The sequence below is a fragment of the Argentina anserina genome, chromosome 3 (assembly GCF_933775445.1).
Source record: "Argentina anserina chromosome 3, drPotAnse1.1, whole genome shotgun sequence".
NCBI classification, from domain to species: domain Eukaryota; kingdom Viridiplantae; phylum Streptophyta; class Magnoliopsida; order Rosales; family Rosaceae; genus Argentina; species Argentina anserina.
In genome coordinates this window covers 3027237-3149132 of record NC_065874.1, presented here as the reverse complement: position 1 = coordinate 3149132, position 121896 = coordinate 3027237, and the positions used below count along the sequence as shown (strand labels likewise).

The 121896-nt window shown below is 37.7% G+C and overlaps 20 protein-coding genes, 3 non-coding genes and 2 pseudogenes across 27 annotated transcripts in view; 14 read left to right on the top strand and 11 right to left on the bottom strand.

Moving 5' to 3' along the window:
* Nucleotides 1–2201: 2201 nt before the first annotated feature.
* On the top strand, nt 2202–3431 carry LOC126785723 (uncharacterized). Its single transcript, XM_050511349.1, has one exon. The coding sequence runs from the start codon at nt 2202–2204 to the stop codon at nt 3429–3431; it is 1230 nt and encodes a 409-aa protein (XP_050367306.1).
* Nucleotides 3432–4971: 1540 nt separating this feature from the next.
* TRNAG-UCC (transfer RNA glycine (anticodon UCC)) lies at nt 4972–5043 on the top strand. Its single transcript has one exon. It is a non-coding gene; the product is annotated as a tRNA-Gly (tRNA).
* A 12-nt stretch (nt 5044–5055) lies between these two features.
* On the top strand, nt 5056–8675 carry LOC126788320 (uncharacterized). The gene is made up of 6 exons (XM_050514296.1): nt 5056–5329; nt 6319–6489; nt 6806–7412; nt 7538–7612; nt 8027–8169; nt 8300–8675. The coding sequence occupies exons 2-6, from the start codon at nt 6391–6393 to the stop codon at nt 8453–8455; spliced, it is 1080 nt and encodes a 359-aa protein (XP_050370253.1). The 5' UTR covers nt 5056–5329; nt 6319–6390; the 3' UTR covers nt 8456–8675.
* Nucleotides 8676–9047: 372 nt separating this feature from the next.
* Nucleotides 9048–16576, top strand: LOC126786195 (uncharacterized protein YNL011C). Its single transcript, XM_050511947.1, has 12 exons — nt 9048–9410; nt 9469–9579; nt 9753–9849; nt 9971–10014; nt 10180–10336; nt 10742–10813; nt 11204–11287; nt 11567–11668; nt 12036–12083; nt 12237–12362; nt 16168–16260; nt 16429–16576. Exons 1-12 carry the CDS (start codon nt 9073–9075, stop codon nt 16546–16548), a joined length of 1392 nt encoding a protein of 463 aa, XP_050367904.1. The 5' UTR covers nt 9048–9072; the 3' UTR covers nt 16549–16576.
* A 370-nt stretch (nt 16577–16946) lies between these two features.
* LOC126786192 (senescence-specific cysteine protease SAG39-like) lies at nt 16947–18813 on the bottom strand. Of its 3 annotated transcripts, none has more exons than XM_050511946.1 (4): nt 18672–18813; nt 18364–18473; nt 17700–18186; nt 16947–17590 (listed from the first exon to the last, which is right to left on the bottom strand). In XM_050511946.1, the coding sequence occupies exons 3-4, from the start codon at nt 18124–18126 to the stop codon at nt 16995–16997; spliced, it is 1023 nt and encodes a 340-aa protein (XP_050367903.1). In that variant the 5' UTR covers nt 18127–18186; nt 18364–18473; nt 18672–18813; the 3' UTR covers nt 16947–16994. The 3 variants fall into 3 exon arrangements, with proteins under 3 accessions (XP_050367903.1, XP_050367902.1, XP_050367901.1); XM_050511945.1 differs by having other exon boundaries at nt 18565–18792; XM_050511944.1 differs by having other exon boundaries at nt 18364–18792.
* A 553-nt stretch (nt 18814–19366) lies between these two features.
* LOC126785908 (zingipain-2-like) lies at nt 19367–20814 on the top strand. The gene is made up of 2 exons (XM_050511587.1): nt 19367–19814; nt 20228–20814. The coding sequence occupies exons 1-2, from the start codon at nt 19367–19369 to the stop codon at nt 20812–20814; spliced, it is 1035 nt and encodes a 344-aa protein (XP_050367544.1).
* A 314-nt stretch (nt 20815–21128) lies between these two features.
* On the bottom strand, nt 21129–21523 carry LOC126785910 (cysteine proteinase inhibitor 5-like; annotated as a pseudogene).
* Nucleotides 21524–24127: 2604 nt separating this feature from the next.
* On the top strand, nt 24128–25288 carry LOC126785722 (ervatamin-B-like). Its single transcript, XM_050511347.1, has 2 exons — nt 24128–24578; nt 24711–25288. The coding sequence occupies exons 1-2, from the start codon at nt 24128–24130 to the stop codon at nt 25286–25288; spliced, it is 1029 nt and encodes a 342-aa protein (XP_050367304.1).
* Nucleotides 25289–26450: 1162 nt separating this feature from the next.
* LOC126785909 (zingipain-2-like) lies at nt 26451–27624 on the top strand (annotated as a pseudogene).
* A 244-nt stretch (nt 27625–27868) lies between these two features.
* On the bottom strand, nt 27869–30013 carry LOC126788340 (50S ribosomal protein L34, chloroplastic). Of its 2 annotated transcripts, XM_050514315.1 has the most exons (3): nt 29761–30013; nt 28969–29241; nt 27869–27983 (listed from the first exon to the last, which is right to left on the bottom strand). In XM_050514315.1, the coding sequence occupies exons 1-2, from the start codon at nt 29957–29959 to the stop codon at nt 28985–28987; spliced, it is 456 nt and encodes a 151-aa protein (XP_050370272.1). In that variant the 5' UTR covers nt 29960–30013; the 3' UTR covers nt 27869–27983; nt 28969–28984. The 2 variants fall into 2 exon arrangements, with proteins under 2 accessions (XP_050370272.1, XP_050370271.1); XM_050514314.1 differs by lacking the exon at nt 27869–27983 and having other exon boundaries at nt 28839–29241; nt 29761–30012.
* A 151-nt stretch (nt 30014–30164) lies between these two features.
* On the top strand, nt 30165–30237 carry TRNAA-UGC (transfer RNA alanine (anticodon UGC)). The gene has a single exon. It is a non-coding gene; the product is annotated as a tRNA-Ala (tRNA).
* Nucleotides 30238–43024: 12787 nt separating this feature from the next.
* Nucleotides 43025–45984, top strand: LOC126786631 (protein trichome birefringence-like 38). Its single transcript, XM_050512511.1, has 5 exons — nt 43025–43451; nt 43600–43771; nt 44976–45151; nt 45247–45405; nt 45497–45984. The coding sequence occupies exons 1-5, from the start codon at nt 43138–43140 to the stop codon at nt 45786–45788; spliced, it is 1113 nt and encodes a 370-aa protein (XP_050368468.1). The 5' UTR covers nt 43025–43137; the 3' UTR covers nt 45789–45984.
* Nucleotides 45985–46053: 69 nt separating this feature from the next.
* On the bottom strand, nt 46054–48422 carry LOC126786632 (uncharacterized). The gene is made up of 4 exons (XM_050512512.1): nt 48112–48422; nt 47733–47809; nt 47339–47450; nt 46054–46544 (listed from the first exon to the last, which is right to left on the bottom strand). Exons 1-4 carry the CDS (start codon nt 48375–48377, stop codon nt 46415–46417), a joined length of 585 nt encoding a protein of 194 aa, XP_050368469.1. The 5' UTR covers nt 48378–48422; the 3' UTR covers nt 46054–46414.
* Nucleotides 48423–49062: 640 nt separating this feature from the next.
* Nucleotides 49063–52597, bottom strand: LOC126786730 (protein CHUP1, chloroplastic). The gene is made up of 6 exons (XM_050512648.1): nt 51317–52597; nt 50926–51057; nt 50661–50842; nt 50464–50575; nt 49413–49550; nt 49063–49309 (listed from the first exon to the last, which is right to left on the bottom strand). Exons 1-6 carry the CDS (start codon nt 52457–52459, stop codon nt 49178–49180), a joined length of 1839 nt encoding a protein of 612 aa, XP_050368605.1. The 5' UTR covers nt 52460–52597; the 3' UTR covers nt 49063–49177.
* Nucleotides 52598–58257: 5660 nt separating this feature from the next.
* On the top strand, nt 58258–59850 carry LOC126788526 (phospholipase A1-IIgamma). The gene is made up of 2 exons (XM_050514527.1): nt 58258–58944; nt 59167–59850. The coding sequence occupies exons 1-2, from the start codon at nt 58258–58260 to the stop codon at nt 59788–59790; spliced, it is 1311 nt and encodes a 436-aa protein (XP_050370484.1). The 3' UTR covers nt 59791–59850.
* A 56-nt stretch (nt 59851–59906) lies between these two features.
* On the top strand, nt 59907–59979 carry TRNAA-AGC (transfer RNA alanine (anticodon AGC)). The gene has a single exon. It is a non-coding gene; the product is annotated as a tRNA-Ala (tRNA).
* A 4382-nt stretch (nt 59980–64361) lies between these two features.
* Nucleotides 64362–66771, bottom strand: LOC126786264 (GDSL esterase/lipase At2g27360-like). Its single transcript, XM_050512038.1, has 5 exons — nt 66353–66771; nt 65964–66194; nt 65280–65431; nt 64903–65179; nt 64362–64751 (listed from the first exon to the last, which is right to left on the bottom strand). Exons 1-5 carry the CDS (start codon nt 66600–66602, stop codon nt 64519–64521), a joined length of 1143 nt encoding a protein of 380 aa, XP_050367995.1. The 5' UTR covers nt 66603–66771; the 3' UTR covers nt 64362–64518.
* Nucleotides 66772–68150: 1379 nt separating this feature from the next.
* On the bottom strand, nt 68151–71027 carry LOC126789605 (pyruvate decarboxylase 1). Its single transcript, XM_050515805.1, has 6 exons — nt 70460–71027; nt 69497–70222; nt 69287–69375; nt 69054–69171; nt 68602–68790; nt 68151–68449 (listed from the first exon to the last, which is right to left on the bottom strand). The coding sequence occupies exons 1-6, from the start codon at nt 70934–70936 to the stop codon at nt 68279–68281; spliced, it is 1770 nt and encodes a 589-aa protein (XP_050371762.1). The 5' UTR covers nt 70937–71027; the 3' UTR covers nt 68151–68278.
* A 5032-nt stretch (nt 71028–76059) lies between these two features.
* Nucleotides 76060–77202, bottom strand: LOC126788032 (signaling peptide TAXIMIN 1-like). 2 transcript variants are annotated; one of them, XM_050513985.1, is made up of 3 exons: nt 77053–77202; nt 76435–76586; nt 76060–76321 (listed from the first exon to the last, which is right to left on the bottom strand). In XM_050513985.1, the coding sequence occupies exons 2-3, from the start codon at nt 76545–76547 to the stop codon at nt 76198–76200; spliced, it is 237 nt and encodes a 78-aa protein (XP_050369942.1). In that variant the 5' UTR covers nt 76548–76586; nt 77053–77202; the 3' UTR covers nt 76060–76197. The 2 variants fall into 2 exon arrangements, with proteins under 2 accessions (XP_050369942.1, XP_050369941.1); XM_050513984.1 differs by lacking the exon at nt 77053–77202 and having other exon boundaries at nt 76061–76321; nt 76435–76735.
* Nucleotides 77203–77302: 100 nt separating this feature from the next.
* On the bottom strand, nt 77303–79005 carry LOC126788031 (pentatricopeptide repeat-containing protein At1g28690, mitochondrial). The gene has a single exon (XM_050513982.1). It carries the CDS (start codon nt 78879–78881, stop codon nt 77313–77315), a length of 1569 nt encoding a protein of 522 aa, XP_050369939.1. The 5' UTR covers nt 78882–79005; the 3' UTR covers nt 77303–77312.
* A 2291-nt stretch (nt 79006–81296) lies between these two features.
* LOC126787625 (GDSL esterase/lipase At5g45920) lies at nt 81297–84466 on the top strand. Its single transcript, XM_050513495.1, has 5 exons — nt 81297–81556; nt 81652–81885; nt 83472–83539; nt 83694–83858; nt 84042–84466. Exons 1-5 carry the CDS (start codon nt 81458–81460, stop codon nt 84199–84201), a joined length of 726 nt encoding a protein of 241 aa, XP_050369452.1. The 5' UTR covers nt 81297–81457; the 3' UTR covers nt 84202–84466.
* A 12246-nt stretch (nt 84467–96712) lies between these two features.
* On the bottom strand, nt 96713–97157 carry LOC126788884 (CLAVATA3/ESR (CLE)-related protein 5-like). Its single transcript, XM_050514897.1, has one exon. The coding sequence runs from the start codon at nt 97146–97148 to the stop codon at nt 96801–96803; it is 348 nt and encodes a 115-aa protein (XP_050370854.1). The 5' UTR covers nt 97149–97157; the 3' UTR covers nt 96713–96800.
* Nucleotides 97158–112616: 15459 nt separating this feature from the next.
* LOC126785721 (spermidine coumaroyl-CoA acyltransferase-like) lies at nt 112617–114178 on the top strand. The gene is given in 4 exon segments (XM_050511346.1): nt 112617–112627; nt 112760–113319; nt 113322–113565; nt 113665–114178. Coding segments are annotated over 4 exon segments (1329 nt in total).
* Nucleotides 114179–117514: 3336 nt separating this feature from the next.
* LOC126787965 (magnesium-chelatase subunit ChlI, chloroplastic) lies at nt 117515–119476 on the top strand. Its single transcript, XM_050513886.1, has 3 exons — nt 117515–117687; nt 117811–117920; nt 118157–119476. The coding sequence occupies exons 1-3, from the start codon at nt 117585–117587 to the stop codon at nt 119207–119209; spliced, it is 1266 nt and encodes a 421-aa protein (XP_050369843.1). The 5' UTR covers nt 117515–117584; the 3' UTR covers nt 119210–119476.
* Nucleotides 119477–119684: 208 nt separating this feature from the next.
* Nucleotides 119685–121896, bottom strand: part of LOC126786299 (nudix hydrolase 15, mitochondrial-like) — a 2349-nt gene continuing 137 nt past the window's right edge. The window contains exons 1-7 of the mRNA XM_050512075.1: nt 121838–121896; nt 121593–121735; nt 121062–121181; nt 120549–120972; nt 120312–120454; nt 120072–120191; nt 119685–119978 (exon numbers count right to left, since the gene is read on the bottom strand). The exon at nt 121838–121896 is cut by the window's right edge and continues 137 nt beyond it. Of these exons, the coding sequence (XP_050368032.1) occupies nt 119763–119978; nt 120072–120191; nt 120312–120454; nt 120549–120972; nt 121062–121181; nt 121593–121735; nt 121838–121896 (1225 nt within the window). The 3' untranslated portion in view covers nt 119685–119762. The remainder of the gene's footprint in view (nt 119979–120071; nt 120192–120311; nt 120455–120548; nt 120973–121061; nt 121182–121592; nt 121736–121837) is intronic.

The window sequence follows — 121896 nt, the reverse complement described above, 5'->3', positions numbered from 1 at the left end:
CTCAAATTGTCAATTTACACCCCGAACTTGTAAATGTGAAAATTTGCCTCCTCAATTTGGTAAAAACTGTCGATTTGTGGTCACATGTCATGCACATGATGTGCATTTTTGTTATTAAAAAATGAAATAAATATTAAATGATAAAAATGTCCATCATGTGAATGGCATGTGACCACAAATTGGATGAAAAATGTTAAATTTAATGGTTAGGGTGCAAATCAACAGTTGTTGCCAAGTTGATGAGGCACATTTTCGCATTTACAAGTTCAAAGTGTAAATTGACAATTTGAATCAAATTCAGGTGTATTTTGACAATTTTACCTAAAAATTAACTAGACTTCGGCGATAGGTAAAACCAATGACTCTAAACTACTTTGGCGATAGGTAAAACCAATGAGATTAAAGTATTAAACTCCTTGCGATAGGTTAACGCGAAAGTCCACAATTGTGGCCAATATAAGCTGATGAGTTGCCTTCATTACAGGCCAATGTGCTGCGCTCAACTACTTTATTTTCCTACCTCTTTGACATCTTATTATGAGGATTACGACCTTATTTTAAACAACAGAAAATGCAGAAAAAAGACGTTTGATCGAGCCAATTATTTACTAGGACGACTCGTATCAAACCTCTCATCTGCAACTGTGTAGAGGTGGTCCTTACTTTACACATCAAGTTTTGTCTAATACACTTTCCAATTAATCATATTTTAGTGAGAATATAACTCATTTGGAGTATGGCTAGATTCAATTGATCATATATTGAGGTAAGACTCAAAGCTATGTATACAATATTAGGGTACCAACAAAACATATAAACTATTTGATCCCATTTGAGTTCCCCCTTTTGATCCCTAACTTAATCAAACTTGATTATATGAGAAGGATAAGTTTGGTACTTTCGTAGCACATTTATTTTTCTTATGGATTAAGGCCTACCGCTTATGGTTGGTTTTATTTCGGGGTATATAGTCAAAATTATGTACAACCGAATTTTCCTATATAGTCCGCCAGATAAGTCAGAAATCTTTTTTTTTTTTTCTGTTTAGGGTTTCATGGGTTTTGGCAAAGTTCTGGCCTTGTGTGCTCGTGTTCTTCTGAACTAGCTAATGTTATCAAAGATGGGATGACCATAAAAGGTTGGGAACAAGTTGTTTCTTGTGGATTTTTTTATACTAAATCAGGAAGAAGCATGCAACGTAACTACTGATAATAGGGACAAGTTTTGTTTTAGGGTTTCAGTTGAGCAACCAAATTGTCAAAAGTTAACCTCACCCTGATATGAACATCTAACCAAACCTGTATATTAATAGTTGACCAACGGGGAAGGTTTCTTTCTAACTTGCACGAGTATTGACTTGCATCCTAAAATCAGTAACCCACTAAAGTTCTCAGAGTTCAAACTGCAATTGCCTTGACAACAAAGTGACGAACTCTCATCATATCCTTGCATACAGTCATTTGCGATGAATTATTGGGAACAAATTACTTGCGTAGTCTCATTTGGATCCTTCCTCAAGAGGTCACTTGACTCTTTAAGCTAGAGACAATCAAACAATTACAGTAACGGTTGCAAGCGTTTTTGTCACATCCAAAAGCCACAATTTAACGGAACCGATCAAAGCAATAGGGCCTACGCTCGGTGTCCCCTGGCCTTTGTTTCTTTTTCCAACTCTTCTCTGAATGGTTCTTCAATGGAAACTCGAGTAGCCGCGTGTGCATTTTTTTTCCAATTAACAGAGTAACAGTCACAGACTCACAGTGTTCCCGCCAATACCATCAAGAAATCCCAGGAACCTCATACTTGAGTTCGCAGCCTTCGCTACATATTCTACTTTTGGCTGGCGGCCTGGCGCTTATCATCCATTTTCATAGATCAGGTGGAACAGAAGAGGCTATTGAGTTTACACTGAGGACTGATCGAGGAAGACCGTAAGTTTTTCATGGATGCCATGCACATCGGTCTATAAAGCACATTAAGGTGATAACACTTACTAAGAAAACTCCACAGCAGGATTTGGAAGCTCAATGCAAGGAGTTACTCCTGCTTATTTTGAAGATTTGAAGGTAAGTTGTCCTTGTTACACTATGTTCTCCTCCAAGTTTTGTGCTTTTTTACTTTTCGAGCTATAGCATGTTAGTAATGTCAGTGATATTTTGGAATGTGGCAGGTTTGTTAGATGAGGTCGCAAGGGCACACGTATGTTGAGGTTGGCTGCTGCTAAGGTCACTCTCTTACGACCAAACCCTTGGCCTTTTAATGATGGTGTGGTGTTCTTTAACAATTCGTACGAGACTGATAAAGTGTTGGTGACTCCGGATGACAGTAAATGTAGGATGTTGGAGTCTCGCGGCAATGACAACAGTCTTGCTATTGCCAAGTATGGGGAAAATGTGGAAACCAATGGCTTTGATCATTTTGGTGTTGATGGTCTTGAATGTAATGAGTTTGTAGATTCGCCACAGTCGCATTCAAGTGGAGTCAAATCCCTTGTTGTGAGTTCCACTGCAAATGGAGCAAATTTTCCTGTGGTGATCCCTGGTGTTGTGGTTAGGGATGAAATTACTGATTTGGGAGTGAGAGATGTGGGTTTTGGAGAAATTGCTGCAAGGTTCCTTGGGAAAGACTGTATCTGTAGAATATGGTGTGAATGGTTGGAGGTAAAATCTGTAGACAGTGAGGATTTATGTAAAGTTCCTGAGCACGATTTCGCTGTTGTTACCTTCAGTTATAATATTGATTTGGGTAGAAAGGGGTTTCTTGATGACGTAAGGATGTTGCTCTCATCCAGCCCTAGAAGAGAATCAGGGAACGGTGAAGGCACTGGTTGTAAGAGAAAGAAATCCTTTTCTGACCCTGAAGATATCAGTGACTCTCTGAATAATCAGTACGACTCATTTGGGGAAGATTCCTATGCTACCAGTGGTGCATCTAGGTTGATCCTAGACCACTATGATGATCAGCTACTGAATTCAAGATTTATCTTGAACAAATCTATAAGGCGAGAGCTAAGACGGCAACAGCGTTTAGCGTCAGGAAGAATGTGTGATATCTGTCAACAGAGGATGCTTCCTGGGAAAGATGTAGCAACTCTCATGAATATGAAGACAGGAAGGCTTGCTTGCAGTAGTCGAAATGTGAATGGGGCTTTTCATGTGTTTCACACTTCCTGCCTTATACACTGGATACTTCTGTGTGAAGTTGAGATAATCACGAATCAGAATACTGGTTCAAAAGTGAGGAGAAGGTCTAGGAGGAAAACTGCTGCCAAGTGCAATGGAAATGATGCTCAATTGAAATCTTTGAGCCCACAAATTTATTCTGTGTTCTGCCCAGAGTGCCAGGGTACTGGTATTGTCGTTGATGGAGATGACCTGGAGAAACCGAATCTTCCTGTCTCAGATGTTCAAGTACAAGATAAAGGTGAGTGACGCACGTAGAGCATGGATGAAGAGTCCTGAAATGTTGCGGAATTGCTCGACTGGTTTTCATTTCCCCTCCGATGAAGCAGGAATCCAGGAAAAGGTGAAGCCGCTGAAGTTGCTGCATTTCTATAGAGCACATGAATAGATAGCTGGCTTCAAGGATACAATGGACCCTGCAACTGTGCTTAGTTTCATTCCTTAAAAAAAAAAAATCTGTGTTTTAGTTTCAGAATAGCATGTAAATTTCTTTTAACTACTGTCTTTCATGCGTAACCCGAGATGTATATGTATGATGAATGGACTTTGGAGTGGACAGAACTAGATGGGTAGCGGGCCTTTTGCTTTTGTGGACGTTCCTTTACAAGACTACAGTACTTATTCATAAAAAAAAAAAAAGGTTTGTTAGATGAGTTGCAGGAGCATGTAGAGTAGAATGACGGGTAATGGAAAATATGGACCTTAATTCAGGCAAAGATCTTGAAGTGCCAGAAGCTGCACTCTGGCCTCTGGGGTCTTCTTGAGCTTGTGGTCAATGATGCATTAGCTGAAAAATATATATTTCTGAAGCAGCTTCTTCAAAACCGTCATGACACTTTTCAGTTTGATGTCTCCTGGAGAGCTTGGAGCAGCTAGAGAGGAGAGAGAGACGGTAGACTTTGGAATGCCTGCTAGGGCCGGTCCGTAATTTTGTGAGGTCATGTGCGGCTTACCTATTGAGGCATTTTTGTCCTAATATATACATAAAGAAAAATAAATAAATAATATACTAAATCTTCTAGCAAAATGGGTATTATCATATCTTCTGTTTACAAAGTCATTTATTAAATTCTCATAATCTATTAAATTATGTTTACAAAAGAACTGTATTAGAAGTCGAGAGGGTCTTAGATGCAAAGTCATATATTAAACTTTCATAATCAAGTTTTTCTAAAAACTTGATTAATGAAAGGGGGTTGTATTAGAAGTCAAGAGGTTTTTTTTTTCAGTAGATATGCGATCTTTTGAGTGTTGAAATCGTGGACTTAAGGGATGAAAAACAAAAAAAAAAATTCGAGGAAAAATAGGGTGTTGGAAGGTGCGTGTCTTAGCCGACTGAACTATCAATTGACTTTTAATTAATAACTTTTGTATTTTAAGTAAGCTTAAAGAAGTTTTTTTTGGCCCTCTTGCACAAAGGGCACACTGTGAAAGAAGGGGCTTATTGTTGTCCCCGGGGAAGATGCACCACCAGTCCACCACCTGATGTTACAAGCGAGCATGGGTTAGAGCATTATTAGCTGGGAACTGAAGAAGTTGTAGCGACAAATTTTTGACACTTCCTCCATCTGTTAGTCAATGTTAATTCAACTTTCCTACGTGAATTAGGAAATTGCAGGAATACTCTATATGAATTAAAGAATTCTTACCGTCGTTACCGACTGAAAAGGAGACAATATACCGTATCAGTATCACAATGTCTTGGATAATTGAGCTGATCCAAAAATGTTTGGTCAATTGAGGACCATTTATAAGTGAGGTACTATTTTGAAGGAAAGGGAATTAGAAAGCGTCTGTAGTCCAACGGTTAGGATAATTGCCTTCCAAGCAATAGACCCGGGTTCGACTCCCGGCAGACGCATTTGTTTTCTCTTCTCTCAACAAGCTTTTGGTTTTAGAGAGACCTAGTTATGATCAAGTCCTACTTCTGTTCTACTTTTTCATATGGACACCCTCTTCTCTTCTTGTCTTGTTTCTCACTCCTTTAGTCAAGATTGAACTCAAAGGATTTGCGATCATCTAAACCCTTCTCTTCTTTTTCTCGTTTACCAAAATTGTGTTCTCTACTCTACTCAAATTCAACCCTGTATCTACTGAATTCCGGCTTCTCTAAACGTTTTTAGCTTCTGGGTTTCTCTGCATTCTTGGTAAGTGACCAAGTTTGATGCTGTTCTTGCTTTTGTTTTGTTTTTTTTGTTTTAGCTGAGTTTGAGGTTTTACTGCCTGTTGATCGATCAAACATGGTTACTTTGTTGTTCTCCGATAAACCCTAAACCCCGAAAACTTGAGGATTGATTGTTTAAGGTTTCTTCTGAAATCGGTACTAAAGTAGCTCAGGAGGCTTTACTATGTTGTTTAGCTTAAACTGCATATATTGTCAGCTTGTTAATGCTTCTTAGTATTTATTTATTTTTGGGTAAGTTTCTCTGGAAATTTGAGCTGAATTGCAATTGTCATATCCCTGTTCTTATGTCGTAGTTGAGATTGATCAAAGTTTGAATTTTTATTCTTGTTGTAGTCGGGTTTATGATCAGTGGGATGGATAATGGGATTCGGTTTAGTTATACTTACTGTGATGATACCAATTGATATAATTTTCATGTGATCTTGGCGACAGGAGAAGCATTGTACCATAAGCATATTGTTTAGCTCAAAGGGTATATATTGTCAGCTTGTTAACGGTTCTCATCAGCAATTTTTGTTTTTTTTTTCTTTGGTGAATTTCGAAATTTGTGCTGCAATGGGAATTGGATTCCCCTTGTTCTTATGTAGTAGTTGGGAATGATCAAAGTTTCAGTCTTTGTTCTCGTTGTAGTCGGGTTTTCACCCCGCAGTTTATGATCAGTGGGCTGGATAACGGGATTTGGTTTAGTATAACCTATTGTGATGAGACCAATTCAATCTTGGCGACAGAAGAAGCACTGTGGTGCATACATTTAGAGTGTTGATAAGCATATATGACATGTCTGGTTTTTTATTTTTCGGCGAAGCAATTAGTGCCAACTTTTTCCTTTTATATATGGCCATAATCACATCAAAATTAGAATCACATTATAATTGGAAAAAGAACAGTTATTTTTGTTACAGGATATGAAAGTGTTGATCCCTGTTATTAACTCGGTGTGTTTTGCTGCAGATTTTGTAGTTTGTGAAGTGCGAGGTTGATCATATCTTCAATTGCTTTTGAAGTTGATTATAATTTACATTCATGGAGAAAACAAATACTTTTAATGGCATAGCATGGTTTGAGAACATTTACCAGACGTTTGACGATGTGTACCATGACATGGATGGAATAATGAAGCAGGTAGTGGATTATTGTGTGATTTGTAAGAATATAGATTCTATAATTTGGTTTTATCGTACAAGTTTTTGTCCAACTATGGGTTTTTCTTCCGGCTTAATTTTTCAATGGGGTTCTTCCATCTTATTCTTCTGCGTCTTCTTCCTTGATTTCGAGTGAACATTGTTTGCCAAAGTTTTGTTATATTTCTTTTAACTTCTTAAGTCGATGCGGATGTGCCTTTGTTGATTTGTTGCTTGGATAACTCTAGCTCTTGGTCTATCCATAGCTCAGCTACATCATCTCTGCTCACACGGATGCTATCTTTGCCCTTTCTCAGGCTGAAAGCCAGTTGGTGACAGTGGGTACCAATGTTAAAAACTTTTTCTCAGATTTAGATGTAATAAGAGATGTACTCCCTCAATCTTCAGTGAATAAAACTCCAGGGGCTGCTCCTGATACATATGTGGTACAGACAACTAATGATGCAGTGGATGTTAAGTCAGCGGTGGGTAGTGATGGAGGCCATGGTGATGAAGTCCACATAGGTTCAGTTGAAGCTGACACGAGCGTTGCTTCTGGTTTATCATTAGGACAAATTGATGATATTAAGAAACTATTTCAGCTCCAGACACCTGACAAGTTAAATGCAAGCAATGCTGATCAAGACATTGGAGCCCAATTGTTAGTTCCTGCCTCAGATTATGTAGGAGATTGTAAATCTGTCATGGAGGCAGAGGACAGAAGTACAAACCTTGTTGATATGTACAATGAAGATCAAGACATTGGATTGGATAGTGGAGCCAAGTTGTTAATTCCTGCACCTGATGATATTGGAGCGGAGGAGAGAACTAGAAACCTTGTTGATATGTCTTCAGAAATTCCTGATGAGACACGACTCTCTAATGCTCTTGAAATGGACAATCTCTATAAGAAAAACACTGCAGGTACTGAACCTTGTCCTCAAGACAGACCAATATGAGGGATATCTAATTGTAAGTTCTTTTGTTGATCTTTTACTTAAAATTTGGTTTACCTTTTACTGCCGACAATTTTCCCACATCTGCAACAGAGGCTGAGTGGCTTAAAATGTGCGATGCTTCTAGTTGTGATCAATCAGAGACAACCAGGCATTATATTAGCAGTGGTAAATCATCATTTCATTAATACTTCTAATATACTTGCTTTGTATTGCCATGTTGAAATGTGTTGTAGTATGGCAAATATCTAAAATTTTAATTCCTGTGCGACACTTGGCAAGACATGTCAGTATTTTTTTGTAAGGCACTTGGTAATTGGTACGTTCCTCAGAAGATTAGGATTCACTTGTTATAATGCCTTGTTAAAGGTGGAAGCTCCACTCTCTGGTATTAGTAGTTTCTAGTTACGTTTAGAATCTGGATACGTGGTTGATTTTGAGCTCTCCAGTCTTTAACTCCTCAGCATGCACCAACTTTGATCAATATCTGCCACTTATTTCTTATCAGTTTAATGAATTGCTATATTAAGGATTTATATGTTCTCAGTTTTACTTAATGAAGCTCTCATATTTCCACTGTAGAAGGGGGAGATAATGATGATACCGACTCAGACTTACAAACGTTGAGATCATTGGAAAAGGAGCTTGGTGAAAGTTGCATTTTAGTAGATCGTACTGAATTTGAATGCAGTTGTGGTGAAGCAGCTAAACACAGTTCTTACAAGGTTTGTGAAACTAATTAACTGCTAGTTCGACAATGACTTGTACATCACCCTAAGCCATTTCATTCTCTTTAGATTTCACCCGCATTGGCACAACTGATATGTTTTGGGTCTTTCTTTATTTGGTTCCCAGAAAAAATTGAAGGATGCGTTTGCTGCAAAAATTAGACTCTTGAAGAACCACAATTATGGTGAACTGAAGAGGAACAGGTTACCAACACTAGCACCCCCGGAGAAGTCAAATCCGCCTGATAATGAATTCTGTGAATCTGACTGGGAAATTGTGTAGATAATAGTTTAAACCACAACATATGAAATCTACCTACAATGATCCTGCCTCCAGATTATCCTTGCCTTCAAAAGGTTGTAAACTACAACTTGTAATTATGCTTCCATTTGCATCGTCCCTATGCAAATTTCTCAAAATAATTGTTCATACATATTACGAATGAATTTCATATTTAACTCTTCGAAAGCGTGTTACGGGTGATCATTATTTCCCTTCTTTTTGGTGACCATGTCTTTTTTTTGGTTATGTTTTCTAATCTAAACTAATTAATCTAGCTTTCATACTCGAATGAAATTCCCTCACTCTATACTGACAAGATTTCTATCACATTAACTTACCGATCAATTTTGTCCGATAGGAAGGGAACATTGTTGGTACTGCTCGATACTCATGGTGATATGTGTAACTTTAACGGCAAAATGTCACTAGACCATATCAACTTTAAACTCATGCCTCTAAATCAAATTATTCCGGTACCATTACGATTAGCAATAAAAATCGGAAAATATAAAATTAAAAAAATGAAGAAATTCTCCCCACATTTTATTTTGTCATCCAAAAGGGAAAAATAGAAGGGGATAGAGGGCGCGGGTGAAGCAAAGCAAAGGCGCGGGACTATGGCGGAGAGTTGGTGGGGCCCCTCTCTCGCTCTCAGTCTCAGTCTCAGTCTTCCCCAATTTCCCTCCACCAGAGCTCCTCCTCCCATGTCTACCCTCCCTTCCCTCAACCCCAACCCTAACCCTAAGCATTGCCGCTCCTCCTCCACTCCCAACCCCTCCCCCGCCGCCGCCGCCCAGCCTTCTCTCCTCGTCTTCTCCGGCGGCACCGCCTTCAACGGCGTCGTCCAGGACCTCATGAATTTCACTACTCGCGTCGCGCACGTCCTTCCCGTCTCCGACGACGGCGGCAGCACCGCCGAGATCGTCCGCGTCCTCGGTAAATCTCAATTGAACGTGTGTTTGTGTAATTTTGTCTGGGATTAAGTGTTGAGCGGTGTTTGTCTGGTGCACTAGGCGGTCCAGATGCTTGAGATTGGCCGATAAAAGCACCTCCGAGGCCGTCGCCGTCCGGCAGTTGCTTGGTCACCGTTTACCGCTGGATCCACGCAGGGCCAAATCGGAATGGTGAGCATTTGTCGTTCAGCCAATGCATTTGAAATGAGGAACATGTTGTGATGGAAATGTTTTTACTCTTGGTCATTTCTACGTTACGTAATTTATATTTCCTTTTACTTTTACTTGGTAGGTGTTACTGTGGTGGGGTATTGATTGTATGCTGAGTTGAGAAAATTTGATAGGTATGATATTGTGGAAGGAGATCACTCCTTGTGGACAGGAGTGACGAAGCCTTACAGGGAAACCATTCGAGCTTTTCTCGTTTATTTTCAGAGTCAGGTGAGTTACCCAATGACATTGCTCTAATGTTTTCTTTAATGTGGCTGCGCAATACTCATCAAAATGATGGTAAAGTTTTTTTTTTTTTTTACTAAGGTCAATTGCCTTTTTCGAATTGCAGATTCTCCGTCGATCTGATGAATCGTTTTGCTTCAGTAATGGCAGGTATGAATATTGAGAACAGGGGGTGATTATATGAATATTAGTATCAAAGCTCCTTTTTTATTTCCCTACTGAATAGATTTTTTTTAGATAATGTACCTTATTATAACTGGATTCACTGTGCGATTACATTATTCCTTTACTGAATTGGCTACCAAATTTTTGCAGCATTGGGAATTTCTTCTTTGCTGGAGCACATGTCTTTTTTCGGTCTTTGGATGCTGCAATATTTTTATTTTCTCGAGTGTCAGATATCCCATCAGAAAGTCTGGTTCTTCCAGTGATTTCTACTAATGACAGGCTTACATTAGGATGTGAATTATCGGTATGATTATTGGCATACAACACTCATGTGCTTTTCAAGATGCATGCCCTTTGTCATGGTATTGGTTTTTAAATTCATCGAGATGCAAAAAATATGTTTGCCTAAAATCATTGTTGGATTTTCATTATATCTGCATATCCACTATCAACAACTAGAGGTTCAAAGGGCTCTACTCTAATGAAAAAAAAAAACATTTAAAGAGACTTTACACATACTCAGAGAACCTTCCAAATTCTGGAAATTCTAAAGATATATGAAACTAACTATTCGCTCATAAATAGATTGATTTTTGTTGAATTTTTTCATATCTCATCATTGGTTCAAGTAGCTAGTATAATATAGCTTGAAGAATTTGCTTATATTCTGTCACACTGATTTTTTTTCTTTGTGTGCTGTTATTTCCAGGATGGAACTATAATACGAGGGCAGAATGAAATTTCCCATCCAACCAATGGATATATGGCTCTTGTCAATAAGGTATCCGAATATATGATGTGGAAGTTTGGACCTATTGAATTTGGGTTTCTGTTAGAGAATTATTATAAAAGTTTGAGTTTACACCAAGACATGAAATAATTTAGAATGTTAATATGATATTGAGAACTTGAGTTTTTAGTGTCAGTGCTTGAGGTATAGTCTTCTGTTGTGGTAATGGTGTTTTCATTGTTGAAATAATGCTGCTCTAAGGAGGGAAAGAGTTCTGTTTCAATCTTATGAGACTTTTTATTTGTCAGTTCTGTTGATGAGCATCAGACCAATAATTAATCGACTGTGTTTGGACCTGATAATAGACGCTAATAATTTAACCAGCCAGCTTCTACTCACCTATTATCATATCTAATTGAACTGATGGCTTATGGTGGACAGGGAAGCTCTTCAGCTCCCGCACTCTCTTCGAGGATTAAGAGGGTATTCTACATGTCAAGTGAGGGCCAAAACTTGCTTCATGAGGTGAATGATACATAAAAAGATTTCTTTTTCTTTGGTGTGCCATGATGCAAATCTTTTGTTCTTGTTCTTGTACTTATATGGGTATGCAACATATGAGTCATTCTTTAAAGCATTTTCCTTTTCTCAAATACTCCAAGGTATTAACATTCCAAACATATCATCTTTATGTTAATATACTGCTTTGCCTCCCTTTTTCCTAATAATCAAACATAAATTACATCCTATGAAGTTTATGTTTGCAGTCTGAAACTAAAACTTTTAATTTTTTTTAATGAATAGGTCTTCCCTGCTCCAAACTCAACTGTGATTGATCAGCTGCGTAATGTGGATTGCATTGTTTATGCCATGGGTTCTCTCTTTACTTCTGTTTGCCCATCACTGGTAACTTCACTGGCCAATATGTTACACTTTCTTTTGGTTTCATTTATTACTTGTGTAGCTGAAACAAATTTTTTATAAGAGCTCTGATATCTATTGTTTATGCTTTTTTTTTTGTTCTGTTCTCTATTTCTTCATGGAGCTATTATAAGATTTACCTCTTCTTTTGAATCAAATTGTTCCGGAGTTACTATATTACACCCATGACATATATTGCATGCTAGATCTATAAGTCTACTTTTAAATTTTTACATTTACATCTTTTCTTCTCCTTAGAAGATTTGAGAGCCCAGCTGATGGTTACTTGATTTGAAATATGAGAAACCTATACGTTTATGTTAGTTATAATTTCTTATGTCTCATTTCTTAGGTGTTGATTGGCATTGGCGAGATTATATCTTCAAGGTCCTGCCCCAAGGTATGTAGTCATTGCTAGAGATGTCGCAAGATCCTAGTGTCATTAAGAAGCCAAATTTCCAGTGTTCTCCAGATTTGGCTTGTGTTTATGACTTTATGTATTTTTAGCCTGTCTAAGTTTTTGTTGAATCAATGTAGTTTGTCTTAATACTAGGTGCTTTTGTTAAATGGTACTCATGATCGAGAGACCAGTGGCTTCTCAGCTTCTCTCTTTGTAACTGCTATTACAGATGCTCTGAATCGAACATACGGAGGTCCGAATAACTGTCTCAAAAATCTTGTAAGTTACTTCATTACAGTGTCTCTTCTGTTTTCAAAACTCTTTTTATGGAATGAGAAAAATATACAAAACTCTGGAACACAGTTATGCTTACTAGTTAAATGCTCAAACTGGCATACTGAATCAATTTGACATGGCTGGGTACAGTTAGGGCTCGTCAAGCCCGGCCCGGCCCATGAGTAATGGGCCCGGGCCGGGCCTTAATAAATTTAAATAAGTGGCGGGCCGGGCCGGGCCGGGTATTTAAAAAAATACGAAGATCCAAGCCCGCCCACCTAAGGCGGGCCTTGCGGGTTTTTGCGGGCCGGGCCGGGCCTTGCGGGCTTTTACGGGCCGGGCCTTACGGGCTTGTATTAGAAAAAACAATATAATACTCTAATTTAAGGGTTTGAAACAATAAAAGAATTGTTAGATTACAATCTAAAACAAAAGTTACAAATAAATTCTGGTTTCGAAATATTGTCGATCGACACCAATAGATGTGATCGATATATATATTTAGGGACCGTGTAAAAATTTCATCCAATTCGGACCTCGTTTAACCGTCGGAATTTTTGGTCAACAAAAAAAAGTGGCGTTTTCACATAATAAAATCTCATTGACCGGGGCTTTACCAAATAGATTTATTCAGTTCGATCGCGCACGATAGGTAACAAAAATTAGGTGATTTCAAATATGTAAACAAATTTCCACATTCGCATCTTGGTAATTGGTCCTCCCTTAGGGCATATTAGTGTTGTTTTTGGTTTACCGTAAATTTCGACGGTTAAACGAGGTCCGAATTGCATGAAATTTTAAAATGATCATTAAATATATATATTGATCACATCGGATGGTGTCGATCGATTCCGAGAAGTTTCCTTCATATAGTCGCTTCATAATGTGATAGTTTTATTATAAACCTAATATAAGGTTATAATACATTAGTGGACACTTCGGCGATCGACAACTCAAATTCAAAATATGGTAGATCGACACCAGTAGATGTGATCGGTATATATATTTAGGGAACCCGTAAAAAATTCGTCCGTTTTGGACATGGTTTGACCGTTCGTACCAACGGTCAACTAAAAAGAAGCGTTTTGACATATTTAAACCTCATTGACCGAGGCTTTGCCAACTAGATTTCTTCAGTTCGACCGCGCACGATAGGTAACAAAAATTAGGTGATTTCAAATATGTAAACAAATTTCCACATTCGCATCTTGGTAATTGATCCCCCCTTAGGGCATATTGGTGTTGTTTTGGTTTACCATAAATTCCGACGGTTAAACGAGATCTGAATTGCATGAAATTTTAAAATGATCATTAAATATATATATTGATCACATCGGATGGTGTCGATCGATTATGAGAAGTTTCCTTCATACAGTCGCTTCATAATGTGATAGTTTTATTATAAACCTAATATAAGGTTATAATACATTAGTGGACACTTCGGCGATCGACAACTCAAATTCAAAATATGGTCGATCGACACCAGTAGATGTGATCGGTATATATATTTAGGGAACTCGTAAAAATTTCGTCCGTTTTGGACATGGTTTGACCGTTCGTACCAACGGTCAACTAAAAAAGAGGCGTTTTGACATATTTAAACCTCATTGACCGGGGCTTTGCCAACTAGATTTCTTTAGTTCGACCGCGCACGATAGGTAACAAAAATTAGGTGATTTCAAATATGTAAACAAATTTCCACATTCACATCTTGGTAATTGGTCCCCCCTTAGGGCATATTAGTGTTGTTTTTGGTTTACCGGAAATTCCGACGGTTAAACGAGGTCCGAATTGCATGAAATTTTAAAATGATCATTAAATATATATATTGATCACATCGGATGGTGTCGATCGATTCCGAGAAGTTTCCTTCATATAGTCGCTTCATAATGTGATAGTTTTATTATAAACCTAATATAAGGTTATAATACATTTGTGGACACTTCGGCGATCGACAACTCAAATTCAAAATATGGTCGATCAACACTAGTAGATGTGATCGGTATATATATTTAGGGAACCCGTAAAAATTTCGTCCGTTTTGGATATGGTTTGACCGTTCGTACCAACAGTCAACTAAAAAAGAGGTGTTTTGACATATTTAAACCTCATTGACCGGGGCTTTGTCAAATAGATTTATTCAGTTCGACCGCGCCCGATAGGTAACAAAAATGAGGTGATTTGATATATGCAAACGGCTTTCAGCATTCACATATTTGTAATAGGTCTTCCCTTAGGGCATAATAGTGGTGTTTTCGATTTATCAAAAATTTCGACGGTCAAACGAAGTCCGAATTGGATGAAATTTTTACAGGGTCACTAAATATATATACCAATCACATCGGCTGGTGTCGATCGATCCCGACAAGTTTCTTTCATATAGTCTCTTCATAATGCGTTAGTTTTAATATAAACCTAATATAAAGGGTATGATACATTAGTTGATGCTTCGGCGATCAATAAATCTAGTTCAAAATATGGTCGATCGACACCAGTAGATGTGATCGGTATATATATTAAGGGAACCCGTAAAAATTTCGTCCGTTTTGGATATTGTTTGACTGTCCGTACCTACGTTTAACAAAGAAAAAGGCGTTTTGACATATTAAAATCCTCTTTGACCGGGGCTTTGCCAAATTGGTTTCCTTGGTGCGACCACACACAATCGGTGACAAAAATTAGGTGATTTCAGATATGCAAACGACTTTTGGTGTTCACATTTTGGTAATGGGTCTTCCCTTATGACATATTACTATATTAGTGTTGTTTCCGGTTTACTAATATAGTAAACCAAGAAGTTTCCTTAATATAGTTGCTTCATAATGCAATAGTTTTATTCTAAACCTAATAAAATATGTATGTATAATATTTTATTATTTGGCGGGCTTTTACGGGCCGGGCCTTGCGGGCTTTTGGCGGGCCGGGCCTCACGGGCCTTACGGGCTTTTGGCGGGCCGGGCCCACGGGCCGGGCCGGGTTTCACACCTCTAATTTAAGTCCGGCCCTCTACCCACGAAAGCGGGTTTTGGCGGGTTTTCTCGCGGGCCGGGCCGGGTAAAAGCCCGTCGGGCTTGCGGGCCTCCGCGGGCTTTTCGGATCCGCGGGCTAAATTATGAGGCCTAGGTACAGTTGCTCTTAGGGCTGGGCAAAAAGCCCGAAAAAGAAAAAAAACCCGGACCGGACCGCCGGGCCCGTCCGGGCGGGCCGGGTTTTTTGCCGGGCTCATATGTTGTCATGTGATAAACGGGCCGGGCTTTGTTATGTCCGGGCCGGTCCCGGGCCTTCAAATTTTTAAACAAAAAAACCCGGAAACCCGGGAAATTAGGTGTTATTATGTAATTGGCTTTTCGTAAGTGATCCTAAACTTATAGAATAGATACAATGACACTTGAACATAACCAAATAACCTTAAATTTAACTAATTTCAATCTCATGATTCCCATTGTCGTCGCCTCGCACTACCGATTCGCCGCAAACTAGCCAAAAATAGAGTTAGGCCCGGAAAACCGGGCGGGCTCGGCCCGGATGTTACCGGTCCGGGTTTTACCCGGTCCCTGCAATTAATTGACCCGGGCCGGGTTTTACCCGGGCCCTGATTTTTTTAGAAAAAAACCCGGCCCGTCACACTACAACCGGGCCGGGCCCGGGCCCTGAAAAAAAAATCCCGGGCCGGGCCCGTGCCCAGCCCTAGTTGCTCTGGTTTTCCTTTGGACATACAACTTTTAGATGCATCTCAATTGCTTCATTTATTTGTTGGTTCAAAATTAAATGAACATTTAGTTTAAATTACTTTTTAATTTTTATGCAGCCCAGTCACTATATCAATACTTTATTGGTGCCCAAAGATGGTGAGATACCTGTTAATGTTCAGTGCTTAGCTGATCAAGGAATATTTGAAGTGGTATGTAAGCTTTGAACTGGACTACTTAACATTTATTTTTTGAATGAGTGGCTTGTTCTATTGGTTTCCTTTTTGTGCGCATGATCCCCTGACTGCCAAAAATAATTTTAGTTTTTGTATATATAGACATCAAAGCTCAGACATGAGTGGTTTTCTTTTTCTTTGCAGATCGTTGTTGACTCTGTCCATGATCCAAAAGTAGGCTTGGTGTTTGACCCCAAGTCCTTAATACAAGCCCTTGATGATTTGATAGGCAGACACATGTCTACTAGTGTTAAGGTGGTCTAGATGATAAAAGTGCGGAAATTTTGTTCAGACCGGGGTATAGTTTCATGTGGCTTTTGTTCATAGTTTCATGACTGTCGAGGTACAAGTTTTATAGCAAGTTCATGTTTCCAGAGATTTTGCTTATTACTGGTTTTGATTGCAGGTATACATGTTTGCCACTTTGCTTTAACTGTTAATTGATCAGCACTTGCAACTTGCAACGATGTATGCGGCAAATTATACGGGCTTAATTTAGAACTGCATCAAGTCTAGTATCAAAGATCAGATGAGACATTACCTCTCACAATATGTTTTTAGATGCTGTACAGGATCAATTATAAATTCGTGAACTAGAAAGAAAGATGTCAGTCATTGTACAGAATCAATGGCTAGAAGATTGGATTCCGCATACAAACACAACTACTTGTACTGTTTGCAAAGGCCTTCACAGATTTCTATCATACTCATCAAAGAGTGGGGAACACCGCAAATGTTGCCAGGTTACAAACACCTCGCTTATCTCTAGTATTTCTTCTAATTCTCGCATAACCATGTTCACCCCAATGGGTGCCCCATGAATTCTTCAGAATCCAATAGTCTTGGCCGAGTGCAGTTGTACCGAAGCCAACTAGTGTACTAGTGTGGTTGATGTTACCTCTCCCACACTTCCCATCTGCATCCATAAAAATACCGCCTCTGTGTGCGCGAAATCTTTTGCTGGTGGAATGCACGACTACAACTGGTTGATGGTAAACAGCCTTAGCTAGAGCAACTTCATCAAACTCGGGAACAACTTCGTAACCAGAAATCTTCATATCTGGGCATGATTGGTTATCAGCAACCCTGTAAGGATGCTTTTCTTCAGTGATGAGTCCGTGATCTCTTGCGTAACTCATAGCCTCTTTGATCTGACTTATGTAACTCGCAATTCCTTTTATCCAGGAGGGCTTAGTACATGTAATTAGTTCTTTTTCGGACAAGTTCATAAGTTTCCCGTAAGGTTTATTGTAGAATGGGGTAAGCCCTTCCACTGCTGCTGCTGTTGCAAAAGCCCAACCACAATCTGCACATATTTTTCGATTATTACATAAGCCAACTAAGAATAAGCAACCAAATATTTTGAGAAATAGTTTGGGGAAAAAAGAAGTAAACTACAGCAATGATTCACTTACCACAATCTTTCTGATCCTTGACGTTGGTCACAGCTCCTTGAGTCCTCCAGTCCCAGTTTGGGGGAAGATCCTCGAGTTTAAAATCTTGATACCTAAAAGACGAGCTTGGCTTAAGCAACTCTGCACAAGTCATATCACTGAATGCATTGAGGGCTAATGCGAAACTGTGATTCCCTTGGCTGTTAAAGTCTTCTATATAATCCAAGTTCTCTTTGAATATAGCAAAACGTTTTGCTTTCTCCTCACCGCTCGAGTAAGTGCGTCCATGCTCTTCCATCCAGTTCTCAAATACTCGGGAAACATTCACGGAATCATTACCTTCAGAAATTAATGTTAGCGGCGTCGCTTTAGACACAGCTGAAGATCCCATCAAGAAGACGCATAATATTACAAGAGTCTTCTTCATTAAGTACGCATGGAAAGCCATTGCTTGCTTGAACAAGCTCTGATTTCTGAAAGCTTACTGATTGCCTATCGATCAAGTCCACTAGCACGGCCGTAAGAAACAAAAGAGTTATTTAGGGTTTTTCTAAGGCCTTATATATAGAAAATAAGAGAATCCAAATACCACAAGAAAACATATATTCATCACTATTGAAATAACAATAGATTCCCATTGTAAAAGTAGAGACGGAGAATAAGTTTAGGGTTTAGTTGGAATCACCTTGGGGATTGCGTGCGTGGCAGGTCTAACAACCCAGTTGCATGTGGAGGATATTGTATCGGCTGAAGCCATGGCTCTGTTGGAGGGTGTCTCTCTTAATTGCAAGCTCGCTGGGTTTTGAGGAGAGTGATTTTGGAGTCACATTCGAAACATGCAATCATGGATCTGAAGAATTCTACTTGTTCCAATTGGAAGACTTACCATATATACAACCGAATCCGGGAGAAAGTGGCCGGATTTGAGTATCACAACTGGAGTTGGATACCCAGAAAAGCAAATAGTGCAGCGCATGTGGCTGCCCAGCTTACCTATCCGAGTGAAGGTTCTCTTAATTGGACAACACCAACTCCTCTGCCTCTTGTCTCGGTTCTGCGAAACGATGGCCTCACCAGACGTCCCCCGCCGGAATCTTCTAGCTCTATAGCTTAGTTTTCTTTTGTTCTATTGCTGTCTATCTGTATTCTAACTTGGTCCGAGTTAGTTGAGCGCTTCAACTTTTCGCTTTCTTGTTTGTACTTGTGGGCTTAGCTCTTTTTGGGCTTTGTCTTTCTTGAGCTGTGTCCCTAATGAATTATTCATTTTCAGAAAAAGAAGAAAAATGGTTTAGGGGAATTATGAGTTCATTGTTTCATAGCTGTTGAGGTACAAATTAAGTTTAATAGCAAATCGCATGAACTCTTAATCTAAGAATCTGCAGAATCTAGAGGCAAAGTTCCAAAACTAGCCCACTCTAAGGATTTTTTTTTCCTGATTACTTATTACACATCATCGCATATACTCCTAATCAACCGCATCAGAAAGTTTCAACATAATAGAGAATGCGACTTGGTTGCCAAACCAGCACCAGATTGCCGAGCACACAGGAGAATAAGTCCATCCTTCTCTTAAAACTTCCACATCAATCACTGTGCATGGTCCGGCTGCTACTCTCATATATTACACCTATATATACACACACTTAGGCCTCTCCACTTTTCAGAAGTAACCTCATTTCAGCCTAACAATGGCTTTCATACTCAAAAGCTCAACAATATTATATGTGCTTCTAGTTTTTGGAATTTGGGCATCCCTAGCCTACTGCCGCACTTTGCCTGATGCTGAGCTTAATGTAATGGTGAAGAGACATGACCAGTGGATGGCTAGTCATGGACGCGTCTATAAGGACCATGTGGAGAAAGAGAAGCGTTTCAAGATATTCAAGGACAATGTGGAGTTCGTAGAGTCCTTCAACATGGGTGGAAATAAGCCTTACAGTTTAAGGATCAATGAATTCGCAGACCTGACTAATGAAGAGTTCTTGGCCTTCCGCAATGGATACAAGTTTCAGTCTCCAAATCTCATGTCATCATCTGGAACATTATTTAAATATGCCAATGTGACTGCAGTCCCGTCTAGTGTGGATTGGAGGAAGCAGGGAGCCGTGACCCCTGTGAAGGATCAGGGTTATTGTGGTAAGCCTAATACCCGGCCACCCTTCTGTCTAATTTTATTCAAGTATATACGATCTACACTGTTATGTTGTTAGAGAACTCCAAATTAAATTTTGCCCACAATATCTACATGTGAACAGATTATCATGCATGTCATGATCGATCTTCATCATAAGTAGCAGACGTACGTATTCATTTCCTAGCTAAACGAGTACTTGATAGCTTACACACTCGATCAGAAGGTAGACCATCACTTTTTGAAAAACCTTGATCCGAGTGGAATGTTCATCAGTTATTCGAGACCCACATCAAGCTTGAGATAACATAACATGTTAGATATATGTAGCAAGAAAACACTGAAGTGTGCGCTGTGATCTTAAGTTCTCAACATGTATCTTACTCAGGCTCGTAATGTCATATATTTATGTTCGTAGGATGTTGCTGGGCATTTTCTGCAGTGGCAGCTACAGAAGGAATTACGAAGCTAAAAACAGGGAAGTTGGTGCCTCTTTCGAAGCAACAACTAGTCGATTGTGACACTGTTAGTGCAGGTTGTTCGGGTGGTTTAATGACTTATGCCTTTCAGTTCATCATACTCAACAAAGGCTTGGCAGCTGAAGCAGACTACCCTTATCAGGGAATTGATGGGAGTTGCAGGAGGAACAACGAGGAAACTCCTGCAGCCAAGATCACTGGCTATGAGGTTGTGCCGGAGAATGAGGAGGCTTTGTTGAAGGCCGTTGCGAACCAACCAGTCTCCGTTGCAATTGATGCCAGTGGGGGTGCCATGCAGTTTTACTCTAGAGGGGTGTTCACAGGACAATGTGGAAATGAATTAGACCATGGAGTAACTGCAGTTGGGTATGGGACAAGTGATGATGGTACGAAGTTTTGGCTCGTGAAGAACTCATGGGGTAGAAGCTGGGGTGAAGACGGGTACATAAGAATCCAAAGAGATGTCAATCTTAGGGGAGGTCTTTGTGGTATTACTAAGCAAGCTTCCTATCCTACTGTTGACTAGCAAATAATCTTGATATATGATATTAATGGAGCTTACTTCCCTGCTTGAATTTTAGACGTACGATATATGGGATTACATGCATGCAGATTTCATGTCACAAAAATTTATGATGAAGAGCTAAGGTAAAAACATCAGAGGATCAAAAATGAAGAGCTTCGGCGAGTCACAAAACTAACCGTTATACATAACATATGCATTCAGGATCTTCAATCTTGGGTCAATTTCTTTATTATAGCTAAAACGAATAACGACATAGCAATAGAAATTGACGACCCCGTGCCACTACTAATTTCTTGTGAAAATATCACATAGTATTAGGTTTTAACCTGTTGAAAAAAGGTCAATTTCCTAAACTTGAGCCAAACCTTCTCCCAGAAGACGCACTCATAATTCACAGAGGAGGTAGGGGAGGAGGACTCATCCTTGACCGTGATGCAAGCTTATAATTTTCTCCCGATACAACCTGCCTCTCACCTCGAACCACGCTCTGAAACACCAGCGTCTTCTGAATTTGCTTGTTTAGCTCGGAGATGGCGAACTCCCCGATCTCTACCACATGCGGGTCGTGGATGTTCTGAATGGGGCTGTAAGCGCGGTAGTTAGGATCGTCTTCGGGGGTGGCGAGCAGGAGGTGACAACTCAGGCTAGCAAAGAGGCTGGCGAGAATGAGGAAAGCAAAGAGATCGTGGGAGAAAACACGCCTCTTCATGGATTCTACGAGTTTTGGCTTCAGTTTCTTCACTAGCTAGCTGGTGCATCATAAGTAATTATATACAGGAAGTACGTAGAAAAGGAGCTTGCCGCCTGTTGCAGCTTGTTAGAGCAAATGCACCGGTAGAGCGATCGGGTGATTGATTTGTCCAAAATCAGCAAATATGGAATGCAGCGGCAATTAATTGGTCAAGGAGAATTGCTGATTTGTGAATTGGTGTGCTGATTTTTGGCAACCGAATCGGTCATGCTAATTTATGGTGGCTCCCACATCTCACCCCATGTGTTGTTGTCTGCCTATCTACTTTCAATTGTTTTTTGCTGCCCTTTAAGCCTTGGATTCAATCTAAGGGCTATAAATCAGTCAAAACAATAAAAAAAAACTTTTGATTATTCCTCTTCTGTTTATTACTTCAAAATTACAGAAAAATCTGATTTTTTTTTACAAAACCCTCTATATACCTTACAATTGTGTGTCCTTACCTCTCCCTGTTCTTCCTCTATCAATAATTTTATTTATATGTTATTCACACACCCCAATAATATTAGCAAAAGTGGTAGATTGTATTGAAATAAAACCGTGTATAAAGTGTGTTAATAACAAAAAAATAATAGTGTTGATAATTAATTTTATTATAAGTTTGCTATTTATTCAAATTTAGAATGTGAATTAAATTAAAAAATGTGAATGATGGATTAGCATGCAAATTGCCTTCAATTGTGCATTAACAAAAGAGAGGCAATTGCCAATATCCAATGAATAGTAAATTAGCACTACCAATTTAATTGACAAATCAGCAATTGCGCATCCCAACGGGTGCATTTGCTCTTATGCGTGGCTAAGAGGCAGTGAATATTCGTGTGCGGAAATTAGAGGTTGTCTTTTTGGCAAAACATCTTAGTGTCAATAGTGTGCGTTTGATTACTTTGATAATCTAGGGTTATTTAGGCTGGACCAAGTGTATCATTCCTTTAACCACTATTTTTATAAACCAACTCACTGAAAGGAGTGAAAGCTAGCTACTGACCGATTACAATGACAGTCCAAAATAAAAGATCGATTACATAATAAACTTAATGGCACAAAAACATTTCTATATTATTTGATTCATTTATATATACACACACACATACACAAAAATTAGCTGTTGTAGCTAGCCTAAACGCTGGTCATGTTGTTGCAGCCGTTGGGTGCGGGACAACTAAAGATCGATCGAGGGCACCAAGTATTGGTTAATCAAGAACTCGTGGAGAGATAACTGGGCTCAACATGGCTATTTAAGAATTTTTAGAGATAATAATGGTCGTGAGCAGGAAGGTAAATCCGTAAATGTGGCATTTGCTATGGACGGTGCTTATCCAACTGATAACTAGAATATGGGTGGTTTTATTTGCAGACAAACTCAATATTGTGTGACTGCATATCATCTCCTTACACTGTTTCATGACCAATATCAATTTAAAAAATGGCTCGAAGATATGGCACCTATATTATTGGTTGAGGAAGAATTCATGGAGTGAAAAGGCTACATAAAAGTTCTGCTAATCCCCCATATGGTTTTTCTGGGATTGCCATCCAAGCTCTCTAACTGTAGCCAACCTATATATTACTCCAGTACGTTTCATACTTTGTATTGTGATATCTTAATTCTGGAATAAAGTCTTAAACTTTGTGATAGAGATTACAAGATGTTACTCACAGACAAGATGCTCAGAGAAGAGATTACATAAGATAAAATGCATGAATGTATATGATACATATACACGATCCATAGAAATTTCTTTTGTTTAGAAGTCCTTTTCGGAGTGGCTTTTAGTTTTCTAAAATGCATGATATGAGAGAAAATGCATGTAATTATAGTAAGGGTGTAGGGATAGTACGTTTGAGGAGAAATGAATTAGATGAATATTTCATCAAAGTCGATGAACAAGGTTTCATCTGAATGATAATGTTTCGATGAAATTCATTCAGATGAATTCAGTGCCGACCTCTAGATAAAGATATGAGATAAATTATAAATAAGGAAAAAGAAAATTCTCAGGGGATGAATTCATTGAATTATGTTAATGTTGAATTCATGCCCTGTCCGTATCTATAATAACTTAAATAAGAAGCCGAAACCAGGGAATTAATGAATCTAGACCTTTCTCATGCAATTAAGGTTTAATTTTCAAACGTGAACCAAATTACACAGAATAAGTTTCTTCCCTTAAATTTGTAGCTGTAACTCCTGTAAGGTTAAGGTTCAGCTGTATTGAGCTCTCAGCATTCATGTATCTCAAACATCCGACTCATTGACACAATCGCAATGCATTGCGAATAAAAATGGCACATCACAGAAAAGTTTTGCACAAGAGTGCCATTCGATCATGTGACATACATAGAGGGTTTCTTTTCTTCTTCTTTTTTTGGGTAGAAAACATACATAGAAGGTTGACATAATGAAAGATTAAGACATTAAATGATTTTTTTTTTGTCAAATTCCAAAGTTTTCTCAACGTTTGTTTTCTTGCATTCCTTTTATAACTGCCTAACTGGCACATATTATCTCCTATATTATAACCAAGTATTGCTTGTCAAAGAATTACACATTGAAGAACAATGTTGTCTGCACAAAACCTTTTTCGTGTTGCAATAATATTCAATATATTCATCATCTTGGCTACTATAGCTCATCAAGCCACATCTCAGGCGTTGAACGAAGCTTCCATTGCTGAAAAATATGACCAGTGGATGTCAATGTACGGACGAGTATACCCAAACAGTGAAGACAAGCAGAGGCGTTTCGCCATCTTCAAGAAGAATGTGGAGTTTGTGGAGAATTTCAACAAGGATGGGAATAAAACTTACAAGTTAGGCGTCAATAAGTTTTCAGATATGACCAATGAAGAATTCCTTAGACAACGTACTGGAGCCAAGATGCCAACCAACAGAAGCTTAACCTCATCCGAAAATACACCTTTCCGGTACCAAAACTTGGATGATGTTCCACCTCAGATTGACTGGAGGCAAAATGGAGCAGTCACCCCTATAAAGGATCAAGGAAAATGCAGTAAGTGATCCAAGCACCATATATTCAACCTAGCTTTCCTTGTTCTACCAATTCTGAAGTTTTCATCGCGTCATTTGATCAATTTTCTTGTCTAGTTCTTACCTAATTGGTTCATGAAATTCATGCATGCAGATTCATGTTGGGCATTTTCAGCAGTGGCAGCTGTTGAAGGGCTTATAAAGATCAAAACTGGAAAACTGCTCTCACTGTCCGAGCAGCAACTTGTGGATTGTGATCAGTTTAACCGTGGCTGTCAACCTGGTCGCATTGATGCTGCCTATGATTACATATGGGACCATGGACTAGCCAGTGAACAGGATTACCCATACTTCGGTAGCAAAGGTAATTGTGACACTACCAAGGCCAATAAGACGGTCACCCGCATAAGTGGTTTCACAATTGCGCCTCAGAATGACGAAGACTATCGACTTAAGGCTGTCTCCAGGCAACCGATCTCAATTTTCATCGACGCTAGTGGGGCAGCGTTTCAGCATTATAGTGGCGGTGTCTTCTCCGGTGATTGTGGGACGAACCTCTGTCACACTGTTGCCGTCGTTGGTTACGGGACTGAACAGGGTACCAACTACTGGATATTGAAGAATTCTTGGGGTGAGAGTTGGGGTGAAAATGGCTACATGAGAATTCTTAGAAGTGCTAATCCGCCATATGGTCTTTGTGGCATTAATATGGTATCTTTGTTTCCGTATTAGTTCGATTATAATACAGCTTTGTCAACCTTACTTAGACTTCTACGGAACTACTCTTGAGAGATCAGAAGACTATGAATTGGTTTATAAGAATTATGTCAATTTCAGAAAAAAAAATTATTAAAATAATAAATTTAGTGTTTTGTTAAATTTTCTAACTGCGTTTGATCTAATAATTCATTTAGCAATATCAATTAATCTTTCAAACTAAACCAAACTTCCCAATAGTACGTAAAGAAAATCTAGCTAGCTAGATATGGCTTATTAGATGCTAGCGCAAGAACACTACTAATTCATATGAGAAGAAACCCGTTCGTTTATATGCATAGAACGCAGCCAGTTGATAGATAATTATATATGATTGTGATGGATGATTTGAGGATAATGTGTTGCACAGTAAATTAAGAACCAATTATGAAAATGACGAAACCGTTCATACATATTGAACGCAACCAGTTAATGAATTAATTAATCACAGTGAATTACCCGTAACTATATCCCCAATGAACATAGTTACATAAAACAATGATAGATTATAGAGTAGCTAGGGTTTCAATTGTGTTTTATACCCTACTAGAATGACGTGATAAATGATTTGTAATGTCTACGTTAAAATGAAATTCATACAAACAATTATCTTCCTATTCATACTCATAGTCACATCCATATGACCTGATAAAGCTGTAAATGTGAATTTTATTTGCGGTGAACAATTATCTTCCTTACACTCATTACAAAGAAACCTCACAGCTAGCAGCTGACGTCTAACTTCAAAAACAGCTTTGCAGGACCTCGAAAACACTAAAGTAACATCAAGAACCAGAAATTTCTAGGTTTGGATGTTGAAAGTTGATGAACAATCAACAATGCGACATAGAAAAGGTGATGAATTTGAAGGACTTACTTTACTGGTGGAAGACTTGTAGGTTCATTGGAGTCGTTTGCGCAAATCAAGCCCAGACGCAACAATTTAAAGTCATTTAGTACTTGTTTTTTTCACACAGAAACTGGACTATGAAAAAGAGGTATCAACTTTTAGTGATCATCGGGTCGGAAACTTTGTTTTCTTTCCGATTTATCAATCAATCTATTGAACACATACCTAGACAGATGATTCCCTATATAAACCCCTAGATGGTATGCTTGCCTCTGCCAGAGCAAAAACTTGAAACCATTGACACAGTAGTTCACTAGTTCAGTACTGCTTTACGAACTATGGAGTTCAGTAGGAACCATTTGATCATTGCCACATTCATCATCTATGGGACTTTGGCTTCTCAAGCCACATCCCATGCATTCCAAGCTTCAATTGCTCAAAAACATGAGCAATGGATGGCAAGGCTCGGCCGCACTTACCCCAACATTGCAGAGAATGAAAGACGTTGCGCCATCTTCAGGAAGAATGTCGAGTTCGTGGAGAAATTCAACAGAGGGAACAGGACTTACAAGCTGAGCATCAACAAGTTCTCTGACATGACCAATGAAGAATTCATGAGACATCATACCGGATACAAAATGTCAACCAGCTCAAGTACTTCGACCTCATTCAAAAATAACTCTTTTCAGTACCAAAGCTTGTCTGATATAGATATTCCAAGTAGCATGGACTGGAGGGAACAAGAAGCTATCACCGGCATAAAGGATCAAGGTCGATGTGATAAGTGAACTAGCAAATAAATCACTGTAGTTCCATACTTGATCATATCTCATCTCAATTCCAAGTTCGAACTATGTGAATGCATCGTTTCTTGTATATACAAGTACACAACTATGTAGGTGCTTGCTGGGCATTTACAGTAGTAGCAGCTGTGGAAGGCATAACCAAAATCAAAACTGGTCAATTGATCTCACTCTCTGAGCAGCAACTTGTGGACTGCAGTCATCAGAATAGTGGCTGCAGAGGTGGTAGCTTAGAAAGTGCCTACGAGTATGTTGTACAAAACGGAGGAATCGCTCGTGAGGAAAATTACCAATACCAGAGCACGAACACTGAAACTTGCAACATTAATCAGGAAAGTGAGCCTGCTGCCCAGATCACTGCTTATGAGCAATGTCCCTTCCAGAAGTGAAAATGATCTACTCAAGGCCGTGTCCATGCAACCAGTCTCGATTAGCATTGCTGCACTGGGGTGTTCTCCGGTGACTGTGGTACTCACCTTGACCACCCCGTCACAGCCATTGGCTATGGAATGACTGAAGATGGAATCCCCTATTGGTTATTAAAGAACTCATGGGGTGAGCACTGGGGGGAAACTGGATATATGAAGATTCTTAGAAACAGTGATGCCCCAGATGGTATCTGTAGCCTTGCTATGAATGCTTTCTATCCGACTGCATAAATCTACGAGCTCTCAAACAACCGAATAACATAGCAGGCATAAGAGCCTTCATGTCTGACTACTCTTTTCATATCTATGAAGTATGCACTTCGTAAGCAGTTCTATATAATTCGGCCGTGAAGACACCTCTGCTTTTGTACCAGCATAATTGCTTAATTAAGTTTCAAAAGTTAATGAACTTCTACCTTGATATCCTAACACGCATAGTTTCACTTCCAGTCTTTCTAATCTAAAGTCTCAGGTAACAAAAAAATAAACAAAACAAAAGAAGTCATGCAGATCAGCATGCAACAAAACACAAAAGCTGGTTATTGTTTTGCAAAGGGGGCAGCTACTCTTATATTCCAGCAGCAAGTTACCTGATAAATGCAATCAAATGAGAGACTTTCTTTTTTTTGCTGAAAAATGATGCAGAAGAGGAGTCTTCGATCTCTATTGCTCCATGAAATGAAAATACAAAGGAGGGGACTAAAATCAATGCCTTCCAATTAATGTTCAACAAAAAAAAGGACCTCCTGATCCAAGAAAAAAAAATAACAAGCATGATGGGATACATGGTAATTAAAATCATATGAGAATCTACCTTAGATATAAGTATATGAAGGGCGAACAAAACAAATATTTGATAAATGAGAACTTGAGAAGAATTTTTTTTAATTTTTTTTAAGTGCAATGCAGTAGCTTGGTGAGGGACAAACATATCATATAAGGAAAAGTGTACAATGCAGTAGCTTGGTGAGGGACAAACATATGATGTCATAGTGAATCAGAATACGTGCCAGTATACAGTGGTTCACCCGATTATCCCTAAATACACTTTGTACTCTCTCCTGATCCCAAATACAAGTCAACAAACTAATGAGTCAGACCTCTACATTCACGTTGCTGAAACTTCTTTAAAATATCGATGCCCTAGAAGGTATCTATACCCATGGTATCAGGGTGTACTATCCGACTGCATAACTATTAAGTATCAACAAATACTGTATACAGGAAGATACAATAACTGCATGACCATTCCCTTTTCCATATTTATGCTTTTCACCCATTTATCCTTGGCGATGAAAACCCCATATTATATACCAGCGTATTTTCTAATGAAGTTTCGAAATCTGGCAGAAAAGATAGTGCCTGTCAAAAATGCATCTTCCATTTGTGTGCAAATACATTCAAGGCAATACTTGAGAACAAATTCATACAAAGAGCCAGCATAGTACAAGTAAAATGCATAACATTAGCCTTTCTAAACGAACAATACAGAAGACAGCAAGATAAAGAAGTTTGAGATTCTTCAAATTTCACAAGTATCAGCTATTAGACATCATTACATAAAACTGCATTTACCTAATTATACTCACAATTAGGCACGTTTTCCACTGTTGGGATTGGTCTTGGTGCAGAGCACCTTCCGCCCCTTGGCACGTCGGCGCTTCAACATTGCTCTGCCACTAGTGGTTCTCATGCGTCTGCGAAAGCCATGAGTTCTAGCCAGAGATTTCCGGGACCTGTTTCTCTTGGTTAGACACAGGGCAGCCTTCCCAGCCCTCACCACTAAGCCAGAGCCTCTTCTTCTTCCAACCCCAACATTAGAGCTCAAATCCAAACCCAAAGATAAACCTGCAATGAAAAAAAAAATTACAATGCTACATCAATTACAATTACACATCAAGTAATGTAGGTTTTATTGCTAGTCAGTTCAAGTTTCAGCAACCAAGTAATAGCAATGTTACTGTTACCAACATTATCATTGCTCGAATTTTGAGTGTTATCGTGTAACTTAACAAATGTTTCATTATGCTGTAGAGTTATCAGTTATGTTTTGAATACCTAACTAATAGCAATGTTAGTGTTACCAACATTAAGTTTTGATGAAGTAAATAGTTGCTTCACAAAGCAAAACTACTCCCATTTGAGCATATAAGCAAGAAATTTACATTCTTTAGTTCAAGAGATCAACTTTCATGAAGCTAAGTACCTAACAAGGCAATGTAGCCAACCAAATGATTCAACCAAGAGTGCCCATTACAAATTACACATAAAAATCCCACCTTTAACCACTGAACACAATCTTAAGCAAAATAAGCAAACACCCACATTTTAACAAATGAAAAAGGAGCTGAAAACAGAGTGAATTACCTGAAAAGGAAGAAGGGGAGGAGAGTGAAGCAGAGGAGGAGGAGGAGGGAATGAAGGAGCAGTGAAGCAGAGAAGAACGCGAGGGGGCCACGTTGACAGAGACAGAGGTTCTTCTTCCAGTGAGGAATGTGAGGGAAGCAGAAGTAGCGGGTCTAGGTGAAAGAGAAGGTGACCATGAAATTGCTGAGAGTGTAGCCATTCTATTCTTTCTTGGTTTCTCTGTTATCGCCAAACAAGACCAAAAGATGAGGTTTTTGCTTCTGCTCCTGCACCTTATCCAATGTGCCAAGAGCCTCAGACATATCGGGTTTGGATCGCCCAGCTTCAAACTTACTGACCCGGCCCACTTTTGTAATAACCTATATTAGAGTTAATTAAAGAAAGTCTAGTTGAAACTATCAACTGGGGATGTAGCTCAAATGGTAGAGCGCCCGCTTTGCATGCGGGAGGTACAGGGTTCGATCCCCTGCATCTCCAGTAATTTTTTTTGTTGCGGTTAAATCAGTTTTCCCACATAGGGATTGAAATGGATCTCCAAGGCTTGTGGGGTTCAAAGCGAGCATGTGAGATTTGGTGCTCAATAATTGAGAAATGGTAAGAGGTCAACGTTTTCAGGTCGATGGAAGTGGATTGAAACCCAGCTGGAGTTACATTACATCACTTGATGCAGCAGCTGCAACAAAACTAAATTATGAATCCAAATTCTGATACAAGTGTTGGGTGGTTGTGGTTGCACTGTGGGGGCATCCACTAGTTCTTGTTTCTCTAAAAGAACATGAATCACTTATAGCTCTAGGTGATCTTCCATATCTCTCCCAGGACTTTGAGAATGGAAAGGAAGCATATGTAGCCAATTCATCATTTTGATAAGAGTTTGTAGCTTTGTGAGAAAGGTGAGAAGCAATTGAAAAGGGAAGGGTGTGTGATGATGCAGACTAAACAGTAACATATCAGTTTTGGGTAATGAGCAATTAATCAAAAGGAAATCAGAGTGGGTCTCTGCCATCTCCTATATTCTGATCATTGCCGATGCTTGTAGCCCATCCAAGACTTCCATTTCGGACACAGTCTGATCCTCTGGACATTCCACTTAATTCTTGCAATCGCATTCTGCATGTGTGGGACGCAAAATGATGTAGCTAGATAGTAACATAGACGAAGTATCTTGCAAATCAGAAAAGAATCGAGGTGACCTAGAGACTAATCCTTACTTCTAAGGCTCTCTTTAGACTCATAATTAATCATTATTTGACACATTCAATGTGATAATGTGAAAGTATGCATTTTGAGCCTTTCCAATCAACAAATTAGTCATAGAAAAGGTGCTAGTAGGGTTTCCCTCTTACAACTTGTGCAAGCCAACTATTGGAATCCAATCAATTCAATCCATTATGAGCTAGTGTATTTGTATTGAATCCAATTGAAGTGTGTTCTCAAAGAGTCTCCAATTTGCTGAACCCCTCCCCCTTAAGCAAGTGGAATATAATCGTAGTCATCAATTAGTCAGGGGCCTAATTACTATTCTGAAATAGACACTGCGGTTTCTTTGTTGAAATCACAAACATAATCAAAGCATTTAAGCAAAAAGTGCATATATTAAAATCTCATCACCAAGTCTTTGAGAGCTTCATCATTATTCTGAAATAGACATTTGGGTTCGTTTGGTATCCGGAAAGGAAAGTAGTTCCTTTGGAATTCCCATGGGAAGGGAACTTAGAGTAGGAATTGAACTTTCATTTCTAGTGTTTGGTGACAAAAGGGAAGTTCGTAGAAAAAATGTGAAAAAACTTGTAATTCATAAAATAAAATAATATGGTGTGAGTAATAAATGCAAGGAATTTAGGAAGGAAGTTAGTTCCTTGGGGTTATGAGTGGAACCAACTTCCCCCTTATTTTCTCTTTTATTAGGAAATCACTTCCAAAGTTTCTGGTTACCAAACAAAGGAAATGAACAAACTTCCTTTCCTACTTCCTCAAATCTGTGAAACAAACATGGCCCAGGAATTCTTCCTTCTAAACACAGACAGATCAAAGCAGAAAAACACAAGCTGCTAGTCCCCACCCTTAACAGCTTTGGCATTAAATATCTATTTGGCACATTGGTTAGTAGAGTGAGATTGACGACTACAAGAAGAAGAAGAAGAACACCATGGAGGGTTTGGCATATATATCATGCATTTCCCAATCATTCTGTTTGATTTTTTCATCAGCTTTCTCAAGATAGGATCGTTAGAAACCCCACCATCATTGTCTCTGTGCCTTTGTTACAAGCCCTTTAAAGGGCAATTAGGCAGCCATTTTTGATCCAGTAATGCCTGGTCAGTACATGAGTGCCATTCTTTTAGGGTATTTTTCTTAGTTGTATTAATTAATTGATGGATCAATTGGGATTATGAGTGGAACCAACTAATGTAGAGGTAACCATCACCATGACCAGCCCCTTCATCATTCATTTTTTTGATAATGAAGATTCCAGCATCCAATCAGCTGGAAAACAAGATAGCATCGTTAGAAAATTGCAATTATGTATAATCTTAAAGTGGTGATGTTTATGCCTTCTTCTGATTCTTTGGCAAGTTAATATCAACCACAGCAAGGTTTAGAGTTTATTTTATTAAGTATTGTGATTCTAATAATGTAGAAATGTAGCTTTGCAAACACTCGATCTTTTTGCTCAGTTAAATACTTAGAACTTGCTGTATAAGTCAGAAAGTACTCTTGACTATATCAGACGAATGTTTTCGATTATTAGAATCATTCTTATATATGCTAAATATGCATGTGCTAAATGAGAATATTAAATTTTATAAATTGAGCGAGAATGAGCGAAAGCAATAACTTTCATCGTTTTAGATTTAGATAATTGTTGTTAAGAACTTTCGTGTTTTTTTATTTTGTAAGTGATTATATAGGTTATATTTTCACATGTCTGCTCAATATGTAGGTAGTGAAAGACGCAATTGGCCGGAATAAAACCAAATCAAAACATATGCCGACTTCAAAACCTTAGCTCACCCACTAGAAAAATGTACTAAAGCCTCCACTACTCTCTGCAGGGCACCTACCGTAAGCACAACAGCAAAAATACGTGCTTACCATAGTTGTGACACACTGAAACTGATCGAAGCACTTCTTTGTAGTGATGCTTTTGTTGCATTCATATATGGGATTCTAGAATGGAGTACGAACCTAACCTCAGATAATAGTAGAGGTCATGATCACAGTCATGGGGACCAAACCCAGGGTGGCCCCAAATGGGGGCTAAGCCTTTTGATCTCTTGTTAGAATGTTCACAGATTCGATTCTCAGCCAAGTACCCAGAACCAGAAGAGAAGGTGTTGTTGTAGTGGTGGCCCTTAATACAGTGAGTCTAAGTTCCTTTCAAGTGTTTAGGGATCCGATTTAGCTTGGCGCCATAATCTCATGCATAATCCCAATCAAATAAGCCAAACCAGTGGAACCAGTGAAGTGAAATGGTGAAAGTGGCTCAACAAAACACCTCACTTACGGCTACTTGACTATAGCAGACTGTGGAACCCATTCCTTTTGTTTCACTCCATTGGTGGTTTCCTTATTCTATGTGCTCCTGAAATCCATGGATAGCATGCACATCATTTCTTTTTGGTTTGTGACTTTTGGATGTCGAACACAGAAGAAGTTGGTTTTGAATTATATTCCCTCTAATTCTTTTGGTTTTGCATAAAGGAACTAGGGTTTGTTCACAGTGAGCGGGGTGTCTGAACACTCTTTAGTATCTGTGGCCTGGATTTTGTCGGAGGTCATATACAGAAGTAGATTTTGATTGCCATTCCGTTTGGTTGTGCAAGAAGAACTAGGCTTCACGGCATGCATGCATAGCAGTACAGTAATTATCTCATCAAAATAGGAACCACAGATAACAATCAGAAACACTTTTCCAATCTCTTTTAACTTGTTCTGCATTGTTGTCTTTCAATTGAATGGCATGTTGTCCCCAAGCTAACTGAGTAAGATGAAAGGTCATATCGATCATGGCACTATCATCAGTATCATGCCTGGTGAATTGTGCTTTTGCCTACGATTTATCAGACGAGAAAAGATCTGGCAATGATGTGTGAAGAATTAAGTTATTCCGGAGTGTTACCGACGATATCCTACGCTCAACTGTAATGATTCTAATTTCTGAGAGTGAAAATTGGTTTAACAACTCGCAATAATTCTTGATCAACTTACAGAGTTCAGAAAATGGAGCTTCTATTTGTATCTCTTAAAACAACACTTAAACCTCTAACTTTTTTCAAAATAGTATTGACTTTTTCAACATATATAAAATTACTAAAAAGACATAAGAGTTAAAAACAAAAAACAAAAAAACAAAAAAAATCTCAACATACATATTTTACAATTGCAAATATAAATGATTTTTATTCCGGGAGAATTAATATTCTACCATTATATGTTTCTTAGCCTTATAAGGTTTTATGTTAGAGATAGATTCGCATCTCTGTAATAGATTAAGACTCTGAATCATACGAGATTGTGGTTATGTAATGCATATATATAGGCCACATTATCAATTAATAAATGGTTATGTTCTGTTCCATTACGTTGTTATTATTCTTGTTTCGTTCCTCCTTAAACACGTTATCATGCACTTTGTTCTAAAGTGTCTGAGTGATGAGGCCACCACCAGAAATTTGAAACCCTAGCCCTGAAACCCTATGCTCCGGCAGCCTCATTCTTCTTGTCATTGCTGGAATTTTGAGCGTTTATGACAAATAGTTGTCGGAAAAAAAAACAGCAATCGAACCTACTATGGGCACTCAAAAATTTGATCTTGGCATCCATCTTCTTCTGCCTACGTCACCAGCAGCCAACGCCGCTCTCCTAGCACACACCAGCTAGACGTCGTCGCCCCATCTAGAATCATCACCGCATTGTTGTGACTCCCAGCCCAGCCCCGATGCCGTGATTCTCCACTCGGCCTCCCCGACGTCGACATCGCCTTACTTCCCACAAACCGTTGATCTGGTTTCCTCCGACGCCGAGCCCAGAACGAGAGCACATGTCATCGGCGATCGCGCAGCCTCAACAGACCTCCATTCGTCCATGCATCCCGCTGCATGCTTGCCCTGACGACACCTAGAGCCCAACCCGACCCTGACCCCGTAGCTCTTGCCATGTCCGTCAACGCCGACGCGATCCCGATCTCGACTCAGCCATCCTCAATGACGATCGTAGCATTGGACCGCAGACATCCGGTTCTCTACTCCGGCGCTAGCCTCGCATCCTCTGGAAGACAACGCAACCAACTCGACCCGTTTCTTTTAGGTCCGACCCGCTCGTCCAGTTTTCAACATCAGACCTGATTACGGGTTATAGGCCTCCTGCCAGCCCAACAGCTCATTTGGGCCTCAGCTCTTCCGAGCCCAATGGCCTATTGGCCCTATAACTCTATTTCCTTTTTTTTCTACTGATTTATTAAATCGTTTATTTGCACGTTTTCGTTTTCTAACTATGTTTCACGTGCTTGCATAGGAAAATTGATCACTCGTCATACTATGTGATGATATTCATGTCGAGATGGACGATATTTTTGTCATTTACACATGATTTCGATCGTATCCCCAAAAGATTTTAATGTCATCGGACGACTATCGAAAAGGAATTCATCAAGAAGTTTTTCTACATGAAGATATTTGAAGATTATCTCATTTTAATGCGATCTATTTGTCAGACCAACAAGTATGTTTTTCTTAAAATTGCTGTTTTTGAACATATATATATAAATTATCAAGCGCTATTAGCCTTCTTCATATCTCTTTTCCGGCCTTTTTTATAACCCCGATGAGACCAAAGAGAGACATGATTCCCCTCTTGGTCGATATTTTTCGTGTGACGATCATGTGGGAGTCACGTTATAATTTAAAGGGAAAAAATCGATTTCATGTGGTCGCCTGAGTGCACCGCTGTTTTGGGTGCAATCATGAGAATCGCTGATATGCATCGATTATTTTGTGACCATATACATCACAACCATTCTAATTCTGGTTTCATACTTGAATAGTTTCGATTATTCGAAACCTATATAACCCTCATTTCTTATAGATAGGTTTGTAAGTAGGCTCGAACCGCTCGTGTTTGACTCGTGTTCGGTTTGATTTTAGCCCGTTCGGCTCGAACTCGTAAAGCTAAATGAGTCAAACTTGAGCTCAATATTAAGCCCGACCTTGGAAATAAGCCGAGCTTGAATAACAAATATTCAGCTCGTTCGACTCGTTTAGCTCGCAAGCTAGCTTGAACTCGTTAAAAGTTCGGCTTGATTATTAAGCTTTGACTTAATAACTTTTATAATATATATAGTACAATTTTTATATGAGAAATAATATTAAACATGTATTATAAATAATAATTAAATGAAACCCTAATCTTATTGTACACTATATAAATAGTGTTTACTATGAGCCATAATTCAATCAATTTCATAAATTTTTCACCACCCCAAATGGTCAAACCCTAAAGAAACAAACAGTTCACATCATCAATTCCTCATAAAGCCACAAGCAGGTACTTTAATATTCCATTTCTTAATTCAAAGAGACTTTATATGATGCTATGATATCAAATTTTGAATTTTATTTTGAATTTTTTTATTTTAAAATATTAATTTCAAATGATTCAAGCCGGCCCGAGCCCAACTCGAGCTTTTTCAAGCTGAGCCAAACTTGAACATGAAGGAAAAAATCAAATTTTAGCTCGGCTCGAACTCGATCGAATAAAAATGAGCCAAACATGAACAACCCAGTACTCGGCTCGGCCCAGCCCATTTACACCCCTACTTATGGATGCGTCGTCATCGCGAATGTTATTTGAATGTTTGAGTTTTCTTAAACTCATGTCTATAAACGATAATCTCAAGGTCTACGTACTCATTTATTTGAGTTGAAATCCATTACTCTAAGCAGCACTATTTGTTCACAAAAGATCCCAAAAATAGTAAATGCTATAGGACACACTTAAAGTGATTCAATAAACGTTTATGACCTTGATGCATGCTCCACATCCGAGAAACACATGTCATTTTTGGCACATGTATCTATTTATATTGATGGAACTTTGGAGATGGAAACGTAACATTCTTCCATTCTCCAATAAGCAAAATTTTTTGAGCCTCAGACTAAGGCTCCGCCCGATCCGATATGCATGATTTTTATTACTACGGATTTTTGATTAGTCAATCTTTTTTGACTATATTTTCTAGTTACTATTTTTCAAGTATGAAGTTGGCATTGCCATATTTTTTGCTCGACTTTAGCTTTAGTCGTCTATTGGAATTGGAAGCTTGTTTGTGTTGTATTAAATATTGACATATTCAATAAAATTTCTCATATTCCTTGTTTACAAGATGATCTCGTGAGAATTTTTTTCGCTTTGACTTAACATGAATGGTCAATGTTTGCAACTCACATGGTTTTTAAATTTGACGTTTTTGGGTTACATGGGACCCTAATAGCACTACATTATGAATTTAGACCTTAAAATTTACAAAACGAACCTCGGAACGTCAAAATTGACGTCGTTTTTCCCGGTTACTGTTCCGGCGTTTCCGTAACGTTTTCCGGCATTTTTCCCGCCTTCCAGCTACTTGTCAGCGTTTCCGGCGCCACCATACGGTTCCTGCCGGTGTCCCATGTTGGTGTCCCTTGTCGGACCTGCAGCTCCGGCCGCCGCCAGCCGGTTTTCCGGCAATCGGCGCCGCCAGTTTCCTACGAGTTTTCCAGTGATTATTTCGTCGTTTCTCGTCATTTTTCCGACATATTTTCCGTAGTTTTTGCTGCCATATTTTCCCAGTCCAAATTTCATCTGGTTTTGAGTTATTTTGACATAGTTTTCCGGTTAATTTTCCGGTTTTCTCTAAGTCGTTTCATAGCTCTAACGAATTTATTATTATTGGTGACCACCCACACCAATTTGATGGTTTTTACCACCCTAATTTTTTGGTATTCAACTGCTCAAATACCATGTTTTTCCAACTTTTAAGTTGAAGAATGTACTTTTATTTCCATGTGATACATTCGATGAGATTGCACTTTGTTTCAATCTCCCCCCCCTCTTACAATATTCTACGGTGTATTGTCTAGAGAAGTTCATTGCGTCGTTGAATCTTTTAATTTTATTTTGAGAATGTCCCGCCATGAAATCGAGTGTCTTACTAATTGCGTAATCACCCACACTATTCTACGGGATAGGTAGTTTTTTTACGGATCTCGTGCGGAGATTGTGTTTTATATCTTCATGTCTTGCTCAATTTTTAAACGCCATACATGCCAATGATGAATTTTCATCTTGATATTTGTGTTGAGAATGGAGAGAAATAAATATGTCAGATTTCATTGACAGTAGCTTTGCTAGCCTACAGACATAGCTTTGCTTGCCTCCAGCAGTAGCTTTATGTAACTCAAGATTCTTTGAATTATGGATTCGGTTTTGCTGTCTTCTCGGTTTTGACATGATCATTTTTGGTCATTTTGAACGAGATATGATGATTACAGTTCTTTGAAATTCACATGATCATCTATTTTTCATGTTCACGACGCGATTGGAGGACCACCTCACCCGTGCTCCACATGGTGAGGCCGAGCCTGCCTCTTTCGGCGGCTCCATGGCATTCAGGGCGTCGATGACGGTATTTCCTCATTCACATGAGCTTATGATGCCTCCCATGTTTTCTAATACCTCCAGGACAATCTCTGATGCCCATCGCTTATTTTGCAAAGCTTATTCTCTTGCTAGATTTCAAGAAAGTCCTTATTTGCTAAGGCTCTAACCGAGAACATTTCATTCTTACAAAGTATTTAAGGTGACATTAGTAGACCATATCCAACCGAATGCGGACATTTTCTGGTATTTTTATGATATAAGTTAAGAGCATCGACGCGTTAGTCACACGTCTGTTTGCTTTCCACATTGAACATTGCATTTGCTAAAGTTTTTAGCTATGATCATCATACTAAAGGCTCACCACCCTTCCCATCCTATAAAATCTATTCAATTGAATACTGATGGAGCGTTCACCTCCAAGACTTTTGATGATTTCGTTTTGCATATCTATTGGGATCGTCGTTGAATATATTAATCCTCATGTTCATTCAATGCACGATCTAGTAGAGCTCAGACTTGGTTATGAGTACTAACCTGCCGATTTTTGCATGGGGATATGTATTGATGTTGCATTCAGCGACACTTATTCGTTTTAGACTCACAACTTGCCAAACATTTAGTGCGTACCAGACGGTTACTGGATACGATCCCAACATTCTTTTCATTAACGCCTATTTGGTTAAGTTGTTTATGTGCCTCTATTGTAGTAATCTCACTGGGTCTACTTGAAACACTTAAGTATTTTGGTTGGTTATGCTTTATGAATCACCAACACTTATCTGTTATTTCCAATCTACAACCGTAGATCTCTATCCTGTGATATCCGCAGATTGTCACTTTGATGAGACATACTTCCCGTCATTAAGGGGAGATATGGAATGCTCTCATTCCGGTTTTAACGCCAGGAATTGACATGGTGTGGCACTATGTCTCATTAAGATCTCAAACTACTCCAAGTGAGCAAAAGTGCAACGCGTTATCGACCTCCAAAAATTTAAATATTCGATGCTCAATGACTTTACCGATATTGCGAAAGTGACGAGATCGCACATAAATGATGTGATGTGCCAGTAAGGTTGAAACTCTCAGTATATAGGAGAATTCCATATGACCTGGTCCTAGCACCGTTGGCACCATCCCTAACAGTGTGAAGGAAGCCGGCGATGACACCATTGTACGTTGTGGTGTTGTCGGCGCCCGTGGTATTGTACCACAAAACAAGGGCGACAAACGCAAAGATGGACTAGTAAGGGTCATAGCTTCGGTCTTGGCTCCTACCTAGATGAGGGAGAGACCATTTATTCTCTGGAATCAAAAACTAGAAAGAAGTGAGGTGCGTAGGCACAAGTATTTCGCCCATCATCAAGGGATATTCTCTAAACATGTGTATCAACTAAGTTTATGTGGGACGCTACAGACTCCTTTTGTTGATGTTAGAGAAGAATATAAATCTTTCAATTTGATCGTATAAGCGCGCGTATGTTAATGGATTGATTTCCCATGATTGATGATGTATTCGTTTATGCTCTTATTCCGTTGTAAAGTATCAACGATGAAAAGAATCAATACAGGCTGAACTAGACTTGTTATATTAGTCATTGTTCGTAAGTGTAATGAGAAAGATGAAGTTATGCGATATTTGCAGGACTTATGGCGCAAAGATTGTCTCATTATCTTAGTATTGACTACAATGAGTTATATTCTCTCGTTATGGACATAATTATTTTCTGCTACTTAATCAGTAGTAGTGTCCATGAAAACTGATTTGCAGCATATAATAGTGGTCATAGAATATCTGTAAAGGGATCTTGACACAGATATGAAAATGCCCTAGGGACCTTACTTGCTTGATTAAATGCCTCCAGACCTTATGTAATCAGATTGAGACGTTCGAGAGAACGTAGTACAATCGGTTGCAAAAACTCATACCCATATGTGTTCATATGAAAGCTGATTCTTGATTCTCGATTCCGTCTAAGTAAAGATAATGAAGAGACTCAATGAGCTATGGATTCATATATGTAAGTATTGTTGGGACACTATTGATTTCATTATGATGTGATTAAATATGCGTCTATGCATCGCCATTGGACTTGCATTGCTCATTTTACATGGATTTAATTCTACACTTAGTGAACCAACACAAATCCTATCCACACCAACGCCGCCAGCAACTCTAACAACATCAACGTACGCCTTGGTGTAGCAATCGACACTGGTAGTGTAGAGGATGCGTACGGTTCCGTCTCGAACCAAAATCAGTCATTCATTGGTCTACTCCCCCATTCTATTATTAAAAACACATTGAATGTGACAAATCAGAATATATCCAGTCTCATAGGTCAACTTCACTGAGACGTACAGAACAGCTCGCTCAATGAAATATGGTAAATTTAGTACCATTGGAAAGATCTATGTGTCTACTTTCCAGGGACATCAACCATTTATTCATAACTATCGTATTGAGTGAGTTATGGACGTTTTAGCAAAGTAGGACAATTCTGTCCAAAAATTTACAAGTCAGTCAACTTTGATAGAGCACTGTGAACTGCTCCGGTCGAGTTAGGTTGTGAACTTTATGTCATTGGAAATCCACATGTGTCTACTTTCCAGAACATTTTACGGTTTGCTGATACCTATTATGACGAAGAAGTTATGGCCATTTAAGTGAGTGAAGGTCATTCTACCTGAGAAACTGATTTTCATTGCAAACTCTTACTTTGAGTTGTTATGCAATCTTGTTTTCTAAGATCTAAATTTGGCTATGTATAACATGTATGATCTAAGGATGTGTGGCGGGATTAATGATTAATCATTAGCCCAATACTACTTTTGAGAAACATGTAATGAACGTTGTATACATTATACTTCGTACTCCATGATTATGGCACTAATCAGGGGGAGTTGTTTCGCAGACTTCAGAGGGAGTCTACCTCACATGATGTTATCAAATGTAGACGGTGTGTTGTACTCTTTTTCCCTTCGATCAAGCTTTTGTTTTTCACCCAAGAGATTTTTATTTTGTTTGACAAGGTTTTTACCGAAGCAACGATGTGTGCACAATGCAACCTAGGCATGCGACACAAGGGGGAGATAGGTTTTTACCGAAGCAACGATGTGTGCACCATGCAACCTAGGCATTCTACCCTTGTGTGTGTCTTAACCTTATTAGGTTTCCTGTTAGAGATAGATTGCATCTCTGTAATATATTAGGATTCTGAATCCTACGGGATTGTGGTTATGTAATGCCTATATATAGGCCCCATTATCAATCAATAAACGGTTACATTATGTTCCATTACCTTGTTATTACTCTCGTTTCGTTCCTCAAACAATTTTTTCTTTTTTCGTCAGATGTCTTATTTCTACTTTTTTATTGTTAAAAAATTACAATAAATAACATTATCAACCTTCATGTATCAATTGAAAAGTTATAGGAGTTTTGATAAACTTCGTTTAGGATCTGAGGGAGAAAAATTGTTCAATATATTGATGTTTGAATTTTTCATGTTGATTTTTATATTTGGTGAGTTCTAAATCAATTAATGAAAAAAAAAGAACATTATTAATTATAAATTTAGAAATAAAAGAGAAAATTAATTTGAGATGGATTTTGTAATTATTAAGTTTTTTTTCGAGTTGTCTATACTAATTTAATATTAGAATTAGAAATAAATTAATAGATAATAGTTTGATTAGATATATAATAATGATATATGAAATATGGGCATTTTCGGAAAACTAAAGAGGTCTAAATAACATTTTAAGTATTTGTAAAAATAAAATTGAGGTTTATTAAGTAAGGAGATCTAAATACTATTTTTAGAGGTATAAATAGAACCTCCCTTCATAAAATTGGGTAAAGGAATTGAAATCGCACAAATGACATGGATGGTACTAAACTACAGAGTTAAGAAATTAAGTACTGTGTTGGCATACCGTTTAATTTTAATGGGGGCTTATTACACCTAATGTTTGCTTCATTTTGTTGTAAGAAATCTCAAATTATAATATCTCATCCTTGATATCGTAGGATAATATACCTCTAAATTATAATTTAGTAGCAAGCATCCAATTTAAATCTTACATATAATGACCGATATTATATAATGCAGCTGCTAAAACACATCAATCATGTATCTAATAATACAACAATGATTTCCTTTTGTTCTATGTGCTAATGTGTAAAGAATAAAAGTTTGATTGTCAATTGCGAGCATAAAAATTAGCAAGACATTGGACCCAAACAGCAGGAACACCAACAATTATATCTAACCCTCCGTTTTATGCACTGGAATTCTAGAAATATAGACACGGATCCCTCAATATAGACAGATTCCTCCAATTTTTATATGAAATTGAGGCGAACACATGATTTAACCATGCATGTGATGGGAAATTTTCAACTTGAGCTGTATTCCCACTACAAACCATTTCAGTCAACACAGCCTCATATGCCCGTGACATGAAGAACAATTAGACTAAACTTAGTACAATTGTTATAAATGAATTCGCCCCATTTTTAATTTTTTATCATTGTACATTAAAGTTTCAACCCTCAAGTTCTTCATCCTACTATCTCTGATTCCTTTAACTTTTCCCTACTCATTTGAGTCATTTCACAAACCTTGTGAACCGCCGAAGCCAAACCCCTCTCTCCCTCCTTTTACTATAAAACCCCCCTTCATTTCCCTCACTCTCACATAAAGCAGCTATACTCAGGAACCAAAATCCAAAATGGATTTTAGGCTCCAAGTTCTGCTCCTCACATTTCTTCAAGCTCTATTCTTGTTTTCTCAGGAAGCAGCATCAGCTGGCCACCATGGAAGTACTGTAGGACACCATGGAAGCCCTTTGAAACGAGTTAGAAAGCAAGTTACCAGCTGCAATTTGTTCCAAGGCAATTGGGCGTTCGACCCTTCCTGGAATCCCATATACGACTCCTCAACCTGTCCTTTCATTGATGCCGAGTTCGACTGCATAAAGTATGGAAGGCCGGACAAGCAGTTCCTCAAGTATGCATGGAAACCCGACTCATGTAACTTGCCAAGGTACTTCTTCTAAGTTCTAACTCTCCGGGGTTTCGGCTCTATGTCTATACTTCATTGCAATACATTAATTGAGCATGACATGAATAAGCCTCCTAGCTAAACCAGATTCTGGAATAACCAATGCGTTGTTTGTTGATATTGTATGCAGGTTTGATGGGGGTGATTTTCTGAAGAGATGGATGGGGAAGAAGATAATGTTCGTGGGGGACTCACTGAGTCTGAACATGTGGGAATCGTTGTCGTGTATGATACATGCGTCGGTGCCAAGTGCCAAGTACACTTTTGTGAGGAGAGACCCGATATCATCTGTGAATTTTCAGGTACTATTATTTTTAGACCGTGAACCTTTTCTTCTGTCAAATTCTTTTGCTGCATGACTGCATCTTTGTCCCTTTGCAATTATTTTCTCACCTCTATGTTTTTTTAATCTTCCTTTGTCTCTTTATCCAACATGTTATGCTGCTCTGTTTTTCATTTTCGCTAGTTTTCTTTTCCGTAGAAGATCGAGTTCCCCTCCATACTTTGCAGCTTTCACCGTTTTCATGCATTATTATCTAGCATGGGGTCGAAGATCAATAAAAGTGTTGTTTAAAAAAATAAAAAGGGTAAAATGAATGATCGACTTTTCCTTCGAAATAAATTTTGAGGATGACAGACTTTGACGTTTTCATTTACCTATATAGTCTTTCATTGAGACATTGAGTCGACTTAGTCTCGAGGTACTATTCTCGAGACTACCTCGAGACTGTAGGTAAAACTCAATAAGTAGTTCTTGCTTACTTGTAAGTCGTTGATTTACACAGAAAACAAAGAATTCAGTTAGGCAGGAACAAGAGGCTTACAGATTTGTGATGTTGGATATATGATTCGTTTCCACGTAGATCTTTTAAAGGCATGGACGTTTACAGGCTGTGTTGAACAACCACTGGGAGTCATATGTGGGCCGTCGTCGGCCGGTCTTCTTCAATCATTTATCCCCCAAAACCGTTGTTTAAGCAACATCACTCGTAGCTTAGAAAACAAGCATGTGGAGTAGTTTCTACCTAAACATTATATACGAGTTTTATAAGTGGTCCGCTGGTTTACTTCGTTTGACATGTTATGTTGTTATATCGATTTAGCTATTCATATAGAGAATTAGGGAGAAAACCATATGTTATCAGATCGATCTGGTTATTCAGATTGAGTAGTCAGGAGGGAGGATGACCTGTTAAACTTGGCCTAATTAAACACATAGGCTTCTGTTTTCTGGGGCATGGATTTATGAATTGGACCAAACTAGGGAACACTTCTAGCTTGAGGGTGGGCGGCTTGTGGTGATAACCCTCGAAAAAAAGTATTCGATCAGCGGCGACATATCATTCTCCACGTGAAAGTTGGTACAAGTTGTGCAACATTATACTGGTGTCCACTTCTGCTTGAATAGCAACCATATATTCCATTAAGTATCAAGCTCTTAATCTTATTATGTAGTTGTTTGAATAATACACCGTATTTATGTTTAGTTTGACTGATTTTCTACAGGACTATGGAGTGACATTGTCTCTGTTCCGCACGCCGTATCTTGTAGATATAGTCAGAGGAGACGCCGGCCGCGTGTTGAAGCTCGACTCCATTGAGGCCGGGAAGTACTGGAAAGACATGGACATGTTGATTTTCAACTCATGGCATTGGTGGACTCATACCGGAAACGATCAGCCGTATGTTTCCGAGATAACTGTTTTACGCGTCTAATGTCTACAACTATGTGTCTAATCTCTCTAACGGATGTGTCTTTAATGTATACTTTCCGCAGATTTGATTATTTTCAGGACGGGACAAACTTGTACAAAGAGATGGATCGTTTGACAGCATATTACAAGGGGCTTTCTACTTGGGCAAAATGGGTTGACACGAATGTTGATGCTTCTAAGACCAAAGTTTTCTTTCAAGGGATTTCTCCTACTCATTACCAGTAAGTGCCCGAAAGAATCTTACTTGCAATCGTTGTACTCAAGCTCATGCTCATATTCCAGTTAAAAATGCTAACTGTTTGATTGAACCAGGGGCCGGGAATGGAATTCCCCGAAGAAGAATTGCCAGGGAGAACTTGAGCCACTAATCGGATCAGCATACCCAGCAGGGGAACCTCCAGAAGCTGGTGTTTTAAGTAAGGTGTTGAGTACAATTAGGACTCCAGTTTATTTGCTCGATATTACGACACTTTCACAGTTAAGGAAGGATGCTCATCCGTCAACATATAACAGCGACCATTCAGGCAACGATTGCAGCCACTGGTGTCTGCCTGGGTTGCCTGATACATGGAACCAACTCTTATATGCAGCACTCATCATGTGAAACACTGAGCAACTATAGTAACCAGTCCTAGTATACCTTTGTTTATATACATTGCTTGTGTATTGAAGGGGGTTCAGATTTCAGATTCACTTAGATTGGTATACAATAAGATGGCAAACTCAATTGTAAGGAAATGTTATTTAACTAGAAGAAGGATGTATTGGAGTTAAGACAAAGAAGGAGACTGTTTGGGGGATCACATAATGTAAGAACTTAGTACCGTTAACTGGAATACCCTGTAATGAAAGAAATGTAGGTGTGGAAATTACCAGAATTGTGCTCAACGTCTTCCATTTCCAACTTATTGAAAACAAAGCAAGCCGCAGGCCCAACTTTAAAAATGCATCAGACATCAAACAAGTACAGTACTCATTAGCGTACCTACATATTGGCATGTACATACAATCATCGTCAGAGCTGCTTCAGTATAGTAACTACAACTCATCAGATAAGTTTCAACAGATCATTTGCACAATCTCTTGCAATTATCATCAAACTACCAAGTGCCAGTTCCAACACATGAGGAGAAGACAGTTCTGACTTCTGAAACATATCTTGAACAGTGCAGACATCCCACTCATTGTTGAAGATAACTAATTATCAGCAGGTGGGTGAAACTACTCAAGCTAGTAACCAATATAAACTGCTGCATTAACTATATAACAGTCATCATTTTTATCTCCCATATCTTCAACAACCACGCCACTTGAGCAGATGAGTCCACCATCAACAACTTCAACATTCAAAATTTTCCCACTGGAATTAAAGTTTAGTCAGAAGTGTAGAGAGTATATTCCAGAAAGAAGGTAAGGTGCTTAGAGTGAGTTTCAACATCATTGCATCATAAAACAGAAGAACTTTAGAAAGAGGGGTTACACGGTTATACCACAGTTGAAGTTTACCTGGTCCAAGTGTTCACAACATTCTCGCATCATAAAGAAGAAAAAAGCATTAAAACACTGGAGGGAATCCCAGACAATCTGTTGATCTATTTACTATCTCATTGTTTACTAGGGGAAGCTGTCAAGGATTACTAAATATGTTATACTCATCAGTTATCACCAATTCAAGGTTTTCCTAAGAAAGAAGGTATACACATTTACTAGAGTACCAGAGCAAGTCAACATTCACATTCAATTAGCGAATCGTTGATATATTACTCAATCTTCTATTAAAGAAAGCTTAACAGTCAAATTGCTGGGCAAGCAAAAGATGTGTTACACCAAGAAGCTTGCTCCTTTGGTGAAGATATTCAATCACCTTCAAAGGAAAAAAGTTATTTTAAGATATTCAACACAAGTACTAGATGCAGTTTCAAGCTCTAAACAAAGTTCTTATCAAACAGGGAACATTAGTACCAGCTACTGCAGAATTTCAAAACTATAATTCTACAGCAGCACAACAAACACAGATCATATTCACTGATTCCACACAAACGACATATGTGATTAATCTGGATATCCAGAATGATGTCAATACCACCTTAGGGCACAATATAGTATAGGATTTGATTAAGTTGTAGATGTTTCAGCAAATGGAAGTTCACTTACTAAGGAAATACAGTTTTGACCTTCTCCACATCAAGTGACTGTTGTAGTATATGGGGCACTCCCAACTTGATTTGTAGTTTCATCTCCCCAGATGTAACACCCGGTATAGACCCTGCAGAAATCGCTTATTATGACTAGTACCAATAACAAACTCATAAGGATCATCAAATGAGGTGATTAAGCTTTCCTGTCCATCTATTGATCTATTCTGATTATCTAAACTCAAAACCTGACACAACCAACCCGAATCTGAATCCACTAATAAATAAATAAATACATGAATTCACAAAACCAAAGTTCGACAGTAAGACCATCAGTCAAGGCATTAACGAATCAATCTTAATGCTAACAGCTTAGTTCATGACTGAGGAGATTCTAAAAAGACAATCTTTACCTCTTCGAAAAGCAGGGATCGAATTGGAAGTGATGGCATCTCTACAAGCCCGCATCGCTGCAGACGTAACATCTTGCCTGTTTCACCACACAATTCATCAAACTCACTATTAGCAAATTACCATCTTCAACACAAATCACCAATCTTTAATCACCAAAATTCACTACACAAAACACTCTCAAGTGGGCAATCATCAAATGTATTCTAGCATCAAAGTACATATATTTTATCATCAAAACTACACGAAACACTCAAATGGCAATCATCAAATGTGTTCTATCATAAACGTACATATCTCTAATGATCAGAACCCAACTGGGTAATCATCAAATAGTGAAAGAAAGCGAGAACAGGGTCAACAGGGAAGAAGGAAGCTCACCCATGCTGGTCATAGCCCACACCCATCTCAACAAACAAGAGCTTCATAGCTTGAGCTGAACCGCAGGTCTCAGTTTTCTGGGCTTCCATGGAAGTCGATGCGGCTATGACGTGGCGTGAGAATCGAGTGGTTCGAACAGAGAACTGGTTTGGGATTAAAGTGACAAGTGAGTGTGAAGAAACTGCTGGGTTATTCTTAATAGTTTGAGAAGTAAAAGAAACAAATGAAGAAGAAAGTGGGAGATTTAGGAACAAGCAGGCCGTCATTTTCCTTGTTTGCCTAGAATACCTTTACCTTTGTGTTGCCCAGATACTACTAATGGGTCTCAACTCTCAACCGGGCAAACCGGCCCTTTCGAAAATGTTTTGTTTTCTTGATCTTATTTTAAGTCATGACTAAACTGACGGATACTCCAAGCTACAATAAAATTGATTAATTGAACATGTAGTTGAGCTTTACATCCCTTTCGGATTTAGTTGGGGCTTAGGCACATTCTCAAAACAAAACAAAAAAAAAGGTGCTTAGGCTAAGGCGTCAAAGAGAGTATAGAATTGACTAATTGAGTTAAACATTAGACTGAAATATGTGCGAGTAGTCGGGACGAGTGTTCTTAGCTTATCAACCTCTTGCCTAAATTGGATACATGAATATGGAGGAAGACTGTCCATCACAATAACACCGGTCACCGGTCATGTATACTTGAAATTATTGCAATGGCAGAAGCCTACAATGACGATAGATGCTACTGATGAAAGAGGGTGAAAGCAAAGGTTGAATCTTATGCATGGTTTTTTTGACAAGAGAATACCCAAGTTGTAGAATAGTTCCTTATAGAAGTTACAAGCTAGTACACGTGTTCGGTTCGGAATTTGACTTCCGGCGAATAACATGTTAGCAGTTCTGTGATGAAATGGTGCGATGAGGAACATTTCCGAGTAGGGGATGAGCCGGTGAATAAATATGAATGCATTATGGCATGGCCGCTGCCGTTGTATTCACAAACAGGATGTTCTATCTTTACAACAAAAACTCAGAGCAATTTCTGAAGCTGAGGGTGCTACAGAGATTAGCATGGTGTCGTCGACTTGCATACAAATTTCTGCTGTTGCTGGTTTTGGCATTGTACATGGCATGATCTCACTTTATCTCTCAATACCTGAAACGCTCTCATTGTTTCGGCATCGAATCCACCAGCAAACTACACAGAACGTTAACCATGTCATTATTCCATCAGCTAATAAGAGAGCGATTTTACTGCAGAAGTTAAAAACATGCTAGAGTGATTGAAGTGAGTAGCTTACCTGATGCACACGGAAGGCAAAGCGAACCCCTTGAACTATCAGCTCTTCTTCTTCAGGGCCACCGCCACCTACTATTTCAAGCTCCGCAGAGACTCTCTTCATATACTTCATCGCCAATTTTACAGATGCCAGCTTGATCTGGGAAGAGTTAAACACACCATTGTCAGAACATTAACAAGTTACCTAACACTCAGGATACCACCAAGTACCAAATACATTCATATTTTCTAGTTGTGAAGCATTGTTTTCTTTCTACAAAGAAATCTTCAATTAGCATCTTCACCAGAAAAAAAAACAAACATTTCAATAATTTAATTGTTAGAAATTGGACGTATAGAAGCGCGGTTTTAACTTCTTCATCTTTCTGCTGCTCTATAATTTTAATGTAGTTGTGCACAGCACAGCACTAGTAAGAAACATCAACAGTGAATTGAAAAGATATCATAAAGTTGTGATTAACTTCAATAAGTTTCACAAGTTCTTATTAATGTATTCAACTTTATGGCTTTTCCAGATTAAGCATCTTTGCACTAGCAATATATATTTGCCTACCTATATATATCGACAAGATATGAACTTTATAAAGTCAAGCTAGAGAATCTTACTTGCATCCTTACTTTGGAAAACTCCAAAATCAAACGCAAAGACAAACACATACTATATAAAAGAGGTAGTAGTTCACATGTGCACAACTGCACATGCAAGCGTGGGAATAGAAAATCTAAGAAATCTAACCCCTCCTTTTGTCATATTGTTAATTCCCAAGCTAGATTATACATAGCAGACCGTGTCCTAAGTTTTTCCCTACTATCTTTTCCAAGATCTACAAGCAAGTGATGAGTATAGAGGGGACCAGTTAATTAAATCCACAGGACCAAAATCCAATAAACCAGAGGTGGATGACTATGTGACTCATGGGGTATGATGGCATAAAAATGAATTCAATGCTCTTCTACAATGAACTGTTATCTCAGGTGAGAAAATATGAGTAAAATTTTCAACCATTCAGGTTTCTGAAGCACAAACACAGAAAATGGAGGCAATAAGTTACCTGGCTTACGAACTCAGTATCCAGCATCCAATTAGTAGGAATCTGGTATACTTTGTATCTCTTCGTTGCGGATTCTCTCATCCTCGAAAGGTTGTAAACACCATGCTCCAATCTGTAACAATTGTACCAGCAATGTTACTACATCATACTAAAAGAGTGCATTAATTTGTAAAGAGGAAATCAAAAAATGCACTTACTTTTCAAGCAAAGCCTGCATCTTCTTAAGGGTTGGACCGCAGGGCTGGCGCGAATGATCAGGGAACGAAGAAGCCTCTGTTTGGAGCTTCTTGAGATCGCAATAGCCGAATGCTGCCTCACGTAGAGCATCGGCCTTCTGCTCCGGCCAATCAAAATGCTTAAGCACAGCTCTTTCATCCACCTATAAAAATCAAAATCAAATCCACATTAGCCTCAATACGAGTCGTAAGAACAATTCTCGAATGAGGGAAATGAAATGGTTACCAAATAAGAGAGCTCATCATCCAGCCATTTGACGAAAGGCACCACATCGTTAATGTCTGTAAACGCGGCATTCTCGACTTCTTTGATCAAAAACCTTATGAAATCTCCCTGCGTTTCTACATCGGTTTTGATCTGCAAAACACCAAATCAAACAGAGTCAAAGAGTGAACATTTGCCACTGACATGCATCATAATTACGCCTTTTTTTTTTGCTTTGAAAAATCTCAAAATCAAATTCGAATCTACGTACTGTCTTATCTGACAAGCAAACGCAATATAATCCAAGGGAAAAGGTGATCATGACAAGTGGGCCGGGCCATCTTTCTCACTGGCACTAACACCAGTGGCAAAACAGTAATTATACTTTCAAAACCGAGTACCGGAAACTTACAGCGAGCAAGTGAGCAGACCGGTTCTCAATCTCTCCGATCATATCACGGGCATTAGCCGTTGCCGGTGCGTCGGAACCTCCATTACCGGAGTCTCTCCTCGAGTCCCTCCTCATCAGCGAGTGATAAAACTCCACGACCTCCGGCACTCGCCTCACTTTCTCCGTCACCGTCCTCCTCCCCTTCGGCGGCGGCGGAGGAGGAGGAGGCGCCGAACGCGACGGCGGTGGCGGAGGTAGAGGTGCTGCTTTCGCCTGACTCGGCGGCGGCGGTGGCGGGGGTGGAATGGCTTGCTCTCCTGTTGATGAACCGGAGGTTGACGACGACGACGACGGTCTCGGTGGAGGTTTCGGAACCCTAGGGATGCGAGATCTGAGAGTAGTGGACAGAGTCGACTCGGCGAAATCCTCCGAGTTAGACCTGGAGTGTGATCTAGGGATTTCAATCTCGACCTCCCCTCTCTTCGAATCGGAGCGTTCCAGCTTTAGCTGACTCTCAGTACATTTCACTCCCTTCTTCAAATTCTTAATAAGATTCGACCTAACAGAAACCTCCATCAGCCCCTGAAATCTCTGCGATGACGACAGCATCAACTCGTCGCTCTCTATCATCCGATCCGACGCCGTTTTCTTCATCTCCGAAATCTCCGTCTCAATCGCCTTCATTTTCGCCTCCATTACCTCCACCTTTCTCTCGCTCTCCTCCAGCGAAGCCCTGAACGCCTCCGCCTCGCTCCTCAGCTTCATATTATCCATCTCCAACGCCTCGACCGTTCTAGAAACCCTCGCAATCTCCTCGTCTTTGTTGAAGATCTCGTTCTCCAGCACCGGAACAATCGCCACCGACTCCTTCAGCAGCTTGTGCTCTAGCAGCTCCGTCTTGAGCCTCGACTCCCGCTCCCGGAGCTCCTCCACCAGCCGGAGCAGCTCCGCCACGTCCGGCGGCTTCGGCTGGACCTGCGCGGAGGAGCGCGGGAAGTAGACGCCGAAGGAGCGGGAGAACACCGCCTTCTGCGACGACTTCCCCGAGCTTACAGACGGCGACGGCGGCTTCGGTGGCGGCGGCTGTGGCTCTGGCTTAGTACTACGCGCTGGGGATGGGGACTTCTGTAGCCCCATCGTTACTCTCACTTTCCCAGCTACCATTGCTAAACTAAGACTAAGAAAGTAAGAAACTCTCCCTAGCTATGAAACTATGGAGTCGTCTCTGTAGCCCTAATGGAGTGGGGCTTTAGCTCAACACTGTAACTTGAACTTTGCGAACAGAAAAAAGAAAGGTTTAAAATTTATGGGAGAAATTAAAAAAATTATATGAGTAATTTTGGAGAGAAATTAAATGAGGAGAGAGGGAAGATGTGCACAATTTTCGAGGAACGGTCTTCTTCTTTTCTGAGGATCCAATTTTTGGGAGAGCGAGGGAATCCACGCGCGGGGGTGGAGGGTAAATATTTGAAAATCGGGAGAGGGAGAGCGGGGGCGCGTTGGACGAAGAGGCGCGTGGAAGTTGGTCCTGGTTGGGTTTTTGGTTTGGTGATCGAACTGAATATAGAAACTAGAAAGGTGCTTGTAACGGTCGGCTTGGTTTTTAGGGTTTTAAACTCGCGTGTGTCCTTAGATATTGACTGGGTTTGTTTGATGGGAGAAGTCAATGGGTGTTGGAGTTGAGTGGAATTCATTATGGTAATTATTTGTTTTGGAATTCATTATGGTAATTATATAGGCTAATCATAGTATGGCGCTAGGGCTACATTTTGGTGAGATCAGATTTTCAAGCTAGAGCCTATAACTGGTAAGTGATGAATAAGTTGGATATCTGATCGTGTAGACGTGTAATTGGGAAGTGATATATTTTCATTCATAATGGTTCAAGTATTTTTAAAGGTATATGATTGTGTCGTTCTTTAGTATCAATACAGTTTATTGATGTATGGTTGAAGTAATTTAAACGAGTGATTGTGTCGTTCTTTAGTATCGATAGTGCATATCTCATACCAATTGTACAATATTGATAATGTTGTACATACTTTAAATCATTTTTCTTTCAAACAAGTGAGAAGATTCACCTCTAAAATCATCGCACATTGACAATTTACACTACGATATTACGATTTAAGAGCATTAAAAGTTGCATTATAATGATTATATAGTTAATCAAGTAATCTACTTGAATAATCTATTTCTGCAAGCAAATATGGCGTCAAACAATAAGACCTAATATGAATGAGCACAAAGACGTACGTATATCCACTTAAAGCTTTTAATTTCTTTAATAATATCCAAATAATTACTCAAGCTAGTTTATCTTCTCTTTTCACCATAAGCTGCCTAAAACGCTCAAGTGTTGCAAAGAGCGGGGTAGATGGGCAATCGTAAATCCAGATCTTAGTCCTTTTCTGTTTACTTAGTTCTAGTAGAATTGGGATCATCCTTCTATATCTTCATTTATACTCCTTCATTTTCTCATGTGGTGCGCCATAAGGCCCATAACTAACTAATCAAATAGAGCGATCGACTTGAGCTGCGCACCAGAAACAGTGACTTGAAGTTTACTTTGGTGCTGCTCAAATAAGGCATGATGGGGAGTTACTGTAAGGTTGAGTTTTATTCCAAACATTACAATTGTAGTAAGACTCACTGTCATCTTCGCTTTCAATCTTAGCTTCATCTGAATAAGATCAGAGAGAGTTCTCCCTGTGGGAGATGAGACACCCAGAATCTTGAGTTACAGAGCTGTAGCTTTTGTTGGAAAGTGGCCATGTAAAAGGACCTGTGGCTTAAATCATACAGCTACCATGAGGATGACATGAGAGAATGCATATAAGAGCTCCTATCTCTACTCTATCAATCTCTTTGCTTGGCTGTTTTCGCTTGCCATATTCTTCTGGCAATTAGATGCATGTGCATGTGAGTATCACTGACCTCACCTCTCCCTCTCATACAGACTAATTCTTATATCTCTTGTTTTTACAATAATGTCGAGATCTGGATTGAAAGATCGAGAAGAAAATGATCATATAGGAAAACGTAAACTTGAAATTAAGAGATGCATTCCAAAAAACATCGTAAAATCCACATCATGCATGCTTTCATTCTAACGCCTTGTTAATTATGCTTTCATGCATTTTTATGATTACACACACCTTTGCATTATAAATAATCAAGTATCACGGTCGGGTGCATGCATGGTAGGACGGATCTATGCCAGGGTTGGTATATAATGGAAGTTCGTTAATTAATACTTCGACATTGTACTGAGCTTAAGTTAAGGATTATCGGGACCAAAACTAAAACTATAGATAGAGGTCTGAGATCATATTTGAAACTGCATTTTTACTCTCACATGATTTCTTGGGTGCCACCGCTAGTTTCTTTATTAATTGGAAGCCAACATGACTGGGTGCGAAGTAAATTTACGTGCATCGGTGCATGTCCAACGCTAATCTTCAATCATATCTATGTAAAACTGATAGGTCCATTATTGATCAAATCTATATATCTATATATAGACATATATAGATTGTTGAATGTCTATCTCTTCATGACTTCATCTCTGTACAGCCTCTTTGGATTGCATAACGCAGTGATAAAACACATGTGATTATATGAATCTTGGGTTTATCTAAGTAGATATAAGGTTAATTAATATGCAATACCTTCAAAACATTTTCCATATAAGATCCCATTAGGACTTTGCTAACTTGCATATGTATCATGCGCGCGTGTTTTAGCTCATCTCAAGTCTTATAATAAGAGATAAATCTCATAATTAATAATGTGAAGATTGAAGAGCGGGTTAGTAATGCATGAAAGCAATGTAACAAGCCCTATGTATAAATATAATGTGCGTAAACTAACTAGCTAGCTCCACAAAAGTGGTCCTCTCTAAGCATTAGCCCATCCTCACAAATATTAATCACGAGATAGTGATTTGGATCATTTATGCAGTTAGCGCCACTCCTAGCACATTGCCGAGGCTAACGAAGCATGCATTATTAATGCATGCATGTACATCGATCGATTGAATGAGCTCCCTTATATTAGACCTTTCTAAAACCTTAGTTTTGTTATGCCCAAAAACAGGTTAAAGTTTGGAAGATCGACTTGCACAAAGTTAGGAATTGCAATTCATGCATGTTGCAATTCAAATCGCAACTTAGTTCATTTGTAGCTTCAAGCTAGCTAAAGTTGCTCAAATATATATGGGTATACATTGAATACCATGTGACGTTAGGTATATGTTGTTTCACATAATGTGTAGCCAGCCATATCCGAAATCCGCTATCGAGTTTGTTTTATACGGAATGCACTAAGCAAGAGTTAGCCGGTCGATGTGATCCTTATCAAGTGAATGTCACAGCTAGCTAGGCCACCATCAAACTTTTACTTGCAAACCAATTAAGGCATTCATCATCACTTGCATGGAGTACCCAATAATGCTCCTAATTGATATGATATATAGCTCAGCTAACATATGCAGTATATGCACAATATGACAAGCAGTTTTGGAATTGGAACTACGACCAATAGTTATAACACATGACCCGTCACATTCATGTATATATATCCAAATTATTGATAATAATTCATGATGCTGTAAAGATATATGGCATAAAGCGTATAAGAAAACTAAATTGACGTAAACACTACAATTATTTCAATATATCATCATCACATAGCTAAGCTTTTCTTGTGACGGACCGAGTTGGAAGCAAACTGATCGAGGCATGGTTGGGTGTGTGTTGATCACGCATGCATATGTGGAAGACTGAACAGAGTGACTGAAGGGGTAGGGGCGTCCCTCGACCAAGTCTACAGCGGTGGTGACCCAATTCAACAACTCCCGTGAACCAGAAGGCTGTTAATACCTGAGAGCCACATTTGTCACGGATCTCGGATGTGACTTGACCATTTCTCCCTTATGCTCAAGAGAATAATACAAGTTCCTAGAGAATTTTGATATGTCGGATCAAAACCCTGAAACCCTAGACTAATTTGGTGGATAGTTTTGTAATTGAGTCGGGTCAATTCAACAGACCCTTCTGCTATTGAAATCTGAATAACGCCCATCGTGAATACAGTTAGTTGATATGTACGTGATGATGAGAAGCCCATCGTGAATAGCGTCCAAAGAACTATAGGTGTATCCGTGTATAGTGAATCTTTCGTGTGCACAAATGCACAATTAGAAATCTTGATGTTTAAAGTTAACAATTATGTTTCTCTTGACAAACATTTAGCAATCAAATCATAACTTCACCATGTCCAAATAGAGAGTCATATATCTATACACACACATATATATAGAGTTTTTCGGGTGCGAAGGTCCGTACTTTAGTTTAAGGTACGAATTTTCATTTTTTGCCAACTTTCTGATCAGGTTTTCACATCTCCACCATCCAGTCTTTAGGTAATAACGAATATATCACCTTTATAAATTTTCAGCCAATTTGGTAATCGCTAAGTCACTCAAAACTGTGTTTTTCTAGTATACACATGAACGGTTCAAATTCGGCAGATTTAATCCGTTCATTGGTTTAACTCAGTTAGATACCTTAACGATTACCAAATGGGATGAAATTTTACAAAGGTGATATGTACGTTATTACCTAAGAATTGGACGGTAGAGATATGAAAACTCGATCGAAAAATTGATAAAAAATGAAAATCAGTACCTTAGCTTAAGGTACGGACCTTCGCATCTGAAAATCTCATATATATATATATATATATATAGTTCATATCCAGAGTAAAGTTTTACTCTGAAATTACAGAGTGAAGTTCCAATTTTGACACATTTTTCGGTTAAATGTTTTCACCATAAGTGATTCAATATTTAGGTATGTTATTCAAAACATCTCTACAAAGTTTCATCTAATTCGACAATGGTTTGAGCTTTTAATATTGAGATTTATACGAACAGTTCATGATGAAAATTTGTATAGATGATCTTGAATAACATACCTAAAAATATTGAATTGCTTATGGTGAAATATTTGACCGAAAAATGTGCCAAAATTAAAACTTCACTTTTTAATTTCATAGTGAAATTTCACTTTTAAATTTCATAGTGAAACTTCACTTTTTAATTTCATAGTGAAACTTCACTCTGAATAAAGAATATATATATGTGTGTCTTGACATTGAATCACCCACTTCGGGGGTGTTGTGTTTTCATTCTAATATTATTAGACTTCCATTTTCCAAATTCATGGTTTGTAGATAGAGACAAACAAAACAACATAAGTCCATTACAAATGAAACTGTTAAGCTTTAGCCCTATCAATGTGATATGCTACCATATGTAGAGCTTCCAACTCATTAACGAATATGTAAGATTGATATAGACACAAATTTACTGATTTTATATCAGTGTCATCACCAATATTGTCTCATATGTTCGAGACTTGCCTTCTTCAACTCGCCAACATCAACCAAAAATAGATATTGCCTTATAGTGAAAGCAAAGCCATGAACCTCTATGTTTGCAACCAAAAAAGGGGATGATTTATTCCTTTTATCAACAAAATAAGGTGATTTCGTTCATGGTACGTATCGATCTTCATATAAATAAAAATGCCAACTCTCTGAACGTCCAAGTCCAATTTGCTAAAAACTAAAGCTAGAGAATTGCTTCTGAAGCTGAAACTTTGTCCCTTTTAAGCCAAGTGTAGTGGGAATCTAACCAGACTCCATTAGAGAGATGGGACTTCATTCAGGAGATGCAACCAGATTGCTTGCAGCAACAGAATTACATAATTGCACTCCAAACTTTCTCATGCTTTTGTCTCTGTGATACCTTTAAAAATCTGGAGCCAAATGGAGAAAATATTACACTTGTGGATTGAATGGGATCAGAAAGTTCTTCTAGTGATTTCACAGGAAGGAAGTAACCTACAAAAGGTCAAGGTGATGATGCAAATAATCATCAGATAATCTTGTTCAAAATGCATTCTATGTTTTTCAAAGGAGTGTATATAAACAAGGCAGTAAGACTAATCATTCCAACCAGAATGTTTAGTCACAAGAAAAGGATGGATACCATTATCGGCAAGAACAGCATTGCCAAAAGATGGAAGAAACTAAGCGGCGAAGACAACTGGGAAGGCCTATTGGATCCCGTCGACATTGATCTCCGAAAGTACATAATTCACTATGGTGAAATGGCTCAAGCTACATATGATGCCTTCAACACAGAGAAGGCATCAAAATTTGCAGGAAGTAGCAGGTATGCTAGGAAAGGCTTCTTCTCAAAAGTTGGTTTAGAGAAGGGTAATGCATTTAGGTACAATGTCACCAAGTTTATGTATGCAACTTCACAAGTTCAAGTTCCAGAAGCGTTTATCGTTAAGTCTTTGTCAAGGGAAGCTTGGAGCAAAGAATCGAATTGGATGGGGTATGTTGCTGTGGCCACAGATGAAGGGAAGGCCTTGTTGGGCAGGAGGGATATTGTGATTGCTTGGAGAGGTACTGTGCGGTCCTTGGAGTGGGTTAATGACTTGCAGTTCAATATGGTTTCCGCTTCAAATATACTAGGTGAGGAGGCTGATGCTAAGGTGCACCAAGGTTGGTACTCCATATATACTTCCGATGATTCTCGTTCGCCTTTCAACAAATCCAGTGCCAGAAACCAGGTACGTATGATTAATCACTTGTCGAATTCAGCCTTGCCAAATTATAAGATTGATGAGAATTGATAATATTATTGTAACTTACTACTAGAAAAATATGTAATAGCTAGCCAGTAGCCACCCCTTGCAGATACGCTTTTCTAACAGTATTGTTGAGTAGAGCATAACATGTCCTATAGGCTACGTAACATTTCTCTCTAACTTAATCTTTGGGACTCTTGGCAGGTTCTTGCTGAGGTGAGCAGACTAGTAGAGCAATACAAGGATGAGGAAATCAGCATAACCATAACGGGGCACAGTTTGGGAGCAGCACTTGCAACGTTGAGTGCAGTAGACATTGTTGCAAATGGTATCAACAAACTGAAAGACCAGACAACAAACAAACTCTCATCATGTCCAGTAACAGCCTTTGTCTTTGCTTGCCCTCGCGTGGGGGACTCGAACTTCAAGAAACTCTTCTCTAGCTACCAAAAACTCCAAGTATTACGAGTTCGCAATGCACTTGATATTGTCCCCAACTATCCATTTCTAGTAGGCTACTCGGAGGTGGGAGAAGAGCTCGGAATCGACACCCGAGAGTCGAGCTACTTGAAAAGCCCGGGAAGCGTACTGACTTGGCATAACTTGGAGGGGCATTTGCATGGAGTTGCAGGAACACAAGGGAGTAAAGGAGGGTTCAAGCTGGAGGTGAAGCGTGACATAGCACTGGTTAACAAAAGCAATGATGCTCTCAAGGACGAGTATCTTGTGCCGGTTTCATGGCGTTGTGAGAAGGACAAGGGGATGGTTCAGATGGATGATGGTTCTTGGCAGCTGATGGATCATGAGAATGATGATTTCGGTTCTTGAGTCTTGACATTGATTTGTAATTAGAATTATGTTGCTCTTTTATTCAAAGAATTATATTGGTTTTCACTCTGAAAGCTTGCTTATATAGTACTATTAATAGAAAAGTTAACAATCATGGGGATGTAGCTCAGATGGTAGAGCGCTCGCTTAGCATGCGAGAGGTACGGGGATCGATACCCCGCATCTCCATCCCTTTTTTCCTATGTCTCGTTATATCAAACGACATTTAAAACCGTCGTATGTTGTACACAATGTAAAGGTTTAGTTTGCAGTGGTGCCCTAATAGAAATTATTAATTACACAAGGTCAAGTAGGGCTTGTGAATCACAATCTTTTTTGTTCTCTTACTAGGCAACCTACCTCATTCCCATACCCCAAAAGGAAAATGAATGGCAAAGTACGTGAACTAGAAGCTAGCTAGATGGGTGTGGTGAAATTTCCATGGATCAAAACCCTTGGCAATATTGTGACTATAAGCTGCTTCTGTCAAGTGAATTCCATCCCAATTTGCAAATGAAGATGGATCTTTGCAAACCTTAGAACCAATATGTCCACACCTTGCTGAATTGTTGAAGTTGTATGGCCCTCCCCCTCCCTACCAACACCACAGATTCAAGGTTTTTGAAGTCCAAAACAATAAGACCAACTATCAATGATCTAAAATAATCCAAACTGATATCAAAACCAACCGAACCTTAATCTGCAAACACATTCAGTTCCGCTCAAAATTGAAAGAAGACCAAGAATAAAGTTTGGATTATTTAGAAACAGACACTACGTTTATCCACAATTTTAATAGATGTGGAGATAAAGAAATATGCTTAAAGAAATTGATTCCACTTTGCTTTAGTTGATGAGCAAGTACATATGCAAATTGATGTCTTGATATTCAAATATTCCTAGAAAAAGAAAAACTGAAAACAATTCAAACATGACCAAATGACTTCATCATAATCCACCAATATACTAAAAATAAAATAAAAAGACAAAATAAGACCAAGTTTAGAAAAATTACCATCCTACTAAGAAACCGAACTCCACTATTTCTACCTCTTTCCTCTTACTGCCACAACAATTCCACTCTCACCCTATCACTTGGTTACCTTTCCTGAAATCAGTAGCCATGTATAGAACTCATTAAACCAAAAACAAAAGGCCACATACATTATATCTCACACATCATCTCTAGCAAAAATACAATCTCATATGAATCAATTTCAAGAACACCAGATGTAGAAACTATAAGTACTGCGAAATAGTATGCCAAATTATTTAAAAAAAAACTATTCAGCAACTAATTATAGTAACAAAATTGTACATTGCACCATCAATGACCTGAATATAGAGGTGCAACTCAAATGACAAAGTGAGGGCCAATCTCTTTAAAAATGATAGCTATTAACACCAAGTTTAAGAGCTAACGGGCATTAAACTATCATGGTATCAATATACTACCAAATACTACATTTGCACTGATTGATAGTCTAGATAACATTATTTAGTTCTAAGGGCTGCTTCAAGACATTTGACAAAATAAAAAGCATATCCTTCAAATTGGACCACATTTTTCATAATACTAGTCACAACCAATATATGTACTGCCGTTACACAAAAAGAATGACCACAACAAATAAGTTGTTCTAAGCATGGGTGTGAACGGATCGACTCCACTTAATTGAGATATAATTTCAAAAGTACTGCATAGATTTTACTTCTCGTGTGTCAGAACCAATTTTCATTTTTTGCATTCTCTGAACTCGTGTGTCTCTTTTCTCTATGATCATATATCAACCTGCTTCACTTTTTGTTAATTAAACTTTGGAGGCTACAAACGTGAGTAAAGATATAAAATGGATTATCATGAAAACTTGTTCATAAGCCCTCTTATCATGATTCTCTCAAGGTTCTTTAAACTGAAAATTGAACATGCCAATATGTTGTAAGTCAACTCCTTTTCATTTTAATCTTACCATAATTTGATCTATTAGCTTTTGGGTTAGATCCAAAATTTGTCAATTTCTCTATTTCAATTATAGTCATGAAAGTAATTGATAAAATGAACACACACACATAAAATGAAACAAATCACTCTTCAAAATTCATCATTCACTCAGTATCTTAATGAAAATAAACCTAGATTCTCAGGGTCAGTGATGATTGAAAAACTTCCACACCGAAGCCAATAATAAACAAATGCATGATAAAACAAATTGAAGACCCAATGAGCAATCAACGACTAACTAAGTAACAATTACCTGGCTAATCATCAGTTCTTCACAATCTCTATCCATGCAAACCCAAACATGTAGCAGAAAAATAAAAACATCAATCATATGACACAACACCAAGACTGCAGACAAAGAAATTAACAACTCATCAAGTACCCTCTAAAACCCGATCGAAATCTTGATCAATTATAGCAGAGAAATCAATCTAAATATGTGAACTCAATCGAACTTGGTTCTCCCTCTCTATCGCTCTCTCGATTGTCGATCGAAAGCCTCGGTTATGTCTCCCTATCTCTCTCTCTTGGTTCTCAATTTTACACCTCGGTTCTCATGAATTGGCCATTGTTCTCCACTTGAACCAAAAAGGTGGCATGCAAATGAACAACACACGCGAGAGAGAGAGAGAGAGAGAGAGAGAGAGAGAGAGAGAGAGAGAGAGAGAGAGATGAATAACATATAACGCAAACGAAGAAGGGTGAGGCCTAATCTGCTGCCTTTTGCAATCTTGCAATTTCAGACAATTTTGCCCTTTATGAACAATAACAGCTAGCTTGGAGGAGGGTGTGGCACCCATGTAAATAACCCACAAAATATAGACATTCTCACATAGGCCTTATGAACAGTACAATGAAGATGAACAGTAAGCACCGAGTAGTATATAGTAAACTAGGTTATGATACCCAGCGCTGCCGCGGGTTTCACTCCTTTTTTTTTTTAATCTACACCCAATTAATTATTTCAACATTCCTTATAGATTTTATTTTTATAAAATCATTTTTTTTCATTTTAGCTGGCTTCACTGTTTTGCCCTTCTGGTTCAAAAATGAAAACATCTCTTAGATAAGTAGTTACGACTAATCAATCTTTGTTTCCTTATATAATCCTTATTTTATGTTGCTGACATGAACACACATTCTATATATATGCTCATTTTGTTTTTAACACAAATTTGTAGTTCTTATCTTTCTTATATGAAGGTAGCCCTTTTTGAAAGAATTTCATACATATTTTTTTCAATAAAACCAAATGTTACCGCATAATATTGAGAACGAGAGATGCAAGAGGAGAGCAATTATGCATGGTACTTCTCGCCTACTCTCCTAGACATAATTGAAGAAAGATTATTGAAAGAGAAGAAAAAATTGGGAGATATGAGATCAAGAAATATAACATGATCTTGTAAGTACTTTATACATTATGCTAAAAGTTCCTCATTTTCTTTCCAGATAATGTTGTGTTCTTTATAGGTATATTTTAACAAGAGAATGTTGTCTTCCTTGTAGGTATATTTTCTTATGCTAAAAGTTCCTCATCGTACGATACTGGTCATCTTTTTTCTAGATTATATTTTCATTCTTATAGGTATATTTTCTTATTCCTAAATAATGTTGTCTTCCTTATATGTATAATTAAACAATACAATGCTGTCTTTTTTGTAGATATTTTCTTATGCTAAAAGTTCATCATCGTAAGGTACTAGTCATTTTTTTTCTATATTATAATGTCTTTCTTATATGTATATTTTTTATTCCTACATAATGTTGCTTCCTTATATGTATTAATTAAACAATACTCATCTTTTTCCTAAATAATCTTGTATTTCTTATAAGTATTTTCTTATTTTACCCAACTCTTAAAGATTAAGTATATCATCAAGCGACTCCTATTAGACATGTATATTATAACAAGTATGATGGAGTTAAACAAATATTTATGTAATTTTAGTAATAATAAATTACCTATAATGAAAGTAGCAATAAATTGAGCTTTATTCATGGAATAATCTCAACCAATTTTGGTTAGGATGGGGTAAATTAACATGGAATCATGATTGTGATTTTTAATTTAGATTCATGACATGTTTAATAAATATTTTTAAAATTCCGTTATGTTATCCACGTCCAAAATAATTTTTTTTAATTAATAATTAACCTAATAAATATGGTTAAGTGTAAAATGAAGATGTGAGTTTAATGTAAAACATATATACACAAATGAGTGTAAATCTAAATACCCCAAAATCAAAATAAGGACAAAATTATGAAGAGTAACATAAATAGTGTTTGTCAAATTAATATATAGTAAATATATTTTCACAGCACAATGCACATATAGACATGCGCTAGATAATAAGAGATCTAGGGTTTAGGCTGCCTCCTCGACTTGCAATCCTAAGCCTGTAACCATTAACACTCATCAGGTTCTAGTTCACTATTTCAACCTACACATTATATGCACACAAATTTATCCAAACTGAAGCAGTATTCACTGAGAAGTAAAAACCGTAAAATATAGAGCACAATATGATATCAGATATCCTTGCACATTGCAACGAAACGAAGGCCCCAAACCATATTATGTACAAACGGTACAATCACTTACTCACTTAGTACATGATTCATCGAGAAGATAGTGAACTCATTAATTGAACTTCTCTTTGATAGAATGACCATAAATGACTCACTGTAGCTCTGTAAATAAAAGAAATAACCACAGGTCGTCACCCGTCTGAAACACACAAGGTACTAAGACTGGGCATGGTATATTCTTCAAATAGAGCTTTGGCTATCCATCTATATGCTGCTTCGGTTAAATGTTTACCATCCCAGTTGGTGAAGTATGCAGTGTTTTCACAAATGCTCACACCTAGAGAGGTGCCACATTTTGCTGATGAATTGTAATTGTATGGTCCTCCTCCTCCACAACATGCTCTGGTTGTTCCTCCAATAAATCCTGCAAAGACAAGAAACCTAGGGTAAACCTTTGATTAAGACTGTAGTGTTTAGAACTCAAAAGTTCGCCACACAATAAAGTCGATCGATCGAGTATAGTACTCTTGTAAACAAAAACTTGAAGAGAATAAACTAAATAACTAATATAGTACCAAATTGGTCTGGAGAATAGTACAATCGCATCAAAGCATTGTAATAATCTGCATAAATAATATTGACATTGGGGTAAAGCTTTCGGATCCAACTTAGTTCTGTTTGAAGCTGGTCATTGTGATATGCAGCAAACTCATTTAGCCAATTTAGACAACCCGTTGAAGAGTCGTACTGGTTTTCATCTGGAGACTCGAATCTCGTTAAAAAAATAGAAAGACAACCAATTGGAAAGTTTCCAGGTACCAGAAGTGTCACTGCCCCAAGCTCTATTAACTCCTGCAAAGCAATGCATGCAGATCGATTGTGAATTAGATTAGATCAGGAAATTGTACATATGTAGCAATTAACTACGATTTCAAACCATTTAGATTCCTACTTTTATGGTGGAAGCAATTTCTTCTATCACTAGTGGTACATATGTTTGAACCTCTTCTATATTTTTTTCCGCCAACAACAACGCATGGTTGTAATCGTTGCCTCCAATTTCCCCAACAATAATAAGAGAGCTGGAAAAGAGCTTATCGCAATCTGCAAATCATTATAAGCTAAACAATATAAGGAGCTGACTCAGCTGAGTATGTATTAAGCATGAGTGTCAAAATTGTCATACAATGATGTTCTTTGACTCAGCTGACTCAGATTGCACCTTATATACGTAAAAGAGAAAGTGACTCGCTCGGACTTAGGTCAAGTTTTACTGGGCATTTACAATCAATAAAAAATCAAAAAATACTTAAACATACACCATGCAATCATGCATGCAATGAAGTTTGTATGGTCCAGCTTTGCTATGTAGTAATCTACTAGCGAGTAACTTACTTTGGTATTTCTTCTATTTGAAAAACAGAAAATTACTCTGGTTAAGATATCAGTGTTTGTTTTCCCTAGGCTGAGGATAACATGGATGGGATTTTACTACTGATCAAATTTTCTTAATTCGCTCTGCCTACTAATATGTTCCTTATTTTCATGATCGAATTGAAATCTCTACCTTTCTCTGGGTTTCATGCAAAAAGAACGAAGAAATAAAGTATCAACTATTACAAAAGAACATTGAAACCTGAAGATGTATTGCACAAGGAAGGCAACAAGTCTTTGAACCACTCGAGTTGAGTTCCTAAAGAGATGTTTGTATGTTCATTAGGAACTCCCATTTGTCCAAGAATAGTCGAGTCCAGCGCTGTTGCTCCTCCCACCGCAAAATTCACACCATTCCCTTCAAAGTTCTGAACACCTACATTGCTCTTGATGACTTCAAAATAAGGTCTCACCGGAATTCCAAGAAACTCCGCTAGGAAAAATGAAAAAAACAATATTGAAAGTTTTGCTAACTAATAAGGATTAAAATCATACAATTAATTGCCTTCTTTACCGCATAGAGCCACTATATGCAGTAGCTACTTTGTGTTCTGCATATGTATATATTGATCGATATATATATACACTTACAAATGAAGTCTATGATCAAACGACCATCCGAACATCGTCCAGTGGGGTGATGAAAGTAAGTCTCCCCATATGGAGGTTGAAAGAAGGGGAAAGACTCGTTGGGAGAGCTGATATACAGGTTCCCCGTGTCAGCGACTGAATCGCCAAAGCTGAAGATCGAACTGTAGCACCCAAGCGCTTGTGGGAAGATGACCGATAATGATATGAGTATGAGGAGGTTCATCAAATATGGTGCAGAAGATGAACACATTATGGACTTGCAGGTAGATCTCAAATGTAAGGGGATATTTAAACTAGAACTCCATATTCGAAAGGTGTGGAGTAAAATTAAGGTTCTGTATGCAAAAAGCTAATGTGGTGTGTATCTCGTGTGTATAGAACCTTTGATATTGACAAAATAGCGAACAATGTCAGCGGCCCTCACACTTAATTCGGTGCAGTACGCTGTATTATTGGTGCCACAACATGCAAGAAATATGCGCACTAATGACAATGATGGTGGTCACTGTAAGTCTTGTAACTATGAAATCTGTTGGTGACTAGTTCGATCTGGGCGGTCAAGACTCGAGAGTGCGCAGTGGCTCCAGCGACAGCAAAGTTTACTCTCAAGTCTCATCAAGTCTTGGCCTTACGGACCAAGAAAAAGAAACAAGTCTCGGCCTTTTTTTAGGAATAAAATGATAAATTTGGGTTAATCTACTTTACATTACGTCAAATATCCTGAAATCAGATATTATTTATCTAATCTCAATTACAAAATAATATCAAACGGTCTAATACGAGATATATAACCTACAATCCGGTTTGTAAATTAGCAGTCCAGATGCCTCAACCACAATCAATGTGCACTGTGCAGCGTCGGCAACCAGGACGAGCTTTGAACCAAGTCTAAGCATACCATCTTTTTTTTCTTGCACGTGGCTAGTAATTAGAGATCAATTACATGTCGGCCGTGTTTGATTAAGATTTTAAATTTGATTTGATTGAACTACTTTTAGGTAACCAGATCAAGAATTGGATAATGTTCTTAAAGAAAAGCCTCACTCGTCCTTATTTTCTATATTTTTCTCTCCCCAACTCTTCTTCTCATTCTCTTCGTTTTATATATTAAAAGATGAACGATAGCCTACATACGAGACTACACTCCATCATCATTATTATTATTTAACGAAATAGGCACCGAGGGGGATATAACACCTACACGTCGTGTCATACTTTTAGCATAACACTCATTCTCTTCGTATAGGCCCGTATAAAAGCGGAATAATTCGGTTCCCTTTTTATTATATACTATAAACAATATCAATAAACTCTACATCATTCATCCATCCAACTGTCTATTTAAAAATCATCATCAAATCTTAATTATAAAGTCTTCTCTTATACGGTTAGCATATACTATATAGCATATAGTAAATAGGGAATTGAACTGTTCCGCTTTTATACGAGCCTATGGCATTAGCAACGTATGATTACAAGGGGTTTAGCCTGGTGGTTTTAGTGTACGTGTATACACAATAATCTGCTAAAATCTTTGAATCGACTCGGTGCTTGCCATTTGAAACTGATCGATCACTGTGATATTCAGCAAACTTAGGAGCATTAGAAGAGCGAACAGCCCACAGTGGCAACCATTATAAGGAACATTAAGCTCTTATGGAATGATATTATTACGGTTATTACTTGCTTCGTAACTTGACACATGACAAGACTGGTAGACACCGTAGACTTCGAAAGGATATAAATATCCATTTCACACAACTACAGAAACCAGTGTCACAACTCACAACAGAGAGGAGAATGGAGCTAATTGTTAAGATGTCGTCCCTGCTGCCCTGTCTGGCTGTTTACTAGTTTGTTGTACACTACATCTTCTCAGTTTCAAAATTCAGAGCTTCCAACTCTGACTCTTTCAGCTTCAATCCGCTACTGAGGATTTGGAGGTCGGCTATTAGCAGCTGAAACTCGGGATCCCCATTCCAGTAGCTCTTTGCTAGTGTCATCTTTGTGCACAAAAACTTCAATGAAGCATAAACTGTCCTTGTGCTGCCCGGTTGCTTTCACAATTGCTTCAGTTAAGTCCTCCTCTGTACGTACCTGAAATTTCACAAACATTAGTTGCACTACCCGTCAATTCAAGAAAACGAGAAGTTTGGCAAGCCTTGGAAGCTATACAATATTTTGATTAATCATTCTGCCCCATTTTCGACTATATATATTGATGAGGAAGTTGTTCCTAGTATGCTAACCTTGGTAGTCCAGCATTTGCCTTCATCATTGTGGATCGCATCAACAAGACCAGTATAATCCCAGTTCTTAATGACATTGTATGGGCCATCATGAATCTCTACTTCAATTGAATAGCCTCCATTGTTGATAAGAAATATGATGGTATTTTGTCCGCAACGGATCATTGTTGAAATGTCCTGGGCAGTTACCTGAAAGGGAAGAGAAGTGTTATATACGAACCAGATGCCTTATTTATATCTAGAATCTCTAGAACATGATCTATTTTAAGACAAGTTTCACCCTCTTTGTAGTTTGTTTAACTTGAGCACATCTCAATGAGTAATCAAATTGTGAACATACTTATAAGTAGTCACAGCAGCAGAGATCTGGACCATGGGGTTACTAACTTACTATCCGCATTTCTTCTAAAGCAGCCTTGCAATTTATACTATTATGATTTGATATAACTGACCTGGAAACTCCCATCACCAATGCAAGCTATCACACGTTTATCTTTGACACCTTGAGCATAGCCGAGAGTAGCACCAACTGACCATCCAATAGATCCATATTGCATCTGGAATTCATACCTGAAAGAAACTACCACTGATTGGATTCTACTACTTAATATACACATAAAAAACAAGTTGTATTCGATAATCGCTACTATATAAAGGAATTGTCACAGGAAAAACCACGACTTACCCACAATTCTCAGGGAGGCGGAGCTTCTGACAGTTGAACCACGAGTCACCAGTTTCGGCAATTATGGCAGTGTCCTGAGTGACAATATCCTGTAAAATGTTCAATCAACAAAATAAACATCCACAGTCTCAATACATGCAATAACCACAAACAGAACATTAAAACAGAAGAAGAAGAAGAAAACTGCTGCTGTAGAGCTGTTTAACTAACCTGAATGTGCTTAAACAGAACATTTACTCTAAGAGGTTCATCTTTCTGAGCTTTCAGAGGGATTCCTGGGGGAACATAAATTCTGCGGTAATTCTCCATACCGGTACTGTTTTTGTTCAGCTTCTTGGCCAATGCACTCAAGAAGTCACCCATGAAAACCCAGCCAAATGATAGACCATTCCCAATGGTCACACGATTAGGCTCCACTATAATCGCCTTCTCCTTCTTGATCAGCAAGGAGTACCCAACAGAGCTATAATCATTAAAAATCGGGCCTACAAAAACATAAGCATCTGCAGACTCCACAATCTCCCCACAAAAACCAGTACTCACAGCACCCCAATAAGTCCCAATGAAATGTGGGTGGTGCTCCGGCACCAAACCCTTACCGGAGGGCATAACCGCAACCGGGTACCCACCAGCATCAGCAAGCTCCACAAAGGCCTTCTGAGCCTTTGCCACTCTAAGCTTGGGACCTCCCACAAGCACAGGCTTGACTGCCTTGTTCAGGAAAGCAGCAGTTGCTTCAACAGCTGCCTCCAACCCTAATGAATTGCTTACTTTCGGCGCAAGAAAGAAGGGAACAGGGTCTCTACCAAATGTGGGGTGAGGAATTGCAGGCAAGTTACAACCTATGCTGATGTAAACCGGCTTGCTCTCCTTCAATGCCGTCGAAATCGCCGTGTCTATAAGCTCATGCGCATCTTCCAATTGATTCACCACTGCCTATCCAAATGAACACAAAAATGACTTCAACACCATTAAAAAAAAAAAACATCTTTCGACCACGTTACATTACCGAATGAGCAAAATATTATCGAGTAAATATCGACCATTATACAAATTAACACTACAATCAGCTAAAAATATACTAAAGAACACATTTTTAAATTTAAATATATATATATATATATATATTTTTTAAAGACAAAGATTTTGAGAAGATTGTACACAAGCTCTTACCTGGTGACAAGTCACAGTTTGGAAGCAGCGGAGCTCCTGAGAAAAATCGGGCAACCCGATAGTATGGTGGAGGATCCGATTGGTGCCGTAATCATTGGAGTTGGGCCCACCAACGATACAAATCACCGGCAAATTCTCACTGCAAGCACCGGCGATGGCGTTCAAGACGCTGAGCCCACCTACAGTGAAAGTGACGACACACGCGCCGACGCCCCTGGCGCGGGCGTAGCCGTCGGCGGCGTACCCGGCGTTGAGCTCGTTGCAGCAGCCGATGAGGTTGAGCTCGGGTTCATCGACCAAGTGGTCCAACAGTGTCAAGTTGAAGTCTCCGGGGACTGAGAACACGTCATGAACGCCGATCTCGACTAGTCTTCGGGCAAGGTGTCGGCCCAGCGTGCCGGTGCAGGCGGCGGGGACCACCTGAAGGGGAGCTGGAGTAGGGCGAGGGGTTGCTGCGATGTTCGTAGAAGGTTTCATGTTTTGAAAAGTTTGATCAAACTCACAGGTTTATGGTTTAATTTCTTTGGTTTAAGGGTGGTTATGTATATATATATAGATTATAGAGACTAGAGAGTGATCAAAGAACTGGGTTAGTGTGAAGTTAGGAAACTGTGGGTGGTGTTTTATTGTTGTTGGAGAGTTTTTTTGTTTTCAATAGGAAAAAAGAAAATTACAATACAAAACCGCTAGAACAACTCATAACAAAACTATCAAATTTAACAGCATTGGAAATACAGCTAGGAAAGTTCGAAACGTCCTACTACCAATATTGTAAAGATAGTGACTTTACTAGAGAAAGAAGGGAATATACTAAGAAATATCTGGTTGGATATTTGGGTTTGGAGTTTAAGTGGTTTTTAGGCTGTGGGCTTTGATTATTAGATTGGTTGTATTGGAGAGTTAGCAACAGAGAACAGGGATTGCTGGGGGAATAAAGGCCGTAGACCAAAACCACAGATGATTGCTGGTTTGCGCCTTTAAATTGTAATGACGAAGAGGTTTTGGTTTTGCCTACTTCCCCGAGAGTGCTCACTTGGGTCAGGTCTGAGAAAAAATATTATATGCAATGCTAGTAAGAAATTACCGAAGTTAAGAGAAATTTGATTACTAGCAAACTTTTCGTAAGACTTTGTTACTTGAACATTTATAATGGTTATTTGTAACGAAAGACAAAGAGCACCTAAGAAAGGTGCGAACATTTATTCGGTCTACTTGTTTGCTTGCTATTAAGCGTTCCTACTTATGCTTTCCATTAGATGCGGACCTTGTTCAAGACCATTGAAGGCAATACTCCGGTGGATATTCAGCCCGTATGTTTCTAGAAGATTGCCTTGTACCAAACATGTGTACATGTTTGCATGTTCGTTTTGGGCGTCTGCAGTGGCGGAACCTGAGAAAAAAAATTTCAAAATGGCCAATTTTTTTTTTTTTTGGGTTTGGAACCTAGTCAAGTTAGGAGGCTCATCCCAACGCCATTTTCATTCATACGAAAAAACAAAGTACAACGGAATGGACTTGATGCCTAAATTCTGTACACAAAAGACATTACAACAAATTCAATACAAAGTCTATTTAAATAGTACTATACGTTCTTTCATGGAAGTAAATTCATCTAGAACGCAATATGAGGTAAATGTCTTAACAATTTCCCTTTCAATGTAAACAACCAAGTTATCTGCCAAAAAATCATCTTCCATTTTGTTCCTCAACCTTGTTTTAATGATTTTCATTGCTGAAAATGCCCTTTCACTAGTAGATGTAGATACTTGAAGAGTCAGAACAAGGCGAATTAATCTATCAAATAGATAATACATACTTGCCCTCTCTGCTCCACCAACTTTCTACATAACTCTTGAATGTATGACAATGATTGTAGAACAGGATGATTGTGCACATCGATCTTAAAAAAGCTTAATTGATATCTCAAGTCAATCTTATCTTGTTCTATAAAATCAAATGGGTAATATTTCTCCACAAGTAACAGATGGTATCAATATTGAATGACTTGTATGAATTTCTTGGATCCAAAGCACTACTAAGAATTAAAAGCTCCATAGCAGATTCACCAAACCTGCAATCAAGTTCCTGTAATTGAGCATCTATTGCAGCAACAAATATATCAAAGTGAAAATGGTGCTCCAATGTAATATCTCTCTTTCGACGACGACTCCGACCTTCAAAATAAGGAGCATCCAAGTCAGGAACATCAACTTCAAATTTATTAGAGAATGAAACAACTTGGTCAAGAAAGGTAAGCCAACCATCTTCTTTAAGATTTTGAATCATTTTCTTTGTATCTAAAACCAAATGCATAGCATTTGATATGTCTTGATTCTTTTGTTGCAAGGCTTGGCAAAGAGCATTTGTGATACCCATAATCTCCTTCATCAAATGCATAACAAAAACAAACTCAAATGATGTGATCATTTTGCTACTTGCATTAGCATCTCCTCTCTGTTGATAAGTAGAGCTTTCTTTCTCAATTTTCTCAAGCACTGAAGTAGTTGGACCAAACAGCCGCACTAAGCTACAAAGAGAATGAAAATGTGAACTTCATCGAGTATCACTTGGTCTTCTTAATGTGCCAACTTGATTTGCTCCCTTTCCACTTTCAAGTTCATCAATAGATAACAAATGAGCAAGTTCTTCTACTTGAGCATCTTGTAATTGATCATAGAGTTTACAAGAACATTGATAATAGAGCTCAAAAGAGAGAAAAATTGATGGACATGAATTACCTCGCGAGATGCAGCAACTAGGGCCAATTGTAACCTATGAGGAAAACAATGCACATAGTACGCATATGGATAATCATTAAGAAATAAAGCTTGCAATCATTTCCACTCTCCACACATATTGCTAGCTCCATCATACCCTTGTCCACGAATATTTTGTGCATCAAGTGAATGCCGAGAAAGAATGAAACGAATTCCATTCTTCAGAGTTGCCGCTGAAGTGTCTTTGACATAAGAGAGATCAAAGAAGCGCTCTTCTATAAAACCTTCTCTATTAACAAATCTCAAAAAAAGAGCCATATGTTCTCTTTTAGACTCATCACAGGCTTTATCAACAATAATGCAAAACTTTGAATCCCTAAATCTTCACCAATCTTACTCCTCACTTTGCTTGCCATTACTTGTAAATTTTCCTTTTGAATTGCAGGGGATGTATACTTGGCATGTGTAGGAGCATTCTCTAAAACTGTTTGTGCCACCTTTTCATTATATGTACCCAAAAGTTTAATCAGCTCAAGAAAATTACCATGATTTTTTGACTCCAAAGTTTCATTATGGCCCCGAAAAGCACATCCCTGTATTGCTAGGTAACGAACTACATCAATAGAAGCCTTCACTCGCAGCCGATTGTTTAAAATTTGCTCCTGTGTTTGTACACTAATCACTTTGTCTATATGTCTTGATTGCTTTAACAAATCATCACAAGCTTGCACAGCTATGTTATGAGGTGAGCAATGATCCTCCCTAATATGATTTAAAAATGCACATTTTTCCCATCATTCACCTTCTTCCAATTTTTAAATCCTTTCACACAAAATACATCCCAACCAGGGCGTTGACTTGGCTTCATTGTGAACAAATAGCAGGGTAAACAATATGTTGCATCATTAGAGGGAGAATATTCAAGCCATGAAGAAAATTGTGTGTACCGTGATGCTTGAAATCGTCGAGCTCGTTTCTTTCCTGACTTTGAAAAAAATTCCAGATGAATTTGGTAATGTCCAAATTTCAAATAAGCACGTCTAATCTCATCGCGCTTGTTGAATGGATAGTCCCACATTTTTGGACGTTTACCAGAATCTCTTTCAATATTAGCGACATTAACTTCATCAGCATTGAGTCTAGGTTGTTCAACATTCAAATTTAAGTTATGTAACTCTGGTGCTACATGTTCTTCTCGATCACTTCTTGGAGGATTAGAATGAGGTTCAGGTAAACTTGATGGAGCAACACCACCTCCCAATTCTAAAGGAGACTCTGCTTGTTTTTTTTTTTTTGAAAAATGAATCAATTGTTACTGTCTTCAACTTTTTCATTCTGATGAACATACATTCATAAATAGAAAATACCAAACTATCAGAATATAATATAATATCGTAAATAAAAATGAAAAGAGTAAAAGACCATCATTAATTTCATTATCTGTGTCAAAACCATTGGTGATCGATAAGGAGAAGAAACTATGCTCAAACAAATGAAGGTCAAAAACTGAAGCTATAGAAAAATTGATAGGAACTTAAAAAAGAACGGGTATATTAGCATACCATTCAGAATAGTTGTTTTCTCTCAAGTATCCTTGTATTGTCGAAGTCACTTGAACAAACGAAACAGATAAAGCAACACAAGAACCGAAGGAATTTCAACATAGTGACTGCCACAAACTGAATCAGCTTCAATCCATGCTATAGTGGCAACCTGCAATGCTTGCATAAGTTTTCTTAACAAAAAAGAAAAAAGTAGGACCAATATCTCTATGATAAAAGACATAAGAGAGTGATTATGAAAAAGAGAAACTGCCACAAAACAACTAAACCGTTCAATTGAAAGACGTACAATTTTAAAACATGAGTATATATACAAGATCCTCATCACTTGGCTGAATGTTTTCATGACACACATTTCTCAAAATGCAAAAGAAAGAAACTTGTTTTCTGGATCCAGCTCCTGCATTAGTTCCTCTACTCGTCTACTTTTTACAAAGGTATTCAACTCAGTGTAGGATACATATATAGTTCCTTCTACCTACTGTCTAGATAGTCATTTTTAATCTTTTATGTATTATGAACAAAAAATCATATAATTAAACAAGTTCATCCATATGAACACGCACAGTAATTTCGGCAAAAATCAAATCAAAAGCAAACGACAATGTTTCAATCACTCACTAACACAAATCACTACACAGATCTATCAATTCAAAACGCTAATTATCATTACAGGTGCATAAATCCACCACCAAATCCAGTGTTAAAAGCTAAGAAAAGCATCAAATCAGACACAGTGAAATGGAATACGAGAACGGAAATTAAAAGTAGAATTCTCAGCAATTGTAACGCCGGAAAGCATATCGGAGAGAAGAGGTGGAGATCTAGGTAAAGGTGGAGTACCTGCCCGGTTGGGGACTACAACAGTCTTCTTATCTTCCTCTTCTTCTTTAAGAAAAAAAAACACAAATGTTAAGGAAACAATTAATTAATTTTGCCGGGAGGGGAGGCAATTTAGTCTAAATGTACCATTAATTATATTATTAACACTTAATTAAGGGGACACAAAATTTCGCCGGAGGGGCCATGCACCCCTCTGGCCTCCAAGAATCGAAAATAGACTCCTTGTGAGGGGCTCAAGTTTCCTTTTATTGTTTGACAGACCCCTCGTCGTAGTTTATGTCTAATCCAAGTGCTTAAGCAATGTGGGTGTTTTGTCTAGTGGTATGATTCTCACTTCGGGAGCGAGAGGTCGCGAGTTCGATTATCGCAACACCCTTTTTTATGTTTTGTTATAAAATAACAGACCTGTAAATCTGAGGATGATGAACTTTGTAACGCACAAGAAGAGCTTCTATTCCATAATATAATTATCAGACTTCTTGGTCTAGCTTCATATAGAACTAATTAGAACACAAATTTCATATACAACATACATCAATGAATTTACTGAATAAGTTTTGGAACAAGAGGAGCTCAAGCAATGAACAAAACTGTGAGACTATAACAAAACGCTACTCTAGCAGGGAATCTTGGATGTGAACCACTTCATGATCGAAAATGGAGCCTTGATCAACGACAGAGCAAGCTCAACAATGATCGTCGCGCATAAGCAGCATGGACATATGCAAGTCAACGCCAACCTGCATCACACAAAAGAACTGCTTAGCAATATGGAATCACGATATGTCGAAATCCATGCAATGATATAAATCCCCTCGAGTTCTAACAAAGGAACACAGAATGTGAAACTGACCCGACAATCCAGATGAACACGCCGATTATGGAGAGGAGGAGAGCAACGAAGGCAAAGGGCAGGCCGAGTAGAAACCCTATAGGCCGGCAATCCTCACCACAACAGCAGCTCATAGCTTCTTCTTGTTGCGAAGTTTGATTCTTCTTTGGTTTCTGATTCAGTAAGATGTGATTGAATAATGTTTGAAGATGATAACTAGGGGAGATGGATATATAATATGTTTGACGGAGGACACAAAATACTAGTTGGCCAAAGAAAGACGTCTACTCTGCCTGCCGCCTTCACTTGAAAACAAGTCAAGATAGACTTTGAAAAGAACGTATGAATAACCAACAATAATACCCATGTCACTTTGTATACTCATTTGCTTTAATATATATAAAACCAAATTCAACCAAGTATGTTATTCAATCAATTTAGGTCATAATGTTGCTGTGACAGAGGAGCTGATGATGCCATCTGGAGCTTATGAAGGAACGGTAAGACTTGGACTGATAATTAAATATGGAGCTAAACGCACCAAGCTTTAGTTTGAGTTTGAAAAGCTTGAAGCCTTGAACAACTGATTGCATTTACTATATTTGGATTTTTCTTGTATGTGGTAATTAGTAGACTTACTCTGCTTGATTACTGTAACACAAATGAAGAGGAAGCGATCTCCAATTCTGCTTGTAAAGCTGATCCAATCTGACTGCCTTGATGCGTCTGAAACTCCGTGAACAACTGGCTGAGTTTGCAGTGATTTCTGGATGCTTATAAGTCGCTTGCTACCTGCAAATTATCTTGTGCTGGAGCAGGCAGCACCCACGAAATCTTACGCTATCTAACAGAAGTTCGCAGTGAACCTTCTCTACTTCATAGCGCCTTTTCAGAATTCATCAATTATCATCTGTACCAACCAAACTCCATCCAATTTCTTTAGATATCTTTCTCACCTTCATTTTCTCTCTAAGCTCACTTACACTGTCCCAATTACCAGCAGCTGCCAAGTTGTTAGAGAATGAAACATATGCCCCTGGCCGACTGTCAGGATTCAGCTTAAAAAGTTCATTCGAAGCTAGCCTTGCCATCTCAACATCACCATGTACTGTACTTGAACTGAGAAGCGCTGTCCAAACATCCGAATTGGGCTTCTCAGGCATACCCTTTGCAAAATCCCATGCCTGACGCAAACGTCCAGCACGTCCCAAGAGATCAACCATACAAGTATAATGCTCCATTGTTGGTTTTATTAAGTAGTCTCTCTTCATGCTTTCAAAGATCTCAAAGCCCTTATCAACCAGCCCAGCATGTCCACAAGCTGAGAGCGCACTGAGGAATGTCACGAAATTGGGTTTGATTTGGTATTTCTTCTGCATTACACTGAAGAGCTCAAGTGCTTCATCGGGATATCCATTCTTTCCATAACCATCAATCATCGAAGTCCACGAAAACACATTTCTTTGAGGCATGTGGTCGAAAATCCTCCGTGCATCCTCAACTCTTCCACATTTCGAGTACATATCTAGAAGAGCACTTCCCATCTTTATGTCGACAAATAAGTTAGTTTTCATTAGCTGACACTGGACCTGTTGACCAATTTCAAATGCAGCCAGCGCCGAGCACGCCCCAATAAGACTAGCAAATGTAGAGATATTAGGCTGGAAATTCAACCGCTGCATATCAATATAAACCTCAATTGATTTCTTAGCCAAACCAAACGATTTGCTGTAACCTTCAATCATCGCATTAAACACCACAACATCTTTCTCAACCGTTCTCCAGAATATATCTTCGGCATCTTCCACAGATCCTTGACTCATGTACCCTGAAATCATCGACGTTGAACACACAACATTCTTTCCCAACATCATATCAAACACCTTCCTCGCATACGCCACTCGCCCATTCTTATTATAAGACGCAACAAGCGCCGTATAAAGCACGTCATCACCCTTAACATCCGATTTGATAATCTGCCCATGCACCATTCTCCCCAAACTCCGCGGCAATGCAGCATTACCATTACAAGTCGACGCTTTCAAAATCATCGAAAACGTGTACCCATCAGGCCTTTCCCCAGACAAAACCATCCTCCGAACCAAACGCAGCGACTCCTCTACTTCGCCGTGTTTGAGGTTTCCACTGATTAAGTAATTATACGACGAGAGAGTTCTCACAGGCAATTCATCGAACATTTGGCGTGCGTACTTCAACGACCCAGATTTTAAGTGGAGGATGAGGAGCTTGATGGAGACATTCGTATTGGGTCGGAACCCGGATTTGAGAATATGGGCGTGGATCGTTTGGCCCGGAAAAGGGTTGTCTGAGTTGATGTAGCTCTGGAGAGTAGAGGAGAGAGTGGTGTCTGGATGACCTGGGTGGGATTGTGTTGGCGGGAAAGCTTTGTGGGTTTGGGAAGGTAGCAACGTGGACGGCCTGATTGGGGCTAGTCTTCCAACTTTCATTTTTGGCCGTTGGAGTTTCGATTCAATACCAATGCTTTGGAGCTAAAAGCTCAAGTAAGGAAGCTACTGCAAATTGAGATCTCAGACATGCTTCTACTTTGGTTCTGAGGAGTTTTGTGGTTAAAACCCACAAGGCCCATCAGTAGTTATCAAATGAGTTATGGTCTAAACATACAACATATCACTAATCATATTAATAATCAGAGTTTTCTTTTTTGTTTTGTTGGATTGAAATGAGATAAGTAATCGAGTTTTGTTTGACTTATGTTTTCATGAGTGTTTAGTTTGACAAAGGATTCAGCTTTGCTTGGTCACATAAATTTAGAAGGCGGGATCTAACTTCAAACGCAATATTTGATTGATGAAGACAACAAGTGACTTCACTTTAGCTTGAAGTGCAAGATATTTCGTTATGACTTTCAAATTCATTACGTGATGAGTTGATGACAATACTACGTCATGAAATGTTTTGTAGCTTGATTAGATTAGCCTTCTGAGAAAAGCGATTACGCATGAGGAAACCTTCTCTTCGTTATGGGGATATGAAAACAACATGCATTTGCTTCCACATTCTTCAATAAGCCTAATTGAGTGGATTATGGATCATTCGAGTAATGCCTTTTACTTTCTTCTTCATCAAGTGACCACCATGGAACTATATTATAGTTATAATTCGACGTTATATATGACAAAGCTACGTAAATTGCAAACTAATTGGTGGCATTTCCTTAGCAGATCCAACTTTGGTGGCACTAATTAATAGTATGACTACAGTGATCGACCTGAATATGATTGATGAAACCAAGTGGGGGCTGATGGACATTCCGGCATGAAACCTAATCACTTTGTCTCTTTGCTTGCGATGCGGACGATATTCATAAAATCCTTATTGCAGTGAAATATTATATCACGTTTAAACTCTCTTTACGCGCACTACGACCATCTATTAAGTTTTATAGCGTAATATATTCATAAACAATAGATAGTATTAATTAAGTATCTTCAAAATTTTCAAATTCAATCTTGTTGATAAAGGACATATATATGATGCAAAATATATGTAATTCCATATATTAATTAAGGACATAGGTGACATATGATTCTGAATATGATTTTATGTAATTAAAGTACCTTTTGTGGGCGTGCAAATAGAAAAATCCTATAACTTGACAAAAAGGCCTGCCTTCCTTAATCATGCTGTTGATCCTATAAATATTCAGAAAAGCTATCAAACCAGCTTTAGAATACAAGACTTTGATTTCTACACGTGTAATCTCTCAATGAAATGAAAACAATAGAGATGGGCAAATTTACATTAGATTAGCAGTAATATTTTATACTTCATTGATTTGATTCTGTCTAATGATCCGGAAAAGGAACATGTCCATGCTCTAAATTATAACTTGATTATCATTTCATTCATCTGCTGCTGCTGCTGCTGCTGCTGCAGCATTATATATAACATGCTAAATGAATTTGGATCGGCAAGGATCACAGGAACAGGTAGGAATTATGTAATTGATTCATTCAAAAAGAGAGATTAGAAAAGCAAGTATATAATATTTCCTGGTGGCATAATTATATATGTGAAGTGTCCTGATGATAGGCCCCCAGCCACTTGAATATGACTACTGATAATTGATTGCATGTGAAACTGCATTAGGTCTTTTACATGCATGCATATGTTGGAGGCTTGGAGCCTGATTCATCAATAGTAGCTCAGGCTGCTTGCTTCTGTCAGAGACTCATATGAAATAATTACTCAATTGCAATATACTCAGTTATGTCATACGAAGAAGAAATAAATTGCTCTGTGAAGTGTTCTCGTTTTGCCTCCCAAGTCACTAGTCAATAGCTCTGATCTCATTCTCTTCTTATCCATAAACTAGCTAGTATATGGTTCTATGACTTCTCTCTACCATGTTCATCACCTACTTTATTAGCTTGAAGGCAAAACTTTGCAAAGTACTAGAGTGTGGGTGCAGTTTCTTAGTACTACACCGGAGTATTCTTTTTGGATCATTCATCTCTGTGGCTCAACTTGAGCTAATTCATGTACCGGATCGGACATGCGTGCTTGTTCTTGTTGTCTTTAAAAGCTAGCTATCTCTGGTGATTGCAACCGAAAACTCGAAGAGAGTGATCATAAGAAAGCAATTAGGCGACTGAAGAGATATGGTTCATAATTTCATAGAGCATTATTTCCTGATCAGATAGCCACTCATTGTGTAACATTAGACTAGAGAGTAGAGCCCACGAATGAAAGAGACGACCCATCATCCCAGTAGTCTCAGTCAAATTTAATGTAAAGTCTAGCCTGTCATGTCAGCAAGCAATACTAGTAGTGGCACTCCATGTAATTACATTTGTCTTTTTTAAGTCTTTCTAATCTTTACCAGAACCAGACCCTTTGCCTTAGGTTTGGTTCGGCCGGTGTAATCTTTCATTATTCAATTGAAATGCGACCAGAACAGTCTTGTATATAAATACCGCCCTCGTTTCCATTCACCTGTATATTTGCATGCCACGTGAAAACTTCGAGAGAACGAGAGAGAAGTAGTTCGTTCTTGAAAGACATGAGGCCCAAGGTTTACCTGTTTGGTGATTCGATCACGGAGGAGTCGTTCGGCGACGGTGGCTGGGGTGCTTCTCTTGCCCGCCATTTCTCTCGCACGGTAAAAGAAACCATTCTTCGTGCTCTTGAATCTTGATGTAGAGAAAGTAGCAATCTTTGATCGTTTTTGTTATGTGGGGTTTTGTGATGGACTAGGTTGATGTGGTGGTGAGAGGTTACAGTGGGTACAACACGCGGTGGGCTGTCAAGGTTCTGGAGAGGGTTTTTCCGGGATGTCAAGACGGCTGCGGTGAAGCGGCGCCGCCGCTAGCTGTCACCGTCTTCTTCGGCGCGAATGACGCTTGCCTTCCCGATAGATGCTCTGGTTTTCAGCACGTGCCGCTTGAAGAGTACAAGCACAACCTCCGTTCCATTGTCTCCTTCCTCAAGGTACTATCATCAATCTTTGTTTATTTTAAGAGAGTTTTATTTTTTGTGGGAAAATTTAAACCAATAGATTAGTTTCGTTAAGACTTCAAAATGATATTCATTAGTTTTGGGACATTGGTGATATGTACTAGAGTTAGAGAGCGATCGATCATGACGATGATGAAGAAGGCTTGTGATTTGATCGTTTGACTTAGAACTGCAACACCAACTAGGTTCTTATGAAAAAAGGTTTCTTCTTTCCTCAATACTATGAGGCCGTTGCATTAGGATTTGCATACTTGTGGCCTTTATTAAATCTCCCACTATAGATTTGTAGGGACTGCATATTACCTGGGATTGTATCTGGTCTTTATAAAAAGGAAGCTGGGACCCTAAATGTTTGGTACATTATTGAAATGGTGGATTTGTTGGGATGTACTGTCCATTTAGTTAAAGCCAAGAATTTGGTTGGTGGATTCTATTGAGAGAGAGAGATTATCACAAGGCATAGCTTTTAATTGCAATGCATCCCATTGGCTTGCTTAGAGGATTTCGGTCCTTCCTCTGTTCTATTTAATGTCATAAGAATTCTTAGAATCAGGGCAATGGGGTTTGGATAATATTCGGATAAAGACATGTGACACTGAATAGTTGAGACGCTTCATTTTCACATGCTCAAAGATTTTCAAGCAAAATAATTCAGGGACTTTTGATCTTTTTGATACACTTATCTTATGAGTGGTCCAAGTGAATCTGATGCCAAGGTGCAGAATTGTGTTAGATTATATTTCAGGTAAAAGAAAAACGAAGGGAGAAGAGTATCAAATATCTGTTTCCATCTTTAACAAGCTCACTTAGTCTCATAATTTGTGATGCATGTGGAGAACCAAATAAGTAGTTGCAATCAATCAATCATCTTGAAAACAGTCTACTTTGATGCTCTTGTCTTTGAAGATGTACTACCAGTAGTCTTAGTTGAAGTAGATATACTTGTGCTTGTGGAGTTTTTCACACTGATCGACAATAGGGAATGCATTAGAAGTTTAGCACTAGATAAGGATACATTTGATCCTTTTTTTTCAGGTGTCTTTGTAATACAGAACACAGGGTGCAGTAGTCCTTGTGCACATCAATGTGAGCATGGCAGTATTGGCTTTGAAGTTGTCAAAGATAAGTTGAAACTTATTGTTCAGGCAAATTCAGGAAATGGCTGATTTTAATGGTATTTTGAAATGTAATCATCTGAGAAGCTCTTTTACGAATTAGAGTGTTTCTAGGTACACAGTCCGGCAAGTTAAAAGTAATATGGGTTCATTTGTTCTATATGATCAGCAATGGCTTGTGTTAACCTTTAAGCAGCATGTATGATATATTTACAGATTCTGGCAAGTTGCTCAAGGCATCTATATAGTTCGTGTGGGCTACGTTGTGGCCATTATTGGGTAGTTCATGAAGCACATGTATTTCATAGCTTTGCATGGACAATCCTAGTTGTTTGCTTTAGTTAGCATATAGAAATCATCTATGTTCAATGTATTCTGTGCTTGCCTTTCCAATTTGGGCTATCTGCTTTGTACTGTAACACTTCCTTTTCTCTTGACTATCAGAAGCAATGGCCAACTACTCGCATTATTCTCATCACACCTCCTCCAATCGATGAAGAAGGACGCCTTGAGTATGGATCTACTGCTTTTGTTGGTTTTAGTTCCTTAGTCACGCATGGTCATTAGTTCTTGTGTCATTTTTCTTTGATTCTTTAAATCATAATGTAAAACAGAATTTCCTAATTTGAAGAATTTGGTTTGCTATACATGTGCTTTTGGATACAGATTTCCCTATATTGAGAATCCATTAAATCAGCCCGAGAGGACAAATGAAGCTGCTGGTGCTTTTGCAAAGGCTTGTGTTTCTGTAGCACGAGAAAGTGGTCTTCCAGTAATAGATCTCTGGACTAAAATGCAGCAGTTTCCTGACTGGCAGAAAGCTAATCTAAGGTCTCTCTCTCAATCATGTTAATGTTGTTAGATTTACTGTGCAAGCCTCATTTTCCATAATTTCTCTTCTATAATCACCTAGTGATTTGATCACCATATATTCCGTTAATTGTGTAGGCACAAGTGAAATGCTTTATAAACCATATGAACATATGCCAACACTTTTTCTTCATTGGAATGCAGGGATGGTTTGCACCTTACTCCACGGGGAAACAGACGCGTTTTTGAGGAAGTGGTTGCGAAGCTGAGGGATGAAGGATTGAGTCTAGAAAGTTTGCCAGTTGATCTCCCGCTTATCTCTGATATTGATCCTAATGACCCTTTAAAGGCATTCCACCAGTGAGAGACCGAGACGAGACTGAAAAAACTGGTGTCAAATCATGGACAAGAATTGGGTTTATTTTGCTAGTATACAAGCTTTGAAAAAAACTGTGAAAAACAAATTGGTTAGACACCACATCATGTTGATCTGTGGTATTGTTTAGGGTGAGGCTCTCTTTCATTTTGCTAACATATATGCCTTCGTACAAGTCTGGTCCATTATTATGAACAGAATTGTGTTTGTATGATTAAGGTTAAAGTTCTGGTATAACTTTTGTGACATTGAAGGTTCAATGAAACACGGTAGTAGCATATGCCTTACTATTAAACACTATATCAGGCTAGCTCCTCACTTGCGTGACTAGTAAAAACTAGCTGAAATTTTTGGTGAAGTTTCTGAAGTTTAATGCCATGTTGGTTTAAAAAATTCACGAGTATCCAGAAGGGAGAACATTTGGACTCCTCCCCTTCCGGCCATCATGACATGTAGTGCGGTGATCATAGATTATATGTACTCAAGTCTTACACTCAATAGATTACATACAAACGTGCTCGAATGGTAAGAAAAATTCCTTTCAGAAGTTTTGAATGCTTTTCAGAGTGTCACTTGTGTAAACATGATTTACCAAACTGTGAAACAGTGAAAGTATGGCCACTTAAAATTACTTCACTTTGGCCCAAAATGGCAACCCGATTTCCAAATCGGGTCAAATAACTGAGCTGAACCCGAGTACAAGAAGCTAACTTTGTCGCGCGCAATTGCAAAAGTCCCAATCTTTTCAGTGAAGAGTCCAGTACTGTGGAGCAGCTACATCTTAGTCTTCGGCAACACGGGTATGACAAATACTCACCTTTGATTCGATTCTGTGTTCTGATGCATTTGGGTCTTTGATTCTGATTCTGGGTCTTCTGTAGTTTGTTGGATTATGTCATTATATGTTGTCTCTTTTATATTGATTCATCACCTGTTCCGGGTTTAGGGTTTAAGGTTTGAGACAGAGTTATGAGATTCCCAATTCAATCCTTTTGAATTCGGGCAATTATGTTTTCCGTTTGAGAATGGTATGAAGAATGTATAAAAGGAAGAATTATCAATCACTCAATAGTACAGGAAAAAATGAAACTGGAATGATAGTGTTTGTAGGTAAAGGCCAAAAAATAAAACAGATCATCTATAACACAGATTAAAAAGAAAGTACTTTGAACCCCAAAAACTCAGAGGGAATGTGTTTTTCCTGCCAAAGACAACTGAGGCATCAAAAATTCAGATCAAGGTGCTACATTTGTAAAAGTATTTCTGGAGAAAATGCCATTGTCGTTTGTGATGCTGCTTTTCCTTCTTAGACATAAGATAATGATGCTAGTGATCCTCTTCTGCATCGTCTTGCGCCCACCATTACCTTTTTCTTCCAAACCTGAAATTGTTGTGAACTTTTTTCCTCCTAATACTTAAGGAATAATGTCTAACGTCTAAGTAGCCATCCTTGCTTGTTCTGTTGCATATGGCTCGTAGCCCATACAATCTTTTATGATATGCTTAAAGCTGTGTATATGAGAGTTGCTGATATATAGTCTGTTTCATTCATCATTCTATATTCTTTCAATGTTCTTTATGTCATGCAGTACTGTTTTGCACCAATAGTTTCGTGAACATAAATTATGGCCAGTGCTCAACAAATGAAATACTCTAATACATGGAACCCTTATAGTTTGACACAAGGTCATATTTCCACTTAGTAGTGCTTCTTTCTGCAGAAGTGAAGCGCCGCATATAAATGAATCTTGACCACTTTAAGGATTGGGAGGATATACGGTTGTTTTTGCCCCATTAATGTTGGTAACATGTCCACACATTTGTAAGTGAGAATCGATGTTTATAATCCTTGGTTGGCAATTTTCTGTCATTCGTGATTAGGACAATGTCGATTCGCTTATAATTTTGCAATACTTTTGCTTTAAGTAAGATCTTGCAAAATCCTTCCTAATTTGCATAACATATTCAGATTTCAGCTAGTGATATAAGACAATGACAAGAAGGATTAAAATAAAAAATTATAATAATAAGAAATAAACCGTTTTCATCAACTTTATATGTGCTACTTGTTTCTTTTCTCTTAAGGTTATCAATCATAGTTCTGAAAACCAGCTCATTCCTCATCACATGTATTTTATTTTACACTTGGTTAGGGACTTAGGGCATATAGGAGAAGGTGATCCTACTTATGTCCTGGACAATGGTTTTCCAAAATTTTGATACGAGTACTAGTCCAGCGTACTGGACCTTAAAATTTTTTATTATTATTTTTAATTTATGATAGAACTGATATTGAACAGTCGTGTCTTATTAGGACTAACGCATAAGATCTATCTAACAGAAAAGCAGATATATCAGATTAAGACAAACTCAACTCATAAGATATCAATTTTTTTGTAAATTATTGAATCGAAATGTAGCAAAATTAAGAAGATCCTTATTGCATTCTCGACAAAAACCATGTTGTCTTATTCTATTAGCAAAATAAACTGTCGTAATGTAAAGGTGTAGAGCTCATGAAATTGCTCAAGAGAATAGTTACAACTCCATGGCCTTTGGATGGTTGGGATTACACTAGATATTAGGCGGTTAGATGAAATGCAGTTATGCAGGCAACTGATGCATCCGATCTAGCTTGTTCCAATGCTCGAGCCTTTGTCCGGGCTTTGCCTTTGAGGGGTGAAATCAGCGAGGATACATGTAAAAAACCGGAAGAGGACTTCATCTAGGCTTTGCCCCGTACTTTACTTTAGGTTTTAGTCTTATTATCTTTGTATTTTTTACTTGAGGTGAGGATATAGTTGTTCTTAACCAAAAAAGAGAGAGGATATAGTTGTTCATAAATTCCTTAAAAAAAACTGTTCCTACTTATTCGACTAGGCAGCACCCTTCACACAAAAAAGTTTTTTGATTTGATGAGCTGTGAGCTATCAAGGCAAAATATCAAGAATGTGGATGTGTGAATTTTGTATCTGATTTCTCTTTTTTGTTTGTTGTTTTTGTATTATTCTTTTTCTGTTTTATCTTTCTGGGGTAAGACAATAAGTTGATTGTGAGAACAGTAATGATAAGTCATATTGCAATACCTTTTCCCCCCCCCCAATTTCTGTTTTATCAACGAATAATTAGTCATATGTTTATTCTAATCCATTCTTATATTCTGACATCAGGATTGCAAGAGGGCACATTAATTCATGATATGGCTGCATTCTGCAGAACATCACTCTCAGCCGGCTCAAGGTGCATCTCAGCTCGATCCAGATTCCTCAGCAACAGCTCACTAAATGCTTTAAACCCTAAAGTCATGTCATCTTCTTTTGCCTCATCCACTAAAGCCCCTGTCACTACAAGGTTTGTTTCAGTTCTTGGAAGCATGGAGTCAATGATGTCATTTCACAGTGCCTTTGATTCTCCTCTTAAATCCACTATTGCCCTTGATTGCACCTACTGGAGTTGCCTTGCTCAAGGACTTCTCGATACCAGCTGAATACAAACCAGATTTGACGAAGCCAATTGTCTGATTGGCTGGTATGATGCGTTATGTCATTCTTAGGTTGAAGAACTAATGATGGCTTTTTTGTTGTACGGTTTCTAATGCATAATAAGGGTTATTACCTGTTTGGATGGTGCGGCAATCTTTTAAGGCATTGAGCTGATAGGTAATTGCTTCTTCTTCTTTTTTTTGTGATAGTGTACTACATTTTTCAATCAGTCTATTGTGTGATAATGGTATTATTTTTTTCTCCATGGTCTTCATTCATCTGTGAAGTCTCAAATCTAATTCCTCACTGTATCATGTTGGTTCATGGGTAAATCTGAAGGTGAGAGTTTGATCGCGTCAAACACACTTTACCTGTTCTATGCATTAACAACTTCTCATGGTTTGACAGTTGATAACACAGATTAACTCATATACAGTGATGTAGATATTTTGTCTTATAGATTGAGAACTAACATTGCTTGTGGGTAAACATGAATAACTTGTCGAGTACTAGGTTGACGCCGTTCCTTCCACTATAATTTGATGGATTCCACCTTGGTTTTAGTCTTTTGGATGAAATGACCTCAGTAGAGATTATGGCTGGATTAGTTGGTATACCAGTCTTAATTTTCCAATACCATATACCAACCAATATATATTTGGTATGAAAAATCCATAATTTATACCAACCAATAACGTTGGTATACCAATTAAGTGGTACGGTTGGTACTCGGTTGGTACGGTTGGTAATGGGCTTGTACCAACATATTTAATGCTCAAAAATTTAAAGGCATAATCCAAATAAGTAATAACAAATAAGTGAAATAGCAATAAAATTCCAAAGTCTTATATAATTTCAACCAAATTATCAAATACAAAGTCATAAATAGAAAGGCAAAGTCCAAATAGTCAAGCTGTTAAAGTACTTATGAATTCTCAAAACAATTGAAAAAATAAATGATAGGTTTAAATGCGATATATGTTGACATGTTGTAAGCAGTGATGGTGCTATTGATAGGTCTAAGCATTTGTACTTGGGAATTCGATTGAATTGAATCGATTCATTCATAATTAAATAAAGAAATTGAAGACGAGAAAAAGAGTGTACTTGAGAAAAAAACTCAGAGAAATTAGATTAAGGTTAGTAGATTTATACGGTTTGGATTTATTTTTCAATAAATCTACGGTTGAAATTTAAAGATATATATATATATATATTTTAATTAAATAATTTAATATAATATAAGTTGGTAGGTACGATATACCATGATATACGGAAAATCTATATCAGCTACCTATCATATTTTAAATTTTGGTACGGTATACTATACCATATACCGTGTACCAAGTATTTGATATACCAACATATTTAGTACGGTTGGTATATGAATTGGTTGGGATGGTTTTATATACCATTGTCACCCCTAGTAGAAATGCATATTTATCTTTTTAAGTCTGATTATAAAACAAGGGTCCGTTCAATATGTATTATGTTACATCCCCATTAAATAGATAGATGAGGGGGCAGCAAATTCCATCTTCATGTCAATCTCTTTCCGTTGAGTCTGTCTTTAAGTCATATATCCTCTGGTCCTTCCTAAATGTCTTTAGTGCTAATATATAATTAGGTAGTCAATAACCACAAAGTCCTTGGTTATAGACTTATAGTGGTTCAAGTCAGATATGATAAGCACCATATAACTGACCCGCAATAGAGCGCACTAGTACTGTATATAGGGCATCAGTTTTAGGGGGTGTATTTAATTGAGTCTAGTGGATTGTTTTGTATTTTAAAAGTCCGTAGGTATTGAATCAGGATTATAAAAAATCTTTTAAAATATGATGATATTCAATTAGGATTTTAAATTATCAATCAAAATCCTGTGGGATTCAATAGTTGATGGATTTTGAAAGATTTCATTAAATGGCCGATTGTGAAGGATTTTGAAGACCTAAGTATAAATACCATAGCTCATGACAAATCCGCTCCTCACCCAAGAGATTACCACCGATTCTCACTCTGAGAGAACCTCAGTAAATGGACGAACCGACCTTGGCATATACCCTGACCAACCAAAGGTTATTTCTCATCTCTTTGTAAATCTTATGCTAAACATGTTAATTATGTTTGTTAATTCAAACCAGTAATTCCATATATGAGTTGTATTGCTCCAATAGGAATAGAATTAGGTTTTAGGAATTTAGGGTTTTTTATGGGTGGGTTGTTTTTTATATGATTGAGAATGTTGGAAAATTGAAGCAGCTAGTATTGTTATTTCAACTATTATCCCCTTTGTTCGGGTTTCTCTATACAACTATATATGCATCTCTTTCCAGTGCAGATTGAATCCATGAATACGTACTGTTGATGTTAGAGAGTATTATATGTTTAGTATCCTTTTTTAGCATGAAAATGATCCAAAGGCAATACTCAGATTAATCACTAAATAACCAAGTTCAGACAATAGTTATAGTATCTATCTTATGCATACCCATCACAAGGTGTTCGACAAAATTTCAGGTTTTAATAAATAAGCTGGTATGAGTGTAATCTGACTAATCTCTAGTTGTCGGAAGGAGATACATTTTATGATCGATGATATGTATATAAAGTCTTCTCATTGTTGGCCTCAATTCCGGACGAGGTCGTGTTCGTATTTAATTGCTAGTCTCATAGTCTTTGAGTTCGTTATGAGCCTGATGTGTAGGGGAGGTGGAAACCGTTGGTCCAAGAAATCCTTCATTCTGATCATTGATTTGCATTGGACCATAGTTGCTGATTCTAAACAGTTTTTTAACCTTTCAAACGGGATATGGGATGCGGGTTAAATTTTAAGCAAGGTTGATCCTCTAGTATAAGAAAAAAAAAGGAATACTCAATCTGATGGAAAATAGTAATAAGTAAATAGCGTTAGTAGTTCATGTTACTGCGCGCTCACTTTCTTTTGGTCTTTATTTTTTTGAGATTAATGTCTATATTTTGAAATGTACAGGTGCTTGGAGTTCATGTTAACATCCCTAGCAAGCTGACGTCAAGCAATTGATCTATATATGTCATCAAAAGAACTACAAGATTGAATTTGCGGCTCATACTTTATTCTAGAGGAGAAGTGGAGAGAGGCTACAGACATTAGAAGCAATTGATCTATATACATTTACTTGCTAATTTTTGTTTTGAATCTTTAAACTTTCTTAACAGTTTGAATGAGGAAAATATTTTACAATGACATTCATTTCTTAGAGATCCTTTTTTATTCTCTAATGATTCCAAATATGTTGTGTTATTCTATGTGATGCAACTTCTTTCACTGCACTTGTCATACTCAGAACCATTGATAATGATATATAGAAGGGATTTTGATAATTAAGGGCATTTAATAATTAAAATATTAATTAAGGCTCCTAGTTTGAAATTATGATAAATAAGGAGGAAGATCTTTGGTATTTCAAATTATTACAAGTGTGCCACTCATTAATCATATTGTTTCACAACCACCCATCTCATATTTTTTTCTCTCCTAAACTCATCTATTCGTCTCTCTCTCTCTCTCTCTCTCTCTCTCTCTCTCTCTCTCTCTCTCTCTCTCAAACCCCAAAACCTTATATGTCATTACCGACAAGGAACCCGCATGGTGGAGGAATAGCAGTACACTTTCTCGACATGCTAACGGAGACTGGTGAAGCAAAAAGGAGGAAGATCTTTGGATTGGTAGTAGAGACTTTAGGATTGGGAAGAGAGGCTAGGGTTGGGTAGGTTAGGTGGAGACGGCGAATTCATGGAGGGATGGGCAGAGGTAGAATATGTAGTTGCTCAACAACAAGCCGAGGAGGTGGGATGAGAGTAGATCGATCTGACTCGATGGCAGCAGAAGGAGAGGGATGAGGAGGAGCAGAAGAAGGAGGCGATGGTGGAGATGAGGGTGCATGAGGAAGAGGTTAAGAGGTGGCCAAAGACTAAGCCTCGACTAAAGCATAGAAGGTGGAGAAGCATTGGATCATGGAACGCAGGCGGGGCTGGAGATCTGGGTTTTCTCTACAAAGGAATCTTTCATTTTCCCCTCTGTCACGAATGGGTAGGTTATATGTTGTTGTTACATTGAAAACTGCATTTTGTAACTGTATTGGTATTGAGTAATTGTCTCAGTAACAGTTTCAGTAACTATATTGGTAAATGTATTGTTATTGATTTAACTAGCTCGATGGCCAATTACATAGTCGGAGTGCGCTACTGTTGTGGTGTAACGGGATGTTGTACTTGAGTAGTTACATGATAGTTATTGTAGTAGTTAAATAATTAGTTATTTGCGTATTGACATGACCAGTTTAGTTACTTGAGTAGTTACTGAAGTAATTACTTAATTAGTTATTTGAGTATTGACATGGTCAGTTTGAGTAGTTACATAGTATTTATATGAGTGGTTACATATCTAGTTACATAAACAACAATGTTTCCATCAAGTAACATTTTTTTTAACTGTGTGGATATATATTGGTTTTTTTGTAGAAGTGATGTTGGGAGATAGAAGACAGAGAGATAACTATCATTGTAACTACTGGAGTAACTTAATAGGTAACTGTGAGTGTAAAGTAACTGTGTTAGTGTATTTATCATCTAACTATTATTTGTTTTCTTTTTTTTACATTTCGAGGAAACAAAAAAAGTAAGGGTAATAACAAAGAAGGCTAGTAGTAGTACATGCAGCAAAAGAAAAGACAACAAGGTTAGTGCCCATCCTTATAACTACTTAAATAACTTGATGGGTAATTGTGTGAGTGAAAGTAACTGTGTATGTAACTTGATGGGTAACTGTGTGAGTAATTAGATAGGTAATTGTGTGAGTCTAAAGTAACTAGATATGTAACTGTGTCAGTAGATCATGTAACTAGTTGAGTAATTGTTTGATTTGATTTATTTTTGTCATTTCCAAGAACTAGTTTACCAATTCAGAAGCTCTCTTCCTTGCTTCAAAATATATGGTTCTATACCCGAAGGCGCACTTAAGCGGCTAGATGAGACTCTATTTGGGAGGCTTTTTTGAGCGATAGAGAAAGTCAGAACGCTTGAAAAAACTACGATGATGAGAAGGGAGGTTTTGTGTATGGTGGAAGGACCTATCGTTTGATGTTATAAGAACTAGTTTATGAACTCAATTGCAAATTGTAGAAGCAGCATGAGCATGAGTATTTGTACCTCATTCTAGCATGATTGATGAATGCACATATAACCACCATCAATATCATATAACTATTAATATTGAGTAACTATTTTGGTAACTGTATTGACTATTGAGTTTTAGTCTATCTAACTGTCACGGTAACTGTATTGACATGAGTAATTGTCTTAGTAACTATTTATGTAATGAATAACTATATCAGGAACTTTATTGACATAAAATAACTGTTTGTGTAACATTAACTATGCTAGTAACTACTCATGACCTCATATAACTATTCAAGTAACTAATTAGTCTTGTAACTACTCATGTAACTATTTAAGTAACTACTAAAGTAACTAATTAGTTTTGTAAACACCGTGACAATAGTGTGTCTCAACCATGTCTATAGGTTATGTAACTGACTAAGTAACTGTTTATGTAACTAGCCATGTAACTACTCAAGTACTAAATATGTAACTACCTAACTATCTAGTCAAGTAACAACTCATGTAAATGAACCACGTACTCATGTAAATTCGCAATGTAACTACTCAATTATTTAGTAACTACACATGTAATTGTTTTTGTAACTAATCAAGTGATTAAGCACTGATTTAACTTGACTACTCCGGTAACTACTTATGTAATTACTCAGGTAACTACTTATGTAGCTGGTCATGCAACTATCCAACTAATTGTTGATGTAATTTAAGGTTAATGTTCAAGTAACTGGTCATGTAACTACCAACTATCCAATTATGTTATCAGAACATGCTCCTATTATGGTGTAACGGCACATTGCAAATAATAGGTTACATGAGTAATTACGTGGTAGTTACTTTAGTAGGTATACATGCTCAGTTTCAAGATGCTTAAGTAGTCACATGACCTAATGACATGGTTGAGAAACATTTTTATCACAACGCTTGAGTAGTAACAAGACTAGTTGTTATATCATGCAATTTATCAATTACATGATCATTAAATTTAACAATTACAAGACCAGTAACATAAGTATTGTCCAGTTTTGAGCAGTTACATGAGACGTTATTTGAGTAGTCTAGTTACATTGGTAATTATTTGATTCGTTTGATAGTTACATGGTCAGTTACGTGAGAAATCACAGCGAAATGGTTGCCTTGGGCATACTATGACATTTTCTCCACTATATTGTATCTCCCAACTTCGCACATACACAAATATATTATACACACGGTTATCAAATAGTTACTCAATAGCTACATAGTACATAGTACTAACATAGTTACCTAGAAAGTTTTCGGTATAAAAGTTTGCCCCTACATCCAAACTCTTTTATCATGAGAAGCCTGCAAATTTGACAAGCATGACAAAACTGGTTCATACGGATTAGTCTTGGGTTATACCATACAAATTATTAATTACATGTTGCAGTTACAAGACTAATTACATACTTAGTGGCTAGTGACTTTAATAGTTACATGAGAAGTTACTAGAGTAGTCTAGTTACATTAGTAGTTACACAGTCAGTTACATGATTATTTAACACTGTTTATACTGCACCACATTCACATTTTGAATCAACATAAAGAACAAGTAGATGTTGATGTAACTTTCAAACTGACTGTTCGATTAACTAATTGACATATTTACAAGTACAGTCACACCACCAAATAACTATAATGATTGGCATATAATACTGATAACATAACATAATAGTTACAATGATAATGAGATTATTGATGTAATAGTTTTTGTAACTATATTGACATTGAGTAACTGTCTTCGTAACTGTATTTGTAACTGTCAACACATGAAACAATAGGCTTTTCAACATTCATAACCTCATTATGGACTTTTATCAAACACCTTCTATGCATTACTTCTTACGCATGAAAAAATAACAATGGAGCAAGACAACAATAAAAGCATTATATATATATATATACAAATTCATAACTAAACAACTTTGGTTCAATCATGGTCGTAAATTGAAGGAATTTGATGGTTGATGCGTTGCCTCGCCTCACCTCTAGTGTCACCGATTTTGAGGAGATAGCCCTGGAGTACTCAAGGTCAATGCCACATTTTCGATATAGTATCTAGAGATTTAGATTGATGAGTTGTTGTCGTTCCCAAAAGCTCAAACCGTAGCCTAATCTCATCCTCCTCCTCCTCCTATTCCATAGCGAGCAGAGCCATTAGAGTCGGCGACTCCGACGAGGATGAGAGAGGAGAGAGATCGGAGGAGATCTCGATCCTCGGGGAGTTCGGCGACTTGGGTGGTGATTTGGTTTTGGTGTTCATCCTTCATTTGAGAGAGAGAGAGATATATATATATATATATATATATATATATATATATACAGTCTATATCTAGAGTGAAGCTTCACTATGAAATTACAGAGTGAAGTTTTAATTTTGGCACACTTTTCGGTCAATGTTTTTCACCATAAGTGATTCTATATTTAGGTATGGTATTCAAGATCATCTCTATAAAATTTCATCTAATTCAACAATGTTTCGAACTTTTAAAATTGAGATTTACACGAATGGTTCATGTTGAACATTTTTAATTCATTCATTGATTTAATATAATTTCAATACTTTAACGATGTCCGAAGTAGATGAAATTTTGTACAGATGATCTTGAATAACATACATAAATATAGAATCACTTATGGTGAAAAAAATTGACCGAAAAGTGTGCCAAAATCTAAACTTCACTCTGTAATTTCATAGTGAAGCTTCACTCTGGATATAGACTGTATATATATATATATATATATCAAATTAGTTAAGACTTAGGAGTGAAATTAGATTAAAATAGTATGAATTGGTATAATTGTCTAAACAAATAATGAAAACAACCTCATTTTATCATTTCTTAAACATGAAATATACTTTTTATTATTTACGTACTATAACAATGCCTTTTTTTTATCATTTCTACTTTCAAATGAATCTTTTCAATAATTTTTTGAATTTTTTTCTATATAGAATGACACCAGATAAAAGAAAAGGAAGATGGATGTGCGTAGGCAAAGTTGTGATTTAAAAAGTTCAATGTCAGGTCAAATTGCATCAATCAAACTTTATCATTCAATAGTTAAAATCCAAACAAATCTACCTAATAAAATACACTAGACTCTTTTTAATTTTATATGGAATTAAAACAATCTATAGAGTCTACGGAATCCACAGGAATCAATGCAATATTAAGAATCCGGGAAAATCAATTAAAATCTAGATTCAATACAACTCCCACTTTTAGTACATTTTGTGATTTTGAATGACTTGATTGTTGTATAATAAGCATCGTACTTATATACGGTTAAACTTTCTGGTCAGAAACTTCATACGCAGTTCTTAAAAAACTAAAAGGAGGCTTTAAAGTTTTCTCCTCTTATGGCTTCCCAATTTACGTTATTGGGCACATATAGAAAGCCATATAGTTTTGGTTTCTTCCCATAGCTGATAATCACTTTCTCCACTTTCAGTCTTATACTTGTCAAATGCTTTAGCCTTTAGATAATTAGATAGTACGTCTATATGCGTGTTTTTGTATTCGAGCTCCTAGACAAATTCGGTAAGGACCTACCATTCATGCTTGGCTTAAACGTCAGAGGCACTTTGAGACCTTAATATTCATAATTTTGTAGTAGATACCTTAATCTCTTTGACATAAAATCGAATCTAAAGAAAAAGACATCTCATAGTAGCACATATCAGAGTAGTCTGCATGGGAAATCAATACTGGCTACAGTCATGAACTCGTTAACTGGCTTAGTCTCTGCTAAAAGTAACAGTGATCCTTGTACTCAATCAACATTAATTCATCATAATTATATATAATAGACATCTCAGGGAAATATTTTTGCAAGAAAAGTAAGATGCATGAGAGCGTTCTGATGTGTTACCATCTTCTAGTAATTAAATGCCATATATACTGGCTTCTATACTGGAATAATTTAGCATCTACGAGCATTAGTGGTGGTGGTGGAGCTATTCCGGCGGTTATTCTTTCCAAGAGCGTTGTAGGCTAATGCTGGTGGACACGAGTTGTGCTGTGGATCCGGCCCTCCTGGTGAAACTCTATCTCCAAATAATGTCCTCCTTGTTTTGTAATGCTGCTTCTCCATCTTAGACAAATCACCTAATAATTCACGTAGGATAGTCTTGCTGTTGATCCTCTTCTGCATGGTCTTGCGCCCACCATAACCTTCTCCTTCCGAACCAGTGGCTCCATGGAACGACCAGATAAGTAACATGATAAGCACTGAGACTCGAATAAGTTGATTAGAGTGATTTGAAGCCATTTTGTTATGCACTAGCAACAGATTTAAGAACGTCGCTGGAGCTAGAGCTTAACTAGATGTAGTATGATATTCCTCGTATCGCAAGCTCAAATTTATAGTACTGCAAATATGCCAAGTGTTAAGCATATCTTGTATATGAGTATATCTAAGATCTCACGCATAGATTGATTAATGATTACTAGAGACAAATGCAAGGGCGCCTACAAGCTGACAAATCCAATGTGGAGCTTTGTTTTCTTCTGCTAATAATTTTGAATCATAGACTCCACTTTTGCAATGAAATGATTGAAATCTTTTCTCAGTTGCTAATTGCTATATCATCCACCGGTATTCCTCTTTTATCCCTTTATATGATGATTATATCATGCATTACAAACGGCGGATAACAATGCCAGAGAAGCCTCTGAAGCTAGAGCAAAATTAGTGTAATATACCGAAGTAACCGAATCATTGAACTTCGCACAGAGAGGATATGCCTGGCAGCAAGGTCCATAATCAAATTGATTTTGTGTTTCACTATTATAGAAACTGAATCGAAAGTGTCATTTGCAATTCTGCATATCCATCTCTTTCAAAAATTGACAATCACAACGTTGATAACTTAATACGGTGCTTAGTTTTCAATTTTTAATCCATGCACAATCCTCAAATGTCATGCAGTACGTGTTTAATATGCCCAATAATTTTCCTTAGCTCTGAAAAATAAAATACTGTATATATAACATTAATTGAAGCCTCAAGCTATTCATGTTTGGACACAAGATCGTCCTTCCACTCGGTAGTTGTGATTTCTTTATAAGTGATCTAGCTAGTGTATCTCGCCCACTTCAGTTGAGGGTTTGGACTTATCAACCCTCCACTTTTTAAATTCCTCAGTTGGCAATTTGCTGTCGCTCGTACGTGCGTTAAGTCGACGTGCTTATAATTTTGCAGGACTTATGCTTTATGTGGGCGACTGCAAATTAAATCCTTACCAAATTTGATATTTGCATAACAAATTAAGCCAGTGATACAAGACAATGACAGGAAAGATTATATATATATATATATATATATATTCTAAGATGCAGATTTCCATTTTTACACCATTTTTCGATCAAATTTACTCATTTTCACTGTCTAGTATCTAAATAATATTGTGTAGATCATTTTTGCAAAATTAAGTCAATTTGGTGATCGTTAATGCCCTCAAAATGAAAAAAAGTACAGATTTCTAATTTTGCACCACTTTTTGATCAAATTACATATCAACTGTCTAGTATCTAGATAATATTGTGTAGATCATCTCTGCAAAATTCAGGTAATTTGGTGATCGTTAATGCCCTCAAAATGGAAAAAAAAATTGACGGACTTAATTATGTCAAACATGAACAGTTAATTTTTTAACATAAAAATGTAATTTTAAGGGCATTAACGATTACCAAATTGGTTGAAATTTTGCAGAGATGATCTACATAATATTATCTAGATACTAAACGGTGAAGATGGGAAAATTCGATTAAAAATATATAAGAATGGAAATCCGCACTAAAACTATTTGTACAGACCTCCGCATGCAAGAAGCCATATATATATATATATATATATATATTCTAAAAGATATTCTCTACCAACTATATATGTGTGTATATATATACGCGCGCGTGTGTGCGGGTTTTCTTCGTTTCTTTTAAAGAAATTTAACCCTCATATAACAGTCAGTTTGGACAGTCCCATCCACACAAGAGAGGCCATCTTATTAATAAGCATGACAAGATCTTGTCAAGTCTTATTTAAAAAAAAAATCTTGTCAACTCTTGTTGTATGGTTTTCTAACGTTATGATCAATTAGTACATTGCATTGTGCATACCAAGCAGTGTAAGCATAATGAAATATTTTGTCTCCCGGCCCATAATCTTCATTCTTCAATGCATGTGATCCTCATATTGAAATGAAAATATGAATTGCCAGTATAAAGCAAAAATCTTCTGCCATTACAGTAGAATGTTATATGAGTCTTTGTACGTAGAAGGGTGCTATATGTACATATATATGAGTATTCTTATCGGACTCAAGCTATAGATATATCTGATCAATTATTTATACAGTAGATTAGGCACTCAAACTAATATTCCTTGTGTTCCAAGGAATAATAGAGGGAGATAGAATTAAGCTGAGCATCGCTTTAGTAGTATAACAATAATAAGAGAAGTTTGCTCAGTGTTTTTGCGTTTGATTAGAAAACTCACCGGCGCGGCCATCATCCGATCCCCAACGCAGTGGCGGATCAAGCCTTGGGCTGGAGCCCATAAAACATTTGTGGCCCTAATTTTTTTTTCCTATATTAGTGTTAATAAAAATAAATAAATAAATATTATATATATGTATAAAATTAGACTTTTAGTATGTATTTCTTCTACATAAATGTATTATTCTTCTTAAATCATTAAAAATTCTCAATTATATCTCTTCTAATCTTCTTACTACTCTACATATTGAATTTAAAATTACAAGTATGAGTGATTGAGTTTCAATATAATTAATTTGAAAAAAAAATTGTTTGGTATTTTAATTTGTTATTGATTTTCAAAATATTCTTCTACAATTATGAACGCTTAATTTAATTTTAAAAGACTCATTGACGCTAAAAATTTGCATGGTTATATACTTGTACTGATACAAAAATTATTGGCATTCTGACAAACTTGAAGCTCACCCAATCCTTGAATCCTAAATTCGTCACTGCCCCAACGTGCATATAGTAAGTGTTAATAAGACCTAATATTGTTTGCTTGGAATGAGTTTACCAATTGGCAATTGCTTCCCCGATCGATCTGTTGCAGCACTGAGTTTCCTACTCTCTGAACTTGAATCTAGCTGGCCGACCAATGCATATCGTCTGTGATGAAATTTGGAAAGTAAGACTATGCATATTTAAGTAATACGTTCGGATTATTCTTTACCGAGTTTGGTTTAGAATTTGAAGGCTGTGGTATTTATAAGTAAAATCACAGCCTATGGTATCAATTTCAATAACCAAGGAAGGGCAACAGCATGAGCCAATTTGTCCCGGATGAAACGATATCAGAAATGCTTCAAGTTATCTCTCGTACGTGGGATGTTAGCATCTGGAATTTGGCATCATCATGTCATGCGTTTTGTTTAGATTGCCATTATAAGAGAAGGAAAGTAACAACAAAGTTCTTTCAATTTTCTTAATTGGGGTCAAATCTTGTCCTCTCCTACCAATCAAACTCATTTCTGATTTATTTTGTCTTGTCATCTCTTCTTCTTTACATGCAGTTTTGTCTGCAGGCTTTCGATATTGGAGTATGTCTTATGACATCCCATATGTCACTGCATTTGTCATTCTACAATTCATTAACCTACGTTAGTCTGTTTTGCCTCTTTCCTGAGTTGGCTTTTCATTTTGTTTGATTTGGTAACAAGGTCGTTTTTCTGTTCTCCGCTTCCCTTGAGTTGGCTTTTCATTTTGTTGCTGATTCGGTTTGTTTATTAGCGAGTGGAGGGCTGGACTCTGGAGGTTATCACCATGCATCCTTCCCTTTTTATCAATATATCATCACCTTTCAAAAATCAATATATCATCATAATTCTAATGAATACTACTAGAACTTCCACTAAGCTCCCAACGGAAACTCCGACGTCCGCACATCCTTATGCAATTTTGAGAGCTCAATTACTATGAACATTGTAATGATGAACAAGAGAGTAACACAGTTGAAAAGATTATTATTCAAATAGTTGTTTAGATCTGGCGAAAACCTCTACATGGTACTTCAGAAATTAAACACCTTTACCCTCATTTAGAGGATCTAAATTGACCGAATATTACATGCAATATTGATTAACACAAACGCCTGAAGTCTTTCTTATTACACTATTACCCGCACATTTTTATATCAGCGATGGTGGAAAGATCACAGTATGATAGTACAGAATCAAAGCTTAACAGCCTTAGTTCTTCAAATGTATGTAGCACTACAATGGACGCGTGCCAGCCTAGACGTCCATGAAAATGCGCATTTAATTTGCTTTACACTAAATCTTATCTAATTGAATTAGTGTATGCTTCAGCAGCAATATTGTCACTCAAGCCTTAATTTGGCTCCTTCGAAGAATTTGTAAAGGCTTAGGTTTCAATAATCCGCACCCAGTATCAATCCAAAACTTATTCGTTCTCTTAATTTAAATACTTCCAAATACTAAGATTCTATCTATCTTCTACGTCGGCCTCCGATCCTCCTTCTCCTATATAACTAACTAGTAATACTTAATTAGATAACTAACTAGCCTCCATAACAATTTGTTTCTGAAAAAAGTATGAGAACGACCGGTCCAAATTGAGTTGATTATCACATTATGGGCATGCAAATCTGTGGTGATTCGTCTCCGTATATCTTATTTGTGAAAGCTTAATCCCTTTTCTCCGTACATCTAATTATGATTAGAATAACCCTAATATGTCATCAACGACCACTCAAATACTTCGATTGATTAGCTTTTTTTGCTTAGTTATGTGACTTATGTCCCTACGGATTTAGTTTCCAAACGTCGGAAACTGGAATTGCTCTAAAAATCGATCATCAATCATCTATGATCAATCATATGTACAATGTAAAGTAAATAAGTAATGTCGATTCAAAATGATCGATGTTCGGAACATTGTCTTACATCCGTCATCACATATTGTGCAAGGATTTCCTAATGATATATATATATCATTGAAAACAGCAGAAAACATGTATTCGATCGAGTGATGTATATAAGGTCCAATTGATACTAATAGATGGATCATTTGGTCATTGCTAATAGTGGGTGTTCTTAATTTGCTCTAATTTGAGCTGTTAAGTTATGTTTTTGTGTCCAAAATCTTTGACATTTTGCTGAAGTTGACAATTGTACGTCAACACTCAACAGATATATAACAGATACATTTATATAACAATAAACATTACATTTATATTAGTTCAACGTAATATATGATGGAGTACATAATTATTCTGTGTACCTGGAACACCACGTGACACTGCTATGTGGTGTACCTAACCAATCATATTACTCTATGGTGTGATAAACATGCATGCGGTTAAAAGAGAAAAATTATTTAAATATGTGTAACTAATCAGAAACAAACACAGTAAAAATGGACAAATAACATTAAAGATATATACCACGTAAACTATGTATCAGGTACATATAATAATTCTTTTATATGATGTTACGTACAGTCAACTGACATTGTATTCAAATTTAGTTGTGTAAAAATAACTAGCGTTCTAACTTATTGCTTTTCACAACTGGATCTAAATACATGCCAGTTCAACCATGCTCAGCTCAATTCAAGGAATTAAATGACCACTCAAGCGGCACAGTGATTGCACAATTGACGTACGTTACATCTAGATAAAGTTGAACCAAAGCTTTCAAAACTCTAGATAATTAAGGATGCCGGCCACCCTAATCACTCTATCAAACTCATAACATCAGGGCATTCTACACCACTTAATCAGTCCAAAATTCAAAGGAAATAGCTTGAAAATTAGCTAGCTTCCTTACAAGCTGAGTCTGCATGCTAATTATTTAGAAAGTGATGATGAGGGTCAGGTCCTCCGGGGCTCACTCTCGTCGGCTCCCGCTCATACTTGCTTTGTTTCGCATACTCTTCCAGCTCTTTCTGCAGTTTTTCAGCCTTCGAAACCTGATGATTTGAAGCTAATCCGAGTGATGTGTGGCTTATTACGTCGCCAATACTTCTCAGACGGCGACTTTGTGAGCTACTAGTAGCTGATAATAGGAGCAGAACGATGAACGACAAGCATATAAATTTTGACATATTCCCGCATATATATAGATCTTAAGATTTGATCAGGCTTGTTTAGAAGTCTGTGTATGGTATTTATAGATTTTCTTAATTATTGCACTGTTGTAGTTTTCCAGTTATGATCAACTTAGCTTAACTGAGTGGACAGGGCGTGCAAATCAGATTTTTATAATTTTGATCGAGTGTCTTATTGTACGTGTAAAATCGCTCTTCTTTGTCAGTTGTGCGACTAGATCATTACTGGCTAGATATATATGTCGACCAAGCCAGCCATGCATATGCAATTTAAAATCGTTTTCATATCTGATGTTATATATGCATGCAGATGATGTTGATCCTTAATTGTCTCCTAAAAATACAGTACGTATTAGTTAATTTGAAGGTCGAAAAAGTAGCACATCTTTCTCTTGTTAGGTAGGCTTCTTCGTATTATGGATGATTTTGCATCGTTTCGCTTATACGTCGGTCTACGTGTTAATCTGCATACGACACGAGTTTGATTGCGTTAAACCTATCGATCTGTTACATGAAATGCATGCCACTGTACATCTGCAATGAATTAACAAAACCAATGGTTTGAGAGTTTGAGGACACAGATTAACTACTTTACAGACATGTTCATATTGTTTGGTTGGATTTTTTTTTCTTATACAAATATTTTCTGGTTAGATTGATTACGCTAATTAACATTGCTTTTGGGTAAAATGGCGTAAACAAGAAAAATTATTGGCCGGCCGATAGAGTAACTAGGTTTTGTTTAAGTAAGTAGGTTGATGCAGCTTTTCCACTAATTACGTGTAGTTTGATGGATTCCACCTTTCTTTAGATAAAATGACCTCAGTTGGATAAACACGGCCACACCATAATATTGATTTCATTGATTAAACAACTAAATGATACGGGTAGGGCTAGCTGCATAAATCCTTACTGATCACGTATCGATTTGAATTGGTCGGTAATTCCTTATTCTTGCCCGCATGTACATCTCCCTCTTGGCCTTCCTACGTTGTGGTGGACTGGAGTCCGGAGATTGATCGGAGACTGATAAACAGTGCCATTCATGTAATAATATATTGCAATATGAGGAACTTTAATTATGGCATGCCCTATGTATGTATGTATGTATGTATTCATGAAATGTGTAAAACTGTAAACTAGGAACTGATGGCAAGTAGCAGATTCCGTATATATATATATATACTATCTAGGAAAGTTGAGTTTCTCAATTCCGATTCTCTTCGAATTATTAATATTTATATCCTTCCTAATTTATTGATGATCAACTTCCAGTCCTTGCTTGAAATATAATGAATACTTGAGTAGCATATATGATTAAGCGAGCTATCGATATAACTAAGAGATCACTAATATATATAGGGCATTTTAGTGCATTATGTGATACTTGAATGGCTTGATTGTTGTATACTAATAAGCCTCGTGCACATATAAAGTTAAACTAGTCTGGTCAGAAACTTTGGCCATATGTAGTGCCAAAAGCTTGCTCGACTTATTGCATCCCTGATTTGTGTTAGTGGCATGGTACTTAAATGAAAGACCTAGTTTTGGTTTCTTCCTGGCTAATCTCTTTCTCCACTCTCAGTCTTTAATTGTAGTACTTTTTTTTTGTTTTTGAGCTCCTGGACAAATTCCATAATGACCTACCATGCATTCTTGGCTTAAACATGTCGAGAGTCGAGAGTCGAGACCCCAATTCAACTTTGAAGAGACCTTAATCTTTAATTGACATAAAACATTATCGAAATACAATGGGGAAGACATCTCGTAGTACGTAGCACATCATCATATACTAGTAACATATCGGAGTAGTTGTCTGTATATGCGAAATCAATACCGGTCATGCGGTCATGCATGGACTCTGATGATCGACTCATTCGACTGAGTTGGCTGTTTCATTTCTCTATCAAAATGATTCTAGTTTTGCCATAATTAAGAACAGTAACATAGCTTTGATCAGCTTCCGTGGTCTCACATAGTGATGAACTGATGATGGTTTAATTTACTTAAGGACCGCGTAACCTGATCATAAAAAGCTAGCTTGGTTTGGAATATATTAACATTTTACCCGCCACCAATTAACCGATGTCGTGAGATCATTACATGATCTTCTGGGCGTCGTCCAATGATTCTAATCTGTAGAACTAGTTAGGTTTCTTGGTTGATCTGAATCCCTCTGATCATCATTCAACAATCATCACATGTAGTATCGTTGTTGCATGGTGTTAGGATCGAGAACGTCGGAGTAAGACTGAAAAGTTCTACGTACATGAGAAAATGGATTTGAAGCATCTCAGCCACAAGTATTTAAGTGAATCTCATCAGTATATATACATTATACTGGCTTCAAAACTCCCAACGGACAAGTGTGCTGGGTTTTCTTTTTCAGTTCTGCTCCTTATACTATGTAGATGAAAAAGTACGTAGGAAAGTGTATTTGACCTCGTTATTTTAGAGACTGGTTTCCTAGCCTTATTTTGACTTTGTTAATTTAGAGTTGATGGTTTCCTTTATTCTGTACCACACTAGCTTGCAAAAAACAAAATTAAAGCAGTTGTGATTGTATATTCAAAGCCTTCAAGGTGCTTCAAGCATAATGCACATAAAAATAATAAGGAAGCGGGTTACCTAAACCTAATTCTAATTAAGTTATATATATATTAACTAGCTTATGACAAAAAGATAGATCGATCGAGCCTCGGGAAGCAACCTGCATGCAGAATCGTAGGTGTTATGATCTTCAATATTGGTTCATTTTCCAGCTCATAATATGGTATAAAAGAACAAATCAAAGTTTGTGCAGATAGATAATAACAGAGTAGTAATCCGTATGACCTCTCAATTTTGTCAAACTCAAACCCTTGATGACTTAGTGAGGATTGATGATGCGACTTAATATATACGTACTGTAAAAATTCTGAAAGATAATGAGTTGATGTGCGAAGATTTTACATTGGTAGTACTGAGATTCATATTTTTTTCCCTTTTCTATTCGTAGTTATACAATTGGTCGATCTATCAAGAATTTTTTGTTGGTAAAAATCAAGCCGTAATCGTAATGGAGGTAGCCACTTAATATTATCATCCTTTATCTGAACCCTTATCACTAAGTGGCACCCAGTTTTTTAGTGTTTGCTATTGCTCATTAACTGTTATATGCATATTTATACACAACGGTCTAAATAGCGGTTATCGGCATCGTATCGGTTTTATAAAATAAGAATATAATAGGGATATATCGAGATATATTGAATTATATCGGATTTATCTTTTTACTAATTTTTAGTTAATTTAATATATTTATAAACATCAAAATATACCAAATAAACTTGAGAGATTAAAACTTATAGAAGTAAATATACCAAATAAACTTCATAAAAAATATTTAATTATTTTGACAATTAAAATACATAAATAGTATTAATTAATAAAAAAATATGATTATTCATCATAAACTCTCTCGTCATCGAATGCTATCAACGAAACTTTCATTTTCTTTAAATTATTTTTTTAAAATGACGTGGTTTAAAAAAAACACCGATATATCGGGTCAAACCTAGTATATCGCCATTTGACTTGATTTTTCGGGTTGACCGATATAATAGACCGATAACTTATCGTATTGTTTTCTTAATATCAGGGATATATTGGCAGATTTAATCCGTTCATTGGTTTAACTTAGTTAGATACCTTAACGATTATCAAATTGGTTGAAATTTTACAAAAATGATCTATAAATTATTATCTAAAGATTAGACGGTGGAGATGTGAAGACTCGATCGAAAGGTTGATAAAAAATGAAAATCCGTACCTTAACTTAAGCTTAAGGTACGGAACTCTACACTTGAAGATCTCCGTGTGTGTACACACACGATTACTCTCAGATCAATTCTCAGTGGAGTTTTTATCACACCGTGAATTTCTTGCATTATTTTCAATGGTACTTCTCTACTCGATATATGATTGACCATTAAAAACTCCTTAACCAGCGAGTTTAATTTCAAACAGCAGAAAATTAAAGCATATATTGAACAAACATTACACTCAGAGGAGGGATACAATGAAGAACCCGAAACGATAATGACTGTATACGTGTTACTGGCATGGCTACAAAACCCCTCCGGGTATATCTATGAAACTCTATAGATCGACTATATCTACACATTGTTAATGGTGTCGTGGATCAGGACCTCCAGGACTCAATCGCTTTGGTTTGTAAACCGTCTTCTTTGCGGCTTGAATCCTCAACCAAATGTTTAGTAATACCCTAGCATTTCCAGGTAATGATCGATTTGAACTGATTAAGTTCCTTCCCTCTGGGATTGGGTTTAGACGTCGAGTTTCAGAAGTCGAAAACAAAAACAGCATTACAACAAAGAAGGTATAAACTCTCCAGCTGATAACCATTTTTTCTCCCAATGGATTTATATAAATGCTGGGTTTTGGTAGAAACCATCTAGGAGGGATGCGATTTATATAGAGCATATCAAGGTACTGAATGTTGTTATATTATTTGAATTGAGTGGGATATGGGGACCTCCAATTACCACATTGTAATGGTTGGTTGTTCTATGTTGTAGTGGTGTTCTTAACTTCTTGTAGCCATATAATCTTCTATTTTTACTAACCACAAATAACAAATACCGACCAATCTCATGTCGTCGAACTATATGCTACAGCTTATTCCGATTAGACTATTATTCCTTTTGGCCGCTGTCGGTTGCTCAAGCCTTTCTATAATAGTTAGGCTTTAGGCCGGCTAAAACTTTCAGGCCCCATTTAAGTCTAGAATCGGGTTAGCTAGACTTGTATTGAAGGAAGAAATTAATGGAAGCTTAACTTCTATCAGTTAGGAGTTGGTAAGCCATCATATGTTTTGGTGGGGATTGGAAAAGATAAGTTTGTTTCATTAATCAAAGTATCAAGAACCGGTTATTCTATCAACATATGAATTTTGGATTTCATCTGTTCAGCGTAGCCATTCCAATCTTGTCTATGAAATCCTTAATTTATGCCTGACCGCCCCCTTCTTCAATTACTCATAATTCCTGGACGGGTACTTCTTGAGGAATTTTTCAGTACTTCCAATATTCGGTGATATTCATTTCTAATCATCATTTAATAGTTATGATTTAATTTAGGCAAAAAGGCTGATTTGCACCCTAAATTTGGTCATAATTGTCAATTTGCACCATGAACTTACATTTGAGTCAATTTTCCCCCTAAATTTGGTAAAAATTGCCGATTTGCACCATATCCGTTAAATTTAATGTTTTCCATCCAATTTTAAGTCACATGTCATGCATTTGAGGGGCAATATTGTCATTATATATTTATTCATATTCAATAATGAAATAAATTAATAAAATTACTTAATATGAACACTTGTTACAATGTTTTTTATTTCGAAACATGTTATTTATTTATATATTTATTATTTTACGTGATATGGTATGTTAAAAAATATTAGAAAAAATATAAATAAATATATTAAAAATTAAAAATAAATGTGTGTTCTGAGAGAATTACTATTCTACAATTGTGTGTGTCTTAGCCTTATTAGGTTTCATGTTAGAGATAGATTCGCATCTCTGTAATAGATTCGGACTCTGAATCCTATGAGATTGTGGTTATATAATGACTATATATATGCTCCATTTTCAATAATTAAACGGTTACGTTTTGTTCCATTACGTCGTTATTATTCTCGTTTCGTTCCTCCTCCAACAATGTGTACATATAAATATAAATAAATATATATATATATACACACAACACACTATATTTGAATGGGTAGGTATGTTGAATATATAATTTGAAGTAGGGTTAAATATGTTATAAAAAAGATGTAAATAAATAATTTGATTAAAAAATAATCATCCTTTTAAAGAATATTTTTATTTGTTTTTAAGAAAAATATAAATTAAAAATGACAACATTACCCCTCATGTGCATGACATGTGACGCAAAATTAGATAGAAACAGTAAAATTTAACGGATGGGGTGCAAATCGGCAATTTTTACCAAATTTATGAGATAAATTGACTTAAATACAAGTTCGGAGTGCAAATTGATAATTTTAGACAAGTTTGGGGTGTATTTTAAAAATTTTTCCTTTAATTTAATATTTAACATATTTTATCAAAGACTATTTTGAGTTTATTTCTAAATTCTAATACCATAAACTCTAAACTTTAAATCTGAAATTATAGTTTAAAATTATTAATACCCATGAAGGTTATTTCACAAATAATAAAGATATGTAAAATTATAATTTTACTATAATAAATCAATGTGTCAAAATATAACAGGTGAGCAAGACCATTGGACATGGCCATATGGTTCTCTTGAAGCACTGAAATTTTTTTCGTGCTCCTTAAGTAGTTACTAGTGGTTAACTTAAACAAATTAAGCAATTATGTGATGGGGCATGCATTCATTGATTCGTATACTTCCATATATCCTTCCATCATGTACATCTCTAAGGCCTCGTTGGTTTCATTGATTTGAAGAACTAGGGAATGAACTTGTTCTTTTTCCTTTGTTTGGTAACTAAAATACAAACTTGGTAAATACTTTCACGATAGGGGGAGTTTCATAAACCTATGGAACTAACTTCTCTCTTCAATTCCGTACATTCATCAATTACTCAGTGAATATACTAACTACAAGTTTTTTTTCACAATTTTTGTGCTAATTTCTTTTTTGTTACCAAAACACCGGAAAAGAAAGTTCACTCCTATTTAAGTTTTATTCCTATGAGAAAGTTAAAAAAAACTACTTTCCTTTATGGTTACCAAATGGTAAACTAGCTAGAAACTTAATTATACCAAGGTTCTAACAGGTCACTTTTGTGCAGTACCAACATGCCCGGTGTAACGACCCTAAAATTTCAAGCTTAAAAACTCAAAATTTCAAAGTCGTTAAACACCAAACAATTTCAACGAATCGAAATCATTTCAAATGCCACAGCGGATCATCTCTGAGTTCAAAATACAACTCATTTAAACCGATTATTACAACCCAAATTATAATTCAATATTATAACAAATGTAATTGCGTAATCCTCACAACAAACTCACAAGATTGTCACACAAAATCCTCACACAAGCTGGAGATAAATAACTTCAAGTCATCTGAGCGGTCCGTCAATTCCCGCTAATCCACACCTGCGGAGTTATCCACTACACCATCGAATTGGTGCACCGGGATTGTAAACACAAACCCGGTAAGCTTTACAGCTCGTATGAGTAAAATGAAAATATAACTCGCATATTTATATATATACGAAAATCCACAAATCAAACAAATATAAATGCACTCATGAGTCAATGGACGGCCCATCTGGTTGTCCCAAAGAAATATGAAATAAAACGCTCATGAGAAATTAAGTAACCCTTCTGGTTACCCAAATGCATTTATATTACGGGTACCAAGAACGCTGGTACACATCTGTTACCCATCTCGTAATACACCACCGACGTTGGATAGCCACCCGCTACCCAACATCCAAAACAATCTGAGTACCCATGAGCAGATAACCACCCGTTACCTCACATGCAGTACTAAGGCAGACAGACTAGAGCTCTAACTGTATAGTAACTTTCGCCCGGCCAAAGGCTAGGTTCCGACTTGCCAAATACGTACAATAATCTCACATCATATTGTACCAAATCAAGTCCGAAGACAAATTAACATTTTAACAATCTTAATGTTAAAATCACGTACAATAATCTCACATCATATTGTACCAAAAATCAAGTCCGAAGACAAATCAACATTTTAACAATCTCCATGTTAAAATCACGTACAATAATCTCACATCATATTGTACCAAAAATCAAGTCCGAAGACAAATCAACATTTTAACAATCTCCATGTTAAAATCACGTACAATAATCTCACATCATATTGTACAAATCAAAATCACATGCTCGATATATAAATCTCGTCATCAAAATGACATAAATCACGATAAAAATCATAACAATATATTATATAGCAAACTATATATATATGTACATATTTACCATTTATACAATATATATATATATATATATATAATCCATTATATCATATACATGTCATATTTCATAAACACGTCCGAAGACAAAAACTCGTCCGAAGACAAAACTCATTCGAAAACAAAACTCGTCCGAAGACAAAACGTTTTAACAAACACCATGTTAAAACCACGTACAATAATCACACCTCATATTGTACAAATTAAATCACATGCTCAATATTTAATTCTCGTCATCGAAATGACAAATCCCAATGAATTTATAACAGTATATAATATAGCAAACTATATATATGTACTTATTACCATTTATACAATATATATAATCCATTATATCGTATACATGTCGTAATTCAATATTAAAAAACTCTTGTAAAATCTTGAATCTCCACAAGGGTAGATTCGTAAATATGTGAGATTTTACTCACCTTATCGACTCGAGCGTAATTCCACAATTTCCTAAGATAATTCATTTCCTTGATTTATTGATCACCTTGAAAAGATAAGAAAAGAATTTAGAAACATTTCGTAAACCTTTAAATGCGAAACAGTAATAACTGTTACTGTTCAATTTTTTTTGTTTTTACGAAGTTACTGTTCACGGGTACTATTCACGGTTATTGTTCATGTATTACTGTACTAATACACAAATAATACGTATTTCTGTACGTATACATACTGTTTTACGTATTTCTGTACGTATGCATACTATTTACGTATTTCTGTACGTATGCATACTATTTACGTATTTCTGTACGTATACATACTATTCAAAATGTAAATACAATCTCAGTAAATAAAATTTACTAAATTACCTTTTACAAATTACTTTTTATAATTACTGAAAGTAATTTATATTTACATTTACCGTATGTAACATTTAATTTACATTTACCGTACGTAAATAAAATTTACATTCACATTTACCGTACGTAAGTAAATTACCAAAATACCGTTATGGAATACTGTTCACGCGCCGCCGCACGGGCCTAGAGTGTGGCGGTGTGAGCCACGGAGGCCGAAGATGCCAGATTGCAGAGGAGAATTTTTTTGAGAGAGAAAGGGAGCTCGGGCCGAGAGAGAGAGAGGGAGGGAGGCGGAAGTGAAGAGAGAGATAGGGTTTTCCAATTATGGAAACCCTAATCTCAAAAATGCCCTTTTATACTTGTTTCCAAAATCGGAAATGAACTTTCGACGTTAATAACGTTTATGTCCGATGTCCGATTCGAACGCGTCACATGTCCACGCACTCGTATCGACGAGCTCTACAACTTTTGTGAAGGAAGTTTTCGCAACCGCGCAACGGAATAAAAGTCGATATATACGTTGCGGAAACGTAACGTTTTTCGAATTAAACGTTCCGAGAACGTTCCCGTTTCTCGTTTCATAACGTTGCAACCACTCACACTCATTCTAATTAAATTTCATAATTTTATGGAATTCAAATCAAACTCAAATGTTGTTTGAAAAATTAGGGTTATTACACCCAGAGGAAGAAGTTGCGCATGACCGTACAAATAATCCTAAATAGGCCATATATTTGGGCCTTGCAGTAGTGCTGGTGGGGTGGTTGGTACTTGGAAGTGTCACATTAAAAAAAGAGGCATGGATCGATTGTCGCGCCAATTCTCACCAACCAATCATATCGGCCCACCACCCCCGCTCTCTAAATTTTGAAACTTTACAACTGCCAAAACCACCAACCATGCACCCAAATCAAACCCGACCCGAAAACCCGAATATGGAAGTCATATCACTGACACGGCCGTCGTTGTTCCTTTCGCACCCCCATTTTCTGACGACCACGTCCTCCCACTCTCCCACTTCGACAACGACCCCAACCTCCGCGTCACCTTCCGCTACGTCCGCACTTACGTCACTACCTCCACTACCAACTCCTCCGACCCCTTCCACGTCATCTCCGTCGCACTCTCCACCGCGCTCGTCCACTTCTACCCTATTTCCGCCTCCCTCCGACGCCGTGTAAACGGTAACCGCCTCGAGTTCTTCTGCTCCAGCGGCCAGGGCGTCCCGCTCATACGCGCCGCCGCAGAGTCCACTCTCGACTCGCTGAGTCAGCTCAACGACACAGACAGTCAGTTCCTCGAGCAGTTGGTGCCCGACCCGGACCCGGTTGAGGCTATGAGAAACCCGTGCGTGTTGCAACTCACGGTGTTCAAATGCGGCGGGTACACCCTCGGAGCCGCCATAGGGCACTCTCTCTGCGACGGAATGGGCGCCGTTGTGTTCTTCAACGCCATGGCAGAGTTGGCGCGCGGGTCGGATCAGATTTCAGTACAGCCCATCTGGATAGGTCAGTTTTGCTCCGGCCCAGAGACCCGCCTCGAGTGGAGGCTCCAGTTCTGCATGAGTTCTTGAAATTAGACCCGAAATTCTCGCCGTATGAACATGGGAAGCAATTGGGTCCGGTTTTGAGGGAATGCTTTAAAGTTAAGGACGAGTATATTGAGAAATTAAATACCGAGCTATTGGAGCAGTCTGGGTTGAGCTTCACTACTTTTGAAGCTTTGGGTGCTTATATATGGCGTGCCAAGTAAGTCATCATCTGGTTAGTGTCTGTATCAAATTTCTGTTTTCATTAGTTTGTGATCGATATATAATGGATGGAATGTTAAACCACTTTAATTAACAGGGTGAGATCGTCGGAGATTCCGATGGACGAAACGGTGACATTTGCGTATGCACTGAATGTTCAGAAGCTAGTGAGCCCGCCATTGCCGGCAGGGTATTGGGGGAATGGTTGCGTTCCTATGTACGTGAAGCTGAGCGCCGAGGAGTTGATTAAGAGGCCAATGTGGAAAGTTGCAGATCGGATCAAGAAGAGCAAAAGCAATGCCACAGATGAGTATGTGAGGTCGCTCGTCGATTTTCAAGAGCTGCATTACGATGAGGGAATCAATGCCGGAAAAGAAGTGAGCGGGTTCACGGATTGGAGGCACTTGTGGCACTCGACGGTTGATTTTGGGTGGGGAGGTCCTGTGACTGTGCTGCTGCTTTCGAGGAACTTGCTTGGGAGCGTTGAGCCTTGCTTTTTCTTGCCTTCTTCTGGAAGCAATGGAAAGAAAGATGGGTTCAAGATTATGATGAATTTGAGAGAGACTGCTATGCCTGGTTTTAGAAAGGAGATGGATATGTTCAGCAACTAAGCATTTGGAATTTTGGATTGTCCTTAGTGTAAGTTGTAAGTAAGATAGGTGCTGCTCATAGTCTTTTGTCCTTGAGAAAAAGTAATAATCCTCTCAATGTAAAATTGATTGTACTATACTCTAGGGCTGGACTCGGTGCCAACGGTTCGGTTTATGAGCACTAACCGAAAACCGACACTGAATTTTCGGTTTCATGTTTTTCAAAACCGAAACCGAAAAATATACATAGAAACCGCGGTTTCGGTTAACCTATATTTCGGTTCGGTTTCGGTTTTGTTTCGGTTACAAAACCTAATATCCTTATTGACATTTCGTACTTGACTAGTGAAAATAAAAAGATTAAAAGTGAAGGAGTAAGCTACAAGTTCAATACTTTAATTAAGTTATATTCACCAAATATCAATAACTCAAATATTAAGTAAACAAAAATAGTGTTTTGCTGAAACACAACAAGTTAACCAAAATACACATTAAACCTCATGAGTTTCATCACCGGATGTTCAGACTTGTCTTAACATGAGGGCTAGTTGACAAAACCCAAAAACATTACATTAGATCTCTGCATGCATAATTGTACACATACAAAAATCAAAATCATATATTACCTTGTACAAAATCACATATCTATACATGTATATATTTATTACCAAATCTATGTTTTGCATAAGCACCCAATGGATTACATATGTTCATCAAATACAAGTTATAACCTTAAATGTCAATTCTCGGTTCGGTTCGGTTTCCACCGATTTTTTGAAAGCATGAAACCGATAACCGGCACCAATTACTCGGTTCGGTTTGGTTTCCGACACCGACGCGGTGATTCCGTTCAATTCCGGTTTCTCGGTTTCGGTGCGGTTCGGTTATGGCCGGTTTCGGTTTTTTCGGTGTCAAAAAGTCCAGCCCTACTATACTCCTTATAGATCCTCACATGTGGGGGCGAGCAAATTTAAATCCTGATAAAAAATATGGGTTAATTTACTGTACATCTAACGTATGTTATACATCTCACATCTAACGTATGTTATAGATCTCACATCTAAAGGTTGAAAATATATATTATTTTTCTGACTTCAATCATAACTAATGTTGACCATCGGATGTGGAATATATAACATATATCAATATATACTAAAATTTAAAAATAAAATAAAAGATCGTATCTTACCCTGAGCATCCTCCCTTTCATCCCCTCGATTAGTAGGAGGAATAATCTCGTCCCAAAAACTTGTCCCGTCCAATCCACTATATGACCATTTCCGTCGCATTAAACCCCAAGCCAAACATTGTTCGTCGCTTGCCACCAATTATACATGCTGCCACAATTTGCACCCCCGCATTATTGGTTACACAAAGTGACAAAGCTATCATGAGCCACGCTGTTAAAAACAAGAAAAAGCCTCGACAACAACACCACAGTTAGGGCTCATCAACGGATTGGTCTGGGCCGGGTCTTAGTACATTTAGATAAGTGACGGGCATAATATTTTTACAAATATGAAAATCCAAACCCACCCATCTAAAACGGGTCTGGCCGGACCAGGCTGGTTATTTTCACAAATATGAAAATCCAAGTCGGCCTATCTAAAGCGGGCCTTGCGGGTTTTTGCGGACCGAGCCTTGCAGGCTTTTACGAGCCGGACCTTTGCCGGCTTGTATTAGAAAAAAAAAACATAATACTCTTATTTAAGGATTTAGAACAATAAAATAATTCTTTGAAAATATTCTAACAAAAAGTCACAAATAAATTCTAGTTTCGAAATATTGTTGATCAACACTAGTAGATGTGATCGATATATATATTTAGGGACTCTGTAAAATTTTCGTCCATTTTGGACATGGTTTGACTTTCTGTACCTACGGTAAAAAAATGTGTTTTGACATATTAAAACCTCATTGACCGGGGTTTTCCCAAATGAGTTTTCTCGTTGCGACCGTGCACGATCGATGACAAAAATTATGTGATTAAAAATGTGTAAACAGTTTTAAGCATTCACAATTTGGTAATGGGTCATTCCTTAGGGTATATTAGTGGTGTTTTTGGTTTATTGGAAATTCCGACGGTCAAACGAGGTCTGAATTGGATAATTTTTTTTACAGTGTCACTAAATATATATATTGATCATATCGTCTGGTGTCGATTGATCCCAAGAAGTTTCCTTTATACAGTCGCTTCATAATGCAATAGTTTTATTCTAAACTTAATATAAAAAGTTATGATACATTAGTAGACACTTCGGCGATCAACAACTCCAGTTCGAAAATACGGTTGATTGACACCAGCAGATGTGATCGGTATATATATTTAGGGATCCCGTAAAAATTTCGTCTGTTTTGGACATGGTTTGACCGTCCGTATCTACGGTCAACCAAAAAAGAGGTGTTTTGACATATTAAAACCCTATTGATCGAGGCTTCGCCAAATTAACTTTCGGCGTTCGCATCTTGGTAATGAATCATCCCTTAGGGCATATTAGTGGTGTTTTCGGTTTATCGGATATTTCGACGGTCAAATGAGGTCCGAATTAGATGAAATTTTTACAGGGTCACTAAATATATATACCAATCATATTGGCTCGTGTCAATCGATCCTGAAAAGTTTCCTTTATATAGTCGTTTCATAATGCGATAGTTTTATTCTAAACCTAATAGAATATGTATGTATAATATTTGATTCGGACTTGGCGGGTTAAACTAAGCCCGATCCTCTACCCGCGGAAGCAGGCTTTGGCGGGCTTTCTCGCGGGCCGAGCCGGATAAAAGTCCATCGGGCTTGCGGGTTTCCGTGAGCTTATCGAATCCGCGGAGTAAATAATGAGGCATATACTGATTTAGACCAAGGCACAGCAACACAAGAACATTATCCCATGAATCAACTATATTTAAGCTTTCTTTTCTTTTGTCATCCACTATTTTTTTACGAAAGCTAATAATACACAGTTTGTGCATTCTATTTATCTCTAGCGCCCTCGGAGTAGTTTCAAATGAGGATGTCTGTTATTTATGTAGATCATTTGTATCTGATGAATACCATCACTGTTGTTTTCTTTATCGGTTGATGGAAAATAACGGGAGTGTAACCATCGAGTCTAACTTTATATGTATATTTTGATACCCAAGTGGGTTTTACTTAAAATTAAAAAAGAGTTTTTTTTTGGTTGTTTTTCTTCGGTAGAAAGTAGAATCTGAAGTTTTACTGATCAAAAATGGTTCGTGACTTTGTGTATATTACTGTTTAAAATAAAAACCATTACTACTAAAATACAAGATAGCGAGGGGATACGACTGCAATCTATCCTCTTATCCTCAGCCTGAGAAGCCAATAAAAACTTGAAAAAAGACCATGCCAAACTCCAGTTACACACTCCCACTCTAACACATACTTCCCTGCTCTTTTTCTCTTCACATGGCATCACTACTCGGAACTTGCTCCACCGCAACCTTGGCCCCTCGTCCTCTCTCATCTCCCTCTTCCAGGACTTCAGTTCCCTCCCTCTCTTTGACCCAAGGTACATTTCTAGTTCAATATATGAGACATTCCCAGTTCATCTTCTGTGCTTCTTTGTGTTCCTTTAAGGAGATAGAAGATGTGGGTTTCATTTGTTTTATGGATTATGATTCTTGAATTGCAGGGCAGAGTTGTGGTACTAAGTTTTATGGAGGGTTGAGGATTCATGGGAAGAAGAGCAGGGCTCAGTTCCATGTTGCCAGTGTTGCAACTGAAGTCAACCCTTCCGAACAGGTTTGTATTCTCTTCATGTAATTGTGATTAGCTTCACTTGTTTTGATTTTTGATGAAACATCTGTCTATTTTTGATGGGTTGTGTTCATTATGTCCATTGATATTGGAAAAACGGACATTGTGTTTGAATGAAGTAATCAAGTTATAGAATTTGAGAATAGAACTAGAAATGGTGTATAAAGATTAGGTTTTTAAGGTTATGTGTCGTTGATTGTAGTCATACTGGTCATATTTAGGCACAGAGGCTTGCTGATAAGGAAAGCCAGAGACCGGTGTATCCGTTTGCTGCCATTGTAGGACAAGATGAGATGAAACTATGTCTTCTATTGAATGTGATTGACCCCAAGATTGGGGGTGTCATGATCATGGGTGATAGGGGAACTGGGAAATCCACAACTGTTAGGTCCTTGACTGATTTGCTTCCCGAGATTACGATAGTTGCTGGTGACCCCTACAATTCGGATCCAGAAGATCCAGAGGCCATGGGGCCGGAAGTGAGAGAGAACATTATGAAAGGAGTGCAACTTCCTGTGGCGACGACTAAGATCAACATGGTTGATTTACCTTTGGGCGCTACAGAAGATAGAGTTTGTGGGACAATTGACATTGAGAAAGCTCTGACTGAGGGTGTCAAGGCATTTGAGCCGGGACTTCTTGCAAAAGCTAACAGAGGCATTCTTTACGTGGATGAAGTTAACCTTTTAGATGATCATTTAGTGGATGTTCTATTGGATTCTGCTGCCTCTGGATGGAACACAGTGGAGAGGGAGGGTATTTCGATTTCTCACCCTGCACGGTTCATTTTGATCGGCTCTGGCAATCCAGAAGAAGGGGAGCTCAGGCCACAGTTGCTTGACCGTTTTGGTATGCATGCTCAAGTTGGGACAGTGAGGGATGCAGAACTGAGAGTGAAGATTGTCGAGGAGAGAGCTCGGTTCGACAAAAACCCAAAAGAGTTTCGGGGTTCTTATGAAGCTGAGCAAGATAAGCTTCAGGATCAAATCACCTCAGCTAGAAGTGGTCTTTCATCTATACAAATTGACCAAGATCTGAAGGTGAAAATCTCCCGGGTTTGTTCAGAGTTGAATGTCGACGGATTGAGGGGAGACATAGTAACTAACAGGGCTGCAAAAGCTTTGGCTGCTTTAAAGGGAAGAGATAAGGTGACACCAGAAGATATTGCTACGGTCATCCCTAACTGCTTAAGACATCGTCTTCGGAAGGACCCTTTAGAGTCTATTGACTCTGGTTTACTTGTCATTGAAAAATTTTACGAGATCTTTAGCTAAGGGAGGTACTGAAAGACCCTTTCTTTTAAGTTTTGCTGGCAAGATTGTTGTTTTGTTCATTTTTTTTATTATCTGGGCGTTAATCTCAACCTGATTTTTTGCAAGAGGGCATTAATGTTTTGCCATATATTCAGAGTCTCGGACTACTATGTAACTGTTGAAAGTTTATTGTCTATATCATTGTGAAGCTTGAAGCTCAGTTGAACTACATATAGAGAACACAATTTGTATGTTTCATCTGATTTATTATTCTGCATTGTTCTCTCAGTTATGAATTCAATCTTGCCTTGAATTTCAATGTATTTCTTCAAGATAAGTTGGATCTTGAATTAACTTGATGGTTAATGTCTAAAATTCTGAACAAGTGTAACGTGCACGCTGAAGGATTTCTTTGAGATAACTTAAGTCTGTACTGAACTAACTTAGCCAGGACTTATATCTTTAACAGTAACTGTATAGATTGAAATTTAAAATCTAGGACAAGCAATGTAGTTTGTTAATGTCTAAATGTGTGATTGTGTATTACATGAGAAACAATAACACGCCATTAAATCTATGTTGTGGTATTATGAGCAGTTCCACTCCAAAATTTCGGCCTCTGTTCAAGAAATGCTGGCTGGCGCTGGTAGACAAGCGAAGCAGTCTTGATCAGAATTCCAGCAGTTATAGCCCATATGTCATACTGTTTACCATGATCATCAAAGTAAAAATGGTGTAACAGATACTTGTATCCCATCCATTCCCTTTCCTCTGCTCTTCTGTTCTCATCCTGTCCATGCAAAACCACATGCGATAAAACGAGTATAGTGAAACCCATGAAAGGAGATTTAAGACTCGGAACAAAAGTGAGTTGATGTTAAACCTTGAGAAACATTTCCAATGGTGCATAAAAGATTGCTTCCACTTCAGCAGCACTTGGAGCTGGTTTAAATGCTTCCTTGTTAGAAAGTAAGCCAATTACAGGAACCACTGTCATACCAAGCTGGATATAGAAACCCAATTGCAAACTTTAGTTTCAGAAGAGAAGAACTAAAATGATACACAACTAAAGAGAGGAGTATAAGAATATTGATTGAACATGAGATACACATAGTACACCAACCTTGTTTACAAAAGGTTCAAGAACAGTGACAATGTTGACCTGAGAAGGGTCTAAGCCAATCTCTTCCTTGGCCTCCCGGAGAGCTGTATGTACATCATCAGCATCACCTTGCTCTCTTTTACCGCCGGGGAGAGCCACTTCGCCTGCAAGCAAACACCAGTCTTGAGTCTTTGCAATCTTGCCACAAATGTATGTATATGATGCAACTGATGCTAAGAGGTGAAACAAGCAGGCAACCAGAGTGAGAAGAGAGAGTTGAGGCTCGCTTTGTGAGAATAACATGCATGCCCCCCTCTTCTTCTTGGAAGAGACACACCAGAACTGCAGCTCTTTTGATTGAACCACTGGTACTGGTAGGTGATAGCTCAGGTTTGATTGGTTTCTGGAGTCTAAAATGTTGTGCTAAAGTTTGGAGTCTCTGCTCAAGGTTGCTTGAACCCATTCGATTATCTTCACTTTCTACATCAAAAGCAACCTTATAACTGGGATTTTGCTCCACAAAAGGTGGTGGCCTTTCGTATACAATTGAAGCAGCCTTAATTAAGATACTAGCAGTCAAGCCCCAGATCTTGTACTTGGCATTCTTCATTTCATAGTCAAAGATTTGAATCATATACTCGTTCCCCATCCACTCTCTCATCTCTACCCTCCGGTTTTCATCCTGAAGCAGATGCATGCAAATTGATCCTCAATTAAGGAACAAATAAAATCATATAGTTTTGAATTTTAGAGTAATGGAGCTAATTAAACCTTGATGAACATTTCCATTGGAGCATCAAATACTGCTTCCACTTCAGCAGGATTTGGAGCGGGGGTGAAAGCTTCCTTTGCATTAAGTATGCCAATAACAGGAATAACCGGCATTCCTTGCTGCACAGAAAGGCAGGCCAATTAAATAAGATTCCTGAAAAAAATTTGAAACCTCTATCAAGTCACAAGACCCGAAAAACAAATATCACATCACTCGGAAATATAAGAATCTATGCTTAACATATTGATGAACACTTACCTTGTAGACACTAGTATACTCGAATCAAGCCTTTCTTCCTAGCTGACATTAGGTGAAATTATTTATCTTTTATTGCAGAGAAACTTGGTCTCAATTCCTAATTTGCTAATAACCGCTCTTTCTATATCTAAAGCATTGGTTATCCATCAAAGCATGAACCTTCATTACCGCAATTGAGATTCAATCTCATTAAGATCCACTCAATACGTGCAGTGATCATAATCAGCCAATCAAATCAGATACTGAAGATCCTACAAACTCACACCGCTAACCTTGTTCATAAATGGTTCAAGAACAGTAACAACATTGACCAGTGAAGGCTCCAATCCGATCTCCTCCTTGGCCTCCCGGAGCGCCGTGATCACATCATCACTGTCACCCTCCTCTCTTTTCCCGCCGGGGAGCGAAACTTCCCCTGAAAACCAAACAAACCCACATCTTCAGTCTTTACAAATAGCAATGCCATTAATTCATCTACACAATACAACAAGAAGAAGAAAAGCTCAGGGAGGCCGACCAGAGTGAGAAGAGAGAGTTGAAGCTCGCTTGGTTAGAATGACACGCAAGTGACCATCG

What these genes read in the sequence shown, in the direction of transcription:
- LOC126785723 (XM_050511349.1), top strand. Translation starts at nt 2,202, where the DNA reads ATGTTGAGGTTGGCTGCTGCTAAGGTCACTCTCTTACGACCAAACCCT.
- LOC126786195 (XM_050511947.1), top strand. Translation starts at nt 9,073, where the DNA reads ATGGCGGAGAGTTGGTGGGGCCCCTCTCTCGCTCTCAGTCTCAGTCTC. An exon ending in CATTAGGATGTGAATTATCG is followed by an intron (nt 10,337 to 10,741) that starts GTATGATTATTG and finishes TGTTATTTCCAG; the next exon opens with GATGGAACTATAATACGAGG. An exon ending in GCCAAAACTTGCTTCATGAG is followed by an intron (nt 11,288 to 11,566) that starts GTGAATGATACA and finishes TTTAATGAATAG; the next exon opens with GTCTTCCCTGCTCCAAACTC.
- LOC126788884 (XM_050514897.1), bottom strand. Translation starts at nt 97,148, where the DNA reads ATGGCTTCAAATCACTCTAATCAACTTATTCGAGTCTCAGTGCTTATC.
- LOC126788032 (XM_050513985.1), bottom strand. Translation starts at nt 76,547, where the DNA reads ATGAGCTGCTGTTGTGGTGAGGATTGCCGGCCTATAGGGTTTCTACTC. An exon ending in GTGTTCATCTGGATTGTCGG is followed by an intron (nt 76,322 to 76,434) that starts GTCAGTTTCACA and finishes TGTGTGATGCAG; the next exon opens with GTTGGCGTTGACTTGCATAT.
- LOC126785722 (XM_050511347.1), top strand. Translation starts at nt 24,128, where the DNA reads ATGTTGTCTGCACAAAACCTTTTTCGTGTTGCAATAATATTCAATATA. An exon ending in AAAGGATCAAGGAAAATGCA is followed by an intron (nt 24,579 to 24,710) that starts GTAAGTGATCCA and finishes TCATGCATGCAG; the next exon opens with ATTCATGTTGGGCATTTTCA.
- LOC126788340 (XM_050514315.1), bottom strand. Translation starts at nt 29,959, where the DNA reads ATGGCTACACTCTCAGCAATTTCATGGTCACCTTCTCTTTCACCTAGA. An exon ending in CTCCCCTTCTTCCTTTTCAG is followed by an intron (nt 29,242 to 29,760) that starts GTAATTCACTCT and finishes TTTTCATTGCAG; the next exon opens with GTTTATCTTTGGGTTTGGAT.
- LOC126786631 (XM_050512511.1), top strand. Translation starts at nt 43,138, where the DNA reads ATGGATTTTAGGCTCCAAGTTCTGCTCCTCACATTTCTTCAAGCTCTA. An exon ending in GACTCATGTAACTTGCCAAG is followed by an intron (nt 43,452 to 43,599) that starts GTACTTCTTCTA and finishes TATTGTATGCAG; the next exon opens with GTTTGATGGGGGTGATTTTC. An exon ending in ATTTCTCCTACTCATTACCA is followed by an intron (nt 45,406 to 45,496) that starts GTAAGTGCCCGA and finishes TGATTGAACCAG; the next exon opens with GGGCCGGGAATGGAATTCCC.
- LOC126788526 (XM_050514527.1), top strand. Translation starts at nt 58,258, where the DNA reads ATGCATTCTATGTTTTTCAAAGGAGTGTATATAAACAAGGCAGTAAGA. An exon ending in AATCCAGTGCCAGAAACCAG is followed by an intron (nt 58,945 to 59,166) that starts GTACGTATGATT and finishes GACTCTTGGCAG; the next exon opens with GTTCTTGCTGAGGTGAGCAG.
- LOC126787625 (XM_050513495.1), top strand. Translation starts at nt 81,458, where the DNA reads ATGAGGCCCAAGGTTTACCTGTTTGGTGATTCGATCACGGAGGAGTCG. An exon ending in CCATTGTCTCCTTCCTCAAG is followed by an intron (nt 81,886 to 83,471) that starts GTACTATCATCA and finishes CTTGACTATCAG; the next exon opens with AAGCAATGGCCAACTACTCG. An exon ending in TGGCAGAAAGCTAATCTAAG is followed by an intron (nt 83,859 to 84,041) that starts GTCTCTCTCTCA and finishes ATTGGAATGCAG; the next exon opens with GGATGGTTTGCACCTTACTC.
- LOC126788031 (XM_050513982.1), bottom strand. Translation starts at nt 78,881, where the DNA reads ATGAAAGTTGGAAGACTAGCCCCAATCAGGCCGTCCACGTTGCTACCT.
- LOC126788320 (XM_050514296.1), top strand. Translation starts at nt 6,391, where the DNA reads ATGGAGAAAACAAATACTTTTAATGGCATAGCATGGTTTGAGAACATT. An exon ending in CTATAAGAAAAACACTGCAG is followed by an intron (nt 7,413 to 7,537) that starts GTACTGAACCTT and finishes CATCTGCAACAG; the next exon opens with AGGCTGAGTGGCTTAAAATG. An exon ending in CTAAACACAGTTCTTACAAG is followed by an intron (nt 8,170 to 8,299) that starts GTTTGTGAAACT and finishes TTTGGTTCCCAG; the next exon opens with AAAAAATTGAAGGATGCGTT.
- LOC126785908 (XM_050511587.1), top strand. Translation starts at nt 19,367, where the DNA reads ATGGCTTTCATACTCAAAAGCTCAACAATATTATATGTGCTTCTAGTT. An exon ending in GAAGGATCAGGGTTATTGTG is followed by an intron (nt 19,815 to 20,227) that starts GTAAGCCTAATA and finishes TTATGTTCGTAG; the next exon opens with GATGTTGCTGGGCATTTTCT.
- LOC126786264 (XM_050512038.1), bottom strand. Translation starts at nt 66,602, where the DNA reads ATGTGTTCATCTTCTGCACCATATTTGATGAACCTCCTCATACTCATA. An exon ending in CTTGTGCAATACATCTTCAG is followed by an intron (nt 65,432 to 65,963) that starts GTTTCAATGTTC and finishes AATGATTTGCAG; the next exon opens with ATTGCGATAAGCTCTTTTCC. An exon ending in AAATTGCTTCCACCATAAAA is followed by an intron (nt 65,180 to 65,279) that starts GTAGGAATCTAA and finishes ATTGCTTTGCAG; the next exon opens with GAGTTAATAGAGCTTGGGGC.
- LOC126786632 (XM_050512512.1), bottom strand. Translation starts at nt 48,377, where the DNA reads ATGACGGCCTGCTTGTTCCTAAATCTCCCACTTTCTTCTTCATTTGTT. An exon ending in GTGGGCTATGACCAGCATGG is followed by an intron (nt 47,810 to 48,111) that starts GTGAGCTTCCTT and finishes GTGGTGAAACAG; the next exon opens with GCAAGATGTTACGTCTGCAG. An exon ending in GATCCCTGCTTTTCGAAGAG is followed by an intron (nt 47,451 to 47,732) that starts GTAAAGATTGTC and finishes CGATTTCTGCAG; the next exon opens with GGTCTATACCGGGTGTTACA.
- LOC126786192 (XM_050511946.1), bottom strand. Translation starts at nt 18,126, where the DNA reads ATGGCTTTCCATGCGTACTTAATGAAGAAGACTCTTGTAATATTATGC. An exon ending in CAAGGATCAGAAAGATTGTG is followed by an intron (nt 17,591 to 17,699) that starts GTAAGTGAATCA and finishes AAATATGTGCAG; the next exon opens with ATTGTGGTTGGGCTTTTGCA.
- LOC126787965 (XM_050513886.1), top strand. Translation starts at nt 117,585, where the DNA reads ATGGCATCACTACTCGGAACTTGCTCCACCGCAACCTTGGCCCCTCGT. An exon ending in CTCCCTCTCTTTGACCCAAG is followed by an intron (nt 117,688 to 117,810) that starts GTACATTTCTAG and finishes CTTGAATTGCAG; the next exon opens with GGCAGAGTTGTGGTACTAAG. An exon ending in AAGTCAACCCTTCCGAACAG is followed by an intron (nt 117,921 to 118,156) that starts GTTTGTATTCTC and finishes GGTCATATTTAG; the next exon opens with GCACAGAGGCTTGCTGATAA.
- LOC126789605 (XM_050515805.1), bottom strand. Translation starts at nt 70,936, where the DNA reads ATGAAACCTTCTACGAACATCGCAGCAACCCCTCGCCCTACTCCAGCT. An exon ending in TTCTGTTTAAGCACATTCAG is followed by an intron (nt 69,376 to 69,496) that starts GTTAGTTAAACA and finishes AACATTTTACAG; the next exon opens with GATATTGTCACTCAGGACAC. An exon ending in CGCCTCCCTGAGAATTGTGG is followed by an intron (nt 69,172 to 69,286) that starts GTAAGTCGTGGT and finishes AGTTTCTTTCAG; the next exon opens with GTATGAATTCCAGATGCAAT.
- LOC126786730 (XM_050512648.1), bottom strand. Translation starts at nt 52,459, where the DNA reads ATGGTAGCTGGGAAAGTGAGAGTAACGATGGGGCTACAGAAGTCCCCA. An exon ending in GGTCTGCTCACTTGCTCGCT is followed by an intron (nt 51,058 to 51,316) that starts GTAAGTTTCCGG and finishes GGTGTTTTGCAG; the next exon opens with ATCAAAACCGATGTAGAAAC. An exon ending in ATGCAGGCTTTGCTTGAAAA is followed by an intron (nt 50,576 to 50,660) that starts GTAAGTGCATTT and finishes CAATTGTTACAG; the next exon opens with ATTGGAGCATGGTGTTTACA.